This window comes from Drosophila virilis, chromosome 3 (genome assembly GCF_030788295.1).
Source record: "Drosophila virilis strain 15010-1051.87 chromosome 3, Dvir_AGI_RSII-ME, whole genome shotgun sequence".
NCBI lineage: Eukaryota > Metazoa > Arthropoda > Insecta > Diptera > Drosophilidae > Drosophila > Drosophila virilis.
In genome coordinates this window covers 28,027,552-28,171,730 of record NC_091545.1, presented here as the reverse complement: position 1 = coordinate 28,171,730, position 144,179 = coordinate 28,027,552, and the positions used below count along the sequence as shown (strand labels likewise).

Below are 144,179 nucleotides of genomic sequence, written 5' to 3'. Positions count from 1 at the left end.
CAATTTATTTATTTTCAACCGCTTGGAACCGATAGAAAAGTTTATTTGAATAAAAATCGTTGTTAGATCAGTAAGAAACGCAAAAATCGACAACACGCAATATTCTGTAGTGTCACTAGCCAAACAGCATAAAACAGAAAGTCTAATCTGTAGTAGTTTTAGTAGTTTTTCAAACATTGTTTTTGATTTCCCAGATTTTTTTTGCAAATTTATGAATTTGCAGCTAGTCAGATGCAGATGCAGGTGCTTTCCGTAAGTTGACCCTTTCGGCCCAAAATGCTGATACATTTACAGGTCATGCACCCATGATCTGCCCATTCACACATTTATGGGTGTGTGTGTCGTAAATCAGAAATCCCAAAATAAAGTCAAATGCGCATTGGACAGGTAGGCAGGCACCAACAGGCACAACAAAATTTTTTCCCTATTTTGGTTAGTGGTAGTGTGATGGCAATCGCAGGCTACAGATTAAATCGATTACTGCTTCTTCGGAGCACATTGAAAGAGAGTGTTGGGAAATATTCACTCTCCTACCGCCACGATTTAGTATACATATTGAACTGCGCGCGCTACTTAGCTTATTATTATAATCACATATTAAACATCACATTATTATTATAAGCACCTACATCTAAAATTTCAAGTCTCTAGCTCTTATAGGTTCTGAGATCCTTGCGTTCATACATACGGACGTAAGGACCCATTAAAAATTGGAATAAGGGTATATTGCATTTGTGCAAAATCCAAATGTATGTAACAGGCAGAAGGAAGTATCTCCGACCGCATAAAGTATATATATTCTTGATCAGCATCAATAGCCGAGTCGATCTAGGCATGTCCGTCCGTCTGTCTGTCTGTCCGTCTGTCCGTCCGTATGTATGAACGCAAGGATTTCAGAACCTAAAAGAGATGTAGGTGCTCCTAGTGGCGAGTTTATTTCCAAAATTCGATAACTTAGTCCGTTTCCAATCAATCGATAAAAATCTATGTCGATATCCTCTTTTTGGGCAATTTTGGTAAATAATAAGAGCTAGAGTCACCATGTTGATATGTGCGTCAGGTCCACCTCCCCGTTAACACCGCAGCTCTGTAAAGCGAGTTAATAACCCAGCCTTTATTGCCAACCAATTTAAGCCACAATTTAAATTCAATTGACTTTTTTAAAATACACAAATATTCTATACTACCATAAGATATACTGTAGAAAATTTTATAAAGATCGGTTAAGAAAAAAAAAACAAAGTTATATGTAACTGCGCAATAGGATGGGAAGCTAGCGAAAACATCAATGCAACAACTGCATTTGGTGTTGGAATAAGAGAGTTCAGCGTATTCCCTAGTCGGGAGCTCCCTACTAGAACCTCCTACTTGTTTTCATATTGCTTAAAAGAATTGCAACATTTAAGTTGTATGTTAAGACATTTTGATTTTCAAGATATCTTAACCAAACTCGGTATTTATTAGTATGACTATACTCATATATAGGCAAAATCCTATTAAGATCGGACCACTAAACGAACGGACACGAAAATTCAGTTCTTGTATGAAAAAATTGTTTGGCTCTCACGAAATTTTGAACAAATAAATTTTGTTCCTGTGCTTCTTAGATATGAGCATTATGAGTCATTAGTGGAATGACAATTAACGTCGGATTAATAAAGGCTCTTTTTATACCCTTGCAGAGGGTATTATAATTTGGTCGCGAAATGTGTAACGCATAGATGGAGATATCTCCGACCCCATAAAGTATATATATTCTTGATCAGCATCAACAGCCGAGCCGATATAGCCGTGTCCGTCTGCCCATCTGTCTATTTCTATGCGAACTAGTCTCTCAGTTGTAAAGCTATCTTAATGAAACTTTGCAGAAGTCCCTCTTCATGTTGCACGCAACACATATGTTAAAACCAACTGGATCGGACCTAAGTTGAAAATTAAGTTTCTGTATGAAAAAACATTTTGTTTATCAAGATATCTTAACCAAACTCGGTATTTATTAGTTTTACTATGCTCCTCATATATATGCAAGATCCTATTAAGATCGGACCACTATATCATATAGCTGCCATAGGAACGAACGGTAGAAAATTAAGTTTTTGTATGTCAATCCATTTTGTTTATCAAACATGGCATTCAGTAGTTTTACTATACTCTTCATATATATGCAAAAACCATTTAAGATCGGACCACTATATCATATAGCTGCCATAGAAACGATCGGTCGAAAATTAAATGTTTGTATGAAAAAACATTTTGTTTATCAATATATCTTGACAAAACTCGGTATTTATTAGGTTTACTATGCTCCCCATATATATGCAAAATCCTTTTAAGATCGGACCACTATATCATATAGCTGCCATAGAAACGATCGGTAGAAAATGAAGTTTTTGTATGAAAAACATTTTGTGTATCAAGATATCTTGACCAAACTCGGTATTTATTAGTTTTACTATGCTCCTCATATATATGCAAGATCCTATTAAGATCGGACCACTATATCATATAGCTGCCTTAGGAACGATCAGTAGAAAATTAAGTTTTTGTATGAAAATCCATTTTGTTTATAAAACACGGCATTCAGTAGTTTTACTATGCTCCTCATATATATGCAAGAACCTATTAAGATCGGACCACTATATCAAATAGCTGCCATAGAAACGATCAGTCGAAAATAAAATGTTTGTATGAAAAACATTTTGTTTATCAATATATCTTGACAAAACTCGGTATTTATTAGTTTTACTATGCTCCCCATATATATATGCAAAATCCTTTTAAGATCGGACCACTATATCATATAGCTGCCATAGAAACGATCGGTAGAAAATTATTTTTTTGTATGAAAAACATTTTGTGTATCAAGATATCTTGACCAAACTCGGTATTTATTAGTTTTACTATGCTCCTCATATATATGCAAGATCCTATTAAGATCGGACCACTATATCATATAGCTGCCCTAGGATCGATCAGTAGAAAATTAAGTTTTTGTATGACAATTCATTTTGTTTATCAAACACGGCATTCAGTAGTTTTACTGTGCTCCTCATATATATTCAAGATCCAATTAAGATCGGACCACTATATTATATAGCTGCCATAGGAACGATCGGTAGAAAATTAAGTTTTTGTATGACAAACATTTTGTTTATCAAGATATCTTGACCAAACTCGGTATTTATTAGTCGTACTTTACTCTCCATATATATGCAAGATCCAATTAGATCGGACTACTAATCATATAGCTGCCATATGAACGATCGGTAGAAAATTAAGTTTTTGTAAGACAAAACATTTTGTTTATCAAAATATCTTGACCAAACTCGTCGCTTAATAGTTTTACTTTACTCCTCATATACATGCAAAATCCTATTGAGATCGGACCACTATATCATATAGCTGGCATAGGAACGATCGGTAGAAAATTAAGTTTTTGTATGACAAACATTTTGTTTATCAAGATATCTTAACCAAACTCGCTATTTATTAGTTTTACTATGCTCCTCATATACATGCAAAATCCTATTAAGATCGAACCACTATATCATACAGCTGCCATAGGAACGATCGGTCGAAAATTAAGGTGCTGTATGGAAAACTTTTTTTTCGTCGAAGTCGCCATCGACAAGACATAGAGCGACGACTTTTAGGAAGAACTAGGGATCGGAATCAAAGGTTAAAGAGAATCCGATTCGTAGGATAATTGAGCAGGAACGTAACACAAGTGTAAGGCGAAGTGCTCGCATTCATGCACGACAGGAGGCTTTTGACGCCAATAGAAGTTTGTCCCAGCGAGTTAGCCAGTATAGGAGTAATACAGGTAATAGGATAGCAGAGAATAGGCGCAATGCGACGAGGAACAGGGGTGAACGTGCGATGAGTTTTTCAGAGGATAGAATCTTTCCAGCTATTAGGATTAACTTTGATGGTCTGATAGCTGGACTCAATAGAACAGTTAAGTAGGGTCCCGATTAGGGTTGCTTTTGTTGCGAGGGCTTATGGTTTCCATATTAAGTGGACACATTTTCTCGTGAGGTTATTGAAAGGAAGTGTAGTGCGGAAGTAAGCTCCGACACTTTATATCTTTTCACTATATTTCCCTCTGTTAATAATAAATATAGTTTTTGCAAAACGTGTAGTCGTAGCATTAAATTAGGCAAAAAACGTAAAACTTCTATTGCAAATGGTCTAGATATTCCCGATCTGCCAGATTGTTTGAACGGACATGGCTATATCGACTCGGCTGTTGATACTGATCAAGAATATAATACTTATGGGGTCGGAGATGTCTCCTTCTATGCGTTACACATTTCACGACCGAATTATAATACCCTCTGCAAGAGCATAAAATATAATATAGTAACATTTGTAATTTAAATTAATTAATTCCAATAAATTATTTCCCATATAATTTATTAAAATTATACTGTATGTATGTATTGATATATACATTTATTATTTTATTATATGTCTGGAATAAATAAAAAGTTGGTTATATTTGTATAGTTTTAAAAAAAAAGACTAAAACTAAAGTTATGTTTAAGAACTTGAGATTTTTGCTATTTCGCATAAATGCATAAATTCTTGCACATACACGCCAAATTGTAACGGCCGAAAATTATGTTTGTCGATAATTCACTTCTTTTTTTTTAAATGGTCACAAAACACTTCAATTTATTTATTTTCAACCGCTTGAAACCGATAGAAAAGTTTATTTGAATAAAAATCGTTGTTAGATCAGTAAGAAACGCAAAAATCGACAACACGCAATATTCTGTAGTGTCACTGGCCAAACAGCATAAAACAGAAAGTCTAATCTGTAGTAGTTTTAGTAGTTTTTCAAACATTGTTTTTGATTTCCCAAATTTTATGGCAAATTTATGAATTTGCAGCTGGTCAGATGCAGATGCAGGTGCTTTCCATAAGTTGACCCTTTCGGCCCAAATTGCTGATACAGATACAGGTCATGCACCCATGATCTGCCCATTCACACATTTATGGGTGTGTGTGTCGTAAATCAGAAATCCCAAAATAAAGTCAAATGCGCATTGGACAGGTAGGCAGGCACCAACAGGCACAACAAATTGTTTTCCCCATTTTGGTTAGTGGTAGTGTGATGGCAATCGCAGGCTACAGATTTAATCGATTACTGATTCTTCGGAGCACATTAGAAGAGAGTGTTGGGAAATATTTACTCTCCTACCGCCACGATTTAGTATACATATTGAACTGCGCGCGCTACTAAGCTTATTATTATAATCACATATTAAACATCACATTATTATTATAAGCACCTACATCTAAAATTTCAAGTCTCTAGCTCTTATAGGTTCTGAGATCCTTGCGTTCATACATACGGACGTAAGGACCCATTAAAAATTGGAATAAGGGTATATTGCATTTGTGCAAAATCCAAATGTATGTAACAGGCAGAAGGAAGTATCTCCGACCGCATAAAGTATATATATTCTTGATCAGCATCAATAGCCGAGTCGATCTAGGCATGTCCGTCCGTCTGTCTGTCTGTCCGTCCGTCCGTATGTATGAACGCAAGGATTTCAGAACCTAAAAGAGATGTAGGTGCTCCTAGTGGCGAGTTTATTTCCGAAATTCGATAACTTACTCCGTTTCCAATAAATCGATAAAAATCGATATCGATATCCTTTTTTTTGGGCAATATTAGTAAATAATAAGAGCTAGAGTCACCATGTTGATATGTTGCTTTTAGAATATTATATATATATCAAGTATCTTTCTGGCGTCAGGTCCACCTCCCCGTTAACACCGCAGCTCTGTAAAGCGAGTTAATAACCCAGCCTTTATTGCCAACCAATTTAAGCCACAATTTAAATTCAATTGACTTTTTTAAAATACACAAATATTCTATACTACCATAAGATATACTGTAGAAAATTTCATAAAGATCGGTTAAGAAAAAAACAAAGTTATATGTAACTGTGCAATTGGATGGGCAGCTAGCGAAAACATCAATGCAACAACTGCATTTGGTGTTGGAATAAGAGAGTTCAGCGTATTCCCTAGTCGGGAGCTCCCGACTAGAACCTCCTACTTGTTTTCATATTGCTTTAAAGAATTGCAACATTTAAGTTGTATGTTAAGACATTTTGATTTTCAAGATATCTTAACCAAACTCGGTATTTATTAGTATGACTATACTCCTCATATATAGGCAAAATCCTATAAAGATCGGACCACTAAACGAACGGACACGAAAATTCAGTTCTTGTATGAAAAAATTGTTTGGCTCTAACGAAATTTTGAACAAATAAATTTTGTTCCTGTGCTTCTTAGATATGAGCATTATGAGTCATTAGTGGAATGATAATTAACGTCGGATTAATAAAGGCTCTTTTTATACCCTTGCAGAGGGTATTATAATTTGGTCGCGAAATGTGTATCGCATAGAAGGAGATATCTCCGAACCCATAAAGTATATATAATCTTGATGAGGATCAACTGCCGAGCCGATATAGCCGTGTCCGTCTGTCCATCTGTATATTTCTATGCGAACTAGTCTCTCAGTTGTAAAGCTATCTTAATGAAACTTTGCAGAAGTCCCTCTTCATGTTGCACGCAGCACATATGTTAAAACCAACTGGATCAGACCTAAGTTGAAAATTAAGTTTCTGTATGAAAAAACATTTTGTTTATGAAGATATCTTAACCAAACTCGGTATTTACTAGTTTTACTATGCTCTTCATATATATGCAAGATCCTATTAAGATCGGACCACGAAATCATATAGCTGCCATGGGAACGATCAGTAGAAAATTAAGTTTTTGTATATAAATCCATTTTGTTTATCAAACATGGCATTCAGTAGTTTTACTATGCTCTTCAAGTATATGCAAAAACCTTTTAAGATCGGACCACTATATCATATAGCTGCCATAGAAACGATCGGTCGAAAATTAAATGTTTGTATGAAAAAACATTTTGTTTATCAATATATCTTGACAAAACTCGGTATTTATTAGTTTTACTATGCTCCCCATATATATGCAAAATCCTTTTAAGATCGGACCACTATATCATATAGCTGCCATAGAAACGATCGGTAGAAAATGAAGTTTTTGTATGAAAAACATTTTGTGTATCAAGATATCTTGACCAAACTCGGTATTTATTAGTTTTACTATGCTCCTCATATATATGCAAGATCCTATTAAGATCGGACCACTATATCATATAGCTGCCTTAGGAACGATCAGTAGAAAATTAAGTTTTTGTATGACAATCCATTTTGTTTATCAAACACGGCACTCAGTAGTTTTACTATGCTCCTCATATATATGCAAGATCCTATTAAGATCGGACCACTATATCATATAGCTGCCATAGGAACGATCGGTAGAAAATTAAGTTTTTGTATGACAAAACATTTTGTTTATCAAGATATCATGACCAAACTCGTCGCTTAATAGTTTTACTTTACTCCTCATATACATGCAAAATCCTATTGAGATCGGACCACTATATCATATAGCTGCCATAGGAACAATCGGTAGAAAATTAAATTTTTGTATGAAAAACATTTTGTTTATCAAGATATCTTAACCAAACTCGCTATTTATTAGTTTTACTATGCTCCTCATATATATGCAAGATCCTATTAAGATCGGACCACTAAATCATATAGCTGCCATAGGAACGATCGGTAGAAAATGAAGTTTTTGTATGATAAAACATTTTGTTTAGCAAGACATCTTGACCAAACTCGGTATTTATTAGTTTTGCTATGCTGCTCATATATATTCAAGATCCTATTAAGATCGGACTACTATATCATATAGCTGCCATAGAAACGATCGGTAGAAAATTAAGTTTTTGTATGACAAAACATTTTGTTTATCAAGATATATTGACCAAACTCGTCGTTTAATAGTTTTACTTTACTCCTCATATACTGCCATAGGAACGATCGGTCGAAAATAAAGTTGTTGTATGAAAAAACATTTAAGTTTTGTTGTATGAAAAAACATTTTATTTTTCAAGATATCTTGACCAAACTCGGCATGTATTAGTTTTACTATACTCCTCATATATATGCAAAATTCTATTATAATGGGACCACTATATCATATAGATGCCATAGGAACAATCGGTCGAAAATTAAGGTGTTGTATGCAAAACTTTTTTGTCATTCAAGATATTTTGATTAAACACGGCATTTAAAGATTTCACTATGCTCCCTTCATTTTTGCAAAATCTTATTTACATCGGACTACTATATCATATATCTGCCATATTACTGTAGACCACTCGACTCGACGAGCTAACTCTCCAGTTAGACAACTGGCTAATACTTCGCGTCGATTGAGACGCAGACAAACCCCAGTTTATTGGGCAGACGAACAAGAACAAGACAATATTCGTCGAAGTCGCCATCGACAAGACATAGAACGACGACTTTTAGGAAGAACTAGGGATCGGAATCACAGGTTAAAGAGAATCCGATTCGTAGGATAATTGAGCAGGAACGAAACACAAGTGTAAGGCGAAGTGCTCGCATTCGTGCACGACAGGAGGGTTTTGACGCCAATAGAAGTTTGTCCCAGCGAGTTAGCCAGTGTAGGAGTAATACAGGTAATAGGATAGCAGAGAATAGGCGCAATGCGACGAGGAACAGGGGTGAACGTCCGATTAGTTTTTCAGAGGATAGAATCTTTCCAGCTATTAGGATTAACTTTGATGGTCTGATAGCTGGATTCAATAGAACAGTTAAGTAGGGTCCCGATTAGGTTTGCTTTTGTTGCGAGGGCTTAAGGTTTCCATATCAAGTGGACACATTTTCTCGTGAGGTTATTGAAAGGAAGTGTAGTGCGGAAGTAAGCTCCGACACTTTATATCTTTTCACTATATTTCCCTCTGTTAATAATAAATATAGTTTTTGCAAAACGTGTAGTCGTAGCATTAAATTAGGCAAAAAACGTAAAACTTCTATTGCAAATGGCCTAGATATTCCCGATCTGCCAGATTGTTTGAACGGACATGGCTATATCGACTCGGCTGTTGATGCTGATCAAGAATATATATACTTTATGGGGTCGGAGATGTCTCCTTCTATGCGTTACACATTTCACGACCAAATTATAATATCTCTGCAAGGGCATAAAATGTCATATAGTAAAATTTGTAATTTAAATTAATTAATTCCAATAAATTATTTCCCATATAATTTATTAAAATTATACTATATGTATGTATTGATATATATATTTATTATTTTGTTATATGTCTGGAATAAATAAAAAGTTGGTTATATTTGTATAGTTTTAAAAAAAAAGACTAAAACTAAAGTTATGTTTAAGAACTTGAGATTTTTTCTATTTCGCATAAGTGCATAAATACTTGCACATACACGCCAAATTGTAACGGTCGAAAATTATGTTTGTCGATAATTCACTTCTTTTTTTTTAAATAGTCACAAAACACTTCAATTTATTTATTTTCAACCGCTTGAACCCGATAGAAAAGTTTATTTGAATAAAAATCGTTGTTAGATCAGTAAGAAACGCAAAAATCACAACTCGGCGATCGAAAATCGACAACACGCAAAATTCTGTAGTGCCACTAGCCAAACAGCATAAAACAGAAAGTCTAATTTGTAGTAGTTTTAGTGGTTTTTCAAACATTGTTTTTGATTTCCCAGATTTTATGGCAAATTTATGAATTTGCAGATGGTCAGATGCAGATACAGGTGCTTTCCATAAGTTGACCCTTTCGGCCCAAATTGCTGATACAGATACAGGTCATGCACCCATGATCTGCCCATTCACACATTTATGGGTGTGTGTGTCGTAAATCAGAAATCCCAAAATAAAGTCAAATGCGCATTGGACAGGTAGGCAGGCACCAAAAGGCACAACTTTTTTGTACCCTTTGGGTTAGTGGTAGTGTGATGGCAATCGCAGGCTACAGACTAAATCGATTACTGCTTCTTCGGGGCACATTGAAAGAGAGTGTTCGGAAATATTCACTCTCCTACCGCCACGATTTAGTATACATATCGAACTGCGCGCGCTACTTAGCTTATAATTATAATCACATATTAAACATCACATTATTATTATAAGCACCTACATCTAAAATTTTAAGTCTCTAGCTCTTATAGGTTCTGAGATCCTTGCGTTCATACATACGGACGTAAGGACGTAAGGAATAAATGTATATTGCATTTGTGCAAAATCCAAATGTATGTAACAGGCAGATGGAAGTATCTCCGACCGCATAAAGTATATATATTCTTGATCAGCATCAATAGCCGAGTCGATCTAGGCATGTCCGTCCGTCTGTCTGTCTGTCCGTCCGTCCGTATGTATGAACGCAAGGATTTCAGAACCTAAAAGAGATGTAGGTGCTCCTAGTGGCGAGTTTATTTCCGAAATTCGATAACTTACTCCGTTTCCAATCAATCGATAAAAATCGATGTTGATATCCTTTTTTTGGGCAATTTTGGTAAATAATAAGAGCTAGAGTCACCAAACATGATATGTTGCTTTTAGAATATTATATATATATCAAGTTTCTTCAATTTATACCTAACGCCACCTCGCCGTAAACACCGCAGCTCTGTAAAGCAAGTTAATAACCCAGCCTTTATTGTCAACCAATTTAAGCCACACTTTAAATTCAATTGACTTTTTTAAAATACACAAATATTCTATACTAGCATAAGATATACTGTAGAAAATTTCATAAAGATCGGTTAAGAAAAAAAACAAAGTTATATGTAACTGCGCAATTCGATGGGCAGCTAGCGAAAACATCAATGCAACAACTGCATTTGGTGTTGGAATTAGAGAGTTCAGCGTATTCCCTAGTCGGGAGCTCCCGACTAGAACCTCCTACTTGTTTTCATACTGCTTTAAAGAATTGCAACATTTAAGTTGTATGTTAAGACATTTTGATTTTCAAGATATCTTAACCAAACTCGGTATTTATTAGTATGACTATACTCCTCATATATAGGCAAAATCTTATTAAGATCGGACCACTATATCATATAGCTGCCACTGGAAAGATCGGTCGAAAATTCAGTTCTTGTATGAAAAAATTGTATGGCTCTCACGAAATTTTGAACAAATAAATTTTGTTCCTGTGCTTCTTAGATATGAGCATTATGAGTCATCAGTGGAATGATAATTACCGTCGGATTAATAAAGGCTCTTTTTATACCCTTGCAGAGGGTATTATAATTTGGTCGCGAAATGTGTAACGCATAGAAGGAGATATCTCCGACCCCATAAAGTATATATATTCTTGATCAGGATCAACTGCCGAGCCGATATAGCCGTGTCCGTCTGTCCATCTGTATATTTCTATGCGAACTAGTCTCTCAGTTGTAAAGCTATCTTAATGAAACTTTGCAGAAGTCCCTCTTCATGTTGCACGCAGCACATATGTTAACACCAGCTGGATCGGACCACAAAGTTGAAAATTAAGTTTCTGTATGAAAAAACATTTTGTTTATGAAGATATCTTGACCAAACTCGGTATTTATTAGTTTTACTATGCTCCTCATATATATGCAAGATCTTATTTAGATCGGACCACTATATCATATAGCTGCCATAGGAACGATCAGTAGAAAATAATGTTTTTGTATGACAATACATTTTGTTTATCAAACACGGCATTCAGTAGTTTTACTTTGCTCCTCATATATATGCAAGATCCTATTAAGATCGGACCACTAAATCATATAGCTGCCATAGGAACGATCGGTAGAAAATTAAGTTGTTGTATGAAAAAACATTTTGTTTATCAAGATATCTTGACCAAACTCGGTATTTATTAGTTTCACTATGCTCCTCATATATATGCAAAAACCTTTTAAGATCGGACAATTATTTCATATAACTGCCATAGGAACGATCGGTCGAAAATTAAATTTTTGTATGAAAAAACATGTTGTTTATCAAGATATCTTGGCCAAACTCGGCATTTATTAGTTTTACTATGCTCCTCATATAAATGCAAGATCCTATTAAGATCGGACTACTATATCATATACCTGCCACAGGAACGGTAGGTCGAAAATTAAATTTTTGTATGAAAAACATTTTCTTTATCAAGATATCTTGACCAAACTCGGTATTTATTAGTTTTACTATGCTCCCCAAATATATGCAAAATCCTTTTAAGATCGGACCACTATATCATATAGCTGCCATAGAAACGATCGGTAGAAAATTAAGTTTTGTATGAAAAACATTTTGTTTATCAAGATATCTTGACCAAACTCGGCATTTATTAGTTTTACTATGCTCCTCATATATATGCAAGATCCCATTAAGATCGGACCACTATATCATATAACTGCCATAGGAACGATCGGTCAAAAATTAAATTTTTGTATGAAAAAACATGTTGTTTATCAAGATATCTTGGGCAAACTCGGCATTTATTAGTTTTACTATGCTCCTCATATAAATGCAAGATCCTATTAAGATCGGACTACTATATCATATACCTGCCACAGGAACGGTCGGTCGAAAATTAAATTTTTGTATGAAAAACATTTTCTTTATCAAGATATCTTGACCAAACTCGGTATTTATTAGTTTTACTATGCTCCCCAAATATATGCAAAATCCTTTTAAGATCGGACCACTATATCATATAGCTGCCATAGAAACGATCGGTAGAAAATTAAGTTTTGTATGAAAAACATTTTGTTTATCAAGATATCTTGACCAAACTCGGCATTTATTAGTTTTACTATGCTCCTCATATATATGCAAGATCCCATTAAGATCGGACCACTATATCATATAACTGCCATAGGAACGATCGGTCGAAAATTAAGTTGTTGTATGAAAAAACATTTAAGTTTTGTTGTATGAAAAAAAATTTTCTTTATAAAGATATCTTGACCAAACTCGGTATTTATTAGTTTTACTATGCTCCCCATATATATGCAAAATCCTTTTAAGATCGGACCACTATATGATATAGCTGCCATAGAAACGATCGGTAGAAAATTAAGTTTTTGTATGAAAAACGTTGTTTATCAAGATTTGTTGACCAAACTCGGTATGTATTAGTTTTGCTATGCTCCTCATATATATGCAAGATCCTATTAAGATCGGACCAATATATCATATACCTGCCTTAGGAACGATCAGTAGAAAATTAAGTTTTTGTATGACAATCCATTTTGTTTATCAAACACGGCATTCAGTAGCTTTACTATGCTCCTCATATATGTATATGCAAGATCCTATTAAGATCGGAACACTATATCATATAGCTGCCATAGGATCAATCGGTAGAAAATTAAGTTTTTGTACGACAAACATTTTGTTTATCAAGATATCTTGACCAAATTTGGAATTTATTTGTTTTACTATACTCCTCATATATATGCAAGATCCTATTAAGATCGGACTACTATATCATATAGCTGCCATAGGAACGATCGGTAGAAAATTAATTTTTTGTATGAAAGAACATTTTGTTTATCAAGATATCTTGACAAAACTCGGTATTTATTAGTTTTACTATGCTCCTCATATATATGCAAGATCCTATTAAGAGCGGACCACTATATCAAGCTGCCTTAGGAACGATCAGTAGAAAATTAAGTTTTTGTATGATAATCCATTTTGTTTATCAAACACGGCATTCAGTAGTTTTACTATGCTCCTCAATTATATGATAGATCCTATTAAGATCGGACCACTATATCATATAGCTGCCATAGGAACGATCGGTAGAAAATTGAGTTTTTGTATGACAAACATTTTGTTTATCAAGATATCTTGACCAAACTCTGTATTTTTGAGTTTAACTATACTCCTCATATATATGCCATATCCTATTAAGATCGAACTACTATATCACATAGCTGCCATAGGAACGATCGGTAGAAAATTAAGTTTTTGTAAGACAAAACATTTTGTTTATCAAAATATCTTGACCAAACTCGTCGCTTAATAGTTTTACTTTACTCCTCATATACATGCAAAATCCTATTGAGATCGGACCACTATATCATATAGCTGCCATAGGAACGATCGGTAGAAAATTAAGTTTTTGTATGACAAACATTTTGCTTATCTAGATATCTTGACCAAACTCGGTATTTATTAGTTTTACTATACTCCTCATATATATGCAAGATTCTATTAAGATCGGACTACTAAATCACATAGCTGCCATAGGAACGATCGGTAAAAAATTAAGTTTTTGGAAGACAAAACATTTTGTTTATCAAGATATCTTGACCAAACTCGTCGCTTAATAGTTTCACTTTACTCCTCATATACATGCAAAATCCTATTGAGATCGGACCACTATATCATATAGCTGCCATAAGAACAATCGGTAGAAAATTAAATTCTTGTATGAAAAACATTTTGTTTAGCAAAATATCTTGACCAAACTCGGTATTTATTAGTTTTACTATACTCCTCATATATATGCAAGATTCTATTAAGATCGGACTACTATATCACATAGCTGCCATAGGAACGATCGGTAAAAAATTAAGTTTTTGGAAGACAAAACATTTTGTTTATCAAGATATCTTGACCAAACTCGTCGCTTAATAGTTTCACTTTACTCCTCATATACATGCAAAATCCTATTGAGATCGGACCACTATATCATATAGCTGCCATAAGAACAATCGGTAGAAAATTAAATTCTTGTATGAAAAACATTTTGTTTAGCAAAATATCTTGACCAAACGCGGTATTTATTAGTTTTGCTATGCTGTTCATATATATTCAAGATTCTATTAAGATCGGACTACTATATCACATAGCTGCCATAGGAACGATCGGTAAAAAATTAAGTTTTTGGAAGACAAAACATTTTGTTTATCAAGATATCTTGACCAAACTCGTCGCTTAATAGTTTCACTTTACTCCTCATATACATGCAAAATCCTATTGAGATCGGACCACTATATCATATAGCTGCCATAAGAACAATCGGTAGAAAATTAAATTCTTGTATGAAAAACATTTTGTTTAGCAAAATATCTTGACCAAACTCCTTATTTATTAGTTTTGCTATGCTATTCATATATATTCAAGATCCTATTGAGATCGGACTACTATATCATATAGCTGCCATAGGAACGAACGGTAGAAAATTAAGTTTTTGTATGACAAAACATTTTGGTTATCAAGATATATTGACCAAACTCGTCGCTTAATAGTTTTACGATACTCCTCATATATATGCAAAATTCTATTATAATGGGACCACTTTATCATATAGCTGCCATAGGAACAATCGGTCGAAAATTAAGGTGTTGTATGGAAAACTTTTTTGTCATTCAAGATATTTTGATTAAACGCGGCATTTAAAGATTTCACTATGCTCCCTTCATTTTTGCAAAATCTTATTTACATCGGACTACTATATCATATATCTGTCATAATACTGTAGACAACTCGACTCGACGAGCTAACTCTCCAGTTACACAACAGGCTAATACTTCGCTTTACTTTTATAGGGCAGACGAACAAGAACATGACAATATTCGTCGAGATCGCCATCGACAAGACATAGAACGACGACTTTTAGAAAGAACTAGGGATCGGAATCACAGGTTAAAGAGAATCCGATTCGTAGGATAATTGAGCAGCAACGTAACACAAGTGTAAGGCGAAGTGCTCGCATTCATGCACGACAGGAGGCTTTTGACGCCAATAGAAGTTTGTCCCAGCGAGTTAGCCAGTATAGGAGTAATACAGGTAATAGGATAGCAGAGAATAGGCGCAATGCGACGAGGAACAGGGGTGAACGTGCGATGAGTTTTTCAGAGGATAGAATCTTTCCAGCTATTAGGATTAACTTTGATGGTCTGATAGCTGGACTCAATAGAACAGTTAAGTAGGGTCCCGATTAGGTTTGCTTTTGTTGCGAGGGCTTATGGTTTCCCCATCAAGTGGACAAATTTTCTCGTGAGGTTATTGAAAGGAAGTGTAGTGCAGAAGTAAGCTCCGACTCTTTATATCTTTTCACTATATTTCCCTTATATAATAAATATAATGATGTTAAGCAGTCAGTTCACTTTTCAACAGGACAATGATCCAAAGCACACGGCCCATGATGTGCGAATGTGGCTTGCATACAATACAGCTCATGTTCTTCCACATCCTCCTCAATCACCAGACCTCAATCCAATCGAGCACCTATGGGAGGAACTAGAAAAAATGCTTAGAAAGCCTACATTTTCAACAAAGACTGAGCTTAAAGAAGCCCTAATGGAAGAGTGGCACAAAATTGAGCCAAATGTTGCCCGAAAATTGGTGCATCCTATGCCAAATAGCCCGGAAAGCGTTATAAAACAAAAAGGCATGCCGACTAAGTATTAATTTTTATCTCATGTTTTATTTTTTTAAATTTTAACACAATTATTTAAGTTTTTGCCAACACCACAATTGCCAATACTTTTGTCCGTGACTGTAGTTGTTGCAACAGTCGCCTTGAACTTCCGCGGAGATCGGTCGTGTTTTCTGTGCATTCCCGTGCGTGTGTATGTTCAGTGCATCCCAGGCAAAAAACAAACAAAAAGTGACAGTGACACTTACTAAGCCCGCCCCAGGTCTTAACAAACAAATCGCGCCTGCAGAGCGCGAAAAAAAAACAATTGTGCTGCACCTGGCAGCTAAACTATATATACATATAAACATATATACACATTAAAATTTTTTTTACACATAAGTGCAGCCGCGTGCGAGCGTAAGAGAGCAAGCTTTGCTAAGCTCAAACTGCGCTCAGGTGATCGCCTTAACTCAGCTGTAGTGTGTGTGTGTGTGCGTGTGAGTGAGAAGAGCTTTCGCGAGAGAGCTTTTGCCTAGACTCACTAACACAAGTAAAGCACTAGCCAATAGGAGAACAATCAGTGCCGGCAAGTCAGTCACTGACCGTGACAGTGCTGACACTTTCTAGTCACCGTTTCGCTCCCCGTTCACCAAAGTCACTTTTCACAAAAATACTGGAGATTTTTGTAAATAAGTAAGTGCAGCTAGTAAATTTTGGTCTACATCTCACCTAACGGCGTCCAACAAGCCGAATCCACTCATCCCTGACTATCCTGCGTCACCTATATACAACCCGTCGGATAATGTGCTACCGCCATACAACACGCTGTGCGGGGGTACTATGCTACTCACCACGTCGTGCATCACCACAACTGCCTGCTCCCTAGGAACGACTACGGTAACGTCGTCCCTCGCACATGGCATCAGTTCCCAATGCCCCGCAATCCCGTCCATTCCTGGCGCGAATCCTGCTACAAGCCCGGATCTCCACGCGTTTTTGAATAATTACCCGCCCAAGACTTCACGTACTTGGCAAGGTCAATGGTTTAAGGCCACAAAAAGAGAAGGTGGCAATCTCTCCCCCCGTATCGTCCGTAAGAAGGCGAGCACCACCGAAGCCAAGAAAGCCAGCCAAAACCGGTTTGCGGCCCTCTGTGACGAAGAGGAAAGCGACATGGACACGGAAGTAGAGCTAGCCACCAACAAGGAAGCTTGCGCCGACAAGGATGTAGACCTCGCACGCAGCTCGCGCAAGGGCCAGCAGGCAATAAACGGCAAATAAAAAGCTTGCCGCACACCCGCAACCCACCCAGACGGCGCCTCCCAATGAGCGGCCTGCCTCTAAGGTGCCGAGAATAACTGTGCCAAACGTCCTCAGTTTCACCAAGTTCTGCAAGGAACTAGACAGCGTCCTAGGCGCGGACAGATCGCTTAATTCTGGCGACTTCATCGTCCAATGCCGCAACTCAGACGAATACCGAACGCTGGCAAGGCACCTTCGCGAGAACGGCTGCCTGTTTCACCACCACCAGCTTGCAGAAGACCGGCCGTACCGCATAGTTCTACGAAATATCCACCACGAGGTCGCATCCGAAGATATTTCAGCGCAATTGGCAGAAAAGGGGCACCACGTTGTCCGCATATATACCCCGCGTAGCAGAGTCAATAACGAACCTCTAAATATGAGATTTGTTGACCTGAGGAAAGCGGAGAACAATAACCTTGTCAAATCAATAACAGTACTATGCAGGCACAAAGTTTCGTGGGAGAAGCCTCGCAAGACGTCGGGCCCTGTACAATGCAACAGATGCCAAGAGTACGGGCACACAAAATCTTACTGCTCGAGACACTATGTGTGCAAGGAGTGTGGGGACAACCATTCAAGCAACGAGTGCACACTTGGCAAGGACGAGAATCGGTGTTGTCACCACTGTGGAGAAGCACACGCAGCAAACTTCAAAGGCTGCAAGAAGTACCTGCAATATGCTTTCCAGCAGAAAAACCAGCACAAGGCAAATGGCAGAGATGCAAGCCGCTCCAGAGATCCCCGCCCCAAAACAGCCGCTCCTGCCTGCAGCTTCGTGCCCGGCCAACAATCCTTTGCCAGCGTCCTCCGCGGTACCCAGCCCGCAGAGCGCTATGCCCGCTCATCGTCTCGCAGAAGGAACACTGGCAGTACTCCCAGCCAATTACAACCTGTTGCCGACAACTGCCCCAACTCAGCCCTTGAGCTCATGATGAAGCAAATGTTCGCCAGATTCGACCAACTGATGTCTCTCATACAGACTCTTTTACAAGCGCTAATGCACACTAGCGCCAAAAATAACAGTGCCTAAATGAGCTCCCTCAGGATAGCACTATGGAACGCCAACGGAGTCTTTTCGAAAGCGAATGAGATCACAGCCTTCATCGAACTCCACCACATCGATGTGTTTCTGCTCACGGAGACTCACTTCTGCTCTCGAATCACCCTCAGAGTGCCAGGCTACACTCTCCACACCGCCAACCACCCAGACAACAGCCAACATGGAGGAGCAGCAATATTGATCAGGTCGTCCTTGTCGCACCACCCACTTGAGTCATCCTGCCACTGGCATATGCAAGCTGCTGCTATCCGACTCGGATCCAGCAGAGGCGACTTCAATCTTGCCTCTGTATACTGCCCTCCGGCCTTGAGAGTGACTGAGACACACTTTCGAGCCCTTTTCGACCAGCTTGGCCCCAAATTCCTGGCAGGAGGAGACTGGAACCGACCTGACGGCAAGTGAACTGGAGAGCTACGTTGACCACCTCACAGCGAAAATTACGGCAGCTGCTAGACGTGCATCTGTATATTTCTATGCGAACTAGTCTCTCAGTTGTAAAGCTATCTTAATGAAACTTTGCAGAAGTCCCTCTTCATGTTGCACGCAGCACATATGTTAACACCAGCTGGATCGGACCACAAAGTTGAAAATTAAGTTTCTGTATGAAAAAACATTTTGTTTATGAAGATATCTTGACCAAACTCGGTATTTATTAGTTTTACTATGCTCCTCATATATATGCAAGATCTTATTTAGATCGGACCACTATATCATATAGCTGCCATAGGAACGATCAGTAGAAAATAATGTTTTTGTATGACAATACATTTTGTTTATCAAACACGGCATTCAGTAGTTTTACTTTGCTCCTCATATATATGCAAGATCCTATTAAGATCGGACCACTAAATCATATAGCTGCCATAGGAACGATCGGTAGAAAATTAAGTTGTTGTATGAAAAAACATTTTGTTTATCAAGATATCTTGACCAAACTCGGTATTTATTAGTTTCACTATGCTCCTCATATATATGCAAAAACCTTTTAAGATCGGACAATTATTTCATATAACTGCCATAGGAACGATCGGTCGAAAATTAAATTTTTGTATGAAAAAACATGTTGTTTATCAAGATATCTTGGCCAAACTCGGCATTTATTAGTTTTACTATGCTCCTCATATAAATGCAAGATCCTATTAAGATCGGACTACTATATCATATACCTGCCACAGGAACGGTAGGTCGAAAATTAAATTTTTGTATGAAAAACATTTTCTTTATCAAGATATCTTGACCAAACTCGGTATTTATTAGTTTTACTATGCTCCCCAAATATATGCAAAATCCTTTTAAGATCGGACCACTATATCATATAGCTGCCATAGAAACGATCGGTAGAAAATTAAGTTTTGTATGAAAAACATTTTGTTTATCAAGATATCTTGACCAAACTCGGCATTTATTAGTTTTACTATGCTCCTCATATATATGCAAGATCCCATTAAGATCGGACCACTATATCATATAACTGCCATAGGAACGATCGGTCAAAAATTAAATTTTTGTATGAAAAAACATGTTGTTTATCAAGATATCTTGGGCAAACTCGGCATTTATTAGTTTTACTATGCTCCTCATATAAATGCAAGATCCTATTAAGATCGGACTACTATATCATATACCTGCCACAGGAACGGTCGGTCGAAAATTAAATTTTTGTATGAAAAACATTTTCTTTATCAAGATATCTTGACCAAACTCGGTATTTATTAGTTTTACTATGCTCCCCAAATATATGCAAAATCCTTTTAAGATCGGACCACTATATCATATAGCTGCCATAGAAACGATCGGTAGAAAATTAAGTTTTGTATGAAAAACATTTTGTTTATCAAGATATCTTGACCAAACTCGGCATTTATTAGTTTTACTATGCTCCTCATATATATGCAAGATCCCATTAAGATCGGACCACTATATCATATAACTGCCATAGGAACGATCGGTCGAAAATTAAGTTGTTGTATGAAAAAACATTTAAGTTTTGTTGTATGAAAAAAAATTTTCTTTATAAAGATATCTTGACCAAACTCGGTATTTATTAGTTTTACTATGCTCCCCATATATATGCAAAATCCTTTTAAGATCGGACCACTATATGATATAGCTGCCATAGAAACGATCGGTAGAAAATTAAGTTTTTGTATGAAAAACGTTGTTTATCAAGATTTGTTGACCAAACTCGGTATGTATTAGTTTTGCTATGCTCCTCATATATATGCAAGATCCTATTAAGATCGGACCAATATATCATATACCTGCCTTAGGAACGATCAGTAGAAAATTAAGTTTTTGTATGACAATCCATTTTGTTTATCAAACACGGCATTCAGTAGCTTTACTATGCTCCTCATATATGTATATGCAAGATCCTATTAAGATCGGAACACTATATCATATAGCTGCCATAGGATCAATCGGTAGAAAATTAAGTTTTTGTACGACAAACATTTTGTTTATCAAGATATCTTGACCAAATTTGGAATTTATTTGTTTTACTATACTCCTCATATATATGCAAGATCCTATTAAGATCGGACTACTATATCATATAGCTGCCATAGGAACGATCGGTAGAAAATTAATTTTTTGTATGAAAGAACATTTTGTTTATCAAGATATCTTGACAAAACTCGGTATTTATTAGTTTTACTATGCTCCTCATATATATGCAAGATCCTATTAAGAGCGGACCACTATATCATATAGCTGCCTTAGGAACGATCAGTAGAAAATTAAGTTTTTGTATGATAATCCATTTTGTTTATCAAACACGGCATTCAGTAGTCTTACTATGCTCCTCAATTATATGATAGATCCTATTAAGATCGGACCACTATATCATATAGCTGCCATAGGAACGATCGGTAGAAAATTGAGTTTTTGTATGACAAACATTTTGTTTATCAAGATATCTTGACCAAACTCTGTATTTTTGAGTTTAACTATACTCCTCATATATATGCCATATCCTATTAAGATCGAACTACTATATCACATAGCTGCCATAGGAACGATCGGTAGAAAATTAAGTTTTTGTAAGACAAAACATTTTGTTTATCAAAATATCTTGACCAAACTCGTCGCTTAATAGTTTTACTTTACTCCTCATATACATGCAAAATCCTATTGAGATCGGACCACTATATCATATAGCTGCCATAGGAACGATCGGTAGAAAATTAAGTTTTTGTATGACAAACATTTTGCTTATCTAGATATCTTGACCAAACTCGGTATTTATTAGTTTTACTATACTCCTCATATATATGCAAGATTCTATTAAGATCGGACTACTAAATCACATAGCTGCCATAGGAACGATCGGTAAAAAATTAAGTTTTTGGAAGACAAAACATTTTGTTTATCAAGATATCTTGACCAAACTCGTCGCTTAATAGTTTCACTTTACTCCTCATATACATGCAAAATCCTATTGAGATCGGACCACTATATCATATAGCTGCCATAAGAACAATCGGTAGAAAATTAAATTCTTGTATGAAAAACATTTTGTTTAGCAAAATATCTTGACCAAACTCGGTATTTATTAGTTTTACTATACTCCTCATATATATGCAAGATTCTATTAAGATCGGACTACTATATCACATAGCTGCCATAGGAACGATCGGTAAAAAATTAAGTTTTTGGAAGACAAAACATTTTGTTTATCAAGATATCTTGACCAAACTCGTCGCTTAATAGTTTCACTTTACTCCTCATATACATGCAAAATCCTATTGAGATCGGACCACTATATCATATAGCTGCCATAAGAACAATCGGTAGAAAATTAAATTCTTGTATGACAAACATTTTGCTTATCTAGATATCTTGACCAAACTCGGTATTTATTAGTTTTGCTATGCTGTTCATATATATTCAAGATTCTATTAAGATCGGACTACTATATCACATAGCTGCCATAGGAACGATCGGTAAAAAATTAAGTTTTTGGAAGACAAAACATTTTGTTTATCAAGATATCTTGACCAAACTCGTCGCTTAATAGTTTCACTTTACTCCTCATATACATGCAAAATCCTATTGAGATCGGACCACTATATCATATAGCTGCCATAAGAACAATCGGTAGAAAATTAAATTCTTGTATGAAAAACATTTTGTTTAGCAAAATATCTTGACCAAACTCCTTATTTATTAGTTTTGCTATGCTATTCATATATATTCAAGATCCTATTGAGATCGGACTACTATATCATATAGCTGCCATAGGAACGAACGGTAGAAAATTAAGTTTTTGTATGACAAAACATTTTGGTTATCAAGATATATTGACCAAACTCGTCGCTTAATAGTTTTACGATACTCCTCATATATATGCAAAATTCTATTATAATGGGACCACTTTATCATATAGCTGCCATAGGAACAATCGGTCGAAAATTAAGGTGTTGTATGGAAAACTTTTTTGTCATTCAAGATATTTTGATTAAACGCGGCATTTAAAGATTTCACTATGCTCCCTTCATTTTTGCAAAATCTTATTTACATCGGACTACTATATCATATATCTGTCATAATACTGTAGACAACTCGACTCGACGAGCTAACTCTCCAGTTAGACAACAGGCTAATACTTCGCTTTACTTTTATAGGGCAGACGAACAAGAACATGACAATATTCGTCGAGATCGCCATCGACAAGACATAGAACGACGACTTTTAGAAAGAACTAGGGATCGGAATCACAGGTTAAAGAGAATCCGATTCGTAGGATAATTGAGCAGCAACGTAACACAAGTGTAAGGCGAAGTGCTCGCATTCATGCACGACAGGAGGCTTTTGACGCCAATAGAAGTTTGTCCCAGCGAGTTAGCCAGTATAGGAGTAATACAGGTAATAGGATAGCAGAGAATAGGCGCAATGCGACGAGGAACAGGGGTGAACGTGCGATGAGTTTTTCAGAGGATAGAATCTTTCCAGCTATTAGGATTAACTTTGATGGTCTGATAGCTGGACTCAATAGAACAGTTAAGTAGGGTCCCGATTAGGTTTGCTTTTGTTGCGAGGGCTTATGGTTTCCCCATCAAGTGGACAAATTTTCTCGTGAGGTTATTGAAAGGAAGTGTAGTGCAGAAGTAAGCTCCGACTCTTTATATCTTTTCACTATATTTCCCTTATATAATAAATATAATGATGTTAAGCAGTCAGTTCACTTTTCAACAGGACAATGATCCAAAGCACACGGCCCATGATGTGCGAATGTGGCTTGCATACAATACAGCTCATGTTCTTCCACATCCTCCTCAATCACCAGACCTCAATCCAATCGAGCACCTATGGGAGGAACTAGAAAAAAGGCTTAGAAAGCCTACATTTTCAACAAAGACTGAGCTTAAAGAAGCCCTAATGGAAGAGTGGCACAAAATTGAGCCAAATGTTGCCCGAAAATTGGTGCATCCTATGCCAAATAGCCCGGAAAGCGTTATAAAACAAAAAGGCATGCCGACTAAGTATTAATTTTTATCTCATGTTTTATTTTTTTAAATTTTAACACAATTATTTAAGTTTTTGCCAACACCACAATTGCCAATACTTTTGTCCGTGACTGTAGTTGTTGCAACAGTCGCCTTGAACTTCCGCGGAGATCGGTCGTGTTTTCTGTGCATTCCCGTGCGTGTGTATGTTCAGTGCATCCCAGGCAAAAAACAAACAAAAAGTGACAGTGACACTTACTAAGCCCGCCCCAGGGCTTAACAAACAAATCGCGCCTGCAGAGCGCGAAAAAAAAACAATTGTGCTGCACCTGGCAGCTAAACTATATATACATATAAACATATATACACATTAAAATTTTTTTTACACATAAGTGCAGCCGCGTGCGAGCGTAAGAGAGCAAGCTTTGCTAAGCTCAAACTGCGCTCAGGTGATCGCCTTAACTCAGCTGTAGTGTGTGTGTGTGTGCGTGTGAGTGAGAAGAGCTTTCGCGAGAGAGCTTTTGCCTAGACTCACTAACACAAGTAAAGCACTAGCCAATAGGAGAACAATCAGTGCCGGCAAGTCAGTCACTGACCGTGACAGTGCTGACACTTTCTAGTCACCGTTTCGCTCCCCGTTCACCAAAGTCACTTTTCACAAAAATACTGGAGATTTTTGTAAATAAGTAAGTGCAGCTAGTAAATTTTGGTCTACATCTCACCTAACGGCGTCCAACAAGCCGAATCCACTCATCCCTGACTATCCTGCGTCACCTATATACAACCCGTCGGATAATGTGCTACCGCCATACAACACGCTGTGCGGGGGTACTATGCTACTCACCACGTCGTGCATCACCACAACTGCCTGCTCCCTAGGAACGACTACGGTAACGTCGTCCCTCGCACATGGCATCAGTTCCCAAGGCCCCGCAATCCCGTCCATTCCTGGCGCGAATCCTGCTACAAGCCCGGATCTCCACGCGTTTTTGAATAATTACCCGCCCAAGACTTCACGTACTTGGCAAGGTCAATGGTTTAAGGCCACAAAAAGAGAAGGTGGCAATCTCTCCCCCCGTATCGTCCGTAAGAAGGCGAGCACCACCGAAGCCAAGAAAGCCAGCCAAAACCGGTTTGCGGCCCTCTGTGACGAAGAGGAAAGCGACATGGACACGGAAGTAGAGCTAGCCACCAACAAGGAAGCTTGCGCCGACAAGGATGTAGACCTCGCACGCAGCTCGCGCAAGGGCCAGCAGGCAATAAACGGCAAATAAAAAGCTTGCCGCACACCCGCAACCCACCCAGACGGCGCCTCCCAATGAGCGGCCTGCCTCTAAGGTGCCGAGAATAACTGTGCCAAACGTCCTCAGTTTCACCAAGTTCTGCAAGGAACTAGACAGCGTCCTAGGCGCGGACAGATCGCTTAATTCTGGCGACTTCATCGTCCAATGCCGCAACTCAGACGAATACCGAACGCTGGCAAGGCACCTTCGCGAGAACGGCTGCCTGTTTCACCACCACCAGCTTGCAGAAGACCGGCCGTACCGCATAGTTCTACGAAATATCCACCACGAGGTCGCATCCGAAGATATTTCAGCGCAATTGGCAGAAAAGGGGCACCACGTTGTCCGCATATATACCCCGCGTAGCAGAGTCAATAACGAACCTCTAAATATGAGATTTGTTGACCTGAGGAAAGCGGAGAACAATAACCTTGTCAAATCAATAACAGTACTATGCAGGCACAAAGTTTCGTGGGAGAAGCCTCGCAAGACGTCGGGCCCTGTACAATGCAACAGATGCCAAGAGTACGGGCACACAAAATCTTACTGCTCGAGACACTATGTGTGCAAGGAGTGTGGGGACAACCATTCAAGCAACGAGTGCACACTTGGCAAGGACGAGAATCGGTGTTGTCACCACTGTGGAGAAGCACACGCAGCAAACTTCAAAGGCTGCAAGAAGTACCTGCAATATGCTTTCCAGCAGAAAAACCAGCACAAGGCAAATGGCAGAGATGCAAGCCGCTCCAGAGATCCCCGCCCCAAAACAGCCGCTCCTGCCTGCAGCTTCGTGCCCGGCCAACAATCCTTTGCCAGCGTCCTCCGCGGTACCCAGCCCGCAGAGCGCTATGCCCGCTCATCGTCTCGCAGAAGGAACACTGGCAGTACTCCCAGCCAATTACAACCTGTTGCCGACAACTGCCCCAACTCAGCCCTTGAGCTCATGATGAAGCAAATGTTCGCCAGATTCGACCAACTGATGTCTCTCATACAGACTCTTTTACAAGCGCTAATGCACACTAGCGCCAAAAATAACAGTGCCTAAATGAGCTCCCTCAGGATAGCACTATGGAACGCCAACGGAGTCTTTTCGAAAGCGAATGAGATCACAGCCTTCATCGAACTCCACCACATCGATGTGTTTCTGCTCACGGAGACTCACTTCTGCTCTCGAATCACCCTCAGAGTGCCAGGCTACACTCTCCACACCGCCAACCACCCAGACAACAGCCAACATGGAGGAGCAGCAATATTGATCAGGTCGTCCTTGTCGCACCACCCACTTGAGTCATCCTGCCACTGGCATATGCAAGCTGCTGCTATCCGACTCGGATCCAGCAGAGGCGACTTCAATCTTGCCTCTGTATACTGCCCTCCGGCCTTGAGAGTGACTGAGACACACTTTCGAGCCCTTTTCGACCAGCTTGGCCCCAAATTCCTGGCAGGAGGAGACTGGAACCGACCTGACGTCGGATCACCTCCCATTACTGATTGAGCTCGAGGAGACTCCCAAGTGGGAAGTTGGAATCCGCAAAATGCTCCCGCCGCGCTCTAACTTGGGAGTATACCGGGCCTGCCTCGAGGACACATTAGAGCTCAACGTCACCATAAATACGGCAAGTGAACTGGAGAGCTACGTTGACCACCTCACAGCGAAAATTACGGCAGCTGCTAGACGTGCAGCTCCGCAAACCCTGCCTCACACTCGTACCTTCAGAAGGTCCCTACTAAGCCCTGAAGCCAGGAGTTTCCTTGCCGACAAAAGACGTCTAAGGAGGCTGTACATCCGCAACGGAGACCTCTCTACCAAGGCAGAAATGGTAAGCGCGTCCAACCGGCTCAGACGACTGCTGGCTAGGACTCGAACGGAAAATCTAGACAGCTTCCTCGAAGCAACTGGGCATGACGGCAACAGCACCTTTCCAGTGTGGAAGCTCACCAGAAGCATTAAGAGGCAACCAGTTTTTACCTCCCCGATCACGGACCACTCTGGCCTCTGGCTCCGGTCGGACGAGGAAAAGGCCAACGCGTTTGCTGACTACTTGGAGACAACCTTCAAGCCATTCGACTTCGCAGATGTTGCACAGTGCCGTAAAGTAGCCGAGTCACTGGACGCTCCACTGCAGATGGCTCTCCCGATAAGAAGCATCTTCCCCGCGGAAATCGGGACACATCTGAAAATGCTTGAGTTAAAGAAGACCCCAGGATGCGACGAAATCGACAACAGAGCAGCTAAGGCTCTTCCACGCAAAGGAGTCATGGCGCTCGCCACAATTTTCAACTCCATGCTCCGCCTTGGCCACTTTCCGAAGCAATGGAAACATGCGAAAATTGTGATGATCGCCAAACCCGGTAAGCCGCTAACTCAACTTGAGTCCTACCGCCCTATAAGCCTTCTGCCGACGCTCTCAAAAGTCTTTGAGCGACTTCTGCTAAGCCGTCTCTTAGAACTCGACAAGGTCACGCGCCTGGTCCCGGATCATCAGTTTGGCTTCAGAAAGTCTCACGGCTGCCCCGAGCAGGTTCACCGGGCAGTAAAACACGTACTAGAAGCTTTTGAGCAGAAGCAATACTGCGTCGGCGTTTTCCTCGATGTCAAACAAGCGTTTGACAAGGTCTGGCACGATGGTCTTCTGTTCAAGATCAAACTGATACTCCCAGCGCCCTTCTTCAGCATCCTTAGCTCCTTTCTGGCAGGACGCACCTTTAATGTGGCCGTTAAAGACCAAAGGTCGGCAATTAAGGGCATCAGAGCAGGTGTCCCACAAGGCAGCGTCCTCGGTCCGATGCTGTACACGCTGTATACGGCGGACCTGCCCACACAAGGACAAAGCAATGAAGACCTCTTCCCTGCGAGACTGCTGGTGGCAACATATGCGGACGACACTGCCTTCCTAGCCTCCCACAAAAATCTGCAAGCTGCTACAAGTGCAGTGGACTGGCTGCTGCAGTTCGAAACCTGGACAGCTATGTGGAACATCGCTATAAACTGTGCCAAGTCCGCCTGCGTCACTTTTACGCTGCGCCCATACAGCTGCCAGAGGCTACGGTTCGATGGAGGAACCATTGAGCAGACCAACTCTTTCTGCTACTTGGGTGTCCACCTGGATCGAAGGCTCATATGGGGGCCTCACATCGCAGCAACGAGAGAAAAATGCCTGAGAAGACTTCAAAAGCTCGATTGGCTACTAAAGCCTCAAAGCAAGCTGCACATATCCACGAAGACACTGCTTATCAAAACGATGGTAACGCCTATCTGGACATATGCGATCCAAGTTTGGGGCACGGCATCAGCACACCAGCTCCGTCACATAAGAGTGGTCCAAGCCAAGGCAGCACGCAAGGTTGCTGGCCTGCCATGGTACGTAACAACAGACGCCATCGAACGCGATCTCCGCCTAACAAAGGTCGGAGATCAGCTCAACTTCTTCAGCAGCCGATACTCCGACAAATTGGTGCAGCATCCGAACGCGGCCGCAAGGGCCCTGGCTGAGCCCATCAGTGAGAGGCGCCTCCGAAGGCTACACCCCGACGACCTACCAACGAGGCACATCACTTAAACATCCCTTTCCCATTATTGTTATATATTTTTAAGTCTGTAATTATCATTTAAGTTATTAAATAATAACTAAACACTATACCCTTAACTCCGCTTGGTAGAGATCAGAAGGCACTGATCGATTCCAGCGCAAAATAAACCAAATTAATACAAAAAAAACAAAAAAAAGTTGTTGCAAAACGTGTAGTCGTAGCATTAAATTAGGCAAAAAACGTAAAACTTATATTGCAAATGGCCTAGATATTCCCGATCTGCCAGATTGTTTGGACCCTTTGCCTTCCTCTCATGATTATTAAGTCATTAGGATATGGTCGACAAAATGCAATTAAAGGAGCAGTGGTCTATTTTTCAAAATTTTTTTTCGTTATAGGCAGGCTTTAAAACTAATGAAGAGGGAAGGCGGTGTTTTTGGTAGTCACAGAGTTGATAAGTATTATTGGCGAGCTGAGTTTTAGCAAAGAGTCTCCTCCCACATTCATGGCATGTTTTGACTAAAAGATGCCCCGACAGTTGACTTGGCTGATGAGTCAAGCATTCCGTCTGTAAAGTCCTTTATTGATCAGTTTATCACAACTGAAACAATAAACCCGAATGTGGCTCCATTTTTGGAGTATGAAACTCACAATCACGGGCACTCATGTAGGCGAGAAGTTAGGGCAGTTAGATTATATATATAAAATGTAGTATATAAAATGTAGCATATAAAGCGCACAAAACGAAATGTCAGGTGGTGTCTTTTAAGATTATTGATTTAATGTAAAGCAAATAATTTTACAACAACAATTCAAGTCGGGGTCACCAAAATGTTTTTTCATACAAAAATTTAATTTTCGACCGATCGTTCCTATGGCAGCTATATGATATAGTGGTCCGATCCAGCTGGTTTTGACATATGTGCTGCGTGCAACAGAAAGGGGATCTTCTGCAAACTTTCATTAAACCTTAAAACTGAGAGACTAGTTCCCATAGAAACAGACAGACAGACATGGCTATATCAAAGACAATATGAACACTAAGATGAGTAACGCCCATACATTTAAATGCGACGCAAAATTTCTACCCTGGCCTATCATCTGGCCTTTGAGGCTTTGTACGGCATGCCTGCCGATTGGTTGTTCGTTCTCCAAAGACCAGACGAACGAATGCCGAAGTCGCGGCTTGCTAATGCTGACACGAGCTACGAAGTTAGTCGCCAGCCTGCCTTCAGCAAAGCTGGTCGATGCTGCTTTGCGTCGCTTCGTTTTCGAAGTACATTAAGCGAAAAAGAACTTACGATCGACGCAAAGTGCTTGTGCTTTATCCATGAAATGCATGCTTTATTTAAATGATATATTACCCTAGATACTAACAATTAATTTTACAGGAAAATTTAAGAACTTATATAATTTTTACACAAGGCGCTTCTTGCGCAATAACTATGTTAAGAAAATAGCACACATAGATTGATTTCACTTTTCTTTTTGGACAGTGTATGCTCCAGAAAAGTTCTTGTCTTAGCCAATATCGTGCGTGCACCTTTCGTTGTATGCGTGAATTATACATGCATAAGAACTATAAAGTATTAATGTATGTTTTGTTATTCACTGCTCTGGCTTTAGCTGGCAAGAAATTAATTTTGTTAACTTTCAAGGGTTGGCTCCACAGAAAATATGTATTTCTAAGTCGATGCAAATATTTACATAATTTCTTTAAATTTAATTAATATTATTTTTATTCTCCAATTAAGAAATAAATTAGTGCTAAAAATACAATTACATTTCAAGTCGACTCGAAGGTCATATTTAGTTATGACCCCATAATAATTATAATGGTCTCCTCGCGGTGTTCCCTGCGTACTTTGTTCTTTATAATTCGAACAACAAAAATAATAAAATAAAAATAAAAAATAATTAAATGTATCTTTGAAAAACTAATAATTTAATTATTAATTTCAAATATAAAAAATTACATAAATATTTGCATCGACTAAGAAATACTAATTTTTTTGTACGGAGTACACAAAATGCATTCATATATCAACAGAAATTTGGGGTAGGTCGTGATCTGCGCTAAAAAACTAAGAAAATTGTTTCTTTGCCAGCCAGAGACTTTGCCAGAGCAGTGGATAACAACACATTCAAATATGCTGGTTTGTATGTATATTTACACGCATTCAAACATAATTGCTTGCACGGCCCTCAAAGAGCCGAAGCTGAGAGCAAATTCTATTTTTAGCTTTTCCGTTCTCTCGGCTGTGAGAGTGCTATGCTACATATTTCGTTTTCGTTCTCAATTTTCAAAAAATCAGGCTGCATAGTAGCATTTTGTTGTATGGCGTTACTCATCTTAGTGTTTATATTGTCTTTGGTTTACTGTTGTTCTCCGTCTTGATTGCGAGGTACTTCCTAACGTACTGCGACCTAAGAGAGGAATCGTCATGTAAGTAGTCATAATCGTAAGAGGTTCTAGTCGGGAGCTCCCGACTAGGGGATACCCTGAACCTTCTTCTTCCAACATCAAATATATTCTCTTTTAGAAGCTATATGTCACGTTTGGTGATTCTAGCTCTTATTATTTACCAATATTGCCCGAAAACCAGGATATCAATACCGATTTTTATCTATGCTTGGAAACGGAGTAAGTTATCGATTATCGGCACTAGGCACTAGGCACTAGGAGCACATACATCTAAAATTTCAAGTCTCTAGCTTTTATAGGATCTGAGATCCCTGCGTTCATACATACGGACAGACAGGCGGACGGACGGACAGACGGACGGACGGACAGACAGACAGACGGACATGGCTAGATCGACTCAGCTATTGATCATGATCAAGAATATATATACTTTATGGGATCGGAGATGCGTCCTTCTGCCTGTTACATACATTTAGATTTTGCACAAATACCCATTTTTAATGGGTTCAGGGTATAAAAATGCAATTTTAAACAATATGTCTAATTGCTTAAGCGGAAGGAAAATATCTGGTTCATTCGTTTTTGAGCATGCAATATTTCGTCATAAGTCTGTATGTTTTATAGTTATTTACAAAAGTCTGCATATCCGCTTGGTTTGTTTAAAACAGAATTTGACGATTTATTTCAGTAATATTCATTTCTAAGGGAGATTTGCATTGTTATAGGAGACTTTAATTTATACTTGAGCAAATTTGATAGATGTAGGGCCCTTTTCGTTGAAATTCTTAGGAAGGGATTTAGGTGCCTATTAGATTTAAAAACGCCCACTACCAATTGTGACTCTCACATTGATTGGGCTTCTTCAAATCTCCCCAGTGACGAAGTTAGCGCTAGGTCACTCGAGACAGTGTACAGTTACCACAGTGGTATCTCTCTAACGGTCCAGGATTCAATAAATTAAGTTTTTCTATACAGAGGTAGTCAAAAGTATGGAGTTCTAGTTGATGTTGATCTCTTAATTGGAATTTAAGCTAATTGTTAACAGTTATGTTAATAAATTTAAAAAAAAAAATAAATAAATAAATCATTTAATTAGTTATATGCCAAAACCAAAGAAACTATCAGTTGAGCATCGAGCCGAAATTGTAACTAAATTAAAAACTGGTACTTCTGCATCTGAATTGACAAATTTTTACAAAATATCGCGAAAAACGGTGCACAATTTAGTTCAAAAGGATTCACTCGGATATTTGGAAAATAAACCAAGAACTGCCCGAAACCTGTGTTGGACCCAAGAGAATGCAGGCACATAATGCGAGTTGTACCACTAACCAAACAACATAGACTGGACATCACATACAAACAACGTTGTCACAAAAAGTATCGAAGGCATCTGGTCCAAAATCGCGAGGAAGGGAGTAAGTTATACATATGATGTATTTTTGAATCGCTTACTCTACAGGAGTGCTTGGCGCACTCTCTTCCATATGATTTGCGCGATAGAACGGCAACGCTGTTAACTTTTATCTCGCACGCACCTACTCTCAGCTCTCAATTCTCTCGCTTTATGTTTAGGGATCGTTTAAATTTGTGTGTGTGTGTATGTGTCCGACAAGCAAAACTGCGCAAAAATTCAATTTTTCCCAAATTCTGAGGCATTTCTACCCTTTTAAAGGCACGAGTAATATGAAATAGAGAAAGGGTTTGCCACGTCGATGCGAAATTCTTGCAAATTCTTCTGCCTGCCTGTCCCCGATGCAAATTTAACAAAATTTTGGGATTTCTTATTTTCGACCTCTACACACAGACACACACATACAAATGTCTTTGAATGGGCTGACCACGGACGCAAAAGAATATACATATCATTATTGGCACGCGTCTGACGCGCGCCCTTCTTTTTTGAGATTTTGATGAATGAAATTTGGGTAAAAATAAAAATCTTTAAAATATTAAAATATACCAAATTAAAAAAAGGAGCGATTATATATTTATAGTCTCAATAATTTTGGTGATCAGTCACTTGACCTCCATATGAAGGTGCTTGCCAAAAGTTGACCCATTCGACCCAACGAACTGCTGCAGGTAATAAAGGGTCAACATGCATTCATCAAAATCATAAAAAAGAAGGGCGCGCGTCAGACGCATCAAATAATGATATTTTATTTGCGCCCATGATCTGCCCATTCACAGACATTTGTATGTGTGTGTCTATGTGAAGAGGTCGAAAATAAGAAATCCCAAAATTTTGTTAAGTTTGCATCGGGGACAGGCAGGCAAGCATCAGGCTCACAAGCGCATAAATGCTTCTATTCATATACAAAATATACAAGTATGCGGGTATAGTGAGTCCAAAATATTCTAAATGCACACATGGCAACGGTACCCTTACTTGGCTTGGGTACCCTTACTAACGATAGCGAGCTAAAATGTAAGAATTTCGCATCGACGTGGCAAACCCTTTCTCTATTTCATATTACTCGTGCCTTTAAAAGGGTAGAATTGCCTCAGAATTTGGGAAAAATTGAATTTTTGCGCAGTTTTGCTTGTCGGACACATACACACACACACAAATTTAAACGATCCCTAAACATAAAGCGAGAGAATTGAGAGCTGAGAGTAAGTGCGAGCGAGATAAAAGTTAACAGCGTTGCCGTTCTATCGCGCAAATCATAAGGAAGAGAGTGCGCCAAGCACTTTCCTGTAGAGTAAGTGGTTCAAAAATACATCATATGTATATCTTACTCCCTTACTCGCTAGTTTGGACCAGATGCCTCCGATACATTTTGTGCCTACTTTCCGGTACTCATTTCCAGTCTATATGTTGTTTGGTTAGTGGTTGTACTAACCAGTCCCTGTTAAAATTGCCGAAGCTTCGAAAATGTATACTGAAAACATATTAGCGATAGTACACTGCGTCGCAGATTGAAGGAAGTTGAAATAAACACCTATGTTGTTCGTAAAGTAGTTGACATTGGAGTACATAGAGAAACCTTTCGAGTTCTGGTTTAATGTTTTATGGTCAGATAAAGTTGCGTTTCAGTTTAGGGGATCCTTTGGCAAGCAATTTATTCATCTCCCAAAACAACTAATGGGTAAAGCAGTCCAGCCAATCAACTGGTTTGGTGGTGCGACGGCGATGTTCTGGGGCGGTTTGATTTATTCTGGATTTGGAGACCTGGTACCTATAGAGGGTACACTAGATCAAACTGGATACCTTCATATCTTAAATGATCACCCAACCACCTCGGCAAACAGACTATTCTCCACGTATGACTGGATCCCACAGCAGGACAATGCTCCATGCCACAAGGGTTGAGTTCCAAGTTCCTGAAAGACCTTAATCAGGCGGTACTTCCCTGGCACCCACAAAGCCCCGATCCAAGCAGTCATTGATGCCAAAGGCGGTGTAACTAGATATTAGTTAATTTAATTAAATGTTTATAAAATATTTCGTTTAAATTGAATATTAAACACATAAATCATTAAAAGAAACTGTTTGTAAATAACTTTGACGCAAAGAAAATGTGTGCAAATACTTTTGACAACTGATAAGCCTCAGTTCACTGCTGATATTTTAAGCCCATGGTATATAAGAACCTAAGCAGCAGCAATAAGCAATTAAAGTTGAAAGTTCAAAACAATGCACATTGTGTAAATACTTTTGACCACCTCTGCATATGTCTTTATAATTACAATATATTTAATTAAAACAAGAATTTTTTTATGAATATAAATAAATGTAGTACCTACATTTACTTTTAAAACTTGTTTTGTGGTCTTGTATTTGGGTTCAGCGTATTTTCTAGTCGGGCACCCCCGACTAGAGCACTGTTATTGTTGTTTTGTTGTTTCTTTCTATGGCATATGATCTTTATTTTGTGTTTGATTTGAGCCCGATACACTGCTTATAAACACTGAAACGTTAAATAAAAAGCTCAGAGGGACTTTTCCGGTCTTTCGTTTTATTTCTCAATGGCATCTTGCATTGAGTAATAAAGATAATTTTTTTCTGATAGCTTTGTTTTAATTTTCCTGTGAACAACTTGAATTAAATTTATTCTACTATTAAGCCTAATATTAAGTCTAATGTAAAATTGACAAAGGGTGACTGTATAAATCGACCTCGGAGATCGATTGAATGAGACCTTTGCAATCTCCTTCGCGCTCGTATTTCTCCAATTTCACGCCTCTTTAGAAGGCGCCTAGCTAGACGATTTGTATGGTTTCCCAGTCGCTTAATATAATTCAGTGCCTGTATATTTATGACGTCCCCTACTTGGGCACTCCTAAGTCTTTTTTAAGTCGAAAGTGCGCATATTCCAGGCGGCATCAGACAAATATTGGAGCGTTTTTGCTTGAAACACCCTGATTTTCCTGAATACCAAAATTCCAGGCGTGAGCTACGCAGGTTTTATATATGGTTACTGAATTGTTTAAGGATAACACATTGCTACGACAGTTTTATAATTTGGTTAGCTTCCCAGTTTCCCATCTTCTTTTTCTTTCGGAATGGATAAGGATAGCAATGACTCTGATTCTGCTAACTTCTTTGCAAATTTTATCCAATCAACTTACCCTTCAGTCTGTCCTAATACTAATTCTTATCCTTATACTATTTCCTCCGCCAGTTCTACACCTCCTCCCATTATTTTCACTCCTCTCTCCTATTAGCTATAAACTCTCTAAAATCTTCTTACTCTCCTGGGCCGGACAATATTCCTAGTTGTCTACTCAAGGAGTGTAGTTCTTCCCTTTTCTATCCATTGCTAAAGCTTTTTAATCTATCCCTTGAAACTTCTGTCTTTCCATCTCTTTGGAAAGAATCTTATATCATTCCTCTTCACAAGAAAGGTGGGAAGTCTGATATACAAAATTACAGGGGCATTGCAAAACTGTCTGCTATTCCTAAATTATTTGAAAAAATAATCACTTCGAATTTGCAGCATTTCTGCAAATCAGTTGTTTCCCCTGTTCAACATGGATTCGTAAAGAATCGGTCAACTACGAGCAATCTGCTTGAGTTTACTTCCTTGGTAAATGATGCTTTCCTTTCGAAAATGCAAACTGATGTCATTTACACTGACTTCAGTAAGGCGTTTGACTCTGTGCACCATGACATTTTACTTTTTAAACTTGACCGAATAGGTTTCCCTCTGTCCCTTTTACTTTGGATTAATTCTTATTTAAAAGGTAGGACCCAAAGAGTAATACTGAGGTTGACTACCTCTAAAAGGGTTCACGTTACTTCTGGTGTTCCTCAAGGTAGTCATCTTGGACCTTTACTCGTTACACTTTTTATAAATGATCTTTCCTCTGTTATATCACATGCCCGTGTACTCTATGCGGACGATTTCAACTTTTTCTATCATACACTAACCCCCTACATCATTCTCTTCTTTCTTCTTAATTCTCAATGCTATGAGAATTATCTAATTCGTTGTTAAAGGCAATTCGCCCGAAATCCAAGACAGTTTTATAATTTTGTAAACTTGAAGCGTAAATCTTCAAGTTTGCCATCTTCTTTTTTTCTTGGGATGGATAAAGCTAGCAATGACACTGATTCTGCTAACCTCTTTGCTAATTTTTTCCAATCAACTTACTCTTCAGTCTGTCCTAATACTAATTCTTGTCCTTATACTATTTCCTCCGCCAGTTCTACACCTCCTCCCATTATTTTCACTCCTCTCTCCTATTAGCTATAAACTCTCTAAAATCTTCTTACTCTCCTGGGCCTGACAATATTCCTAGTTGTCTACTCAAAGAGTTTAGTTCTTCCTTCTTTATCCATTGCTAAGGCTTTTTATTCTATCCCATAAATCTTCTGTCTTTCCATCTCTTTGTAGAGAATCTTATATCCCTCCTCTCTACAAGAAAGGAAAGTCTGATATACAAAATAACAGGGGCATTGCAAAACTGTCGTCTATTCCTATATTAATTTAAAAAAAATCACTTTGAGCCTGTTCAACATGGATTCGTAAGAAATCGGTCAACTACGATCAATCTGCTTGAGCTTACTTATTGGTAAATAATGCTTTGCTTTCGAAAATGCAAACTAATGTCATTTACACTGACTTCAGTAAGGCGTTTGACTCTGTGCACCATGACATTTTACTTTTTAAACTTGACCGAATAAGTTTCCCTCCGTCTCTTTTGCTTTGGATTAATTCTTATTTAAAAGGTAGGACCCAAAGAGTAATGCTGAGGCTGACTACCTCTAAACAGGTTCACGTTATTTCTGGTGTTCCTCAATGTGGTCATCTTGGACCTTCACTCTTTACTCTTTTAATCAATGTAATATCACATGCCCGTGTACACTAATCCCCTACACCATTCTCGTCTACAAGACGATTTGAACGCTATTTGGTGTTCGGCCAACCAATTGCATCTGAATTGTTCAAAGTGTATGCTTATGACATTTAATCGTATTACATCTTATCTTGTCAGTTATACAATCGTCAATATTTTTTTTTGGCTGTTGTGGCTAAGTAATGCGGTAAGTTGCGAGTTTGAGCCGTGCTAAGGGAATTTCTTTTTTTTTTTTATTTACCTTTATTACTTCAAACGAGTGCGAGCTGCAGTTGGTGATGGAATAAGAGGGTTCAGAACTTCTTTGAACAACAAAAGAATTAGAGTATAAAAGATATATATTTCATTTAGGTCACTTAAGTTTATATTAAATAAATATAAATCAAATACTGCTCATTATTCCTGACTGGACGGATTATTACATGATAGAGCATTTAAATATGTGTGCCCTTTTCTACTACGAGCACAAAGGGCACACAATTGCAGCAAAAATCTCGGGCTCGCGACAAACGCCGTGATCTACTTGTGCTCACATATGTATGTATGCTTATAGATTTCAGGGTCTTTTGAGAAGCTGTGCAGGGAGAAAGGGATGCATAGAAGTGCGCCTTTGATTAATAAAGAGAAAGAGCAAACGTTTGGATTAAGAGCTCTTTTTCGAAATACTTCATGAGCGATGCTCAAAATTCAATGACAACTTCAAAACATTTTCCATAAGAACCAACAACAACTACATGTATTCATATAATTCGCAGTCACAAAGTCATGACTACTTATCCACTCGCAAGCAGCTCGAGAGATTTTCATAATTTTTCATTATTCGTGTTTTTTTAGACAACTTAATTTTCGACCGATCGTTCCTATGGCAGATATATGATATAGTGGTCCGATCCAGTTTTGACATATGTCAAACAGAAAAAGAAACTTTCATTAAAATAACTTTCAAGCAGAGAGACTAGTTCGCATGGAAACAGACAGGCGAACATGGCTATATGGACTCCGCTGTTGATGCTGATCAAGAATATATGTACTTTATGGGGTCGGAGATGTCTCCTTCTATGCGTTACCCATTACCCCGTCTGCAAGGGTTTAAAAAGTGACTAAGGTAAAAAGGTTGTGGTAACGAAAATAAATTGGATGGTCTATTGAAATGATGTTTATGTACATGAACGAGCAAAAATGTGGATTTAGTTGTTTTAATTTTTAATGAAAGGTGTCGAGGGAAATTGGAAATATGTTCAAGCGTTTGGTTAATGCAACCACTAGACTACAATGCTTTGCTTTGAATCTTCTTATTTCGATTAAATTTGCTAGAGCTGTGAATTGACTTGAGTGCCTTAACCACTTATTCAAGATGCCTGGTATCCAGAGGCCACGCTGACGTAGTGCTGTTCATCACATAGGCTAGTCGTACATGGGATTCGCCATTTTATTTCGAGTTTCCATCTCTAAGTGCCTCATATTTAGTCTAGAGTGGTGTCACTTCGTGCAGGGTGTAATTATTCAACACGTAAGGTCACTCTTTAATCCTTGGTGGAGCGTTTATGCTCTGCACAAAATGTTTTCGTTTGTTTGAGAAAAACACGTTTGCTCAATGGTTTAGTGTAAGTGTAAGTGTAAGTGGTGAATATGTTTTTGTTCTGGTTCCGGAGTCAGAACCAACTTCACCTTGCAGTACTGCCAAAAACGGGAAAAATGAGAAGGTAGTGGCTCTGTTTGTTGGTGAGCGCGGGAGCCGGACAGTATCCAAACGCAGACTGTGTTTTGGGTCAATGATGCGCCGCCATGGCTCGGCAGGACGCCATGGAGAATCAATTCGGGGTAGGTGTCCGAGCCCAACACCAGATTTGAGATTTCCGGCTGCGATTTGAGAACCAGCGGCTCATTAAATTTCTCACCAATGAGCTTAAATGTAGTCCGGTATTGAAGATTAGGCATCACCTGCAGGATGACCTATCGCTGGAAACTGGACGTCCTGGAACGGATGACGGACAAGCGAGCCGCATAAATCTCTGACATTTTCGTAGCGCGTGGACTCCTCGGCATACTCGGTATCGGATCGAACTCGTCGCCGGGCGGATCGGCCTTGTTGTTGGTGTGGAGACATCGGTCTGTAACGTGAATTGTGCGGCTTTATACGGATGGTCCACAGACCTGTGGATCTAAGATTCTGGTCTCTACTGGAAATTCTACTTGATGGAAAATGTAGACTAGGTTCTATCGGGAGCAGGATCAGCTTAGAGAAAGGTCCCTTGGAGACACCTCGGAACCTTTGGTCTTCGACAGGATTGGCCGTTTGGATTCGACGCAGACGCCAGTCATTAATTAGAAGATGATCTTCTTTAATAATGACTAGATCGTCTCGTTGTAAATCTCGCGTTAGAGTTTGCCATTTGTTTCTTTTTTGCACTTCTAAGATACTCATGTTTCCAACGGAGACAGAACTGTTGTTCCAAAGCCTTCAAGCGCTGCCAGCAGTTGACGATGGACGTGGAGTTTTCCTTGATCTCTGGTTCTGTGGCGGAAAGTAGAGGACGCCCGACTATAAAATGACCGGGAGTCAGAACTAAGAGATCAGTAGGATCTTCCGACAATGGAGATATTGGTCTTGAATTCAGGCATCCTTCAACTTTTGATAGGAGCGTGGGAAGCTCTTCGAAGGTGTATTTGGAGGTCGATGTAGACTTATAAAATAAAGTTTAAAAATTCTTGTCAACTGCCTCCCACAGGCCGCCCATGATTGGCGCACTAGGGGGGTTGAAGAACAGGACGAATTTCCATATTTTTTAGTGGTTATTGAAAGTTGCGCTCACAAAACAGGTCGGATTCTCTTTCCATCTTTACTGGAATATCCTCCACCTCCCAAAATTTTGAGAGCAATTTATCCAAGCTTGCATTTGCGTTCAGCGAGACTTGAAAAGGATTCGACAGATTTGGCACTGGTCTTAGAAACAAGGCCTGTAATGATCCAGCCGAAAATTGTTTCTTGACCAAGGAGAGTGCCACATATTTTGGGATAGAAGCCACTTAACAATATGGATGAGAGAATATCGCCGCCGAGAAGAACGTCTATCTGTGAGAACAAAAGCCGAGGTTTCAATATAGACCCGGGGCTTTATTGGAGAGCCGATATTAAGATGACAGAGTTTTTGGGGCTGAGCCGATATAGCTTGATGTAAAACGGAGACCTGTGCATCGGACGGGTTGATATGGAAGTTAAACCGTTTTGAATAACCGCTCTAAAGGTCGCTTCTGATCCAGAGTCGATTAGTGCCCGAGCTGTATATTTTGTGCCCAAATGACACACTTGATTGACAGCCATGGTCTGTATAGACGAAGGAGGGCTCAAAACTACTGGTATTGTGGAAGCGGAGGGGTCTCTCACGGTGAAGCAGCGTGTTGTTACGTCCCATGCTCGTGAAACAACTATGCGCGCTAGTGCAATCCTTCAACTGATGATGTCTGGCGAAGCAGTTTAGGCACAACTTTTGTTGTTTGATGACGGAAAGTCTTTTGGGTACGGACATTTGTAGAAAACGTGGGCATAGACGCACGGGATGGTTTTTCTTCTGACACAATTTGCAATGTTGTGACTTTGTAGTCACTGTAGCATCGAAACTTCTTAGGTGGTTGGACTCTTTTTTTTGTGGGTTTAGACTGGGATGGCGAATGTGCGGTAGGTCGTATATTCTCTATCACCTCGAAGGTGCAATATCGGTTGATCATAAATGAATTCATCTTGGTTCATCTCTGCCTTATCGTGGACCGATTGTTCCTATAATGACAGCGTGAGCTTAGGCAATTTAAAGAAGCACAAGAAAATGAAGCTCTTTAAGGGCGTTAAGGGCGGCTTCAGAGTCTTGTACTGCTGAGGGAAGATTGAAAAGAATTTTCAATAGACTATTGACTAATAGTCGCTTATTCTAAAATCTCTCATCTGACTGAAGGCCATCATTCGTGAGCGGGGACTTGGAGACAATTGCCCTAGCTTCGCCGCTAGTTTTGTAATTTAGGTGGAACAATTTTTCCACCGGCGTCAGTCTTGGATTGTTTATACAGACGGCTTTAAACAAGTCTCGGAAAGTAGGCCAGCGTAGGTAATCCCCACTGAAAACTTCAATGTCGCATGGCGAAAGACTACAACCCCTGGACATGGAGAACTTGGAGGGGGGCTTTTCAGCTTGTCTATTTAAGGCATTAGCTCTTTCATCGCTCGTTAACGGAGTACGAGTAATCAAATTTGGTTTGCATAGCCCCCAGCTCACTGCTGCTGCAAGCGCCTTGGTTGAGAGCTTTGGAACATAGTCCATACACGCGTTCTACCTTTCCCATAAAGTATTAATCTGATCTCGTCGGACTTGGAGAGTGAACAGTGACATGTCACTGTCCGCTGCGTCACTGATCTTTACTTCAAACAGGCCTAGTCGGTCTGTTATCAAAATCTGTTATCAAAATCAAAATCTTTCATTGCCATTTCGCTTGACTTTTGCATCTTTTGCGTAGTCGAACGGGGAATTTTTGGAGTAATATCTCTTGTTGGAATCGATTAATCGAATCAATAGAGTTAGCTCAATGGAACGTTTTTAATGTACAATTGTTTTTAAATAATTTGTTATATAAAAAAAAATCACACATATATTTGATATACTACGCAAACGGCCGCTCAGTGGAAACTTCTTAACTTATAATTATTGTTTATACATTTTTATAAGAATAAAGAAGAATAATGCATGTGTTTGTATTTTATTAAGTAAACGCAGTTCAATGGCAGAGTGGAAACATACAAAAATATAAAAGTGGCTCAGAATCAGTTTCTCGAAAACGGAAAAGATATTTTACAATCCTGATGTTGTTTACTTTTTGCACTTACCAATTATTGTAAAAAATTAATATAAATTGTTCTTGAAGCTGCTGTGGGAAAAAAAACAAACGATACACATATAATGTGATGTGTGTGATGTGTATATACATGCAGGTGAATTTGCACAGATTTCGGTTTTAATTAACTAATTTTGAGTTTATACCATAAACCCATTAAAAATCGGTATAAGGGTATATTGTATGTAACAGGTAGAAGGAAGTATCTCCGACCCCAAAAAGTATATATATTCTTGATCAGCATCAATAGCCGAGTCGACCTAGCCATGTACGCCTGTCCGTCCGTTCGTCCGTATGTATCAACGCAAGGATCTCAGAACCTATAAGAGCTAGAGACTGGAAATTTTAGATGTAGGTGCTTCTAGTGCCTGCGCAGATCGAGTTTGTTGCCGATAATCGGTAACTTACTCCGTTTCCAAGCAATCGAAAAGATCAATATCGATATCCCGTTTTTTGGGCAATTTTGGTAAATAATAAGAGCGAGAGTCACCAAACTTGACATATCGCTTCTAAAATAGAATATATATGCATTTGATGTTGAAAGAAGAGGGTTCGCGGGTATCGCCTAGTCGGGAGCTCCCGAATAAAACCTCTTACTTGTTTTAATTTATTTGGTGTTGGAATAACAGGGTTCAGAGTATTTCCTAGTCGGGAGCTCCCTGTTACTTGTTTTTATTTAGGTATGTGCTTATTTGGTGAAGTATAGAATGGAGAATCGCATACACTTAGGGTTCAACGGAGTGAAAGCCTATGTGTGCAGATATGTCTTGATGTACTTGCATGCATCAATATGGCGATCGGTTAAATTTATTGGGTATGCAATTGTTCATATATACATACATATATACGGACACCAATATGGCGACGTTTTTTGGGGTCACTTTCTGTTTTATTTCTTTTAATATCTGTTACGTTTAGATGCCCTTATGGCCACGAACAATATTTTATTTGAGGTATTTTTGTTTGTTTGAATAAAACTGTCCCTCGTTTTAACCACGAACAATGTGAAGCGAAAAAATATGTTTAGACATATAAATATTAATAAGTCGGACTGGAGTTGCTGGAATTTTGACAATGGACAAGTTGAGGTAGGTGCACTGCTACTTGTCTTGCTTGGATTTCTAGCGGTTCCTGGAAACTTTTATTGCAGATCCACCGATACTTGCTGGGTCGAACTGGATATATAAGCCAAAAATTGTTAAAATCCGGCTCGAAGGACCAGAGCTTCCAGGTAAGCTTCTGTTGAGTTGCTCAATCCTTGGGGCAGCGTTTATGCTATGCACAACATTTTTTCGTTGGCTTAAAAAAAACACAGACGTCACTCCTTTGGTTATATGTCGTCTGTGTTTTCTGATTCTTTGCTACAATGTTTAAGTGTAAGTGTAAGTGTAAGTGGTGAAAATGTTTTTGTTCTGGCTCCGGAGTCAGAACCAACTTCATTGAAGTAGCGACGGCTAGATACACTTCTTGTGTGAGCAAAAGCCATAAAGCTTCGGCGAAAGTCTTCACCCCAGACTGATGCACATGGTTAAATGTTGGTGCCAGGGAAAATTACATATAACAAGGTCTTATATTTCTTTTTTGCCCGTAAAATAATTTTGAATAACCGCTGATTCAGTGTCTTAAAATAAAGTTTTAATAATTTTATTTTTCGGAAAAAAAAGGATACAAAAATATTACTTATAAGCAAAGTCGAAGTATGACGCACAATATCGCCAAATCAAGTTTAAAAGATTGGATCCCCATTTTTCAGCCCCACTGGTAACTGTTTCGGTTTCGGTATCATTCCACCATTCCCAGTAGTTTTCGTGAAGAGCGGGATTCGCACGCAAATCCGGTATTGGTACTCGAGCACTTTCGACAGCTTTCAACCGAAACTCGTTTACTTCCTTTTCGAGCTGCTGCACTTGCAATGGATACAGGTTCGCTAGGTTATAGTGCTCGCATGGATCGTTGGTCAAATTAAAGTAACAGGGCGCTTGCAGGGGATGGCACAAATACACAGGCTGCAAGTGTATCGTACCGTTAATGGAACAGTGATGACTTGCATGGGCACGGAGCTGTTTGATATGCTCGCTAGTTAGGCTATTAGAACCCAAAACCTGCTGCACTTCAGAAGAAAGGACCTGCTGAACGTAGAACGTACTTAGCGGATCGATTTCGCCGGCATCCAACTCGCCCAACCAACTATCAAAGCGCCCCTCAAAACGGCTTCCATTGACGTATTTTAGATTGTCCCGCATATATGACGAATATCCAAAAACATCATCCAATACATGCAACAGTGTTCTAGGCTGCGGCTCCAAATTTTCAGTAAGCGTGGGCCACATATTAACGCCATCTATATTGAGATGATCGGGTAGAGCCACACCAGCAGCTGAAGCCAGTGTGGGTAGCCAATCTATTGCATGAATAACCTGATCTGATACGTAGCTACTCTTTTGCAAAAGTGGACTCCAAATAGCGCCTGCGGAGCGTATGCCACCCTCCCAGGGAGATTCCTTTTGCTGTAGAAAAAAGATTAGATTGAAATTGTTAGCTGAAGATTTAAAATTGTAAATGTCGGAGATGGTATAAGTCATACTGCGTGCTACTTCGATTAAATGTAGTATTGTAGTATCTAGTGCTGTAAAGAATGACTTAAACTTATTTAAAAAGCAGCCAATAGCAAAATACCTTAAAATCTATGCGGACACTGTTATAAAGTAAATTTTAAGCGGACCGACTCAAGTTCAATGTTCAATAATTTTATTAAATTCATATATATCATTGCTTTTTAAATAGTTAAAAAATAATCATTATAATAATTAGTTTATCAGACTTGACTATCTCATGACAGCGCTCAATAAATAATACCTCTTTTGAAAATACGTGACTTTTCGGGGAAGGTAAGGTCAATTATTTTCTTCAGAATCAATAGCGGTGATGGCGACCTCTAAATCACCACACAACACATATGACAACTTTATTGTACTAACTATTAATTCCCTAAGCCCATTAAAAATAAATAAAGAGGGTCTAATGTTGTTGTGTAAATATATGTATGTCTGTTAACCATAAAATATATAGGTATATTGTAGATTAGCATCAATATCGGAGTCGACCATCGACCACCAGTAAAAGGCACCAAACTTGATATGTATCTTCTAGAATAGTATAGAAGTTAACAGAGGCCAACGACACCAGCTCCAGATGCTGAAGTAGCACTGGGACGGATGTTCTTACGAGTTAACAGGGGTCAGCAAAATGCAATATAACACCAGCCACAAATGCTGACATAGCTCTGGGCCGGATATTCTTGCACGACGGCAGCGCACGAGGCGCAAGCTAAGCATTCTAGCGGCCGTTGTGAAAAGCACACAATAGCTCAGGTAGTTTTGATCAATCTTTTGTAAATTCAGTTGTTAATCCGGCATTCACTAAGGTCAACATGTCCTATGAACCATGTATGGCACAAGTTCAGAGATGTTGCGTTGCGTGTTTTTGTCTCAGGCCTAAAGCGTAGCCGCACGGATGTCCTGTTCGCGGCAAAGCCTAAGGACTTACCGTCGGCCCTAGCTCTAGTGCAAGAGGTAGAGGAAACCCATGAGAGATCCGCAACCCAGCGGTTTCAAAAATCCTCACTTCACTTCACAATAGCAGCAAAGTCAATTTGAGAAACAGAGTGGCAGGTGGAATAAAGGTGGCGGGTCATAGGAACCAATGAACGTCGATTATCTGTGTTACTCTCCATTTTTTCGGGAAAGCTCCCTGCTGCCCTACATCAGTAGGAGAGTAGCAGGGATATAGACGAGATTTTTCATCGACACGGGCACTTCCAAGAATTATATCAGGCCACATAGAAGGTGTGTGCCCAGAGCACGGCACCACGAAAATCACTAATAAGTGCCTATTATCTCTGTTCGCAGAACTCCCACATTTTTCTTATTCCCAGACCTGTCCACATTTGATGGAATTGTGGGGCTCGACTCGCTCACGCAAGCAGGAGTGTCGCTTTGTCCTTCTGGCCAACTTAAATGTGGAGCAGAAACTAAATAAATCAAATTCCACAGGTGCGCGGATGTAAACTTTACCAATTTTGACTGCATCGTCGCGCCCGATTCTGCAAAAGATGCAATTCTAAAGATGCTAAAAAGCAAACATAAAGCCTTCGCGGATCCGGAAGAAGTACTTCCCTTTAGCACATCAGTGGTGGCCACTATCAGGACCATTTATGTCCAGTAGATGTCCGACTGTACCCCTATTCCATTGAAGCAGCGGAATTCGTTAATAAAGAAATTCAAAGCCTTCTGAAGAATGGTATCATCAACAACCCCATTTGCGTTGTGGACAAGAAGGGGACGGACGAGTTTGGTAACAAGAATATGCGCCTCGTAATGGATTTTCGCAAACTAAAGCAGAGCGTGACCGTAAAAAACAGCCTTTGCAGTTCTCGGGCGCAACGAATTTTGTCAACTTCCCTTTGGGTTGAAGAATGCGGGCAGCATCTTCCAAAGAACTGTTGATGACGTACTGCGTGAGGAAATTGACAAATCTTGTTATGTCTATGTTGACGAAGTCATCGCCTTCACTTGTACGAGCGTGTACGAAGCAAATATGAGAATCTCCATCTTAATGATATTCAGAACATTGAAGCCCCCGGAGGTGAACTACTCCACTAACGAGCGGGAACTTTTGGCTATATTGTGGGTTCTTAGCAAGCTGCGTCACTACCTATATGGGGTAACTTTTGCCGTTTCTGATTCAAGCCCGAGCGCCAAGGAGACGGTCTTGACGACCTGAATACTGATTCCTGCGCAGCCACAGTCCACAGCGAGCTGTCCTTAACCTATAGAATGGAGTCAAACGAAAAGCTTTCCAAAATCAAATTGTCATTGAAGAGGCACGCACCCCCACCAAACGCAACGTCAGCCTTTTCGGGGACAAGAGGCGTCATGAAGTGTGCTTCACTGATCGCACAGCCCTTCTAGATGAACTACTTGACTTGATTAATCCAAATGCAGTTAATGCCCTCTATTGCAACCTGCACCCACTCGCACAGGTGCAGGATGTCTTAATTCGCATGTTTCCAGGCACTTTTGTAAATTTTGTTTTTAGTCCGGGTTTCAATGAGGCACATCGGCCCAGCGACTTCCCGCATAAATTATCTCACTCGCTAGGGCGTTTCGGCCTAGGGTTTTATAAATAATAAAAAATAATAAAATAATCATAATAAAGTCTTATAAAAAATCCGCGAGGACTTCTTATTTTAATATTAATTTATACACACATATCAAGCATTTTTATACCCTCACAGATGGTATTACAATTTTATCGTGAAGTATGTAACGTATAGAAGGGAAATCTCCGACCCCATAATATATATCTTCTTCATCAGTATCAACAGCCGAGTCGATAAAATCTCCAATTTATTTTGCTCGCCAATTTAAGGCACTATTTTGATGCAATTTTCATTTTGAGAATAGACGAATATTCTACAGCACAATAAACTCTACAGAAAAGTTCATCAAGATCGGTAAAGAAACACAAAGAAAACGTGTTTTAGCTGCCATCGTGTTTGCGGCAGCCTAGGGCAAAGTGCAAGAACTTCTGTATACATGTGCACACACATTCCTAAGCGTCTTTATTGGATTTTTTCAATATGGCAGCATGGTAATTGCGATTGTATTGTGTCCTGAGCTGCTGTTTAAATTCGGGTTTTCTCATTGTGATTCAATTCTAGTTGTGGCTGTTGAGTTGAAGCATTTGCTTATAGTGTGGGCTGCTACGAGTTCGAGAGGAACTCTTACCTTTATTTATGTTACTCCTGAAGCAACGTAGCGCGAGTTGAATTTAGGGCTGGTCGGAAAAAGTGTAGGGTATACCCTATTCGGTAGTTCCCGACCTTCTAGCTTCTATTATAGTATACACAAAATATTTATCTTTCATTCAAAGCTCTCGCCACCCTATAAGCCCAAGCCGGTCATTCCTTTAAGTCAAATACATAAGTAAAACGAATGAAACTGCCCACAAAGTTAAACTACAACTTATGTGCTTTTCTCTTTTTGAAAACATACGAACATTCTAATGCACAATAAAATATACTGCTTAAAAATTATATCGCGTTCAGCTAAGAAAGTAATTAAAGAGAACGGGCAGGCATTGAGTAATAAAAATACGAAGAAGGTATTTAGATTAAAAGAAGTTTTTCAAAAATCTCAGGCAAGATATAGATATAGCCAACCTGCTCAGGATCAAGAGATCAAGAGCAGACTCTGGTTCCAAACGACTCAGCATCCAAGGGGCAATGCGAATTGGCGAAGAGCGGAGCTGCAATTCAAGAAGGCCCTTCACAGACACAAATATGCATCCTTTTCCAGAAGATTTGAAAGCATGGACTACACCCATATCTCAGGATACTCGCTCTGGCGAGCAACACCTGAGGCGCCAACCCTGGAGAACCGTGCCCCTTCTTCGCCACAATGGAACATACTGCCTTACAGACGAAGAGCAAGCAGATACCTTCGCCAGCCACCTGGAGGAACGGCTCACACCCTTCTATTTAGCCTCCCCACACGAGCTCGTATCATCAAATGGCAATGAATCAAATGGCAATTCTTCCTGATCACCACTTTAGGTTCAGAAGTGAACATGGCGCTGTTGAATAGGTTCACAGAGTGATTAACTATATTCTTAACGCTTAGCACGACAAAGACTATTGCTATGGAGTCCTTGTAGACGATAAGCAGGCCTTCGACCGAGTCTGGATAGATGGATTGCTCCAGAAAATCAAGATGAGTTATCTTTAAAATTAAAGTCAGGACAGCAATCTCTTCGGCTTGTTATATGAAGGCGGGTGTACCTCAAGGCAGCGTACTGGGTCCCCTCCTCTACAATTTGTACGCGGGGTACATCCCCACTCCGGATGACCTACATGACTTCGCCACCCTAGGCAAACACTTGATGGCCACATTTGCTGATATCGCGGTAATATTTTACTCCGCATACTGTGAGTATGAAGCCACTGATGGGGCCCAGGTCGAACAATGCTTCGAAGTGCCAAGCGGCACACTGAGGCATGGCAAGACTTCAGCAGTCTGGACAGATGGTAGCGCCTTCACGCTGGCATAAGCGCCAAGTATCTTGTACTGGATATAAGACTTACCCTAGGGTGCACATCGAGTGCCTTCTCAAGCAGTGCCGCTGTAAGATGGCCAAGACCAACTGGCTACTGCCCAACAACCCATTGCCACTTCGCTGCAAACTCTCAGTTTACAACTTCGTGGTGGCTCCAACTTGAAGATACGGTATCCAGGTTTGGGGAATTACGTCTCGTACAAATCGAAGACGGATTCAGACACTCCAAAACTTTGCCTTGCGCCGAATGACCGGTGCTGACTGATACGTCAGAAATTCTGCCTTGCGCGGAGACTTCAAAATGGAGACTATATGCAGCTAAGTCGAAGCATTCGCCAACCGATACAACGAACGCTTGCAGCTACACTATAATCAGGAATCAAGAGACCTCGCTGGGAGGTGTGTAGTCAGTATGCTCAAAAGAAGATCATTTAAGACCTCCTCCAACCACGATACAGGAGACAGCGTAGACCCCCCGACTACCTACGTGACGAAGCAAGGAAGACTCGTTTGACGTTTGTCCACGATAAAGGCTGGGGACCCAACCAGGCTTGGCGAAATACCACCTAAGTTAAGTGTGTTGTAATAAAAATGTCTGATATTTTTGATTCAATGCAATAAACATATAAAAAAAAAAATAATAATAAAAATATTTTGTTTTTTTATGTTTTCATTTTATTTTTCTTGTGAACAACTTGAATTTAATTGATATTACTATTAAGTCTAATATTAAGTCTAATGTAAAATTAACAAATGGTGACTACACAAATCGACCTCGGAGATCGATTGGATGACACCTTTGCAATCTCCTTCCCGCTCGGACTTCTCCAATTATACGCCTCTTTAGAAGGCGCCTACCCAGACGATTTGTTTGGTTTCCCAGTCGCTTAACATAGTTCACAGCCTGTATATTTATGACGTCCCCGACTTGGGCACTCTTAAGTCTATTTCCAAATCGGAAGTGCGCATATTCCAGGGGGCACCAGACAAATATTTGAGCATTTTTGCTTGAAACACCCTGAGGCGGGATTTTGCAGCATTCCGTATACCTGAATACCAAAGTACCAGTCGGGCGCTATACAGGTTTTATAAATGGTTACTTAATTGTTTAAAGATAACGCATTGCTACTGTTCAGAAGTCATTTAAATTTTCCCAATCTGCTAACCAAAGCTTCTAAAACGCTTTGGATGTGTTTGTTAAAATTCAAGCGCCTGTCTACGTGCACCCTAAATGCACGCGCAAGAAAAATCCCGGAAATGTATTCCTACGGAGCGCATAGGTCACATTGGTGCAGCTATTTAAATTAATGACAATATTTCAAAGTTTATACCACATTTCAAATTTGTGGAAGTATTGCTGAGGATGTCAGTAGCTCCGTAGACACATCCGTTGTTTTGACTAGATGGCTGTGTTATCTGCAAAAGTGGCGATGCTTAGATAATGTGGATCCACGATTTCAATTGTGGATCTAGTGGGCATGTCATATGTAAAGAGGGTCTAGAGCGTGGGCCCCAACACACTCCCTTAAGGAACGCCAGCCCTGATGGCCTTGATGTTGAACTCAACCCTATCGAGCACTACCAAAAATGACCGTGGCTTTATTTTACTGAGAAGGCCATCATGCCAGACTATGTCCAAGGCTTGTTTTTTGTCTAGGTACGGTGCCACTACGTATTATTCGGCTTTGAAACCCTCGAGGATGAAATTCAACAGCCTATTTAGCTGTTCTGGTGTGCCATGGAATTATCTGAATCCGAACTAAAAGGGGGAATTTTTTCTTTAATTCTTTCTATGGTCAGCAGTCTTCTAAGCAGGCAACGTTCAAAGAGTTTGCCAATCGTTGTCAATTGTAATTGGTCTGTAAGTGTCTAGGGATGAGGGGCTCTTTCCAGCCTTATGGATCACGCATATTGTCGCCTTTTTCCACTGACTAAGACCATGCACCTGTCTCAAATACCGCATTACAGATTACTAAAAATAGGACTGCACTGACCGGCATTGCTTTATGTGTTATGCTGTGTAGGGAAACTGGGTCGCTTAACAAACCTGGGCTCTCCAGTGTGAGTTGAACCTTTATCTTCATGCTTGTATTAAAATGCTTAAAGCGTTACTTTCAGTCTTCGGCGAATGCATCAGCACGTTCCTTTGGAGATCTGGCCCAAGGTCTTCCTGTTTATATCTTCTTGCCAGTCTCCACTGAGAGTGACTCGAAAAGTCAATTAAAGAAACATTTTCCAAAAAACGGTCGATTTCCCTTAGTCTATGCAGGAACTTTTTGACCGAGGTCGACACTCTGCGGTAGATCCTGTCCACAATTGGATCTCCAGAACGACAGTACTGCCTTCCAAGCCTTCACTTCATCAATCTATGCTTGCAGGGGAAGACTCACCTGAAGTCTTTATGCTGTTGTATGCAGGTGCGTCTTGCGTCAGCTCTATAGCAACCCAAGCATTTGTTTTCGCATTAAAGTCGGCGCCCATAAGGAATATTCTTCCTTGTCTGCTCAAAAGTTGCTGAAGCTCCTATGTTGACAACTACAGTTGTGGCGGGAGACTCCTACTAGTTGCTATCTGGATGGTGTCAATTTGCACTTTCTCCTCTCTTTCAGGGTCATTTTAAGAATATTCAATCTCCTGCTTAAAAAGCACCGCAGCTCCTCTTGATCTATTGCTGGGATGATCAGCTTTATTAATTTTATAGCCTGGGATGATGGGCACTCCGTCCTGCAGCAAAATCTCTGTAATAAGCATCACATCAATATTGTATGCAGCCAGAAAGTGCCTTAGCACTGATATACCACGGGCATTCCGGGCCTCATATTGAGGCTTAGCGACATTTCCTTAAGGAAGTGGTTCGTCTCCTTGAGTTCCTTAAACATAGCGTGAAGTGTGTCGACTTTTGCCGTCAGAGCCTCTATTGCCGCTTCCAACTTCGAACAGAGGTTGGCGTAGGCCAAGTTTTTCTCGGGGTGTTTCTGTATACTTGGGGCAGAGTTCCTATTTGTTGTTCTCTTTGAATTAGGATTTTGCAATCCACTACACAGAGTATCTGCTTAAATGTCCAGGTACTAAGGCAAAAGAGAATGAGCTAAAAAGTCACTAAGAGCTTTATTTATCGTTTTAAATTTCATGAGCGGTGGATCGGGTTGGTCCGCGAATACAAAATCAAACCCGAAAATAACAGCAACATATAAACAAACAACATGAAATCCAATCTAAATAACCCAACTTATTTACATCGTGAGAAAGCTTTTCTATAAGAAGCTGCATATGTACATATGTAAGTTCTACAGTTGTTTTTTTATGCTTTTTATACCCTTGCAGAGGGTATTATAATCGTGAAATGTGTAACACATTGAAAGAGACATCAACAGCCGAGTCGATATAGCCAAGGACAATATAAATACTTTAGTCACTATAAAGCCGAGATACGCGACGCATTCTTTAAAAAAATTGTAATTTCTCATGCGCCACATGCATGATTGCGTTTAAAACGCTCCCAGTCGACATGCCTGACATGGTCCAACCAAAGACAATATAAACACTAAGATGAGTAAAGCCCATACATTTGAATGCGCCGCAAAATTTCTAGCATGGCCTTTCATCTGGCCTTTGAGGCTTCGTACGGCATGTCTGCCGACTGGTTGTTCGTTCCCCAAAGACCAGACGAACGAATGCTGAAGTCGCGGCTTACTGATGCTGACAAGAGCAACGAAGTTAGTCGCCAGCCTGCCTTCAGCAAAGCTGGTCGATGCTGCTTTGCGTCGCTTCGTTTTCGAAGTACATTGAAACGAAATTAAATTAATATTATTTTTATTCTCCAATTAAGAAAAAAAAAGAGTGTTAAAAATACAATTACATTTCAAGTCGACTCGAAGGTCATATTTAGTTATGACCCCATTATAATTATAATGGTGTTCCCTGGGTACCGATTTTGCATCGGTATCTACTTCGAGCGGCGACTTTGTTCTTTATAAATAGAACAAAAAATAATAAAATAAAAAACATACAAATTAATTAAATGTATCTTTGAAAACAACAAATTAAAAAATAATAATAATTTAATTAATAATTTCAAATATAAAAAATTACATAAATATTTGCATCGACTAAAAAATACAAATTTTTTTGTACGGAGTACACAAAATGCATTCATATATCAACAGAAATTTGGGGTAGGTCGTGATCTGCGCTAAAAAACTAAGAAAATTGTTTCTTTGCCAGCCGGAGACTTTGCCAGAGCAGTGACATTAAGCGAAAAAGAACTTACGATCGACGCAAAGTGCTTGTGCTTTATCCATGAAATGCATGCTTTATTTAAATGATATATTACCCTAGATACTAACAATTAATTTTACAGGAAAATTTAAGAACTTATATAATTTTTACACAAGGCGCTTCTTGCGCAATAACTATGTTAAGAAAATAGCACACATAGATTGATTTCACTTTTCTTTTTGGACAGTGTATGCTCCAGAAAAGTTCTTGTCTTAGCCAATATCGTGCGTGCACCTTTCGTTGTATGCGTGAATTATACTTGCATAAGAACTATAAAGTATTAATGTATGTTTTGTTATTCACTGCTCTGGCTTTAGCTGGCAAGAAATTAATTTTGTTAACTTTCAAGGGTTGGCTCCACAGAAAATATGTATTTCTAAGTCGATGCAAATATTTACATAATTTCTTTAAATTTAATTAATATTATTTTTATTCTCCAATTAAGAAATAAATTAGTGCTAAAAATACAATTACATTTCAAGTCGACTCGAAGGTCATATTTAGTTATGACCCCATAATAATTATAATGGTCTCCTCGCGGTGTTCCCTGCGTACTTTGTTCTTTATAATTCGAACAACAAAAATAATAAAATAAAAAAAAATAATAATTAAATGTATCTTTGAAAAACTAATAATTTAATTAATAATTTCAAATATATAAAATTACATAAATATTTGCATCGACTTAAAAAAGAAGTTTTGTACGGAGCCTACCTCAGTACACAAAATGCATTCATATATCAACAGAAATATTAGGTAGGTCGTGATCTGCGCTAAAAAACTAAGAAAATTGTTTTTTTTGCCAGCCAGAGACTTGTCTAGAGCAGTGGATAACACCACATTCAAATATGCTCTTATGTATGTATATTCACACGCATACAAACAGAATTGCTTGCACGGCCCTCATAGAGCCGAAGCTGAGAGCAAATTCTATTTTTAGCTTTTTCGTTCTCTTGGCTGTGGGAGCGCAATCCTACAGATTTTGTTTTCGTTCTCAATTTTCAAAAAATCAAGCTGCATAGTAGCATTTTGTTGTGTGGCGTTACTGATCTTAGTGTTCATATTGTCCTTGGTTCATAGTATTCCATAGTCGGGAGCTCCCGACTAGAACCTCTTAGTTGTTTTTTTTTTGCTGGTGTGGCTGTGGAGTAGAGTCGACAGCAAGTAATGCGGTCAGTTGCGAGCTCTTACCCTGCCAAGGGAACTTATTTTTTTAATTGATTAGAACCCTTTACTTGTTTTTATACCCTGAACCCATTAAAAATGGTTATAATGGTATATTGTATATGTGCAAAATCCAAATGTATGTAACAGACAGAAGGAAGCATTTCCGACCCCATAAAGTATATATATTCTTGATCAGCAGCAATAGCCGAGTTGATCTAGCCATGTCCGTATGTATGTATGAACGCAAGGATCTCAGAACCTATAAGAAGAGCTAGAGACTTGAAATTTTAGATGTAGGTGCTCCTTGTGCCTGCGCAGATCGAGTTTATTTCGATAATCGATAACTTATTCGTTTCCAAGCAATCGATATCGATATCCTGTTTTTTGGGCAATTTTGGTAAACAATAAGAGCTAGAGTCACCAAACTCTATATATAGCTGCTAAACTAGAATATATATATGCATTTGCTATTGGAAGAAGAGGGTTCAGGGTATCCCCAGGTCGGGATCTCCCGACGAGAACTTCTTACTTGCTCTATTTGTTTGGTGTTGAAATAAGAGGGTTCAGGGTATTCCCTAGTCGGGAGCTCCCTACTAGAACCTCTTACTTGTCCTTTTTGGCCCTATATTGTTTGACTATTTAGTGTTCCGGCAGAAACTCTTTACAACAATTGTTAGTAAATATTTCTGGCGGAACCCCATTTTACCAGGGGCTTGCCCTGTATTATGGCTTTCACATCATCTGATGAGAAGTAAGGGGCAAGCCTAGAAACAGAAATATGTCTCGTGGAAGAGTCGTCGGCGAGACAGGCATTCGGAGGCTGATGGTTATTAGGCAATGTGAAATCGCAAGGAGTGGGCTTTTTAGGCCCAAGAGACTCATCCAACAGTTTTAGGCTATTAAATTGGGTATCCAGGGCTGTGAGCATATCGTTTAGTTTACGAAAACCCTAAACCCACTCGTGGTCTGACGCATAAACGCCCGCATTTCACCAGCAATCTCGCAACTATAGTGCAAACCATTACGTTTGGCAATAGTATCCCCCACTAGGCCAGTGTAAACCGCACATTTAGAATGGACGACATTATCACACAGCCAACAATGTATGCTGGATTGACTTGCCGTAATTTGCATTTGGCAAGTTTTTTTAAAGCGTACAATTTTATGGCCCATTATTGTGGGTCTCTACTGTAAAAACGCAGCCAAATGAAAAAGAGAGCAGTTTAGATTAATAGCGTATGGCACATCAACAAGCGGCAGAGAGCAGAACTATATCAAAGTGCTAGTTGAAAAAACAGTTGAGGAGCGCAAGAGTTCGAGACCAGTCTAATTTTAGATTGCTTGCTTGCTCACGAATTCTTGCACACCAAGAGAGGCGATGTACAGTTAATTATAAACGACAAAACAACAACAAGAAGCGTACCCACGGAAGCTAATAGCGCAAGCGCACAAATCAAAATGCACAAGAACACAAATTAACAAGTAATAGCTTCTGTCCACTGAACAAATTTCAGAAAATGTCACATATTTGACACGTGTGAAATGCGCCCTGTGTGTTTCACCATAAGAAAACACATTTCACACATCTTTCAAACAATGCACATTTTTCAGAAATGTGTAGATTCGCCCCGAACATTTCGTGTTTTTTGCGATGATTAATCGAGATTTTTATCGATGTTGTGAAAAATGGTAAAGTATCGTAAACATAAACAGCTGATATATCAACGAAGGCAAGCGGCAACATTAAATAAGAAATTTAGAATTAGAGTAATCCCACAGATTTTAGAATTTAAACAAACGAAGAGCTCAAAAAATCACGTCTGTTCGCTTATTCATTGTTGTGACATTCTTTATGCGCCAGCTTTTAATATATTACTCGCTTAACTTTCTTTTATATAAATATGCTAGCTAGTACAGCCCGGCCTTGTCCCTGGCAGTTATGTTATAAAATCAATGTTCTCGAATAGCTTTGAAAATGATTTTGAAACTGAGCGGACAGTAAAAAAACTACTCTCATACAAACGTTTTCCGTAATTTTAGCACTGTTTCGAGTGGAATTTTCCAAATCGCTGAAACACGTATTCATTATATTCTTATGTATCAGACACACCCTAAAATTCTTAAAAAATTACTTTAAAATTCACTTTCCACCGAAGGAGCTTAAATTTTGCAAAAAATGTGAAACACGTCTCAATTGATTTTTTATGTAGATCCATGCAAATGAATTTGAAGGCAAAAGGCCCCCCACCAAATATTTGACTCCCATTTCCACCAAGGAGGAATGGACTTTTCGAAAAGTGTGAAATACCCCTCGAATAAATTTTAGCAATAATCTTTGAAAATGGGCCGATCCGATGGCTAACAAAAAAGTTGTATACCAACGTTTTTCGCTAATTAACCACAACAGTGGGTGGGTGGAAATTTTCAAATTGCTAAAACCCGTATTCATTAAGTTCTTATGTAGAGCTTTAAATAAAAGTTTGAAGCAAATCGGACACCACTTAAAACTTCGCCTAAAAAATCGTTGAATCACATTTCTACCGAAGAAGTTTAGATTTTGCGAAAAATGTGAAACAAGTCTCAAATGATTTTCCATATAGAACTTTGAAATTGAATTTGAGAGCGAAACGTCACCCACCCACTTTGATGTGGGGCTTGGGATGTGCGTTCAGTCAGTCAATCAGTCAGGACAAACAGTTTTATATAGAGAGATGTATCAAATTTAATCTTCAAATTCCTGTTTCTTTCATTCTTATTAAACGTATACAGATTACTTTTTCTTTCCAACAAACTTAAGAAATTTAATACTCGTTTTACTTTTGCCGTTATCATTTACCTATCAGGTTTCATATCATTATATTTAATTCACCGAACGCCATAATCAAAACTTATATTTTGAACTTGTGCTTCCATTATGACCAATGTTCAAAGTTTCGTTAGCAGCAATCAAGGCAGCAGTGCTGTCTCTTTCAACCCTCACTGGTCTTTTCTTTACTGTCTCTTTCAACAGCCTCACCTCTTACATCAGTTTCAACTTCAATCCGATCACAACTTTCAAGCTTAGCGGGTACTTGCCCACCTGGCTTTTTTCTGTTATCATCGTGTGCATACTTTTTTTTTCTATTTTTTGTCAATGACCTGATCACAAATGTCGATCACCGTCTAATAATTCAATGTTAAAGGCCCCTAAACTTTACGATAACAGTAGCTTCTGTCAAATTATCTGTTTATTACTGACACTAAATCGTTACCATTAAAAAAAAATAATCACAATAATTTGTAGGATGTACACACAGCCTGCCTGACATTTCACACGTCCTCGTGTTCACTAGGACCATGCCATATTCGAAGTTGCTTAGTAAAATTTTATAGACAACAATATCATCCGCCATTGTAGGTTTTCTTTTCCACTTTTTTTTATCACACAGCAGCGGATCCCAACAGGTGTCTACTGACTGTGACCATGCCCCTGTCTCAAAAGATTAAAGATTAGTACTTAAAATATTTCTGCACTAATCGGCATTGCTCTAAGCGTTATGTTCTCAATCCCATCATCGCCAGGAGCTTTTCTAGTCTTAAGACCTGCTATGTGGTCGTTGACTGTGATTGGGGCAACTGGAAGGCTTAACTGACCTGGGCTCTACAGTGTGAGTTAAACTTTTTTGTTCATGCTTGCTAGGCTTGTATTTAAAGTCTTGAAGCGTTCCTCTAAGTCTTCGGCGAATGCATCAGCACGTTCTTTTGCAGATCTCGCCCAAGTCGCGTCAAGCTTTCTGGTCGGAAATATGAAAGTCACTTGCTGTTTATATCTCTTCGCCAACCTCCACAGTGAGTGAAACGGTCAGCTTTACTTTGTTTATGCAGCTCCAGCAGCTTCTTGACCCGGTTTAACACAATGCGGTACATCCTGTTTACAGTCTGTCTACAGGCTGTACAGCCTTTCTACAACAGTAATGCCTTCAAAGTCTTCTCTCAATAAGCAGCAGTGCATCATTTGTGGTCTTGAGATATCTGGTTGGGGTATGGGCCTAGCAATGAGTGTCTTCTCCTCCAGATCTCGTTGACAGGTGGCTACAGGTGGCATCAGGCGACCTTTAAAAGTTTTGCTCTTTGGAGTTCTAACTAACCACTAAGGAGATATGAGATATAATTGCTAAAAAATGTTGATGACTTTCAATTTCGAAGTCCTTATCTGGTTGCTTAAAGCAAAATTTTAAATGCTTATAAACATAATAAGTAATCTTCATCTTTAAATACGCAAAATAAAACATTGAAATATCAGACGCAAAATATACTCTGACCGCTAATATGTAGTACTAAATTATATTATATTAAATGTAGTAATTGTAAGTGAAATGTAAAGCTGAGATAGAGGCCAATCTCATGGTCGGGATGTGTAAGGTTCAAGTCAGCGTCAGCTGTTAATGATCTAAGGAATTTACGTATCATTAGTTTGACAGTGTTAAGGAAAAGGAGAGGAGTCTCTTTTTGAGCAGAGGTGATTAAAGATAAATGTGTGTAAATGTGCCCTGATACTAAGTTGTAAAATTAAGAAAGATACAAATACAAATAAAAAACTATTACAATATGGTCGCCACAATATTCTATTTACCAAGACAGAATTGAATTTATACTGAAACAATTATTATTATTTGCCCTTGGTTGTTTACCGTCATAGTCAAGTAGACTTCTGATAATTAATGTTTATTCCTAAATTAATCGTAGAACTATACTATTTACTATTTAATCAAACGTAAATTAGGGATAAAATCAAATCCTTTGTGTTGACTAGCCAACTAAACTTATCCGTCCCTACTAGACTATTACGCAATTATAATCTTTTGATGACTTAATTTGGTTAACTATTTATCTCTCTATATACAACTTTTTGTCCTGACTGACTGACTGATTGGTGATCAACGCACAGCCCAAACCGTAAAAGCTAGGAAGGTGAAATTTTCACTGTAGTTACCTTATGTGATGAAGGTGCACGTTAAGACGGAGTTTCCGGAAACTCCACCCGCAAGTATGGAAAAATCGCGAAAAACGTTTGTATGAAACTTTTTTGTTTACCGATTGGCTCAATTTCAAAGTTCTTCGTTCAAATTCATTTGAGGGGTGTTTCACACTATTCCAAAAATGAATTCCTCCTTTGTGGAAATGGGGGTCAAAGATTTGGTGGGTGACTTTTCGCACTCAAATTTATTTTCAAAGCTCTTTATGAAAAATGATTTGAGACGTGTTTCACATTTTTCCGCCAAACCCAAACTCCTTCGGTAGAAATGCGATTCTAAGTTATTTTGGGCGAGCAGCATTTTGGAAAATTCCACTCACCACTGTCGTGGTTAATTAGCGATAAACGTTGGTATGAAACTTTTTTGTTAACCATCGGATCGGCCTCAAACTTATTTTCAAAGATAATTGCTAAAATTTATAAGAGTGATGTTTCATTTCGAAAAATCCATTTCTCCTTGGTGAAAATGGGAGTTAAAGATTTGGTGGATGGCCTTATGTCTTCAAATTTATTTGTATGGATCTACATAAAAGATCATTGAGACGTGTTTCACACTTTCGGTGGTAAGTGCATTTTAAAGTAATTTTTTAGAATTGTAAGCTGTGTCCGATTTGCACCAAGCTTATTTTCAAAGCTCTATATAAGAATATAATGAATACTTGTTTCAGCGATTTGGGAAATACCACTCGAAGCAGTGGTAAAAGGACGGAAAATCTTTGTATGAGAGTAGCTTGTTTACTGTCCGTTCAGTTTCAAAATCATTTGCAAAGCTATTCGAGAACATTGATTTTATAACATAAGTGCCACGGGCAAGGCCGGACTTTAAATAAGCCGGTAACCATCTCAATTTAAGTCATACGAATCATTCATAGTTGTCAGAGCAAAGCAGCATCGCTGCTCTTTGACCCGTTTGGCCTGTTAAGCCTGTTGTATCGTAAATTCAAAGATACCACTTTAAGAGCTCTGGCCTAACAAATAAGACTGGGATTAATCTATTCCTCTTAGTTTGGATAACTCGTGGCAGCAACCGCAATCAACCTGGATTCAGCTCCAAAAAATAGTAGAATATTTACAGACCGAATATTTACATGGTTTCGACGTTTTCATTTGCTAATCTCAGTCACTCCTCGAAAGACAAAGACTTTTCCTAAACTTGAGTTAAGTGCGGCTAACCCGCGACTGATATAATGTATATATATAGCTTCATTTTAACATGTCGTTTACAGTTTTTCATTTGATCGGAAATTAGGTTCAACTAGTTCGAGTTGGCTGCCAAGTACAATTATTGTTCGGATGAGCAGGTAAAAATTTCCCTGCGAGGCAAGCAATGCCACTATTTCGTTTTGTTTGTCGCTTCTCGCATGTTATAAAATAGCTCAATATTATTTGTTGTTAATTGTCTGGCGCTTATCCCTGTTATCGAGCTCTTTTACCTTTGCACTTTGTCTTAAGCGGCTAGCGTATCAATGCTAGCGACGCTGCAATTCACTCTTGTCTCGTATGTTCGCTATATCGGATCTCTTATCGATCGCTTCGCTAAAAATTGTAAATTTTCACATATTGTCAATACGCTCGCTTTAAGCATATAAAAAAAAAAACAACCCGTTGCACGAACTTATAAAAAAAACGGAATTTTTATAACATTCTTTACCTCTCGCTATTAAGTGCTAACTAAAAAGCTTGTTAGCCCAACATTTTGGTGACCCCGACGTGATATTTTTATTTACCATTATATTGTTCAGTCTGCATTCGAAGAAGCTCAAAACATATTGAAAGAACTAGGCTTTGACGAACTCGGCAGTGAGTTACGCGAGGCTTTTGATGATTTTGATGATTTTCAGTAAGCGCAGTAGAGCATTACTGTCTAGCTCCACATTTGTAAATGAGCTGTAAATTGCTGCTGCGTCAATGACTAGATCCAGAACGTTACCGACCTGGCCGCCAATCAAATTCCCAACGTTTTGTGGAGGTTAAACGGATTGGTCAGTTTTTATTTCAAAGTTCACAACTTTAATCGAAAATTATCTCGACCTCACAAACATTGAAAAAATGCAGCATCTGCGGCTCTGCTTGAAGGACTCTGGGCTGGATACCATTCGGTCATTGAGAATCTGTAGGATCCGCTTTTGCAAATTTAATGTTTGGAGCAACGCTGTTGTATTGTATTGACGAAGAGCATAATTTATGGGAATGCCCAAGATTTGGCAATTTGCCTTGGGAGATGCGCCTCAAAGCAAAACGGTTATCTTTATGCCTTAATTGCCTTAAAAGGGGACATCATTTAAGAACATGCAATCATCACAGTCATCGTAGCTTCCACTATAGTAGATCGTCAGCTTATCCTAATCGGAGCTAGTCTTTTCTACGAGCTAATGTGTGTCGGGCAAATAAAACTGCTCTTATGCAGAAGACACGCTTGGATGGATAGTTGCAGGTGACGGTTCCCAGCAAGACGGTACCTCTCTTTTGGCCAATCGTGTATCGTCTGATGCCCGCACTGACTCTGAGGCCGAGCCGATGAGTTGATTCAACGATTTTGGGAAGTTGAAAGTTTTCCAGACCATGTTGCCAAAGCAACAAAGGAAGAGCTTGACTGCGAGGAGCATTTTGTTAAGAACTTCCAAAGGTTGCCAACAGGAGCATATTCCGTGACTCCCTCTCAAACTCACTCTGGATCAATTAGGTGAAACTTATCAATAGGCATTTCGCAGATTTACATCGCTTGAGAGAAAGTTGCATCGTCATCGTCAGCATTGCGCGTTCATTCAAAAGTATATGGAGCTCGGACATATGACTTGTCCCTCCAGAATCATTACGCTTATGCAAATATTTGCTCCCTCATCATTGCGTGCTGCAGGAACAAAGCACGAGCACCAAAGTTAACAATGGAAACGGTATTCCGAACCAGACCCGACATACTATCTTCGCAAATCGGCTCATCGAGTCATGCAGCAGCCACGCCAATGATTATCGACGAAGTCTCAACCGATGAGGTGCTGACGATCACCACAAGCCTGAAGCCCAGTAAGGCGCCTGCTCCGGATGGAATTCCCAACCGAGCGGTCTGCTTACAACCCACACAGCTTGTGCAGCTTTTCAACATGTGCCTAAGAAGACAACTTTCCCTTCAATATGGAAACTCCAAATGCTACTCCTGTTATTGAAGCCAGACGAGCCTGATGACCCATCATCATACAGGCCGATCTGCCTCCTTGATACGTTGAGTGCTAAGTGCACCAGGCTTGAAGCAGCTGTCGACAGCTTGTGGCTTGTCCAAAAGTTAATTTGGCTACACCAAAGCAAAGTCAATAGTAGACGCTATGAAAAAAGTGGTCAGCATACCTGTAGTATGTGCATATATTGAGGATACACTGTATCAATAAAGTAACATCGGTTAAGCATAAATATATCAGCAACACATTGTTGCAGTACACAAATAAAACCATTTCAAGTGAGCGTGTAATATGATCGCCCGCTTATAAGCTAAGCCAAGTCAGCAGTCCCACGCTGACCACTTGCAGCATATATATATATATATAGTGACATATCCATAGTCGCACCAACCCTTTAACATAACTTAGCACATAAGCATAAGCACAAGTATAAACATTTCTAATATTGTAAACAAAGAGCCTGGTGATAACATCGACATTGGTCAAGATCAAACTGTCCCCCTTTGGTAGACATAAACAATTCACCCTAAATATCACGCCACTGTCAATGTTCCCATCAGAGCACTATCCCACGCATAATTGCTGACGCAGCTCAAACTTCACTCAATTTTGACTCAAACTCTCTCAAAGCGAAGTTTGCTAAGCGACCGCAACAGTTAGATAAATCAGTTCATATTCGGGAAGCAAATCTGAATGTACTCAACAAAAGTAGCCGTTAAGTGAAAATAATAAATTGAAATATATTTTTTTATAGTAACCTAACGTGTAAAACTTAATTGGCGCAGCCGGTAGGATACGTCGGGAAAAAGTAAAGATCGCTAAAGGATAATTAATTCCCAGATCTAACGCACAATCGCGACCGAAAGTGTTGTCGGTGTGTAATAAACATTTTCTCGAATACGTATTCGCACAAGAACCTTCGGGTCACTAGTAGCCTAATAATATTGACCCTTTGGGCAATAAAGCTACTACAGTTAATAACGACTGGCTTTGCATATCGTTTGATCCCTGCAATACGTTATTACTGGGTCTTTTTAAGACACACACACACAAAAAAAAAAACATTTAAACAATAATCCATCACAAACTATAATCTTAAATAAAAGTGCAAAATCAAAGAACAATAAAGTTCAAACCTACAAACTCAAAACTATTTAAAAACAAAGAAAATCATCTAAGGAAGAAAAAAGTGTATTCCACCAAAATGACCATGGAATTATCAGCTAGGCTTTTCATGATGTTAGCCAGATACGACATTACGTCGACACAAAAACTAAAGCAAGTAGCTCAAAGAGAGGGATTATATGAAAATAGCGTTACTGAAAAACCTAAAAATAATAATGTTCAGGGAAATCAAAATAACAATCGTAGGAACAAGGGAAATTATCAGCAAAATGCCAACCCAACCACCAGTTCAAGTAGTTATTCCAACACGAATCAGAGTTATCACGCACAAAATAAGCAGCACAATAAATCCGAAGACAATCAGAAAGGTCAACACGAGTTCCAACAGAAATTAAGTCAAGGTAGATCCCAAAATCCCTTAAACTATCAAAATCAGTCCTATTCACGCTTGAATGCGCCAAACCCTCCGACTAAACGTCAAAGAGATAGTAACAGTGGGCAGATGAAAATGGATACATCCGAAAATTTTCATCAGCAAGCCTCGGAACAAACAGAAGAAATCCATTCATAAAATCGATTATGAATGACGAAGTTCTAAAATGTGTCATTGACACAGGTTCAACCATAAATCTAATGAAAACAAACCGCTTAAATTTTCCAGTTTACAACGAAACATTAAAGGTTCACACCATAAATGGTGTTATTGAATTAAAACAAAGTATATGATTAGGAGCAAGCAAAATTTGTCCGAGCAAACAAAAATTCTATATTCACGACTTCTCAGACCATTATGATGTTCTGATTGGGAGAGAATACCTTGAAGCATGTCAAGCGAAAATAGACTATGCACAAGGATCCGAAACCTTAGAAGAATTCAACTTTTGTTTTAGATATAATGACGAAGAGGTCGAAGAGGACATGACCGCACAAGAGTGCCTTGATCCACCCTCAACAGAGGACAGACCATTTAACTTCGCTATTAATAATGAATTAATAGAAAACAATGAGTTTAGGCTAGAGCACCTAAACTCAGAAGAAAAAGAAAAAATTAAAAAAGTTTTACATGAATTTCGTGATATCCAGTACCATGAAGGTGACAATTTGACTTTCACTAGTACAATTAAACACAAAATTCTAACAAAAATGAGGACCTAATTTACAAGCGTCCATTCAAATATCCTCAAATATACGATGAGGAAGTAAATAAACAAAAAAGCGATAGGATAAAACAAAATATCATACGTAAATCCAAATCCCCTTACTGCTCACCAGTAATAATCGTTCCAAAGAAAAACGATGCATCTGGAAAGCAAAAGTTCCGGTTAGTCATAGATTACCGCAATCTCAATAAATTAACTATTAATGATAAATATCCTATCCCGATCATGGATGAAATATTAGACTTCCACCAAATCCAAATGGATCCTGGTTCAATACCCATTCCGCATTTTCGACTAAACATGGCCATTACGAGTACACTCGCATGCCATTTGAACAATCTCTTAGAAGATTTAATTTTTAAGGATTGTCTGGTCTACTTAGACGACATTATTATTTTTTCCACTTCATTGGAGGAACACATTTTGTCGCTACAAAAGGTATTTAAGAAGCTTAGAGAAGCTTACTTAAAACTACAGTTGGATAAATGCGAGTTTATGAGAAAAGAAACTGAATTTTTCGGTCACATCATCACAACTAAGGCTATAAAACCAAATCCCAACAAGATACAAGCAATTGTCAAATTCCCAATTCCAAAAACCCCAAAAGAAATTATATCATTTCTAGGATTATGTGGTTTCTATTGGAAATTTATACCAAATTTCGCTAATATAGTAAAACCATTAACACTTAAATTAAAAAAAGGAGCAAAAATCAATATAAATGACAGAGACTACGAACTAGCGTTTGAAAAGCTAAAAGTACTCATAACATCCGACCCAATATTAATATACCCTAACTTCGAAAAACCATTTTCATTAACTACAGACGCGAGTAATATGGCAATAGCGGCCGTCCTTTCGCAAGAGCATAAGCCTATATGCTATGCAAGTAGAACTCTTAACGAGCATGAGTTAAATTATTCAACGATTGAAAAAGAATTATTAGCAATCGTTTGGGCCACTAAATACTTTAGGTCCTATCTCTTTGGTCGACAATTTCAAATCCTTAGGGATCACAGACCACTCGTCTGGTTAAATAACATGAAAGAATCTAACATGAAATTACAAAGATGGAAAATCAAGCTAAATGAGTTTGATTTCCAAATTAAATACGTCCCAGGAAACGAAAATTATGTGGCAGATGCTCTGTCCAGAATTCAATTAGGCGAAAACTTCTTAGGCGAAGATACAATTAGCACAAGAGCAACAATACATAGTGCTCAAGAAGACAGCAGTAACCATTTACAAATCACAGAAAGACCACTTAATTATTATAATCGACCAATAGAATTTGAAAAAGGAACTGAGAACGAAACAAAAGTGACGAATTACTTTCACAAAACCAACATAAAAATTACGTACAAAGACATGACTAACGTGCATGCCAAAGAATTAATAAAAGAATACTTATGCACAAAGAAAAGTGTGCTATACTTCCACAACGAAGCAGATTTTCCAATTTTTCAAGAAGCCTACTTAGAAATAATAAGTTCGAATAATTCAACAAAGGCAATGAAAACTAGTACAAAATTAATAGACCTTCAAACATACGCAGAATTCAAAGAATTAATATTAAAGAAGTACAAAGAATTATTACATCCAGGAATTGAAAAAACTATCAATTGGTTAAAAGAAAACCACTATTTCCCAGATTATCAAAATTTAATTCAAAATCTAATAAATGAATGTGAGATTTGCAACATCGCAAAAACAGAACACAGAGATACAAAATTAACTTTCGAAATAGCTTCGGAAATCGCTAATATCCGAGAAAAATATATAATGGATTTTTACATAGTAGGAGATAAGCAATTTTTATCTTGCATTGATATCTATTCAAAATTTGCATCATTAATAGAAATAAAAAGAAGAAACTGGTTAGAAACCAAACGAGCTATATTACAAGTGTTCAACCAAATGGGTAAACCTATCAAAATAAAAGCAGACAAAGACTCAGCTTTTATGTACACAGCTTTACAATTATGGCTAAAATCAGAAGCAGTAAATATTAATATAACCACTAGTAAAAATGGTATATCCGACGTAGAACGATTTCATAAGACAGTTAACGAAAAATTAAGAATCATTAACAGCGACTCAGACGTCGAAAATAAATACAATCATAAAACAAAGCACAAAACAACTAACCGAACACCAGCGGACATATTCATATACGCAGGAAAAACTAATAAATAACCTCAAAAAAAAAAAAACCAACAAATTATGAAATTGACACTAGATACAAACATTCACCATTAGTTAAATCAAAGACGACAACCCCGTTCAAGAAAACAGGAGAACTAAGACAAATCGACGACAAACATTTTGAGGAAACTAACAGAGGCAGGAAAATAACACATTACAAAACCAAATTCAAAAAGAAAAAGAAGACTAATCAAAGCAAATATAACAATTACAGGTCAACAACAGACAGCGATCAAAACATACAAGCACCATCTTAAACTAATTATTATAATATTACTATCAATAACTGTAAACCATATAAATGCACAAAGTATTGAAATTAATCCTATCAAAGCCCATAACGTCTATCTCATATTTAAAACAGGAACCATAGACATTCCGACAGATTACGAATTCCACTGTTTAACGGTTAATATAACAAAAACCGAAGAAACTTTTAACAATTTAATTGAACAAAGTAAAGAATTCAATAACCTTATACAAATCGAATACCTAGTAGAAAAATTAAGCAGAGAAATAAACGGCTTAAAAATAGCCAAACGCAGCAAAAGAGGTTTAGTTAACATAGTAGGAACAGTATATAAATACTTATTTGGAACATAAGATCAAGAAGACAAAACAAAAATTGAACAAAAAATAAGCAACTTAGCAGAAAACAGCGTTCAGGTTAACGAAGTAAATTACATAATAGAAGCTATAAACAAAGGAATAGAAATCATGAACGAACTAGATCAAGAGAAACAAAAAGGAAAGAAATTAGATATCCTTATATTTAACTTACAACACTTTACAGAATATATAGAAGACATTGAGATGGGAATGCAGCTCACAATATTAGGCATTTTTAACCCAAAATTACTAAAACATGACTATTTGTTGCATGTTAATTCTGAGAAATTGTTGAATACAAAAACTTCCACTTGGTTTAAATCTGATACAAACGAAATACTGATAATATCCCATATTCCTCGAAAAATAATAAAAACCCCGGTATTCGAAATAATTCCATACTCGGATGATAATAATAACATTTTGACAGAAATAGCTCATGAAAAATATTTTACCCACGACAAAAAAGTTCATAGCAAAGAAACAAAAAAATTAATTAATAATGAATGTTTGACAGGAATTTTAAACCAAATAACATCAGAATGTAGTTATACTAAAATTATGCAAAATTTTCAAATCAACTACGTAGAACCAAATATAATTTTAACTTGGAATTTACCAAAAACTATATTAAATCATAATTGCATAAATAACGAAATAACAATAGAAGGAAACAATATAATAAAAATCTTTAATTGTTCACTGCAAATTAATGAAATTTCAATTTCAAACAATATGTTAGATTATACTCAAAGCATTTACGTAAGCAATGATGTTATAAAATTAGAACCACTTTCGTTTGTACAAACGAAACAAATTATAAATGAACATACAAAATTTAACAATGTATTCCAGATAATTACAATAACTATATTTGTAATCATATTAATAAGTTTAACACTGTATTTGACATATAAGTTCAACAGCATACCTAAGAAATTAATTATAAAAAATAAAAAACCCAAAGTAGAAGAAACACCTACAATAATAGGAGATACACCAATTGTAAAAGAAGAAAATGTTACACCATATCCAAACTTAAACACCTGAGGACAGGCACTTTTCTAATGGTTGGGGGAGTGACATATCCATAGTCGCACCCACCCTTTAACATAACTTAGCACATAAGCACAAGCACAAGTATAAACATTTCTAATATTGTAAACAAAGAGCCTGGTGATAACATCGACATTGGTCAAGATCAAACTGTCCCCCTTTGGTAGACATAAACAATTCACCCTAAATATCACGCCACTGTCAATGTTCCCATCAGAGCACTATCCCACGCATAATTGCTGAAGCAGCTCAAACTTCACTCAATTTTGACTCAATCTCTCTCAAAGCGAAGTTTGCTAAGCGACCGCAACAGTTAGATAAATCAGTTCATATTCGGGAAGCAAATGAATGTACTCAACAAAAGTAGCCGTTAAGTGAAAATAATAAATTGAAATATATTTTTACCTTACGTGTAAAACTTAATTATATATATATACATATATGTACATAAGATTCTGTCTCTCCCGATTATGCTGATAAGACAATATATATATGCAGCCGCTCCGCTGCTGGCGTAACCGGCAGCGCAGATACGCGGCTTAGCCTTAAGTATTTATGTACATAGGCTAAACGCACTAAAATACATATTCAATAAAGCATTCTAAAAACTAAAGTCAAACGGCACAGACGTGCCAGTGAATTGAACTATTGGCATATTACATGTCGTGCCCGTGTATTAAACTATTGGCATATTACATAGCAACAAACGGAAGAGTGGCACAAAGAAGTACTACCTCATCGTAACTCTAGATGTTTAAAATGCCTTTAACACAGCTTGGTGGGACAAAATATTGGATGCGCTGTCAACTATCCGTGTCCCATATTTACTTTAGGAGACAATACAAAGCTTATTTAGAGGAAGACCCCTGCAATACGACACCGCAGAAGGTCAAGGCTCAGTTCATGTACGATGGTATCCTCCGAGCAGAACTCCCGATCGATATAAGTCGTCGGCAAGAAACGGAAGAGGTATCGTGCAACCACAGCAATGACCGTGTACACAAATGGCTGGGTAATCATAAAACGGAAGCAGTATTAGTCAGCAGCCTCAAAAAGGTGGAAGCACCGCACATAACAGTCGGCAGCTCTATAATTGAATCAGAAAGGGCGTAAAAGTACCTGAGCATCATGCCTGACACAAGGATACCATTAGAGAGCACTTGGAGTATGTGCACAAAAAAGCAGCAGAATCCTGTTGAGCGCTATTCAGGATTATGCTGAACACACGGGGACCGAAGCAGCAGAGAAGCCGTCTTCTTATGACCGTGCATAAAGCGGTAATATTGTACGCATCCCCCATCTGGAGCAGAGCAATGGCTGTTCCTAGCTACAGCCGAGGCGTAAACTCTTTATATCGCCAAAGTGCTCTACGGGTCATCTGCGCCATCCGGACGGTATCAGACGAAACGGCTCTGGTTATCGCAGAAATGGTTCCGCTATAGAACTCACAATGGAAACAACACAGCAAAGTCGGTTCGCACTGAGGCAAGGATGCAGAGTATAGCACGATGGCAATCACGCTAGGATTGCGCATATAAAGGACGCTGGACACATAGGCTTATCGCAAACTTGGAAGCCCGGATAAACCGCAAGTATGGCTATACTAACTTCTATTTAGCTCCTATATGCCCACAGACGAGTGTTCTTGGTGCGGCATAGGAACCGAGGAGGACGCCAATTACATAATATTCCAGTGTGGACGTTTCTCAGGGATCCTGGTCATAAACATGCTACATACTGCAGAAAAGTGGAACGCAGCCAGCACCTTCGCAGCAGAAGTAATGAGAACGGAGGAAGACTAGTTAGCAAGAACACGCCTGTGAAGCAAGGCTTTGGGGTCGTTCTGCATTCAAAATCCATATTACCTATCCATCACCTAGCCCCCTAATACAAAACATGCGTAAGCTCCCGAAAAATTGATCAATTTAAAATAGCAGCACCGAAAACAATCGCAATTACAATGCTGTTGATGGAATTCGAAACGAAAGTTTCTTCAGTTTACCTTATTTTACCATAGGATATTTGTGTATTCTCAAAAAGTCAATTGCATTAACATTATACCTAAAGTTGGTGGGCCATACAAGTTGGGTTACTAACTTGATTTATAGCTATGTGGTGGTAACGGGGATAGTGGCGATGAAATACTTTATATATATATACTAATGTAGAAGCAACATATCAAGTTTGGTGACTTTAGCTCTTAATTTTTACCCAATTGGCTAAAAAAGAGGATGTCGATATCCATTTTTATCGAGTGCTTGGTAACTGAGTTAGGTATCGATTATCGGAAACAAACTCGTACTGTGCAGGCACTAGGCGGAACTACAGCTAAGTTTTCAAGTCTCTAGCTCTTATTGTTTCTAAAATCATTGCGTTCATACATTCGGACTCGGATCGTTGATGCTGATCAAGAATATATACACTTTTTGGGGTCGGAGATGCATTGAGAGAGAAACATTGTACCCCTTTTTAATGGGTTCAGGCTATAAAAGGCGGAAATGACTCCTTATAATTTATACATAGAGTATTAAGTATTCATCAAGACTATTAATTGAAAAAAAGTCTTTGTAAAATAGGTACTTACACCGCGAAAAGGGTGGTTGGATCCACTATTGGAGTGAATACCTAGAGTGGGCGCTCCATTGTCTGAGTAAAGTAGTACAATAGAGTTGTTAAGCATGCCCCGATCTGAGAGAGCACGTATTGTCTGGCCCACACTCTTGTCGAGACTAGAGACCATACCTTGAAAGCAATATAATTATTACATATTATATGTTTTAATATAATTAAATAAATAATAAGTCTCTCACCCGCATAGGTACGGCGTTTGGGATCGCTTATGTGTACAAATTTTGCCACTTCCTCGTAGGGAGCTTGCATGGGCTGATTCTCGTTACCTGTGTGCACGGCTAGATGGCTTAATACCATAAAAAGAGGGCGACTTAGGTCATGTTGTTCTATTATGCGACGAGCTTCTTTTGTAAAAGCCTCCGTTGCATACGTGCCGTTATCCGAATGACAGCGTTGTAGATCGCGTCGAAAGTCAGCCCCTGCTGTGTAATTTCTGTCCAACATATAATGGGTATGGTCATAATAATCTATGTACCCATTATAGTAGCCAAAGTGATGATCAAAGCCGCGCATTATAGGCGTGTGGTCCTGGCGCCAGAATCCCAAATGCCATTTGCCAACGAGCTGCGTAGAGTAACCTGCATCACGAAAGAACTGGGGCATGAGGCGTTCTCCTAGCGGCAATCCCCAGGGCTCATCTGGTATTTGCACAAAATGTTGCATTCCTTCACCAAAAGATCAAATTTAACTTTAGAAGGGATATTTTCAGAAATCCGATTTTGCAGCTATTTTGCCTACCGTTGTGTATGGGATACTTTCCGGTTAGCAGCGCCGCTCTTGAGGGTGTGCACAGATTAGGCACATAGTAACGATTAAGTATAACTCCATTATAAGCAAATGCATCAATATTTGGTGTTAGAATTTGATTAGAGCCATGAAAACTGACATCGTTAAAGCCCTGAGTAGTAATTTATTTTGATTTGATTCGTATATAATTTATTTTTAGTTACCATATCATCTATAAGTATAATTATTATATTTGGATTTGTTGGCTGCGTCACTCCTGCGACCTGCCTGAGGAACAAAAGGGCACTCAGGATGGTTGTAAATTGACTCAGTCCCATTGTTCTCAAACTTAATTTTTTGTCCATCTGTCATCGGCTGGTTGGTTGCCAGTGGAGATTGCATGCAGACAATTTCAGACTTCTGGAAGACTGCATTAAGAGTTTGTTTCATTTAAGGGAACAAATAAATTTCCTTGTATCTTCTGCTGACAGACTTGGATAACTTGAATCTGTGTAAGTACATTTAGAAAAAATTCTTGCAATTTGCGCATGCTGCTTTAAACACTTGAGCAGCCGAACCTCTTTTACTTAAAAACTGATCTGTTTCTTAACCGACCTTAATGAAATTTTCAACAACAGATTTTATTGTGGTGTAGAATATATATTCTAAATATAAAATTATATATATTCTAAAAAGCCAGTTGTATTTAAATTGTAAATTAAATTGTTGGCAATACCAGTTGATTAATTATCCTAACTTGTAGCTATGTCGTGGTAGCGGGAAGGTGCTGAAACCTATAAAAGTTTGGCGACTTTTCCTCTTAAAATTCCAAGATTTGATAACAAAACAGGATTTTGATATCAATTTTTTAACGATAAGTTGAAATCAGGGCAAGCTATCGAGTTGCTCTTATAGATCTGAAAGTTTGAGATCCTTGTATTCATACATACAGACAGACGGACATGTCACGACTTTTTATTGATGCTGATCGAGAATATATATACTCATTGGGGTCGGAAATGGAGCTGGAAAACAATCGATGCGACTATCAATGTATTTGGTGTTTTAAGAACTATCGATGATTATTTTGGAGCCATCAATATTTTCCCAGCTCCAATATATTTTAGCACTAACTAAACAACATATAGACTGGACATGATATGCAGTAGTGAGTGGGAACAAAGTAATATTTTGGGTACCCTTACCAACGATAGCGAGCTAAAATGCAAGTATTTCGCATCGACGTGGCAAACCCTTTCTCTATTTCATATTACTCGTGCCTTTAAAAGGGTAGAAATGCCTCAGCATTTGGAAAAAATTGAATTTTTGCGCAGTTTTGCTTGTCAGACACATACACACACACACATTTAAACGATCCCTAAACATAAAGAGAGAGCATTGAGAGTAAGTGCGATCGAGATAAAAGTTAACAGCGTTGCCGTTCTATCGCGCAAATCTTATGGAAGAGAGTGCGCCAAGCACTTTCCTGTAGAGTAAGCGGTTCAAAAATACATCATATATATATTACTCCCTTACTCGCGAGTTTGGACCAGATGCCTCCGATACTTTTTGGGCCAACGTTGTTTCTATGTGATGTCCAGTCTATATGTTGTTTGGTTAGTGGTAGAGGCATAGCAAGCGATGCGGTCTGTAGCGAGCTCGAGCTCTAAGGAAAGGAAAGTATTTTTTTTTTGCTGGTGTTGCTGTTGAGTAGAGTCTACAGCAAGTAATGCGGTCAGTTGCGGGTTCGAACCTTGCCAAGGGACCTTTTTTTTTTAAATTTAATTGGGGTTGGAATTCAGGCTATTCCCTAGTCGGGAGCTCCCGACTAAAACCTCTTATTTGTTTTTATATATACTTTGCTTTTCGTGTCGTACATTACACGAATGCGCCCCATGGTCGGTTGGGCGGGAGGTGAGATGCAGTACGTTGCATCAGGATTCGCGTTAAAAAAAAAAATAAAGAAAGAAAAACAACTGACGTGCTTAGTCAGTGCTGATTGACTTCGGTCTTAAGAATTTCTTTATTCAAAGTAAATTTAATGCACCTAGCCATGGATACATGTACTAATGCTGTTATTGGTTAACAGCTACAAAGAGAGGGACTCACTCTCCCTTGCATATGCCTGTGTTGGTGAGCATATATGTTGCTCATGAAATGCACTCAGACGGAGCGTGAGATGTGCAGCGTAAGCATAAACGGTCAGCTAGAAAAGCAAGTTTTTTTCTCGGTCGTCTGCCGGCTGCGGCTGGCCACTGTCTGCCACCTTTGGTAGCTTTGCGCGTGCGCGGGCCCGGCCACCTCGAACGAACGTTGAAAGTGTTCTGCCTGGTACGCTGGTCGTGAGACCGGCCAGACAGAGAGCTTTAATTTTATTGTTTCTCATTTCTACATATTTCTTAGTTGCAAACCAAAATTTTAAAAACAGTAAATGGCGCCACTTAAAAGTATGCTACACTCCCCACTCTGCAAGGTGAGAGAGAGAGATGACATGAGACACAAAACTTAACATTTATCTCGACTGGCCTACATAAACATAACAAAACATAAAAATTGTCTGTATATTTAACATTGACTAGGTCAGTTGTGTGGGGAAATTATTTCGCGATCGGCTGGCAATGCCGTCACGTCATTGGAAAGTACATACATACATACACACTACAAGGCACGCTGAGCGCACGTAAGTACACATAATATTTTAATTTAGCAAGTTTAAAATAACTAATATTAATTATGTTTTGTAATGCATCGCCTTTCCTTGCACCTGACGTCTGCCTCTGGCCTTTCAGTGGAATATTGGACTTCACCGCAATAATGCCCGACGAATTGGCATTTTCATGTGCAATTTGCATTGCTTGGTGACCGACACCGTCGCTTCAGCTGCCGCCGAGTGCTGTACCAAACTTTGGTGGATTATCCGCAGCTGCTGTTGATGCTGGAGCTGCTGCATGGCGATGATCAACAACACCGAAACAGACCCCTCAGCGTCAAGTGGATGACGCTTAGCGAGCTGACAATTGTGCTGAATCGGCCGCTGTTGTTTTTGTTTTTCCCGCTGAGCAGGTAAGTCAGCGTTACGGTTGTTTTTCACCTTGCGTTTTTTCACACCCTTGTGTTTTTTGCAGGTACGTCGGCTGCTGGGCTGCTTTGCTGGCCTCTGGGCTGCCATTTGACGCCTTCTTTTACATCGCCGCTCCAAATTGTTGACTTCCATCAAGCATTGGTTGTTGTTATGCTGCTGATCAAGCAGCTCATTTTGCAGTTGGAGACCGTGGATTGGGCAGGCCGTTCTGGCCGCCTTTGACCGTTGTTGCTGCCTCTGATGATAATCACAGACGGGCAGCCATAATGACTGGTACCCGTGGATCCCGCTGTGGGGACCATCGATCGGTCTTTGTTGAGCCGCCGCCCCCGAAGGATTGGTCGCTGGATTGGCCGACTAGTGGAGACCGCTGCAGCCGCCGCTAGCCCTTGCTGCAGGAGCTTCTGCTCCCACTGAGCGTGCTGTGACGTCATCGTCAGCTTCCATTGCCCCTTGGAGGACGCTGTGAACATCATTAGGTGTCGCTATTGCACCTGCTGTTCTCATAGAGCCGGCTGGCAATTAGGAAGCTGCTGCGTATGCTCGTTGAAGGGCGTGGTGACTGCCGTTGACTGTTGTTTCTGCACTTGCTGCTCCCATAGAGCCGTCCGGCAATTTGGAGGCTGCTGCAATTGCCCATAGGAGGGCGTAGTAGCATCCATTGACTGGTTCATCGTATCCTGCTGCCCCCAGAGAAGAGGCTGCGAGTTTAGGAGTTGGTGTGTGTGCCCATTTGTGGGCGTGGTGACTGACGTCTGATGGTGCGACGTCCTCTGTCGCCCCCAAAGAGCCGTTTGGCAAATCAGAGGCTGTCGCAAATGCCCATAGGAGGGCGTGGTGACTTCCAGGAGCTGGTTTATTATCCCCTGTGGCCCCCAGAGTTGCAGGTGAAGTCGCTGATGCATACGCACGTGGGTGGCCCTCAGCCGCTCCCATAGAGTCGAATGGCAATTTGGAGGCTGCTGCAATTGCCCATAGGTGGGCGTGGTGATTGCCGCCGACTGTTGCGACGAGAGAAGCAAGTGAACTGCGCTGCGTAATATGAGCCAGCGCCAATATATAAAAGGGCTTGTTATGTTGTATAATTGTTGTATGTTGGTATGTGACAAAGTGCCGAAAACTTTTTAAGTGTATATAGGGTGTTCTTCTAAGACATATACACCCTACAGTTCATTATAGTTTCATTGAAAAATGTGAAACACATATCCAATAGGACATCATTATTAAAGATCAGCATCAACAGCCAAGTTGATAGCGCCATGTCCGCATAGTCGTCTGTCTGTTTCTATGCGAACAAGTCCCTCAGAATAAAAAGTTAGAACTTTGCATAGGTTTGACTTTCACTTGCACGCATTACATAGGAACGATCGGTCGTAAGAGAAGATTTTGTTTTGTTCTTTGTTTATCAAGATATCGTGACCAAAGAAGCTTCACTACTCTCACATAACTTCAACTCGTCAGGAAAATGTCTATAAGGATATTAAATATTCGGCGTGCCCTAGATATTCTTACCTTTTTGATTTTTATTAAAATTTATTTTTATTAATGCTAAGGAAAACTGGCATCGGATTCGAGGATGCGTTCAGAACAATGAAAAATTTGTTGGGAAGGTGACAGGTGCACACGTTATCATGTCCTGCTGTCATATCCTGCAAAGGGACAGCATTCGACCATCGACAGAAAGGTTTGATCGTCATCAGACAATATGGTCAAATCTGCGGTCACGGACAGTGACTTTTGGTCAGCACCATGTTGTGTTTGATATTCTTTCGCATAGATGGCCAAATTTAAAAATTTGTTTGATTATAGATCTGCCACTTGGATGAGAGTAAGTGAACATATGAAAATACGTTGTAAAATAACAGCCATGCAATGGCTTTGTAGGTGCATCCCAGTAAAAAATGCTTTGATTGTCGACTACATTGACTGTAAATGATGCGATGTCAGTTTATTTAATATATACTAAGTCATGTGTTATGCATATATTGTATATTATATTGTCACTAGCGGGTATTGCCCCGCGTTGCCATCTTGATTTGAACTTGTATTTGAAACTTAGTTTTAATTGCATCGAATAGGGAACCAAATATTGGAATCAGAGGCTTCCGTCCTTATTAGTCTAGCGGTATGCATCTTGAGGCCGTAGATCCGCATTTTCCATCCAATACCGGTGAACTTAGCGAAGGCGTGTCAAATACGTTCTAATATGATCTTTGAAAATGAATTTGTCCTTATCGATTCCTCTTATAGATCTTACAGATCTCTAAATCTGAAGATCTGAATCCGATTGGATGGTAATCAAACAGTTTCCCCGGTAAGGCTTGAACTCGACAGCCACACCAATAATTGAGTTTTATTGAGAAAAAAAATGAACTAAAATAGCAGCAGAGAAAACAATCGCAATTTCTGATAGAGTTCCAAGAAGAAGACACGCATGAATGTGTGTGTGTACCTGAATACAGAAATTCTTGGAAATCGCGCAGGGAGGTGGCGGTAGGTATAAACTAAAAGATACTTGATATATATATGCTAGTCTAGAAGCAACATATCAACCTTGGTGACTCTAGCTCTTAATATTTACGCAATTTGCTCAAAGACAAGATTTCGATTGCTTGGACACAGCGTAAGTTATTAATTATCGGGCACAAACTCGATCTCCGTAGGCACTAGCTCTTATATGTTCTGATATTTTTGCGTTCATACCTACAGACGGACTGACCGTTGCACGGACAGACAGATGGACATGGCTAGATCGACTCGGCTATTGCTGCTGATCAAGAAAAGATATACATTTTGGGGTCGGAGATGCTTACTTCTGCCTGTTACACAAATACATAGTACCCTTTGTATCAATTTGCAATGGATTCAAGGTATAAACAGTTTCATACAAAAGTTTTCGCATAACTACAGATATGGGTGGAATTTCCAAATTTGCTGAATCACGTATTCATTAAGTTCTTATGTAGAGCTTTGAAAAAAAGTTTGGAGTAAATCGGACGAAGCTTTGATTCTGCGATTTTCATATAAACCTTTGGAAATAAATTTGTGTACGAAACGTCACCCACCATATCTTCGACGCCCACTTCCACCAAGGAGGAATTGATTTTTCGAAAAGTTCGAAACGTCGCTCAAATGAATTTGAACAAAAATATAGTAAAGATCAGAGGGCACTGATCGAAAAAATAAAAATGAAAATCTTAATTCGCATCAAGTTATGACAAATGGTATTGAACACTTATGTTATAATCAGCCGAAAACCACACCACCTTTTCCCTTGTAGCTTCAATTTATAGTTTATACTTGATTATATATGCTAATCTAGAAGCAACATATCAACCTTGGTGACTCTAGCTCTTAATATTTACGCAATTTGCTCAAAAGACAAGATTTCGATTGCTTGGACACAGCGTAAGTTATTAATTATCGGGCACAAACTCGATCTCCGTAGGCACTAGCTCTTATATGTTCTGATATTTTTGCGTTCATACCTACAGACGGACTGACCGTTGCACGGACAGACAGATGGACATGGCTAGATCGACTCGGCTATTGCTGCTGATCAAGAAAAGATATACATTTTGGGGTCGGAGATGCTTACTTCTGCCTGTTACACAAATACATAGTACCCTTTGTATCAATTTGCAATGGATTCAAGGTATAAACAGTTTCATACAAAAGTTTTCGCATAACTACAGATATGGGTGGAATTTCCAAATTTGCTGAATCACGTATTCATTAAGTTCTTATGTAGAGCTTTGAAAAAAAGTTTGGAGTAAATCGGACGAAGCTTTGATTCTGCGATTTTCATATAGACCTTTGGAAATAAATTTGTGTACGAAACGTCACCCACCATATCTTCGACGCCCACTTCCACCAAGGAGGAATTGATTTTTCGAAAAGTTCGAAACGTCGCTCAAATGAATTTGAACAAAAATATAGTAAAGATCAGAGGGCACTGATCGAAAAAATAAAAATAAAAATCTTAATTCGCATCAAGTTATGACAAATGGTATTGAACACTTATGTTATAATCAGCCGAAAACCACACCACCTTTTCCCCTGTAGCTTCAATTTATAGTAATAAACATACAGAGCACATATAAATAACTTAATGAAATTTTAAATCACGGACTCAAAATTACATCTTTTATTTTTAAGCAAACAAGCATTTAAAGATATTTATTCATGAGTTATTTACATTCAGAATGTCCAAAGCAAATTCTAATGGAGTGGATAGTTATAAGGCTAGGATTGGCAATTATGTTTCACTTCTACATCCGTACACGTCACTCGGCCACCTTTCCGGGGCACATGCACTATCACAGTTTTTCTTGCTGCTGGCATATATGAGCTCGTTGCTGCATTAATGGCCATTAATGGAGTTCAATCCAATGTAGGGGCAAACTTTGGATACCTTTCAGATACCGCACTTACATGCGTGGAACTTATGCTAAGCATTCAGAGAGAGGTGCTGTCCGCTGTCAACTTCAAATTCAAAATGCATATAGCTGAAGAGGTAAAACGTTGTCGTCAGTGACCACGACTTCGCTATGCTGCAAGCTCAGCTGGTAGTTTCTTGAACACTCGAAGTAGAACCGTTATTTGATGCTGGAGTCAGCAATGCAAGTAACTTAGATTGCCGTGATTATTTTCAGCCACATTTTCTGCATTACAGTCTTCGTCAGAATGATTATTGCTCATTACAATATTTGCTTTTTTTACACTCTTTGAAGAGAGTATAATAAATTTGTCGAGAAATGTGTATCGTATAGAAGGAGACATCAACAGCCGAGTGAATGTAGCCATGTCTGTCTGTCAATTTCTATGTGAACTTGTCTCTCTGTTTTTGCTGTAGTCCCTCTTTCTCTTGCACACAGTACATATGTATGACGGAACCAACTGGGCCGGCCAGTATTTCACATATCGTGGCATAGGCACGATCCTTTGAGAAACAGGTTCATGAATGGGAAAGTATTGTTTTAAAAGATATCTTGACCAATCTAGCCAGTTATAACTTTCAATTAAAGCGCAATCTTATTTAGTCCGAACCACTATATCAAATAGGTGATGTAGGAAAGATCAGTCTAAAATTAAGTTGTATGAAAAACCTTTTGTTTTTTTCAAATAATAACTATACTCGGCATAAATTAATTTCTGTGTGCTTCTGAGATACGGGCAAGTCGTTATAAATTTTATGAAATGGGAGGGTCTGCATCCTTATTTGTTTTTTTTTTTTTAATTGAAATTTATTTATTTACAATTTATATGCTTTTACTGTAGCTTGACAACTTTCATCAGCGTGAGGATTGGGGCTCATAGTAACAATAGCTTTGGTTTGATAGAGGCTACACCATCCTGCACCAATTGGAATGTCCTATCAGTCAGGAAGCTTTTACTTTGAAAGGATCACAAAGGCACACCCGATGAAAGGCTTATTACATTGTGACTCGATGGGGTTGCTCAGGGGTATCGTGCTTGGGCGAAAATCCAAACTTGAACTTCGGGATAAAGCGTTTTATCTCCGGGGTATACGGAATCCTTCTAAGGGTGCACCTTTCCAAAATCTTGCCGAAGTCAGGCAGAAAACTAATGGAGCGATAAGAATCCAACTAATTATGTGGGCTTTCCGCTTTTGCGCATTTTAATGATATGTGTCTCCTTCTAGGCCACTGGAAAGTGATCTAGCCGAGGAGCTGCATTGATATTACCGCCTACTCAGTATAGTAGATTCCTTCCGACGCTTTTGGCGATACGGAGATAGATCATGGGGTCCTGGGTGCGGAGTACTCTCTCCCCAGTCGGGTTTCAGGAAAGAAGGCCTTATACGATGAGGGGTCCTTTAAACAGGAGTAGACCCCGTTGCTAGCAGTAGCAGATGGTCGGGTGTCAGACCAAAATTTTCGCGACTAATACGCTCTTGGGACACCCTTGAATATAAAGAAGTCCATGCAAGAAGGAGTATTTTGCCGATTACACAGGAAATGGGTAGGTCTCCCGGTGGCCAGGATATGGCTCTGTTAGCTCTGTAGCTTGTTAGCCTGTGTTTGGCATCGAAGTCGCCTCTAACGATGAGCCCAAAAGTAGGCAATGGAATTTTCGTTAAAATATTTTTGATTTAACAAGTTTGCTATGCTCGAATAATTTAATTGAATAAGTTATAATAGTTAATTACCGAGCAGCCAACCTGGCGACTAAGAAGTTGCATATTTTTTTTTTGGTTTTGGATTCGATAATATTCCCTTTTATTTTTTTTATTGTTTTTTGTTGCGTTGGGTATAATGTGCTAAAGCGAAAAGTTGCCGATTTAACAATAAGTGAAAAGCAAAGTGATTTTTGTCGGCAAATGAGATTTTTAAATCTAATTCATCTAAAACAAAAATAAACCCTGCCTTTAAACATATTTATAAATACCAGTCGTATGGGCACTGCCGAAAGTACTTTTGTCGCTGGATCTGCTAAATGGTAAGCTGGAGCACCCCATTATAATTTACAATTGTTCTGTTTATCCAGGGTATTACTGGCAGGTTCACGGCCCAAAATAAGTTTTTTTTTTTTTCAACAGCCAAATTAGCATGCGAACGACAATTTTAAACAGTTGTTGTTGTATTATAGTCTTGTTGTGCCAAAGCGTGAACCGGGCGTATGTGAAACCTGAGTAAACAACGGTAAAAAAAAAAAAAAAAAATTGATAACAAATTGGCGAGCGTTTGATCAGTCGCATGCAATCCATATCAGCTGTGCACCGTACAGTAGTGGCACTAAATATTAAGCACACCTCCGGTAAATTTATTAAACAGCTAAAATGGCCTTTAGCCGCATAATATAATCTGCATGGCTTAATCCTACTTTTATTATTACGATACATATCTGTATCTTTGACATATTTGAATATATAAAATATACATATTAACCCTTACTGTTTTCAGCAACTTTTCGCTTCGGTATAGTAATAAAATAAATCAACTAGTTTTTGGTCTAGAGTAAGCAAAAGATATGTAAAATTTGGTTAGTGGTAGGGAAGAATAATATAATAAAATATAATTTTTGGAATGTTAAGGAATAACCACAACTTAAATGAAAGATCTAATTGACATAAATAAAGAAGTTTACATGAATTCTAACTAAGACCCTTTCCCATTCTGGGATTTATGAAAAGCAGACTTGAGTCAATGTAAACAATATCAAGGGTGTACAAGGGATCGTCTCAAACATGTCTTGGCCCTTGGACGATCATGGTAGGGTGGGCATACGCTGCTTCCAATTTCCATCTCTGGGGTGGCTATCGTACACTATGCATTCATAAATAAGTGTAGACCTACTTATTTTTTCTTCTCTTTTCTTTGTCTATGATGTCGTCCCAACCGATTGATAGGCGACCCGTTCCTCCAAAACAACACGCGTAATTTTAATAATTAATAATTTTCGAACGAGCATTTGACATCTCGGAATTTTTTTCTGAACCCCCCCATCGCCGACGAGATAGAGCCGGAAAACTAACGCGTGCTCCGTAAGGTGTCTATACTTCTATCAGCTCGACTCTGCAACTATCCTACGTTGTATTTTATAGTTATTATTAATTATTTTTGGCGCCCAATGTGGAGCCCGATCCGGCAAGCCCTGATCTTAAATACAATAGAGCAATTTTTTTTCTCAGTCGATAACATCTGACTTTACTCAATCAGTTGGAACATGGTTCCATTTCCCTTGTCCTTGTTTATTGTTGAAAGGCTATGGATTACCTAGCATTTCTAAATAGCTCAGGTCCGAGCCTATAAAACAACAAATAAGCCCATGAATTGTTTAAATGATCACCACCCAGTTACCACACATCCCTTCCTCTTCTTTGTGTTATTTCACCTTGTTTCAGGCATAGATTATAACATTTTGTTCCCTCTTTCATTGCTACCTGTTAAAATCTTCTTGGATAATATATTGGTGGCTAATGATCCTGGTCTTCTTAGCGCTGCTGGTGTGTTTTCTTAACTAGGAAGACAATTGGATTGATTAACTTTATATAACAGTATACAGTATTACAGTATTTTCATTGAAGGACGGTAGCATACTTGATAATTCTAGTGACCAGGCATACTGCCGTTTGTTATGCGGCTGATCGTTGCTTTATCAACATATCATAAAAAAACTATCGTATACAATTGTATATATCGTATATTATAAATGCCTTTACTTGTTGGACATTTATGAACAGTGTTATTATTACTCAGAAAAGTGACTCATAAGTTCCGGATATATTATTAATGTATTTTGAAGTTTTTATACAAAAATAAAAATAAAATAAAAAAATAAAAAAAAAATGTTTATTTTGATATTATTTTTAAGCTTCATTACGAAGGTTAAATATAACTGCTTTTAAGAAACAGTGGCAAATTGGTCATGCTCGTTGCCCGCAGCTGTGAAAACTGGTGAGGTTCAGTGCTACATTTGTCTTAAAGATATTGATCACAGAGATCAAATTTTATCGACCAGCTGCAATCATACTTTTCATTGGGTATGTTTTATTCGGAAGGTTTCCAACAGAAACATTTGTCCCCTTTGTAGAGCATCATTACATTCCTCTACCTTAAATCTAACTTTCAACTCTGATTTGAGTCAGTCGACTCAAAGTCTACCATCGCTAAACATGCCAACCATAACTAGAGCTCATAAAAGCAATACAATCGCTGAGCGAAGGAATATGGACAATGCTCCACAGAACCCCGAAGAAACCTCCAACTTAGCCAATAGGGAGACTTCCCCGATTATATTCGCAATATCGTTCACTACCCTTACCAACCAGTCCACCTACTACGTCTCAAGGTTTAGTGGCACAAACAGCTGACCCATCTGTGTTGCCACGGACGGCCTATGATGCCAACAAGGCCCCAAAATCGAGCAACTCCTGTTAGTATGACTCCGACTAATTTTATGCCCAGGCATTCTTCATTAGCAACCGAGCTAAGTCCAGATCGGATAAGCCAAATAATCGCCAATTGGAAACTGAAATTTTCCGGTAGGTCAGGGATATTTGTGAAGACTTTATATATCGCGTAGAGGCATTAACCATCCAAGCGTTAGACGGCAATTACGAACTATTAGCACGTTATGTTAGTAATTTATTTGAGCGAAGCGCAACCGAGTGGTTTTGGCGCTATCACAAAAGCGTACATGAAATAAAATGGAAAGAATTGAAAAACGCCTTGCGAGTTCAGTGCAGGGAAGAGCGTACAGATGTAAACATTCGAGCTGCAATCGACCATCGCAAGCAAAAGGCCAACGAATCCTTCGATGAGTTTTACGAAGCTGTTGTTGCAATAGCAGATAAATTATCTGAGTCCTTGCCAAAAGCATATTTATTGGCCTCTATTAGATCAAATCTATTACCGGAAATCCAACACGAGCTTTTATATGAGAAGATCGAAAGCATAACTAAGTTGAGAAGCGTTGTTAGGAAGCGAGAAGTGTTTTTCCAGACAATACCTCAAGTGGCGAAACCACGACCAGCTCCAAGGCCAGCACCCCGACTTGTACACGAGGTTGATACGAAGTCTGATAATGAATAATTTACAAGCGATAACGATGTAGCAGCCATAAGTCTGACCTGTTAGAATTGTGGCAGCAGTGGCCATCGTTATTAAGACTGCGTGGCCGATCGCCGCGTTTTCTGTTATGGCTGTGGTCAAGCAGACACATATAGACCAAGTTGTGCTAGATGCAGTCATGCAAAAAACTCTTTGCCGCGTGCACCGCCGAAAAGTGCACGCAGAATATTAGTATCGAAAGTGACCAACACAGATTAGAAGCTTCTAGTGCTTCTAATATATATCTACCGGATTTTACAGACTTACCAGAGGTACCTTTACACAATCGTCTTCAAAATACCAATAATCAATACTAATAATTCCAAGTTTCGGAAAAATGTCTATTATAAACACAAAAAACTCGAGAAGCTCCCATTGGTGGGAGCTTTGCTAAAAACATATTACAAGATCGAATACCTCACAAACTTTTGTGCTCTACTATACGTACAGCAGATGGTAACACACAGAGGGTTGTCGGAAAATTACGTACCGAAGTACAGTATAGAGGAAATACCAAGACTTTGACCTTCTATCTAGTCCCATCGTTAATTCAGCATCTTTACTTAGGTATTGATTTTTGGGCCGAATTCGATTTACTGCCGTCCGTCTTAACGAATTCTGCCAATTTGGCCAGCCTCGAAGGTTCAGATATGGGTGCATATCGACCATTGACGGAATCGCAACGAATAATTTTGAATAAGACTGTGCTTTCCATCTTTCAGGAAAAATGGCTTAGGAAAGACAAACCTTCTTGAGCATGTGATTGATGTTGGCGATTCTAAGCCAATTAAACAAAGACACTATGCCGTCTCTCCAGCGATCGAAAAGATAATGTTCGATGAACTTGATCCCATGATTGCACTAGGTGTAATTGAGGAGTCAGGCAGTGCCTGGTCGTCGCCTGTGGTACTTGTGCGCAAGCCCGGCAAAGTCAGACTTTGCATTGATAGTCGTAAAGTCAATGAAGTAACACGAAAAGACGCATATCCCATGCCGCTAATCGACGGGATACTCAGCCGTCTTCCGAAGGCAGAGTACATAACTAGCCTTGACTTAAAAGATGCCTATTGGCAAATACCACCAGAACCAAGTTCTCGGGATAAAACAGCCCTTACAATGCCAGGTAGAGCCCTCTACCAATTTACGGTCATCCCTTTTGGCCTAACGATGTCAAAGCTAATGGATAGAATAATCCCTGTTAGGTTGAAAAATGAAGTTTTTATATACTTGGATGATCTGCTGATAGTTTCTGAATCTTTTGAGAAACATATTGTTGTATTGAACGAGATAGCCATTTGCCTTTCTAACGCAGGATTGACAATAAATGTTGAGAAAAGTAAATTTTGCGTAAAAGAAGTGAAGTATTTAGGCCATGTGGTCGGCTATGGAACAATAGCTATGGACCCTGAAAAAATTTCGGCAATAAATAATATAACTATCCAGCGCGCCGCTCAGTAAAACAGCTTCGTCGTTTTCTGGGTATGACTGGATGGTACCGAAAATTTATTTACTATTTTGCTTCGCTAGCATCACCGCTCACCGATGCCCTCAAGCACAAACGTCGTTTCGAATGGTCGGAACTAGCTGAAAATGCCTTTCAATCTCTGAAAAGGGCGATGTGCAAAGCTCCTGTATTGCATACACCAGACTTCGAGACCCCATTTTATATTCACTGTGACGCGAGTCACACCGGTGTTGGAGAAGTCCTTTTGCAAATAAATAAACAGGGTGATGAGATTCCCATTGCCTATATGTCACGATAACTTAATCAATGTCAAAGAAACTACTCTGTTACCGAATAAGAGTGTTTAGCCGCAATAGTATGTATAAAAAAATTGTGTGCATATGTTGAGGGTCGGGCTTTTACTGTGATTACTGATCACGCGTCCTTAAAATGGCTGATGGCCCAATCAGACCTAAGCAGCCGATTGGCACGATGGGCGTTGAAGCCGCAGGGGTATACCTTTTCGATTCAACGTCGTTAATGATCCAAAAATATTGTGCCCGACGCGTTATCAAGAACTTACACTGAGGACTTATCGGCCATCGACGTCTCCACCTTTATAGACCTGCAATCGCCTTGTTTTCAATCGACTGGCTATCAGGATCTGCGGACAAAAATAGAGAAAAACCAAAACCAGCTACCTGACGTCAAAATAGTGGATGGTTTTATCTATAGGCGAACTGAGCACGCAACAGAAGACAAAGTTGCCGATGATTTAATTTGGAAATTATGGCTTCCTTTAGAGTAAGTGCCTATAGTGTCTATATTTACTGCAGACGCCATTATACAATTTTTGGAAGAGGACCTGTTTCATTGTTTTGACATTCCCGAAACGGTAGTCTCTGATAATGGAGTACAGTTCAAGTCGCATGCCTTTAATAATTTAATGCAAAAGTGTAAAATAAACCATGCCTATACAGCGGTCTACGCACCACAGGCTAATGCCTCCGAACGTGTTATTAGGTCTGTAATTTCGGCCATAAAAGTCTATATTCATCCCAATCAATCAAACTGGGACGAAAATTTGAGTAAAATTTGCTGCTCCTTACGCTCAAGCCTACATACAGCAGTAAATAATACCCCGTATAGACTTGTCTTTGGTCAACATATTATAACAAATGATTCTACTTATCGGCTTTTACATGACCTAAACTTACTGGAAGATCGTGCCATCTCATTCAACAGAAACGATTCTTTTGATTTAATGAGGAACAAAGCGGTCAACGTGATGCACAATCAACATTCACGAAACGAAAAACTTTACAATTTGAAAAGCCGAGAGGTCTCGTTGGAACAGGAAGTCTTTCGCAGAAACTTTCAACAAAGTCAAGGGGTTTAATACGAAGCTCGCCCCGACATTCGTAAAAGCAAGAATTCGTCATAAGCTAGGAAACAGTTATTATGAGATTGAAGATATGCAGGGTAATCTAATTGGAAAATATCATGCAAAAGATATTAAACAATAATTTCTCTTTCAGTCCTTGTCACAAGCGCTTATCACCCTTGTGGTACCCCCAAGTGCGATTTTGGTCCGGGGGCTTGTAATGGCGCTTGTTAACAAAAATTAGTTGACTATTTTTATAGTGTGCCCAAAAGTAGGCAATGGAATTTTCGTTAATGCAGTTGTGACTAACAATTGGTTTGACACTTAGTAGATTTCTTTTAGTTTTAGTAGTATTTTTGTTAATTATTGTAGTTTGCCTACCTACGCAGAAAATGGCAACAAAAATAAAATATAAATATAAAATATATCGTATATTATAAATGCCTTTACTTGTTGGACATTTATGAACAGTGTTATTATTACTCAGAAAAGTGACTCATAAGTTCCGGATATATTATTAATGTATTTTGAAGTTTTTATACAAAAATAAAAATAAAATAAAAAAATAAAAAAAAAATGTTTATTTTGATATTATTTTTAAGCTTCATTACGAAGGTTAAATATAACTGCTTTTAAGAAACAGTGGCAAATTGGTCATGCTCGTTGCCCGCAGCTGTGAAAACTGGTGAGGTTCAGTGCTACATTTGTCTTAAAGATATTGATCACAGAGATCAAATTTTATCGACCAGCTGCAATCATACTTTTCATTGGGTATGTTTTATTCGGAAGGTTTCCAACAGAAACATTTGTCCCCTTTGTAGAGCATCATTACATTCCTCTACCTTAAATCTAACTTTCAACTCTGATTTGAGTCAGTCGACTCAAAGTCTACCATCGCTAAACATGCCAACCATAACTAGAGCTCATAAAAGCAATACAATCGCTGAGCGAAGGAATATGGACAATGCTCCACAGAACCCCGAAGAAACCTCCAACTTAGCCAATAGGGAGACTTCCCCGATTATATTCGCAATATCGTTCACTACCCTTACCAACCAGTCCACCTACTACGTCTCAAGGTTTAGTGGCACAAACAGCTGACCCATCTGTGTTGCCACGGACGGCCTATGATGCCAACAAGGCCCCAAAATCGAGCAACTCCTGTTAGTATGACTCCGACTAATTTTATGCCCAGGCATTCTTCATTAGCAACCGAGCTAAGTCCAGATCGGATAAGCCAAATAATCGCCAATTGGAAACTGAAATTTTCCGGTAGGTCAGGGATATTTGTGAAGACTTTATATATCGCGTAGAGGCATTAACCATCCAAGCGTTAGACGGCAATTACGAACTATTAGCACGTTATGTTAGTAATTTATTTGAGCGAAGCGCAACCGAGTGGTTTTGGCGCTATCACAAAAGCGTACATGAAATAAAATGGAAAGAATTGAAAAACGCCTTGCGAGTTCAGTGCAGGGAAGAGCGTACAGATGTAAACATTCGAGCTGCAATCGACCATCGCAAGCAAAAGGCCAACGAATCCTTCGATGAGTTTTACGAAGCTGTTGTTGCAATAGCAGATAAATTATCTGAGTCCTTGCCAAAAGCATATTTATTGGCCTCTATTAGATCAAATCTATTACCGGAAATCCAACACGAGCTTTTATATGAGAAGATCGAAAGCATAACTAAGTTGAGAAGCGTTGTTAGGAAGCGAGAAGTGTTTTTCCAGACAATACCTCAAGTGGCGAAACCACGACCAGCTCCAAGGCCAGCACCCCGACTTGTACACGAGGTTGATACGAAGTCTGATAATGAATAATTTACAAGCGATAACGATGTAGCAGCCATAAGTCTGACCTGTTAGAATTGTGGCAGCAGTGGCCATCGTTATTAAGACTGCGTGGCCGATCGCCGCGTTTTCTGTTATGGCTGTGGTCAAGCAGACACATATAGACCAAGTTGTGCTAGATGCAGTCATGCAAAAAACTCTTTGCCGCGTGCACCGCCGAAAAGTGCACGCAGAATATTAGTATCGAAAGTGACCAACACAGATTAGAAGCTTCTAGTGCTTCTAATATATATCTACCGGATTTTACAGACTTACCAGAGGTACCTTTACACAATCGTCTTCAAAATACCAATAATCAATACTAATAATTCCAAGTTTCGGAAAAATGTCTATTATAAACACAAAAAACTCGAGAAGCTCCCATTGGTGGGAGCTTTGCTAAAAACATATTACAAGATCGAATACCTCACAAACTTTTGTGCTCTACTATACGTACAGCAGATGGTAACACACAGAGGGTTGTCGGAAAATTACGTACCGAAGTACAGTATAGAGGAAATACCAAGACTTTGACCTTCTATCTAGTCCCATCGTTAATTCAGCATCTTTACTTAGGTATTGATTTTTGGGCCGAATTCGATTTACTGCCGTCCGTCTTAACGAATTCTGCCAATTTGGCCAGCCTCGAAGGTTCAGATATGGGTGCATATCGACCATTGACGGAATCGCAACGAATAATTTTGAATAAGACTGTGCTTTCCATCTTTCAGGAAAAATGGCTTAGGAAAGACAAACCTTCTTGAGCATGTGATTGATGTTGGCGATTCTAAGCCAATTAAACAAAGACACTATGCCGTCTCTCCAGCGATCGAAAAGATAATGTTCGATGAACTTGATCCCATGATTGCACTAGGTGTAATTGAGGAGTCAGGCAGTGCCTGGTCGTCGCCTGTGGTACTTGTGCGCAAGCCCGGCAAAGTCAGACTTTGCATTGATAGTCGTAAAGTCAATGAAGTAACACGAAAAGACGCATATCCCATGCCGCTAATCGACGGGATACTCAGCCGTCTTCCGAAGGCAGAGTACATAACTAGCCTTGACTTAAAAGATGCCTATTGGCAAATACCACCAGAACCAAGTTCTCGGGATAAAACAGCCCTTACAATGCCAGGTAGAGCCCTCTACCAATTTACGGTCATCCCTTTTGGCCTAACGATGTCAAAGCTAATGGATAGAATAATCCCTGTTAGGTTGAAAAATGAAGTTTTTATATACTTGGATGATCTGCTGATAGTTTCTGAATCTTTTGAGAAACATATTGTTGTATTGAACGAGATAGCCATTTGCCTTTCTAACGCAGGATTGACAATAAATGTTGAGAAAAGTAAATTTTGCGTAAAAGAAGTGAAGTATTTAGGCCATGTGGTCGGCTATGGAACAATAGCTATGGACCCTGAAAAAATTTCGGCAATAAATAATATAACTATCCAGCGCGCCGCTCAGTAAAACAGCTTCGTCGTTTTCTGGGTATGACTGGATGGTACCGAAAATTTATTTACTATTTTGCTTCGCTAGCATCACCGCTCACCGATGCCCTCAAGCACAAACGTCGTTTCGAATGGTCGGAACTAGCTGAAAATGCCTTTCAATCTCTGAAAAGGGCGATGTGCAAAGCTCCTGTATTGCATACACCAGACTTCGAGACCCCATTTTATATTCACTGTGACGCGAGTCACACCGGTGTTGGAGAAGTCCTTTTGCAAATAAATAAACAGGGTGATGAGATTCCCATTGCCTATATGTCACGATAACTTAATCAATGTCAAAGAAACTACTCTGTTACCGAATAAGAGTGTTTAGCCGCAATAGTATGTATAAAAAAATTGTGTGCATATGTTGAGGGTCGGGCTTTTACTGTGATTACTGATCACGCGTCCTTAAAATGGCTGATGGCCCAATCAGACCTAAGCAGCCGATTGGCACGATGGGCGTTGAAGCCGCAGGGGTATACCTTTTCGATTCAACGTCGTTAATGATCCAAAAATATTGTGCCCGACGCGTTATCAAGAACTTACACTGAGGACTTATCGGCCATCGACGTCTCCACCTTTATAGACCTGCAATCGCCTTGTTTTCAATCGACTGGCTATCAGGATCTGCGGACAAAAATAGAGAAAAACCAAAACCAGCTACCTGACGTCAAAATAGTGGATGGTTTTATCTATAGGCGAACTGAGCACGCAACAGAAGACAAAGTTGCCGATGATTTAATTTGGAAATTATGGCTTCCTTTAGAGTAAGTGCCTATAGTGTCTATATTTACTGCAGACGCCATTATACAATTTTTGGAAGAGGACCTGTTTCATTGTTTTGACATTCCCGAAACGGTAGTCTCTGATAATGGAGTACAGTTCAAGTCGCATGCCTTTAATAATTTAATGCAAAAGTGTAAAATAAACCATGCCTATACAGCGGTCTACGCACCACAGGCTAATGCCTCCGAACGTGTTATTAGGTCTGTAATTTCGGCCATAAAAGTCTATATTCATCCCAATCAATCAAACTGGGACGAAAATTTGAGTAAAATTTGCTGCTCCTTACGCTCAAGCCTACATACAGCAGTAAATAATACCCCGTATAGACTTGTCTTTGGTCAACATATTATAACAAATGATTCTACTTATCGGCTTTTACATGACCTAAACTTACTGGAAGATCGTGCCATCTCATTCAACAGAAACGATTCTTTTGATTTAATGAGGAACAAAGCGGTCAACGTGATGCACAATCAACATTCACGAAACGAAAAACTTTACAATTTGAAAAGCCGAGAGGTCTCGTTGGAACAGGAAGTCTTTCGCAGAAACTTTCAACAAAGTCAAGGGGTTTAATACGAAGCTCGCCCCGACATTCGTAAAAGCAAGAATTCGTCATAAGCTAGGAAACAGTTATTATGAGATTGAAGATATGCAGGGTAATCTAATTGGAAAATATCATGCAAAAGATATTAAACAATAATTTCTCTTTCAGTCCTTGTCACAAGCGCTTATCACCCTTGTGGTACCCCCAAGTGCGATTTTGGTCCGGGGGCTTGTAATGGCGCTTGTTAACAAAAATTAGTTGACTATTTTTATAGTGTGCCCAAAAGTAGGCAATGGAATTTTCGTTAATGCAGTTGTGACTAACAATTGGTTTGACACTTAGTAGATTTCTTTTAGTTTTAGTAGTATTTTTGTTAATTATTGTAGTTTGCCTACCTACGCAGAAAATGGCAACAAAAATAAAATATAAATATAAAATAATATAATATATATAATAATATATAAATATATTTATATTTATTTAAAATGTTAGCTTAAATATAAAATTACTCGATTACACTTGGAAATTGCAAACTTGTGTTCGATCTACAAGAAAAATGCTTGTCTGCGAATTTTCGACACGGTGAGGTTATATGACACTTCCGCAAGCCAGACTCGGTCTTTCTACCAGTGGTTGTCAACCAGAGCAGTCGCATTTAATAATTTTGAGTAAAGCTTAGCCTAACCTGCAAGCAAGTTTTTGTATAATTTTTTTGTGCTTAATTTAAAAATACAAGGCTAACTCCCATTGGCTTGAGTCCATGCAGGCAGCGATCAATTGGTACATAGCTACCCGTTGTTTGAAAAAGCAAAGACCACAGTCGGACGGAACAACCTTTCCATGTTTTAATTTTGGTGCCAATCCCAAAAGGGTACATATTTCTTTCCTCTTGCGGACCAGCCGCTCATTGCTGTTGCGCTGTGTACTTTTTTTTCAATTATAATATTCTGGTGTACACAGGTTGGCACTTATACAGAAACCCCTAAGCTAAGTTTCTCACTCTCTGAAATAATCGAGCAGAATCGGAATTACGGGCACAGGGAGCATGGCAGATCATCGCCACCTGACACATTAATGTTCGGCATGTGTTAAACAAGCACGGATCGACGCACACAAAAAAGAAAAAAAAAATGTTATAAGTTAGCAAACGAAAGTGCCGCCGTTTGTAATAGTCCGAGCCATAACCTGCAGCGAAAAATATTTTTGATTTAACTATGCTCGAATAATTTAATTGAATAAGTTATAATAGTTAATTACCGAGCGGCCAACCTGGCGACTAAGAAGTTGCATATATTTTTTTTTGGTTTTGGTTTCGATAATATTCCCTTTAATTTTTTTATTGTTTTTTTTTGCGTTGGGTATAATGTGCTAAAACGAAAAGTTGCCGATTTAACAATAAGTGAAAAGCAAAGTGATTTTTGTCGGCAAATGAAAATTTTAAAACTAATTCATCTAAAACAAAAATAAACCCTGCCTTTAAACATATTTATAAATACCACCCGTATGGGCACCGCCGAAAGTACTTTCGTCGCTGGATCTGCTAAATGGAAAGCTGGAGCACCCCATTATAATTTACAATTGTTCTGTTTACCCAGGGTATTACTGGCAGATTCACGAGCCAAAATAAGTTTTTTTTTTTTTCAGCAGCCAAATGAGCATGCGAACGACAATTTCAAACAGTTGTTGTTGTATTATAGTCATGTTGTGCCAAAGCGTGAACCGAGCGTATGTGAAACCTGAGTAAACAACAGTTTAAAAAAAAAAACAAATTGATAACAAATTGGCGAGCGTTTGATCAGTCGCATGCAATGCATATAAGCTGTGCACCGTACAGTAGTGGCACTAAATATTAAGCACATCTCCGGTAATTTTATTAAACAGCTAAAATGGCCTTTAACCGCATAATATAATCTGCATGGCTTAATCCTACATTTATTATTACGATACATATCTGTGTCTTTGACATATTTGAATATATAAAATATACATATTAACCCTTACTGTTTTCAGCAACTATTCGCTTCGGTATAGTAATAAAATAAATCAACTAGTTTTTGGCCTAGAGTAAGCAAAAGATATGTAAAATTTGGTTAGTGGTAGGGAAGCAACTATAATATAATAAATGATCATTGCTTCTAATTTAAAGTTAAATTAACTCATTTATATGTTGTAATAGTTTTTGGAATTCTAACTAAGACCCTTTCCCATTCTCGGATTTATGAAAAGCAGACTTGAGTCAATGTAAACAATATCAAGGGTGTACAAGGGATCGTCTCAAACATGTCTTGGCCCTTGGACGATCATGGTAGGGTGGGCATACGCTGCTTCCAATTTCCATCTCTGGGGTGGCTATCGTGCACTATACATTCCTAAATAAGTGTAGATCTACTTTTCTTTTTCTTCTCTTTTCTTTGTCTATGATGTCGTTCCAACCGATTGATAGGCGACCTGTTCCCCCAAAACAATACGCGAAATTTTAATAATTAATAATTTTCGAACGAGCATTTGACATCTCGGAATTTTTTTCTGAACCCCCCCATCGCCGACGAGATAGAGCCGGAAAACTAACGCGTGCTCCGTAAGGTGTCTATACTTCTATCAGCACGACTCTGCAACTATCCTACGTTGTATGTTATAGTATGCTGGAGGTCACGTGATGTAATTGGTGGGCCTCGAATTCCTGCTAAACAATCACCGCAGGTAGCAAATATACCCCTCCATGATGAAGTACAGGCCAGCGTATAGGTGGGCTTCTGAGACAAGCATGATGTTTATATCATGTTTTCTCAAAAATAGTTTAAGCTCGTTTGCGCTTTGTTTGATGCTGCGAGCGTTCCATGATCCGAGGCGCACGTTGCAGTTGGTTCTTTCGTGCCGGCGGCTCAACATGGCCGGCTGTCTGGCATACAAGCGCTGCTGGTATGCTTTGCAGCCTTTATGGGAAACAGCATGGTTACCCTCATTAAGATCTGCATACCCGTAGTTGCGGCTCACGAGTGGACAGCCTGGTCTCCGGGTAGCCTCGTATTCGACCACAACGTGGGCGTGTATTGCAAAGGCACCTTCGATTTTGGTAGTAGAAGCGGCCAAGTTTTTGACGAAACGGCCTATTCTCCTAGCTTGCGAATAATGGCTAAATGAGTGTCGGAATCTTGAACTATAATTTGGATTAAACATGACCAAAAACTATTGCGTTAGCCGTAGTACCTACTACATTTCGAAATGCTCACAGCTTAAGGACCATTTTGTCAAATTTAGGGCGATTAGTTTAGGGCAAATATAAGCTCTTAATGGAATAATCGCAACCAACCATCCATATAGAGAAGCTAGCGCTACTGCTACACGCAATTTACGCCGGTACTTCAAAACCTCTGCCGAATACGATGCATTAGGTTTATTTGAAGTGGGTCTGATGGGTTGCTTCCCAATCACGTCAATTTAGATATTGTATAGTGACTGTGTTGTCCATTGTTATCGTGTCCCAACGATATGTACATTTTAATGGGCAACATTAAGACGACCGCAGGGTGATGGAAGAATTGTCACTGTAAATAACTTCTCACATAGCATCGTAAAATAAATACGTATGTATATATAGCTGGAGTGTGTTGCCCGGCCATGTCCGCGGCCATGCAAATACTTGCATTCCTTAAAATGTGGGAAACACGTCTCAAATAACTTTTTGTAAGGATACTTGGTAAAGAATTTGAATGCGAAATTTCGTCCATTAAATGTTTGACACACAAAATTAATGAATTTTTCAAAAAGTTTTAAGAAACCACTTAAGTGAATCAAAACTAAGACTTTTGAAAATGAGTTTGAGGCACATCAGCTGTTAAACAAAACAGTTTTATTCAACAATATAGTATGTAAGCATTGTTAAGGACATTGTATTAGGCAAAAGGGAACGGACATATCGGTGAGTATGCAGCGGAGTGCTAGGGCTCCAAATACTGCAGCAGGGCCTTTGCGTAGGGCAAAAGATTAGTATAGTGCGTAATAACTATAGAGAATGAGCGAAAATAAAAGTAATGCAGATAACGAAATCTGCTAACCCGTTTTCTTTCCTATTAACGCTTATTTCGGGCATCGTGGCAAGCCGGTGTTTAGCATAACCCACTTTCCTAACCTTTAGTGTGGATTTCAATGTGCGTGTGTTCAGACGACTTCAGGCTCGACATGCATTTATATGTCTACACTAACATGGTATAGTCCGGTATATTACCGGAGCAGTGAATAATACCACATTCAAATATATTTCTCTCGAGCGTACACTGTCCAAAAACATTTCATGGATAAAGCAAAAGTATGCGTCGATCGTATTCTCAAAACTTTTTCGGTCAATGTACTTCGAAAACGAAGCAACGCAATGTACTATCGACCAGCTTTGATGAAAGCAGGGTGGCGGCTAACTTCGTTGCTCGAGTTTCAGCAAGCCGGGAATTCGGAATTTGTTCGTCTGGCTTTTGAAGAACGAACAGCCAGTCAACTGGTATGTCATGCCATATATGACTGATGTGAATTTTTCGTGCAAATGTATACTATGTATACTATGACTGGCATGTTCCTTTAGCAGACTACTCACGCTCTTCTCATTTCACATACTTCTCTGACTTTTAGAACTGTTAATGAGCACTCAACAAATACCAAACTGAACGCTACACAATACACCCGGGCAATGCGATGCAGAGAAAAACTTATTTGTCTCACACCATGATTTCCGTAGCAATCCTAATACAAATGGGACAGTTATATTAAATAACATTACCTTCTGTCAAATTCTATGTTTATTACCAACACTTAATTATTCAAAAATAATAGTCACAATAATTTTTTTAAAATACGACATATATATATTTATACAACTATATGGTGATTACGTCTATTTTTCAGCTGCAAAATTCTCACAGTAAGACCAAAGACAATATAAATTTAATTATTTATTATTTAATTGATATATTCCCAAGATATTAACGATAAGATAGATTGATTTATCTTTATTTTTAGCGTGCGTGCACCTTTGGTTGTATGCGTGAATTATACATGCATAAGGACTTTAAAGTAAGTATGTATGTGTTGTTATTCACTGCTCTGGCTTTAGCTGGCAAGAAATTATCCTATCCAAATTTTGTGTTGATATATGAATGCATTTTGTGTACTGAGGTTGGCTCCGCAGAAAAGATGTATTTCTAAGTCGATGCAAATATTTACATAATTTCTTTAAATTAAATTAATATTATTTTTATTCTCCAATTAAGAAATAAAAGAGTTCTAAAAAATACAATTACATTTCAAATCGACTCGAAGGTCATATTTAGTTATGACCCCATTATTATTATAATGGCTTCCTCGCGGTGTACCCTGCATACTTTGTTCTTTATTATTCGAACTAAAAATAATAAAAATAAATTAAATGTATCTTTGAAAACAAAAAATTTGCACTTTTATTTCCTTAATCTATTTTGTATTACTTAAAAATAATAATAATTTAATTAATAATTTCAAATACAAAATATTACATAAATATTTGCATCGACTTACAAATACATATTTTGTACGGAGCCAACCTCAGTACACAAAATGCATTCACATATCAACAGAAACATTGGGTTGCTTGTGATCTGCGCTAAAAAACTAAGAAAATTGTTTCTTTGCCAGCCAGAGACTTTGCCAGAGCAGTGGATAACAACACATTTAAATATACTGTTATGTATGTATATTCACACGCATACAAACATAATTGCTTGCACGGCCCTCATAGAGCCGAGACTGAGAGAAAATTCTATTTTTAGCTTTTTCGTTCTCTCGGCTGTGAGAGCGCAATGCTACAGATTTCGGTTTCGTTCTCAAATTTAAAAAAATCAAGTTGCATAATAGCGTTTTGTTCTATGGCGTTACTTATCTTAGTGTTTATATTGTCTTTGGTTTAGGGTATCCCCTCGTCGGGAGCTTCCGACTAAAACTTCTTACTTGTTTTATCATAAGTAACAAACTCGATCTGCGCGGGAACTAGGAGCACCAACATCTAAATTTCAAGTCTCTAGCTCTTATAGGTTCTGAGATCCTAGCGTTCATACATACGGACGGACGGACGGTCGGACAGACAACCGAACATGGCAAGATCGACTCGGCTATTGTGCTGATCAAGAATATATATACTATATATATATATATATATAGTGACATATCCATAGTCGCACCCACCCTTTAACATAACTTAGCACATAAGCATAAGCACAAGTATAAACAGTCCTAATATTGTAAACAAAGAGCCTGGTGATAACATCGACATTGGTCAAGATCAAACTGTCCCCCTTTGGTAGACATAAACAATTCACCGTAAATATCACGCCACTGTCAATGTTCCCATCAGAGCACTATCCCACGCATAATTGCTGACGGAGCTCTAACTTCACTCAATTTTGACCCAAGCTCTCTCAAGGCGAAGTTTGCTAAGCGACCGCAACAGTTAGATAAATCAGTTCATATTCGGGTAGCAAATCTGAATGTACTCAACAAAAGTAGCCGTTAAGTGAAAATAATAAATTGAAATATATTTTTTTATAGTAACCTAACGTGTAAAACTTAATTGGCGCAGTCGGTAGGATACGTCGGGAAAAAGTAAAGATCGCTAAAGGATAATTAATTCCCAGAACTAACGCACAATCGCGACCGAAAGTGTTGTCGGAGTGTAATAAACATTTTCATGAATACGTATCCGCACAAGAACCTTCGGGTCACTAGTAGCTTAATAATATTGACCCTTTGGGCAATAAAGCTACTACAGTTAATAACGACTGGGTTTGCATATCGTTTGATCCCTGCAATTCGTTATTACTGAGTCTTTTTAAGCCACACACAAAAAAAAAACATTTAAACAATAATCCATCACAAACTATAATCTAAAATAAAAGTGCAAAATCAAAGAACAATAAAGTTCAAACCTACCAACGCAAAACTATTTAAAAACAAAGATTATCATCTAACGAAAAAAAAGTGTATTACACCAAGATGACCATGGAATTATCAGAACACCTCAACCAGGCCCTTTCACAACTTAGACAGGTGCCAAGCTTTGACGGATCAACGGATCAACTAAACGCCTTCATTAAAAGGATAGATTACATCCTACACCTGTATCCAACCCGAGATGTTAGACAACACAGCATCTTATACGGAGCCATCGAATTGCAAGTCACAGGAGATGCTCAGAGAATTTCACAAAGGCAGGAGCTGAGAAACGCATTGATTGAAGAATACAAAGTGCAGACACCATTTGAAGAACTCCTTCGACGCTTATACAACACAAATTACCAAGGAAACGTTCGTAAGTTCATCGAGGATCTCGAAAATAAATCTTTTGTTATATTAAATAAGTTAGCATTAGAAAATATACCTAGCAATACGACACTTTATACAAATGCTATGAATAACACAATCAAAGATGTTATTACAAAAAAATTACCAGATAGGCTTTTCATGATGTTAGCCAGATACGACATTACGTCGACACAAAAACTAAAGCAAGTAGCTCAAAGAGAGGGATTATATGAAAATAGCGTTACTGAAAAACCTAAAAATAATAATGTTCAGGGAAATCCAAATAACAATCGTAGGAACATGGGAAATTATCAGCAAATTGCTAACCCAACCACCATTTCAAGTGGTTATTCCAACACGAATCAGAGTTATCACGCACAAAATAAACAGCATAATAAGTCCGAAGACAATCAGAAAGCTAACCACGAGTTCCAACAGTTATTAAGTTAAGGTAGATACCAAAATCCCTTAAACTATCAAAATCAGTCCCATTCACGCTTGAATGCACCAATCCCTCCGACTAAACGTCAAAGAGATAGTAACAGTGGGCAGATGAAAATGGATATATCCGAAAATTTTCATCAGCAAGCCTCGGAACAAACAGAAAAAATCCATTCATAAAATTGATTATGAATGACGAAGTTCTAAAATGTGTCATCGACACAGGTTCAACCATAAATCTAATGAAAACAAACCGCTTAAATTTTCCAGTTTACAACGAAACATTAAAGGTTCACACCATAAAAGGTGTTATTGAATTAAAACAAAGTATACGATTAGGAGCAAGCAAAATTTGTCCGAGCAAACAAAAATTCTATATTCACGACTTCTCAGAGCATTATGATGTTCCGATTGGGAGAGAATACCTTGAAGCTTGTCAAGCAAAAATAGACTATGCACAAGGATCCGTAACCTTAGGAGAATTTAACTTTTGTTTTAGATATAATGACGAAGGGGTGGAAGAGGACATGACCGCACAAGAGTGCCTTGATCCACCCTCAACAGAGGACAGACCATTTAACTTCGCTATTAATAATGAATTAATAGAAAACAATGAGTTTAGGCTAGGCAATGAGCTAGGCACCTAAACTCAGAAGAAAAAGAAAAAATTAAAAAAGTTTTACATGAATTTCGTGATATCCAGTACCATGAAGGTGATAATTTGACTTTCACTAGTACAATTAAACACAAAATTTAAATTAAGAATGCACCTGCAACGTTATTTTTTCCACTTCATTGAAGGAACACATTTTGTCGCTACAAAAGGTATTTAAGAAGCTTAGAGAAGCTAACTTAAAACTACAGTTGGATAAATGCGAGCTTATGAGAAAAGAAACTGAATTTCTCGGTCACATCATCACAACTGAGAGTATAAGACCAAATCCCAACAAGATACAAGCAATTGTCAAATTCCCAATTCCAAAAACCCAAAAAGAAATTAAATCATTTCTAGGATTATGTGGTTTCTATAGGAAATTTATACCAAATTTCGCTAATATAGTAAAACCATTAACACTTAAATTAAAAAAGGGAGCAAAAATCAATATAAAAGACAGAGACTACGAACTAGCGTTTGAAAAGCTAAAAGTACTCATAACATCCGACCCAATTTTAATATACCCTAACTTCGAAAAACCACTTTCATTAACTACAGACGCGAGTAATAATATAAAAGAATTATTAGCAATCGTTTGGGCCACTAAATACTTTAGGTCCTATCTCTTTGGTCGACAATTTCAAATCCTTAGTGATCACAGACCACTCGTCTGGTTAAATAACATGAAAAAACCTAACATGAAATTACAAAGATGGAAAATCAAGCTAAATGAGTTTGATTTCCAAATTAAATACGTCCCAAGAAAAGAAAATTATGTAGCAGATGCTCTGTCCACAATTCAATTAAACGAAAACTTCTTAGGCGAAGATACAATTAGCACAAGAGCAACAATACATAGTGCTCAAGAAGACAACAGTAACCATTTACAAATCACAGAAAGACCTCTTAATTATTATAATCGACAAATAGAATTTGAAAAAGGAACTGAGAACGAAACAAAAGTTACGAATTACTTTCACAAAACCAACATAAAAACAAGTAAGAGGTTCTAGTCGGAAGCTCCCGACTAGGGTATACCCTGAACCCTCTTCTTCCAACATCAAATGCATATATATATTCTATTTTAGAAGCTATATGTCAAGTTTGGTTACTCTAGCTCTTACTTTTTACGAAAATTGCCCAAAAAAACAGGATATCGATATCGATTTTTATCGATTGCTTGGAAACGGAGTAAGTTATCGATTATCGGAAACAAACTCGATCTGCGCGGGAACTAGGAGCATCTAAATCTATAATTTTAAGTCTCTAGCTCTTATAGGTTCTGAGATCCTTGCGTTCATACATACGGACGGACGGACGGACGGACAGACAGACGGACATGGCTAGATTGACTCGGCTATTGATGCTGATCAAGAATATATATACCTTATGGGGTCGGAGATGCTTCCTTCTGCCTGTTACATACATTTGGATTTCGCACAAATACAATATACCCTCATACCCATTTTTAATGGGTTCAGGGTACAATTACGTACAAAAACATGACTGATATGCATGCCAAAGAATTAATAAAAGAATACTTATGCACAAAGAAAAGTGTGCTATACTTCCACAGCGAAGCAGATTTTTCAATTTTTCAAGAAGCCGACTTAGAAATAATAAGTCCGAATAATTCAACAAAGGCAATGAAAACTAGTACAAAATTAAAAGACCTTCAAACATACGCAGAATTCAAAGAATTAATATTAAAAATGCACAAAGAATTATTACATCCAGGAATTGAAAAAACTATCAATTGGTTCAAAGAAACCCACTATTTCCCAGATTATCAAAATGTAATTCAAAATCTAATAAATGAATGTGAGATTTGCAACATCGCAAAAACAGAACACAGAGATACAAAATTAACTTTCGAAATAACTCCGGAAAGCGCTAATATCCGAGAAAAATATATAATGGATTTTTACATAGTAGGAGATAAACAATTTTTATTTTTATTTTTATCTTGCATTGATATCTATTTAAAATTTGTATCATTAATAGAAATAAAAAGTAGAGACTGGCTAGAAACCAAACGAGCTATAATACAAATATTCAATCAAATGGGTAAACCCATCGAAATAAAAGCAGACAAAGACTCAGCTTTTATGTGTACAGCTTTACAATTATGGCTAAAATCAGAAGCAGTAAATATTAATATAACCACTAGTAAATGTGGTATATCCGACGTGGAACGATTTCATAAGACAGTTAACGAAAAACTAAAAATTATTAACAGCGACTCAGACGTCGAAAATAAACTTACAAAATTTGAAACTATACTCTACACGTACAATCATAAAACAAAGCAGAAAACGACTAACAGAACACCAGCGGACATATTCATATACGCAGGTACACCAGAGTATGACACTCAAGCTAATATGGAAAAACTAATAAATAACCTCAATAAAAAACGAACAAATTATGAAATTGACACTAGATACAAGCACTCACCATTAGTTAAATCAATGACGACAAGCCCGTTCAAGAAAACAGGAGAACTAAGACAAATCGACGACAAACATTTTGAGGAAACTAACAGAGGCAGGAAAATAACACATTACAAAACCAAATTCAAAAAGAAAAAGAAGACTAATCAAAGCAAATATATTACAGGTCAACAACAGACAGCGATCAAAACATACAAGCACCAGCTTAAACTAATTATTATAATATTACTATCAATAACTGTAAACCATATAAATGCACAAAGTATTGAAATTAATCCTATTAAGGCCCATAATGGCTATCTCATATTTAAAACAGGAACCATAGACATTCCGACAGATTACGAATTCCACTGTTTAACGGTTAATATAACAAAAACTCCTATTATTGTAGGTGTTTAACAATTTAATTGAACAAAGTAAAGAATTCAATAACCTTATACAAATCGAATACCTAGTAGAAAAATTAAGCAGAGAAATAAACGGCTTAAAAATAGCCAAACGCAGCAAAAGAGGTTTAGTTAACATAGTAGGAACAGTATATAAATTTTTATTTGGAACATTAGATCAAGAAGACAAAACAGAAATTGAACAAACAATAAGCAACTTAGCAGAAAACAGCGTTCAGGTTAACGAAGTAAATTACATAATAGAAGCTATAAACAAAGGAATAGAAATCATGAACGAACTAGATCAAGAGAAACAAAAAGGAAAGAAATTAGATATCCTTATATTTAACTTACAACACTTTACAGAATATATAGAAGACATTGAGATGGGAATGCAGCTCACAAGATTAGGAATTTTTAACCCAAAATTACTAAAACATGATTATTTGTTGCATGTTAATTCTGAGAAATTGTTGAATACAAAAACTTCCACTTGGTTTAAATCAGATACAAACGAAATACTGATAATACCATATTCCTCGAGAAATAATAAAAAGATCGGTATTCGAAATAATTCCATACCCGGATGAAAATAATAATATTTTGACAGAAATAACTCATGAAAAATATTTTACCCAAGATAAAAAAGTTTATAGCAGAGAAACAAAAAAATTAATTAATAATGAATGTTTGACAGGAATTTTAAAATAACATCAGAATGTAGTTATACTAAAATTTTGCAAAATTTTCAAATCAACTACGTAGAACCAAATATAATTTTAACTTGGAATTTACCAAAAACTATATTAAATCATAATTGCATAAATAACGAAATAACAATAGAAGGAAACAATATAATAAAAATCTTTAATTGTTCACTGCAAATTAATGAAATTTCAATTTCAAACAATATGTTAGATTATACTCAAAGCATTTACGTAAGCAATGATGTTATAAAATTAGAACCACTTTCGTTTGTACAAACGAAACAAATTATAAATGCACATACAAAGTTTAACAATGTATTCCAGATAATTACAATAACCATATTTGTAATCATATTAATAAGTTTAACACTGTATTTGACATATAAGCTCAACAGCATACCTAAGAAGTTAATTATAAAATATAAAAAACCCAAAGTAGAAGAAACACCTATAATAATAGGAGATACACCAATTGTAAAAGAAGAAAATGTTACACTATATCCAAACTTAAACACCTGAGGACAGGCACTTTTCTAATGGTTGGGGGAGTGACATATCCATAGTCGCACCCACCCTTAAACATAACTTAGCACATAAGCATAAGCACAAGTATAAACACTAATATTGTAAACAAAGAGCCTGGTGATAACATCGACATTGGTCAAGATCACACTGTCCCCCTTTGGTAGACATAAACAATTCACCCTAAATATCACGCCATCAGAGCACTATCCCACGCATAATTGCTGACGCAGCTCTAACTTCACTCAATTTTGTCCCAAGCTCTCTCAAGGCGAAGTTTGCTAAGCGACCGCAACAGTTAGATAAATCAGTTCATATTCGGGTAGCAAATCTGAATGTACTCAACAAAAGTAGCCGTTAAGTGAAAATAATAAATTGAAATATATTTTTTTATAGTAACCTAACGTGTAAAACTTAATTGGCGCAGTCGGTAGGATACGTCGGGAAAAAGTAAAGATCGCTAAAGGATAATTAATTCCCAGAACTAACGCACAATCGCGACCGAAAGTGTTGTCGGAGTGTAATAAACATTTTCATGAATACGTATCCGCACAAGAACCTTCGGGTCACTAGTAGCTTAATAATATTGACCCTTTGGGCAATAAAGCTACTACAGTTAATAACGACTGGGTTTGCATATCGTTTGATCCCTGCAATTCGTTATTACTGAGTCTTTTTAAGCCACACACAAAAAAAAAACATTTAAACAATAATCCATCACAAACTATAATCTAAAATAAAAGTGCAAAATCAAAGAACAATAAAGTTCAAACCTACCAACGCAAAACTATTTAAAAACAAAGATTATCATCTAACGAAAAAAAAGTGTATTACACCAAGATGACCATGGAATTATCAGAACACCTCAACCAGGCCCTTTCACAACTTAGACAGGTGCCAAGCTTTGACGGATCAACGGATCAACTAAACGCCTTCATTAAAAGGATAGATTACATCCTACACCTGTATCCAACCCGAGATGTTAGACAACACAGCATCTTATACGGAGCCATCGAATTGCAAGTCACAGGAGATGCTCAGAGAATTTCACAAAGGCAGGAGCTGAGAAACGCATTGATTGAAGAATACAAAGTGCAGACACCATTTGAAGAACTCCTTCGACGCTTATACAACACAAATTACCAAGGAAACGTTCGTAAGTTCATCGAGGATCTCGAAAATAAATCTTTTGTTATATTAAATAAGTTAGCATTAGAAAATATACCTAGCAATACGACACTTTATACAAATGCTATGAATAACACAATCAAAGATGTTATTACAAAAAAATTACCAGATAGGCTTTTCATGATGTTAGCCAGATACGACATTACGTCGACACAAAAACTAAAGCAAGTAGCTCAAAGAGAGGGATTATATGAAAATAGCGTTACTGAAAAACCTAAAAATAATAATGTTCAGGGAAATCCAAATAACAATCGTAGGAACATGGGAAATTATCAGCAAATTGCTAACCCAACCACCATTTCAAGTGGTTATTCCAACACGAATCAGAGTTATCACGCACAAAATAAACAGCATAATAAGTCCGAAGACAATCAGAAAGCTAACCACGAGTTCCAACAGTTATTAAGTTAAGGTAGATACCAAAATCCCTTAAACTATCAAAATCAGTCCCATTCACGCTTGAATGCACCAATCCCTCCGACTAAACGTCAAAGAGATAGTAACAGTGGGCAGATGAAAATGGATATATCCGAAAATTTTCATCAGCAAGCCTCGGAACAAACAGAAAAAATCCATTCATAAAATTGATTATGAATGACGAAGTTCTAAAATGTGTCATCGACACAGGTTCAACCATAAATCTAATGAAAACAAACCGCTTAAATTTTCCAGTTTACAACGAAACATTAAAGGTTCACACCATAAAAGGTGTTATTGAATTAAAACAAAGTATACGATTAGGAGCAAGCAAAATTTGTCCGAGCAAACAAAAATTCTATATTCACGACTTCTCAGAGCATTATGATGTTCCGATTGGGAGAGAATACCTTGAAGCTTGTCAAGCAAAAATAGACTATGCACAAGGATCCGTAACCTTAGGAGAATTTAACTTTTGTTTTAGATATAATGACGAAGGGGTGGAAGAGGACATGACCGCACAAGAGTGCCTTGATCCACCCTCAACAGAGGACAGACCATTTAACTTCGCTATTAATAATGAATTAATAGAAAACAATGAGTTTAGGCTAGAGCACCTAAACTCAGAAGAAAAAGAAAAAATTAAAAAAGTTTTACATGAATTTCGTGATATCCAGTACCATGAAGGTGATAATTTGACTTTCACTAGTACAATTAAACACAAAATTCTAACAAAACATGAGGACCCAATTTACAAGCGTCCATACAAATATCGTCAAATATACGATGAGGAAGTAAATAAACAAATAAGCGATATGATAAGACAAAATATCATACGTAAATCCAAATCCCCTTACTGCTCACCAGTAATAATCGTTCCAGTGATTGTATCAATAATAAGAAAGTATTTTATAACGGCAAAGCCGGAGCAATGTATGTTTATTGTCAAACGTTATGTACAGAACTGAAATGTGGTATAAAATTGAATTGGAATTATACCTAAAACTTGGATCTATAAACTACAATGCTACAGTCGGCAAGCCGACTCAGCATAAGCGACAACGCGGATACTTGCCGCATAGTCAAGTGTCAGGTTACCGCTGCTGACCGTTGCGGTCAGGCCGGTGAACTCATGTGTCAGCGGAATGTGCTCGGTTGTAAATGGGTCAATATAAGTATTGTGCAAGTTTCCTATACAGCGTTATTTTGGTGCAATTCTTAAGTGTTAACTATTCCCCCCTCGAGTTTATGACCGTCCTCGGTCGACCCTATGCCGGCAATCAGCTCTCTCAGCCGCCTTGCAGTCTTCCTCTTCTGTGGCTCAGTGATTGTATCAATAATAAGAAAGTATTTTATAACGGCAAAGCCGGAGCAATGTATGTTTATTGTCAAAAATTATGTACAGAACTGAATTGGGGTATAAAATTGAATTGGAATTATACCTAAAACTTGGATCTATAAACTACAAAGCTACAGTCGGCAAGCCGACTCAGCATAAGCGACAACGCGGATACTTGCCGCATAGTCAAGTGTCAGGTTACCGCTGCTGACCGTTGCGGTCGGGCCGCTGAACTCATGTGTCAGCGGAATGTGCTCGGTTGTAAATGGGTCAATATAAGTATTGTGCAAGTTTCCTATACAGCGTTATTTTGGTGCAATTCTTAAGTGTTAACTATTCCCCCCTCGAGTTTATGACCGTCCTCGGTCGACCCTATGCCGGCAATCACCTCTCTCAGCCGCCTTGCAGTCTTCCTCTTTTTGGTGATTCGCCAAAGTGTCAACCCGATACAAACGGTTGCGCAACAGATAGCCCGATAGCCACGAAACTCGGTAGGCCCGGTCCTCATTGATTTGCTCCCTGAACTGTTGAATTGCCTCCACATTACGTTCGTTCAATAGATGGAGATATGGAAGACTTAGTATATCTCGGCTGGCCGTAATGTTCAGCAGAGGAGAGTTCGCCGTTCCTGGGATTCTATCCAAGATGTTATTATGGTTTATGAAAAGAGTTCCATTTACGTTAGCCCGATCAGCGAACGTAATGAGGTGTGTGCCTTGGAGCCAGGTCTTAGGGCCGTTATCAACTTGCACTTCTGCTAGCTTGTCGTTGATAATTAGTATCCCTTCGTCCACCTGAGTGATTGGCTCCAGGTTGCTAGGCTGGGTTTCGCAGTTAGCCACCCCACCGGCGTGTAGCTCTCTGGCGCATGAGCTTTCCTTTGAGAGTCTGCAGAACGTCGCTCCAGGGGATGCGGTGCAGTTTTCGAGAGCGTGAACGTTTCCATCACACTCTGCCACAGTGTTGTCTGTTATCCGCAGTATTACGCCTTTCTAATTGACGGGATAAATTGTGATTTTCTTACAAGCTAGCTTAACTTTTGGGAACCTAATAATGAAGTATAAAGCGTTGTTCGATTGTAGTATCTTAACCGACGAAACGGACAAAAGTTCTGCTATGGGGGTGTCGGTGGGCTCCTCAAGCCAAACTGATTTCAAGTTAATATGGTCTAAAATGTTCGGGCTTACAATGTTTGCTTTTGCTAATGATATTGCAAGCATTAAATTTTGCAATTCCATCATCAGCATCCTATTTCTAGCCAATAGCGTTTCATACAAGTGTTCAGTGTTTACTTGTGTGTTTTTCGCGGCCTTGAGAATTTGATTGACAGTAATTGTAAGCTTATTAACTTGGTCTTGTACTTTAGAATTAATTAATCTATTTGTCTATTGTTTTCATGTATTAGTTGTTGTTCTGTAAATCTTATTCTTTCTTAATCGTTGGCATCCGGAGTGCCTGCTACTACTTTCAGCATGGACCCTAGGAAGTCCAAACTTCTAGCCACCCTATGGTGTACGCCCAACGCTTCCAGCAGGTCCTGCAGGTGAGCTGTGTCCACCTTTAGGAGCTTCTTCATGTGAGATTGTGGGAACATGTCAACCAAACTGACCGTTTCCTCCACCACACCTGCATATTCTGAAAGATTCGCCGAGTGTTTAATGTAGGCGAAATCCTCCCACACCAGGATTCGTCCATCCACTATCGGGATGTACCTAGCGTTTGAATAATCGGTGACGCGCGCCGAAGCCAGGAACAGGGACAAGATGAGAATTAGTTCAAACCTGTAGAATGGGAATTTTAGCTATTTTTGTGTTTTAATATTGGTTAACCCACCACCACCAGAACTTAAGCTGAGGGCACACGCTAATATCTAAGTCTTATAATTAATTGGAAGAAGCGAGCCAAGCGGAAACAGATTGGTATTATAAGAAAAAACTTCAAAAGCCTTATTCTCGTGGTGATTACCTCAAGTTGGTCCCCAGATCTGCTTGAACGGCCTTCTCATCACATAAAGGTGTGAGTTTGTTCCCGAGCCTTCGGTTGGACTTGACCAAAACTTTGTCACCAACGTCGAAGACCCTATTCTGCCGTTTGGCGTTTTCCCTAGCTCTGAGCGCCGTCTGGGCGTCTCTGATCCTGTTTTGAATGTTCTCTTGTGGCTCGTCTGGGTGCGCCTGAACCACGTCAACTGGTCTTTTGTCGATGACCGAATGCATCGACTTTTTGTATTCGCTTGTAGCCAGTAAAATGACTTCTACGGTGTCACTTATACCTTTATCGATCTTTAGGCATCTGGCTAGCTCTAAAAGAGTGCTGTGAAAGCGCTCAACCTGTCCATTCGAGATGCTATGCAATGGTGGTGCATTTGAAATGCTGACCCCATAGTTGTTTGCGAGCACAGTCTCGATGGTCTCTGAATTCAATGACGGTTCATTGTCACAGTAAATGGATCTGGCTTTTGGAAAGAAATTCATTAGTTGCATTAAAGCTTGTCGATGCAAGTGAGAAAGTATTTCCTGTCAGTGGAGAAATTGTCTATGTGTAACATCTCTCCTACATGTGAGTGGATCGACGTCTCCCCAAGCTCTTGTTTTTTGCGGTGTCTATCATATTTAGCCGTAGCACATGTTTTGCAATTTTGTACTATTTCCTTGGCAATTTTTGCCATCTTTGGAAAATAGTACTCCGAGAGTATCTTCTTAATATTTTCCTGTGCAGACCTATGGGCTCTATTATCCTCGGCTGTGAGGATTTCCCTTCTTTCTCCAACCGCAAATACGTCCACTACGCGATTTTTGCAGTGCCAGAACTTTGTGTTCGGGTATCTTCGAACCAATGCATCTTGTATCATTGCAAGCGTGTGTTAATTACAGTGGAGAGCATTTACGCATTTGTGTGAAACTACATCTTCGAGCTCGTCTAGCAGCGATTCGATGCAAGTATAGCTGATCAAGTAGCGTTTCTTATTTTCAAAAAGAATAAAACTTCGTTTTAAGGGGAAACGCGCCTCTTCTAGCACTATTTGGTTTTGAAAACACTTCAAGGGTTTGTCTGTTGTCTCAATGGTGTTGGCGAGCGATACCTCACTGTGGATCGTTGCTGCGCAGGACTCAACTTCTTGTTAATTTACAGCGTTGAGCTGCTGTCTTGACAAGGCATCCGCAACTAGATTGTCCTTGCCAGGTTTATAGAAGATACGTGCATTAGACTCGTCAATGCGCTCTTTCCACCTTTTGATCTTCGCATTTGGATTGGATTCCGAAACTGCGAAGGTCAAGGGTTGATGGTCAGTGAAGATATTAATGTCTTTCACCCCATACAAATAGTGCCTTAACTTGGCAAGTGACCATACGATGGCCAATAACTCTCTCTCATTTGTTCCATAGTTAACATCGCTGTCCTTCAATGTTCTTGAAATCATTGTTAAGGACGACACTCTTGAGACAAAACTGCACCTATGCCGTGAGCCGAAGCATCGGTCGTTAGATCGAATGGCTTCTTAAAATCGGGGTACCTGAGCATTACATTCTCGGATGACAAAATATCGCTCAATTTCTGAAACGCCCTTTGCTGCACTTCAGAGAATTGAACCCGTATATTTCTGGACCTATGCTTACTGACTGTTCCATTTTCACCCTTCAAGATATTCGAGATGGGTCTTGCTATTGCGGCGAAGTCCCTAATGAAACATCTGTAATAACTTGCGAGGCCTAGAAATGATCTGACCTCGAACAGTGTTTTAGGTTCTGGATACTCCTGTATTGCCCTAACCTTTTCAGGATCCGTCGTGGCGCCAGTGCTGGTGACTATGAAACCAAGAAAGTTCACGCTTTTCTTAAAAAAACGTGACTTTTCGACGGAGACCCTCATGTTTGCTTCGTGTAAGCTTTTTAGGACCCAATCCACGTGTTTAATGTGGGATTCCCCATCTTCTGAAAAGATGATTGCGTCATCGACATAAACATAGCAAAATTTGCCAATCTGCTCTCGCAGTATGTCGTCGATGGTTCTTTGGTAGATGCTTGCTGCATTCTTTAATCCAAAGGGGAGTCTTTTGAACTCGTATTTCCCCCAGTTCACAGAGAAAGAGGTTTTTTCACGGTCAGCGAGTATGATCTGGTGATAACCAGACTTGAGGGCTAATGTTGAAAAGAATTTGGCTCTCCTTAAATTCAACAATATAATTGATATATTTGGCATAGGGTATTTGTCATGCACGGTTCTTTCGTTAAGTTTACGAAAGTCCATTACCAACCTCATTTTCCTATTGCCTGCTTCATCAGTGCCCTTCTTGTCTACTACCCATATTGGGTTATTGTAGGGAGAGACGGACTTTTGAATTATATCATTTTTTAGCAGATCTTTGATTTCTTTATTAACGAAATCAGCTGCTTCCATTGGATATGGGTAAAGCTTGGCATAGATGGGTTGCTCATCAGTGGTCTTAATGGTAGCCACGACTGATGTGTTATACGGCAACGCTTCATCTGGGTCTGCAAAAGCCTTTTGTCTGGTCTTTAGCATTTTTAAGAAAGAACTTTTAACTAATAGCGGTGTCTCTGCACAATCTACTTTTGTGAAATTTACGTTGGCACAAGTGTGGAAGGTGATTTTTTCGACTTCCGTACCCCACTTGAGTTGTCCTGAAGCTAAGCAAAGCGAGGCTCCTACCTGTGTTAACAGGTCAAGGCCTATGATGCCATCAAATGTTGACAAATCTGGTAAAATAAAGAATGTAGCTTCTGTATTTAACATCGGCACAAGGCATTTTTGTGTGATGTTTGTCGTGCCATGGATTGAATGAATTGTGAAATTTTTGTCAACCGGGCAAACGCCTTTTAATCCTTCATATGGTCGAATGAAAATTTTCGACGCGCCCGTATCGATGAGGAATTTCATATCAGTCGCCGCTACTCTTCGTCGGATGAGAGGTAGCAGGGACTTTCTCCTAAAAAATTGAGCACATCCGAACCAGCATCGCTGTTGCCATCGTCGTCAATTTGCGACACCGCACTATCAGCGGCTGTAGCATATGACTCTGACCCCCGTGGTGCGCCCTGCGCAATGTGGTTTAACCTTTGCTGCTTTCTCTGAGCACTTGTGCGATCAGATTGGGCTGATCTCTTGTTTACATAAGCTAGGGCTTGTGAGGGCTGTAGCATCCTCGATATGGAAGGGTCAACTTCCATGGACACTGGTGCCGTATTGTTATTCTGTTGTCTGCCGCTTTTTTGATCGGCTTGGCTTTGCGTCCTGGCCTGCTTATTGTAGTGTGGGTATTTCTGGCCATTTGACTGTGGCTCACCCTGCTGGCTATTCTGCACTTTAGTGCTTGGTCTACGCTCTTTTTCCTCCTGGTTTCTAGCGTAGTTAGCCGCAAAGGCATATCTCTCATGGTTAGATTCAACCTCCTGTGCAAGGGCGAGTGCCGAGGGTAAGTCCTTTGGCTTAGCCGCGAAGAGCACGTCTGTGAGGTTGCGTTTGAGACCTGATATAAAAACGCGCAATGCGTCATCAATTGGTTCATATGACATCTTAACCTTGTTGGTCAGTAAAGTCAGTTTTTTTTCTACTTCGTCGTAATACTGAAGTAGCGATAGGCCCCCCTGCCTCAAGGTGCCTAACTCCTGTTCTATTACATGGATGGGTCGTTTGTCACTATACGTGAAATCGAGGCGATTTATAATCGCAACAAAGTTCAATACTATGCCAAACGAAGCTAGTACTGCATCAGCAGGGCCCCTGAACTTGTTTCTGATAATGATAACCGCCTGATAGTGGCGTGAACTGCCATTATATGGTTTGAAAATTTGATAGGCTGCCAGCGCTGCTTGCCGCCACGACACATAAGATTCTTGTGCTCCGGTAAACTCGCAAGCATTTGACGGCGTCAAGTGGCTCGTCGCAGCGTATCTCATTGTTTATTTCAGTGGCCACATACGTTTGCACTTCTGACGTAGTAATGCGCACAGCCGCTATCTGTTCAGACATTTGGTTAATTCTTTGAATTAACTCTTGTTCTCTCTATTGGTTTGCAGCAGCTTGCTCAGGTAAGGCGCTGGAGATGGCCGTCTGCATTATTGCCCTGAGTTGTTCAGCGTTCATGTTGCTAGGCGCTGGGGGAACAACGGGTTCCAGTTTTGGTCTGCGAATAAGGGCCTGAGTGTCACAGTCAGATTCTGAGTCACTTGAACAGTGGCCTGGCGTTCTGTATTGTGAGAATGAAGAGCTCATATGCCTTCGCAACAGATAAACAATTCAATATTTTGATGATTAAGCGTGAGTTCCTCTACGCTGGCGTGTCATGTTAAGGCAGAGCGTTTAACTACAAAGTTACTAACGAATAGAGTGGGAAGCAAGCCGACATAATATGCGTTCTTGCAATTTGCTTTAAATACAAGTGACAAATATCGAGCTTATCTATCAATTAAAGTTCTCAATGCCGTATAACTTATTATTATTTTTTTTTATAGATTTATAATCGAGTAATAGGTAATGCAAAATATAATGTGCTTCTTTTTTTTAAATTTCTTTTGAATTGACTTGAAAAGAGTTAAGGAAAAGCCCACTTACATGATTCTAAGACAACTACTAAAGGGGAATTAAGCTCCAACGCCGCAGTCTTCGCTGTCCAGATAGCTCCAACGCCGCAGCCTTCGTTGTCCAGTGGCCTCGGTGCACTTTTGCCAATGGGTCTTTACGAGGGCGAAGTTGTTGCACTGTTGCTGCCTGTATTGACACAGGTCAGCAATCAGGTAATGTATTTGTTAGCGTGTTTCAGTTATTAACGAACGCTCGCGTGGCTAATTTTCTTTCGTTATTACCACGAGTTGGGCGCCAAATATCAAGTTGCCGTCTTGCGCTATTAAGGGAAGCAGAGTCGGCCGAAGTAAACGATATCTTCTTACGATGATCACTTTGGGAGTTTCACTTCACTCTCGTATCGCTGGCCTTGTGGCTCAGTGATTGTATCAATAATAAGAAAGTTTTTTATAACGGCAAAGCCGGAGCAATGTATGTTTTTTGTCAAACGTTATGTACAGAACTGAATTGTGGTATAAAATTGAATTGGAATTATACCTAAAACTTGGATCTATAAACTATATATATGGGGTCGGAGATATTTCCTTCTGCCTGTTACATACATTTGGATTTTGCACAAATACAATATACCCTTATACCCATTTTTAATGGGTTCAGGGTATAAAAATGGGGCCTAAATATCTTTATGGTTATATACTGACATATACCACTAAAATGATTAGATACAAGCTGAAAATATGTCGACATATCAATGTACAACCACTTTTATGAGCATTTTTAACGAAAGTACAAGTACACAATCGCTGAAACTGCCAAATTTAAATTGAAAGAAGAAGAGTGTTAACCATTCAAATCAAAAAAACCAAGACCAGCGTTATATCTGTAATCTATAACACCTACTAACTTATTTTGACTTATCTTATCTTATTATACCAGTGATCAGCGCATCGCGCAAATCATTTATTATGAAACTCTTTAATCTAACCTTGTACGAATATTCTATTTACAATTAGCTGCCCTTCCCCAATGCTTACCACGTATTAAGCAAATTTATAAAAAATGCTCACAAACTTTTTCCAAGATGTGCCAAAAATGCATATGTATGTACATGTATGTATACATATAAACATTCACAAACTACCGTTACCTTATTTTGCATATCGTATGCAGCTTAAGTCCTAGAATAGTACATGTGTAATTTTTTGCCTTTATAACTTTTATACTATTAAACAATTGAATATCTTTTTTTGTGAGGTAAAAATAATGAATGAATAAAGAAAACTGCATTTAAACTTTTTTTTGGTGCTCTTCTGCCACCAAGTTATTTTCGTTACCAAAGAATATTTTAGAAGCTTTGAGAAGGCATTGTTCGTATATATTCTATTCTAGCAGCTACATGTAAATTTGGGTGACCTTGGATCATAATTTTTACTAAATTTGGTAAAAAAAACACGATTGTGATCTTGATTTCTATCGATTACTTTGAAACGGGACAAGTTATCGGGCACTAGAAGGGCCTACGTAGCAAATTTCAAATCTCTAAATCTCTGAATGTTTATATGTATACATACATGTACATACATATGCATTTTTGGCACATCTTGGAAGCAAGTCTCTGAGATTTTTTTTAAATTTGCTTAATACGTGGTAAGATAGTGTTTCAAAATGCCTAAAATTTATTTAAGCATTGGGGAAGGGCAGCTAATTTTAAATAGAATATTCGTACAAGCTTAGATAACAGAGTTTCATAATAAATGTTTGTGCGACGCGCTGATCACTGGTAGCACTAAAGATAAGTCAAAATAAGTTAGTAGGTGTTGTAGATTACAAATATAACGCTGGTTTTGGGCTTTGCAATTTGAATTGTGTAACAGTTTCAGCGATTGTGTATCATTAGCAATGTCAGCTGAGGCTGTCTTAATTTAATTTAAAAATGCCTAGTGCCAATCAACACACTTTCTTCGCTTAATAATTTACGACAGGTTTTCTTTACTTTGGTTTTGGGTTGGCTTGTGGGTAATAGTGTAATAATGCGTTAACAGCTTGTACTTTCATTAAAAATGCTCATAAAAGTGGTTGTATAATGATATGTCGACATATTTTCAGCTTGTATCTAATCATTTTAGTGGCATACGCCAGTATATAACCATAGAGCTAACCATGTAGGCCCCATTTTTATATACTCTAATGCTGTGTATGAATTTACTTCTCCTACTCCTTAAAGTACAAATATTATTTAGCTAGATGGCAAACTAGGTCACTTTATCTGACTGCTATTCTAGCAAACAAGTTGACTATAATCAAATTTTAGAACCTTAGAGCTGTCTTAAAACGAACGAAATATGAATTTTACAATAGGTAAATAATGTATAATGATTTTGTGAAAATGTATGTTGTATATAAACGTTAATTTAGAAACCTGTAAGGTTTACAAACATGAATTTTCGAATATTGTTGTTTCTAGTGCCCGCACAGTGTTAGTTTGCTTAATAAACGATAAATTATTCTCTATCAATATTGGGGGGGGTTTTTTTTTTGTGCATTATAAAGCTAGTGACATTATTCAGACTGTCGTTTAGTGTGCACAGATCCTCTTTCGTGAATACCAACCTAAATTTTAACTCTATATCATTCTTAGAGAAGCAGACTGGGTCTTTGTTATTTTCACACATTTGGATGCCGTTCTTGTGTCCTTATAATATGATAAAGATTCAACCATAAACAGCGAAGTCAATCATGAATGAATTTACCATAGGTGGGGCTAAGTGCTTTAATATGCTAGTATGCTAATAAGGTCTTAATGATGCTTATTAAAGTTTCTGAGGCTTATTAAAGTAATGCCCACAATTTTGAAGAATATGAATCACTCTTCATTATTATTATCGTTATTCAGTGGATTAATCGTTCAGTCAACATTATAAATTGATATAATTTTAAGTTTTACCTGAGGTTTTGACTTTACCACGTTATTTCCTCGATTACACGAAAAGTGTTCAATAAAATCAGAATATGCGTTTAAGTTTTTAAACTTTAATCACTTTACCAAACAGTAATGACTAATTTGAATCTGACTTTCCATCTTACTTGCAACTTCACACTTAATGTTTCCAGCTGTGTCTGCTAAATGCGACTAAACCCGATTGTCGAAACCCATGCCCATTTTAATGGGCAACATGAATCAAGCGGCAATCTGAAAGCTGATATTGTTATGTGGATTGTGCGAGTGGCCATAAAGCAATATAAACAAGATCGTTTAAATCAGTTGCAACCGTTTGCGTAATACTCTGCTTATAATAGTCTATCCAACTATTTAGTGCTTCATGCAGCGACTCTCAAAAATGAACATATGCAATTTATAAGGAGTGTGCGTGATTTCAATAGTTTTCTGTCAATCTGTTTTCTGCAGGACATTGAACCAAAGCTTTTCGCTACGTGAACGAAGTTAAAACATAAGAAACACGTTTTCGTGAAAAATAATTAAGATAGCCATTATCAACGAGATCAGAGAGCATTTGGTAAGCGGTGTTTATCATCTTTGCGGCACGTCTTATGGACAACTGACGCTTTATATGAGCGTATATGAGCGTATATGGGTTTATTAAGTCTAAGTTATCCCGTACAATTTAAGGGAAACCAAATGTTTTTATACTTAGACGTGGACATTGCGGAATAGTTAGAGGTTCGTTGACCATAAAGATTAAAGTTTTAATAAATTTACAAACAATAAGACTCATCCGAACAAACGGATGGGCGGAAAGCAATAGAGACGTTACACAAAACTTATAAACTAATTGAAAATGTTGTTAAAAAATTAAGTAAACATAGGCATAGCCTTAAGCTTTACCATACGCAAACATGCTTGTATGGAGGCTCTTCCGCAATTGCCACAAACTAAATGCTAAATAACTTCTTAAATTTTAAGAGCGTAAATATGGATCTAGATTGTTCGATGCTGCTTACGAATATATATTTACTTAATGGGATCGAAGATACTTCTTCTGCATACATACATTTGTACAAATAATTTCTATTTAAATAAATTTAAATAAGTTCAGGGTATAGAAAACAGATGTGGAAATCGAGGACTATTAAGATTCAAAAACTAGTTGCGAACACTACGCCGAACAAAGCAGGCTTGTAAGACAAGCATTGTAAGTATTTTAAATTGTGAATATACCTATGTTTATATACCTCAAACGCTATTGACTGTGACAAGGGCATCTCACTACCAATAAGTCCCGATTTCAGTATTTGTTTGTCAAGCTGTTAAAGAGTGCAGAACCAAAGACAATATAAACACTAAGATGAGTAACACACATAAATTTGAATGCGACGCAAAATTTGTAGCCTGGCCTTTTATCTGGCCTTCGAAGCTTCGCACGAGATGACTGCCGACGGCTATTCGCTCTCCAAAATCCAGACGAACGAATCCAGAAGTCGCGGCTTGATGATGCTAACTCGGGCAACAAAGTTAGCCGGCAACCTATATTACTTTATTTAAATGATATATTACTCTCGATACTAACGATTAATTCTTACAGGAAAATTCAAGAATTAAATCATTTTAACACAAATCGCTTTTTGTGCAATAACTATGTTAAGAAAATAGACCACATATGTAGATTGATTTCACTTTTGTTTTTGGACGGTGTATGTTCGGGAGAGAAGTTTTTATCTCAGCCAATGGCGTGCAAGCACATGTTTGTAAGTGGAAAATATCCATTCATAGCTACATAAAACTATGTACACACATGTAAAATATGTACCGTGGCACATATATTATAAGATCAGTGTTCTCGAATAGCTTTAAAAATGATTTTGAAACTGAGCGGACAGTAAGAAAACTACTCTCATGCAAACGTTTTCAGTCATTTTACCACTGTTTCGAGTGAAATTTCCCAAATCGCTGAAACACGTATTCATTATATTCTTATATAGAGTTTTGAAAATAAGTTTGATGTAAATCGGACTCAGATTAAAATTCTCAAAATATTACTTTAAAATGCACTTTCCACCGAAGGAGCTTAAATTTCGCAAAAATTGTAAAACACCTCTAAAAATAATTTTTTTATGTAGATCCATGCAAATGAATTTGAAGGCAAAAGGCCACCCATCAAATCTTTGATCTTCCATTTCCACCAAGGAGGAATGGATTTTTCGAAAAGTGTGAAACACCCCTCTAATAAATTTTAGCAATAATCTTTGAAAATAAGTATGAGGCCGATCCGATGGTGACGAATCCAACGTTTTTCGCTTATTAGCCACTTTTGTGGGTGGAGTTTCCAAATTGCTAAGACACGTATTCATTAAGTTCTTATGTAGAGCTTTAAAAATAAGGTTGAAGCAAATCGGACATCACTGAACACATCACCCAAAACATCTTTGAATCGCATTTCTGCCGAAGGAGTTTAAATTTTGCGAAAAATGTGAAACACGTCTCAAATGATTTTTCATATAGAGCTTTGAAAATGAATTCGAGAGCGAAACGTCACCTACCAAATCTTTGACCCCCATTTCCACCAAGGAGGAATACATTTTTGAAAAGTACGAAACACGCCTCAAATAAATTTGAACAAAGAACTTTGAAATTGAGTTTGAGGCCACACGGTAAACAAAAAAGTTACATACAAACGTTTTTCGCGATTTTTCCATACTTGCGGGAAGAATTTCCCGAAACCCCGTCTTAACATGCACCTTCATCACATAAGGTAACTACAGTAAAAATGTCACCTTCCTAGCTCTTACGGTTTGGGCAGTGCGTTGATCACTAATCAGTCAGTCAGTCAGTCAGTCAGTGAGGACAAACAGTTTTATATATAGAGATAAATAAATATAAATTTTGAGTCAATATTTAGTTAGATATTTTATTAATTCAATTTAGATTATTGCGCTTGCAACTCTATTCCAAAAAAGGCGCCAAGCTTTAAGAATATTGAGCACAAAATGTAATCGATAACTTATGATTTCATCGAGTTGCCAAGCTTTTCCGTTTTCTGAAAAATTATTATTTGCACGCATTTTAAATATTTAAGGGTGAAAATTCGTGTCAGCAACTTAACGAAAAATTAGTGTGCATTTAAAACCTAGTGTTATGTGCCAAAATTGCAAAAAATAAAATTCCAAAGCATAAATACTTTTGGCGCACATTTCGGGTGCTGGTGTGTCGCGTTCTTTCAAGAGAATTCTGCATGCCACTTTTAGCCGTTGCTGCTGTTTGAAATAATTGCCTCTTTTAAGGCTTTACTGAATTATTATATACCATTAATATTGTCAATTATTTAATTAAATTTATTACATATGTATATTGTATCTGTATATCAGTATATATTATAAATTGCAATATATATTGTATATACTTATTAATATATATAATTTAGAGTATCTGGAGTATTTTAAGATTGGTGTAAATAAATGTTTGTCGATGTAAACTTTTAGTTTTGCTTGACATTTGGCATTGACATAAGCTGCACCCATTAAAAATGGGTAAAAAGGGTATAATGTATATGTGCAAATGTATATAATATAATATAACAGGTAAAAGGAAACAGCTCCGACCCCATAAAGTATACATATTCTTGATCAGCATGAATAATTGAGTTGATGTAGCGAAGTTCGTCTGTTCGTTCGTTCGTCCGTCCGTCAGTCCGTATGTATGAACGCAAGGATATTAGATCTATACAAGCTAGAGACTTGAAATTTGCTACGTAGGCCCTTTTAGTGCCCGAGCAGCACGTGTTTGTTTCCGATAATCGATAACTTGTCCCGTTTCCAAGTAATCGATAAAAATCAATATCACAATCGTGTTTTTTTCACCAAATTTAGTAAAAATTATGATCCAAGGTCACAAAATTTACATGTAGCTTCTAGAATAGAATATATACGAACAATGCCTTCTCAAAGCTTCTAAAATATTCTTTGGTAACGAAAATAACTTGGTGGCAGAAGAGCAACAAAAAAAGTTTAAATGCAGTTTTCTTTATTCATTCATTATTTTTACCTCACAAAAAAGATATTCAATATGTTTAGTAGTATAAAAGTTATAAAGACAAAAAATTACACGTGTACTATTCTAGGACTTAAGCTGCATACGATATGCTAAATAAGGTAACAGTAGTTTGTGAATGTTTATATGTATACATACATGTACATACATATGCATTTTTGGCACATCTTGGAAGCAAGTTTCTGAGATTTTTTTTTAAATTTGCTTAATACGTGGTAAGATAGTGTTTCAAAATGCCTAAAATTTATTTAAGCATTGGGGAAGGGCAGCTAATTTTAAATAGAATATTCGTACAAGCTTAGATAACAGAGTTTCATAATAAATGTTTGTGCGAAGCGCTGATCACTGGTAGCACTAAAGATAAGTCAAAATAAGTTAGTAGGTGTTGTAGATTACAAATATAACGCTGGTTTTGGGTTTTGCAATTTGAATTGTGTAACAGTTTCAGCGATTGTGTATCATAAGCAATGTCAGCTGAGGATGTCTTAATTTAATTTAAAAATGCCTAGTGCCAATCAACACACTTTCTTCGCTTATTAATTTACGACAGGTTCTCTTTACTTTGGTTTTGGATTGGCTTGTGGATAATAGTGTAATAATGCTTTAACAGCTTGTACTTTCGTTAAAAATGCTCATAAAAGTGGTTGTATAATGATATGTCGACATACATATTTTCAGCTTGTACCTAATCATTTTAGTGGTATACGACAGTATATAACCATATAGCTATGTAGGCCCCATTTTTATATACTCTTACTCTCCTACTCCTTAAAGTGCAAATATTATTTTGCTAGATGGCAAACTAGGTCAATTTCTTTGACTGCTATTCTAGCAAACAAGTTGACTTTTATCAAATTTTAGAACCTTAGAACCTTTTGAGCATTATAAAGCTAGAGACATTATTCAGACTGTCGTTTAGTGTACGCAGATCCTCTTTCGTGAATACCAACCCCCATCACCCTAAATTTTAACTGAATATCATTCTTAGAGAAGCAGACTGGGTCTTTGTTATTTTCACACATTTGGATTCCGTTCTTGTGTCCTTATAATATGATAAAGATTCAACCATAAACACCGAAGTCAATCATGAAAGAATTTACATAGGTGGGGCTAAGTGCTTTAATGTGCCAGTATGCTAATAAGGTCTTAATGATACTTATTAAAGTTTTAGAGGGTAAATAATGCCCACAATTTTGAAGAATATGAATCACTCTTCATTATTATTATCGTTATTCAGTGGATTAATCGTTCAGTCAACATTATAAATTGATATAATTTTAATTTTTACCTGAGGTTGTGACTTTACCACGTTATTTCCTCGATTACACGAAAAGTGTTTAATAAAATCAGAATATGCGTTTAAGTTTTTAAACTTTAATCACTTTACCAAACAGTAATGTTAATTTGAATCTGACTTTCCATCTTACTTGCAACTTCACACTTAATGTTTCCAGCTGTGTCTGCTAAATGCGACTAAACCCGATTGTCGAAACCCATGCCCATTTTAATGGGCAACATGAATCAAGCGGCAATCTGAAAGCTGATATTGTTATGTGGATTGTGCGAGTGGCCATAAAGCAATATAAACAAGATCGTTTAAATCAGTTGCAACCGTTTGCGTAATACTCTGCTTATAATAGTCTATCCAACTATTTAGTGCTTCATGCAGCGACTCTCAAAAATGAACATATGCAATTTATAAGGAGTGTGCGTGATTTCAATAGTTTTCTGTCAATATGTTTTCTGCAGGACATTGAACCAAAGCTTTTCGCTACGTGAACGAAGTTAAAACATAAGAAACACGTTTTCGTGAAAAATAATTAAGATAGCCATTATCAACGAGATCAGAGAGCATTTGGTAAGCGGTGTTTATCATCTTTGCGGCACGTCTTATGGACAACTGACGCTTTATATGAGCGTATATGAGCGTATATGGGTTTATTAAGTCTAAGTTATCCCGTACAATTTGAGGGAAACCAAATGTTTTTATACTTAGACGTGGACATTGCGGAATAGTTAGAGGTTCGTTGACCATAAAGATTAAAGTTTTAATAAATTTACAAACAATAAGACTCATCCGAACAAACGGATGGGCGGAAAGCAATAGGGACGTTACACAAAACTAATAAACTAATTGAAAATGTTGTTAAAAAATTAAGTAAGCATAGGCATAGCCTTAAGCTTTACCATACGCAAAAATGCTTATATGGAGGCTCTTCCGCAATTGCCACACTTAACTTCTTAAATTTTAAGAGCGTAAATATGGATCTAAATTGATCGATGCTGCTTACGAATATATATTTACTTAATGGGATCGAAGATAGTTCTTCTGCATACATACATTTGTACAAATAAATTCTATCCGTTTTAAATAAGTTCAGGGTATGGAAAACAGATGTGGAAATCGAGGACTATTAAGATTCAAAAACTAGTTGCGAACACTACGCCGAACAAAGCAGGCTTGTAAGACAAGCATTGTAAGTATTTTAAATTGTGAATATACCTGTGTTTATATACCTCAAACGCTATTGACTGTGACAAGGGCATCTCACTACCAATAAGTCCCGATTTCAGTATTTGTTTGTCAAGCTGTTAAAGAGTGGAGAACCAAAGACAATATAAATACTAAGATGAGTAACGCCATACATTTGAATGCGACGCAAAATTTGTAGCCTGGCCTTTCATCTGGCCTTTGAAGCTTTGCACGAGATGACTACCGACGGCTATTCGCTCTCTCGAAACCAAATGTTTTTATACTTAGACGTGGACATTGCGGAATAGTTAGAGGTTCGTTGACCATAAAGATTAAAGTTTTAATAAATTTACAAACAATAAGACTCATCCGAACAAACGGATGGGCGGAAAGCAATAGAGACGTTACACAAAACTAATAAACTAATTGAAAATGTTGTTAAAAAATTAAGTAAGCATAGGCATAGCCTTAAGCTTTACCATACGCAAAAATGCTTATATGGAGGCTCTTCCGCAATTGCCACAAACTAAATGCTAAATAACTTCTTAAATTTTAAGAGCGTAAATATGGATCTAGATTGATCGATGCTGCTTACGAATATATATTTACTTAATGGGATCGGAGATACTTCTTCTGCATACATACATTTGTACAAATAAATTCTATCCGTTTTAAATAAGTTCTGGGTATAGAAAACAGATGTGGAAATCGAGGACTATTAAGATTCAAAAATTAGTTGCGAACACTACCCAAAACGAAGCAGGCTTGTGAGACAAGCATTGTAAGTATTTTAAATTGTGAATATACCTATGTTTATATACCTCAAACGCAATTGACTGTGACAAGGGCATCTCACTACCAATAAGTCCCGATTTCAGTATTTGTTTGTCAAGCTGTTAAAGAGTGCAGAACCAAAGACAATATAAACACTAAGATGAGTAACGCACATACATTTGAATGCGACGCAAAATTTTTAGCCTGGCCTTTCATCTGGCCTTCGAAGCTTCGCACGAGATGACTGCCGACGGCTATTCGCTCTCCAAAATCCAGACGAACGAATGCAGAAGTCGCGGCTTAGATGATGCTAACTCGGGCAACAAAGTTAGTCGGCAACCTGCCTTCTACAAAGCTGGCCGATGGTACTTTGCGTCGCTTTGTTTTATGATATATTACTTTATTTAAATGATATATTACTCTCGATACTAACGATTAATTCTTACAGGAAAATTCAAGAATTAAATCATTTTTACACAAAGCGCTTTTTGTGCAATAACTATGTTAAGAAAATAGAACACATATGTAGATTGATTTCACTTTTGTTTTTGGACAGTGTATGTTCGGGAGAGAAGTTTTTATCTCAGCCAATGGCGTGCAAGCACATGTTTGAAAGTGGAAAATATCCATTCATAGCTACATAAAACTATGTACACACATGTAAAATATGTACCGTGGCACATATATTATAAGATCAGTGTTCTCGAATAGCTTTAAAAATGATTTTGAAACTGAGCGGACAGTAAGAAAACTACTCTCATGCAAAAAGTGTGAAACACCCCTCTAATAAATTTTAGCAATAATCTTTGAAAATAAGTTTGAGGCCGATCCGATGGTGAAGATACCTATGTTTTTCGCTTATTAGCCACTGTTGTGGGTGGAGTTTCCAAATTGCTAAAATACGTATTCATTAAGTTCTTATGTAAAGCTTAAAAAATAAGGTTGAAGCAAATCGGACATCACTGAACACATCACCCAAAACATCTTTGAATCGCATTTCTGCCGAAGGAGTTTAAATTTTGCGAAAAATGTGAAACACGTCTCAAATGATTTTTCATATAGAGCTTTGAAAATGAATTCGAGAGCGAAACGTCACCTACCAAATCTTTGACCCCCATTTCCACCAAGGAGGAATACATTTTTGAAAAGTACGAAACACCCCTCAAATAAATTTGAACAAAGATCTTTGAAATTGAGTTTGAGGCCACACGGTAAACAAAAAAGTTTCATACAAACGTTTTTCGCGATTTTTCCATACTTGCGGGAAGAATTTCCCGAAACCCCGTCTTAACATGCACCTTCATCAAATAAGGTAACTACAGTAAAAATGCCACCTTCCTAGCTCTTACGGTTTGGGCAGTGCGTTGATCACCAATCAGTCAGTCAGTCAGTCAGTGAGGAAAAACAGTTTTATATATAGAGATAAATAAATATAAATTTTGACTCAATATTTAGTTAGATATTTTATTAATTCAATTTAGATTATTGCGCTTGCAACTCTATTCCAAAAAAGGCGCCAAGCTTTAAGAATATTGAATTCGTGTCAGCAACTTAACGAAAAATTAGTGTGCATTTAAAACCTAGTGTAATGTTCCTAAATTGCAAAAAATAAAATTCCAAAGCATAAATACTTTTGGCGCAAATTTCGGGTGCTAGTGTGTCGCGTTCTTTCAAGAGAATTCTGCATGCCACTTTTAGCCGTTGCTGCTGTTTGAAATAATTGCCTCTTACTGAATTATTATATACCATTAATATTGTCAATTATTTATTTAAATTTATTACATATGTATATTCTATCTGTATATCAGTATATATTATAAATTTTCAATATATATTGTATATACTTATTAATATATATAATTTAGAGTATCTGGAGTATTTTAAGATTGGTGTAAATAAATGTTTGTCGATGTAAACTTTTAGTTTTGCTACCATTTCACATCCGAAAGTTTATAAAGCTGCATTGTATACATACATAATGTATATGTGCAAATGTATATAACAGGTAAAAGGAAGCAACTCCGACCCCATAAAGTATATTATTCTTGATCAGCATGAATAATCGAGTTGATGTAGCGAAGTCCCTCTGTTCGTTCGTTCGTCCGTCAGTCCGTATATACATACGAACGCAAGGATATTAGATCTATACAAGCTAGAAATTTGAAATTTGCTACGTAGGCCCTTCTAGTGCCCGAGCAGCACGTGTTTGTTTCCGATAATCGATAAATTGTCCCGTTTCCAAGTAATCGATAAAAATCAATATCACAATCGTGTTTTTTTTTACCAAATTTAGTAAAAATTATGATCCAAGGCCACAAAATTTACATGTAGCTTCTAGAATAGAATATATACGAACAATGCCTTCTCAAAGCTTCTAAAATATTCTTTGGTAACGAAAATAACTTGGTGGCAGAAGAGCAACAAAAAAAGTTAAAATGCAGTTTTCTTTATTCATTCATTATTTTTACTTCACAAAAAAGATATTCAATATGTTTAATAGTATAAAAGTTATAAAGACAAAAAATTACACGTGTACTATTCTAGGACTTAAGCTGCATACGATATGCTAAATAAGGTAACAGTAGTTTGTGAATGTTTATATGTATACATACATGTACATACATATGCATTTTTGGCACATCTTGGAAGCAAGTTTCTGAGATTTTTTTTTAAATTTGCTTAATACGTGGTAAGATAGTGTTTCAAAATGCCTAAAATTTATTTAAGCATTGGGGAAGGGCAGCTAATTTTAAATAGAATATTCGTACAAGCTTAGATAACAGAGTTTCATAATAAATGTTTGTGCGACGCGCTGATCACTGGTAGCACTAAAGATAAGTCAAAATAAGTTAGTAGGTGTTGTAAATTACAAATATAACGCTGGTTTTGGGTTTTGCAATTTGAATGTGTAACAGTTTCAGCGATTGTGTATCATTAGCAATGTCAGCTGAGGATGTCTTAATTTAATTTAAAAATGCCTTGTGCCAATCAACACACTTTCTTCGCTTATTAATTTACGACAGGTTCTCTTTACTTTGGTTTTGGGTTGGCTTGTGGATAATAGTGTAATAATGCGTTAACAGCTTGTACTTTCGTTAAAAATGCTCATAAAAGAGGTTGTATAATGATATGTCGACATACATATTTTCAGCTTGTACCTAATCATTTTAGTGGTATACGCCAGTATATAACCATAGAGCTATGTAGGCCCCATTTTTATATACTCTAATGCTGTGTATGAATTTACTTCTCCTACTCCTTAAAGTACAAATATTATTTAGCTAGATGGCAAACTAGGTCAATTTATCTGACTGCTATTCTAGCAAACAAGTTGACTATAATCAAATTTTAGAACCTTAGAGCTGTCTTAAAACGAACGAAATATGAATTTTACAATAGGTAAATAATCTATAATGATTTTGTGAAAATGTATGTTGCAGACAATAAGGTGTCTCCAGCCCCATAAAGTATATGAACGTTAATTTAGAAACCTGTAAGGTTTACAAACATGCATTTTCGAATATTGTTGTTTCTAGTGCCCGCACAGTGTTAGTTTGCTTAATAAACGATAACTTATTCTCTATCAATATTGGGGGGGTTTTTTTTTTGAGCATTATAAAGCTAGAGACATTATTCAGACTGTCGTTTAGTGTACGCAGATTTTAACTCTATATCATTCTTAGAGAAGCAGACTGGGTCTTTGTTATTTTCACACATTTGGATGCCGTTCTTGTGCCCTTATAATATGATAAAGATTCAACCATAAACACCGAAGTCAATCATGAAAGAATTTACCATAAGTGGGGCTAAGTGCTTTAATGTGCCAGTATGCTAATAAGGTCTTAATGTGGTTTATTAAAGTTTTTGAGGGTAAATAATGCTCACAATTTTGAAGAATACGAATCACTCTTCATTATTATTATCGTTATTCAGTGGATTGATCGTTCAGTCAACATTATAAATTGATTTAATTTTAAGTTTTACCTGAGGTTTTGACTTTACCACGTTATTTCCTCGATTACACGAAAAGTGTTCAATAAAATCAGAATATGCGTTTAAGTTTTTAAACTTTAATCACTTTACCAAACAGTAATGTCTAATTTGAATCTGACTTTCCATCTTACTTGCAACTTCACACTTAATGTTTCCAGCTGTGTCTGCTAAATGCGATTAAACAAGATTGTCGAAACCCATGCCCATTTTAATGGGCAACATGAAACAAGCGGCAATCTGAAAGTTGATATTGTTATGTGGATTGTGCGAGTGGCCATAAAGCAATATAAACAAGATCGTTTAAATCAGCTGAAACCGTTTGCGTAATACTCTGCTTATAATAGTCTATCCAACTATTTAGTGCTTCATGCAGCGACTCTCAAAAATGAACATATGCAATTTATAAGGAGTGTGCGTGATTTCAATAGTTTTCTGCCGATCTGTTTTCTGCAGGACATTGAACCAAAGCCAATTTACTCCTTTTCACTACTTGAACGAAGTTAAAACATAAGAAACACGTTTTCGTGAAAAATAATGAAGATAGCCATTATTAACGAGATCAGAGAGCATTTGGTAAGCGGTGTTTATCATCTTTGCGACACGTCTTATGGACAACTGACGCTTTATATGAGCGTATATGGGTTTATTAAGTCTAAGTTATCCCGTACAATTTGAGGGAAACCAAATGTTTTTATACTTAGACGTGGACATTGCGGAATAGTTAGAGGTTCGTTGACCATAAAGATTAAAGTTTTAATAAATTTACAAACAATTAGACTCATCCGAACAAACGGATGGGCGGAAAGCAATAGGGACGTTACACAAAACTAATAAACTAATTGAAAATGTTGTTAAAAAATAAAGTAAGCATAGGCATAGCCTTAAGCTTTACCATACGCAAAAATGCTTATATGGAGGCTCTTCCGCAATTGCCACACTTAACTTCTTAAATTTTAAGAGCGTAAATAAGGATCTAGATTGATCGATGCTGCTTACGAATATATATTTACTTAATGGGATCGAAGATAGTTCTTCTGCATACATACATTTGTACAAATAAATTCTATCCGTTTTAAATAAGTTCAGGGTATGGAAAACAGATGTGGAAATCGAGGACTATTAAGATTCAAAAACTAGTTGCGAACACTACGCCGAACAAAGCAGGCTTGTAAGACAAGCATTGTAAGTATTTTAAATTGTGAATATACCTATGTTTATATACCTCAAACGCTATTGACTGTGACAAGGGCATCTCACTACCAATAAGTCCCGATTTCAGTATTTGTTTGTCAAGCTGTTAAAGAGTGCAGAACCAAAGACAATATAAACACTAAGATGAGTAACGCCCATACATTTGAATGCGACGCAAAATTTTTAGCCTGGCCTTTCATCTGGCCTTCGAAGCTTCGCACGAGATGACTGCCGACGGCTATTCGCTCTCCAAAATCCAGACGAACGAATGCAGAAGTCGCGGCTTGATGATGCTAACTCGGGCAACAAAGTTAGTCGGCAACCTGCCTTCTGCAAAGCTGGCTGATAGTACTATGCGTCGCTTTGTTTTATGATATATTACTTTATTTAAATGATATATTACTCTCGATACTAACGATTAATTCTTAAAGGAAAATTCAAGAATTAAATCATTTTTACACAAAGCGCTTTTTGTGCAATAACTATGTTAAGAAAATAGAACACATATGTAGATTGATTTCACTTTTGTTTTTGGACAGTGTATGTTCGGGAGAGAAGTTTTTATCTCAGCCAATGGCGTGCAAGCACATGTTTGTAAGTGGAAAATATCCATTCATAGCTACATAAAACTATGTACACACATGTAAAATATGTACCGTGGCACATATATTATAAGATCAGTGTTCTCGAATAGCTTTAAAAATGATTTTGAAACTGAGCGGACAGTAAGAAAACTACTCTCATGCAAAAAGTGTGTAACACCCCTCTAATAAATTTTAGCAATAATCTTTGAAAATAAGTTTGAGGCCGATCCGATGGTGAAGATACCTATGTTTTTCGCTTATTAGCCACTGTTGTGGGTGGAGTTTCCAAATTGCTAAAATACGTATTCATTAAGTTCTTATGTAGAGCTTTAAAAATAAGGTTGAAGCAAATCGGACATCACTGAACACATCACCCAAAACATCTTTGAATCGCATTTCTGCCGAAGGAGTTTAAATTTTGCGAAAAATGTGAAACACGTCTCAAATGATTTTTCATATAGAGCTTTGAAAATGAATTCGAGAGCGAAACGTCACCTACCAAATCTTTAACCCCCATTTCCACCAAGGAGGAATACATTTTTTAAAAGTACGAAACACGCCTCAAATAAATTTGAACAAAGAACTTTGAAATTGAGTTTGAGGCCACACGGTAAACAAAAAAGTTTCATACAAACGTTTTTCGCGATTTTTCCATACTTGCGGGAAGAATTTCCCGAAACCCCGTCTTAACATGCACCTTCATCACATAAGGTAACTACAGTAAAAATGTCACCTTCCTAGCTCTTACGGTTTGGGCAGTGTGTTGATCACCAATCAGTCAGTCAGTCAGTCAGTCAGTCAGTGAGGACAAACAGTTTTATATATAGAGATAAATAAATATAAATTTTGAGTCAATATTTAGTTAGATATTTTATTAATTCAATTTAGATTATTGCGCTTGCAACTCTATTCCAAAAAAGGCGCCAAGCTTTAAGAATATTGAATTCGTGTCAGCAACTTAACGAAAAATTAGTGTGCATTTAAGACCTAGTGTTATGTGCCAAAATTGCAAAAAATAAAATTCCAAAGCATAAATACTTTTGGCGCAAATTTCGGGTGCTAGTGTGTCGCGTTCTTTCAAGAGAATTCTGCATGCCACTTTTAGCCGTTGCTGCTGTTTGAAATAATTGCCTCTTTTAAGGCTTTACTGAATTATTATATACCATTAATATTGTCAATTATTTAATTAAATTTATTACATATGTATATTGTATCTGTATATCAGTATATACTATAAATTGCAAAATATATTGTATATACTTATTAATATATATAATTTAGAGTATCTGGAGTATTTTAAGATTGGTGTAAATAAATGTTTGTCGATGTAAACTTTTAGTTTTGCTACCATTTCACATCCGAAAGTTTATAAAGCTGCATTGTATACATACATAATGTATATGTGCAAATGTATATAACAGGTAAAAGGAAGCAACTCCGACCCCATAAAGTATATTATTCTTGATCAGCATGAATAATCGAGTTGATGTAGCGAAGTTCGTCTGTTCGTTCGTCCGTCAGTCCGTATATACATACGAATGCAAGGATATTAGATCTATACAAGCTAGAAATTTGAAATTTGCTACGTAGGCCCTTCCAGTGCCCGAGCAGCACGTGTTTGTTTCGGATAATCGATCAATTGTCCCGTTTCCAAGTAATCGATAAAAATCAATATCACAATCGTGTTTTTTTTTACCAAATTTAGTAAAAATTATGTTCCAAGGCCACAAAATTTATATGTAGCTTCTAGAATAGAATATATACGAACAATTCCTTCTCAAAGCTTCTAAAATATTCTTTGGTAACGAAAATAACTTGGTGGCAGAAGAGCAACAAAAAAGGTTTAAATGCAGTTTTCTTTATTCATTCATTATTTTTACTTCACAAAAATAAAAATATTCAATATGTTTAATAGTATAAAAGTTATAAAGACAAAAAATTGCACGTGTACTATTCTAGGACTTAAGCTGCATACGATATGCTAAATAAGGTAACAGTAGTTTGTGAATGTTTATATGTATACATACATGTACATACATATGCATTTTTGGCACATCTTGGAAGCAAGTTTCTGAGATTTTTTTTTAAATTTGCTTAATACGTGGTAAGATAGTGTTTCAAAATGCCTAAAATTTATTTAAGCATTGGGGAAGGGCAGCTAATTTTAAATAGAATATTCGTACAAGCTTAGATAACAGAGTTTCATAATAAATGTTTGTGCGACGCGCTGATCACTGGTAGCACTAAAGATAAGTCAAAATAAGTTAGTAGGTGTTGTAGATTACAAATATAACGCTGGTTTTGGGTTTTGCAATTTGAATTGTGTAACAGTTTCAGCGATTGTGTATCATTAGCAATGTCAGCTGAGGATGTCTTAATTTAATTTAAAAATGCCTTGTGCCAATCAACACACTTTCTTCGCTTATTAATTTACGACAGGTTCTCTTTACTTTGGTTTTGGGTTGGCTTGTGGATAATAGTGTAATAATGCGTTAACAGCTTGTACTTTCGTTAAAAATGCTCAAAAAAGTGGTTGTATAATGATATGTCGACATACATATTTTCAGCTTGTACCTAATCATTTTAGTGGTATACGCCAGTATATAACCATAGAGCTATGTAGGCCCCATTTTTATATACTCTAATGCTGTATATGAATTTACTTCTCCTACCCCTTAAACTACAAATATTATTTAGCTAGATGGCAAACTAGGTCAATTTATCTGACTGCTATTCTAGCAAACAAGTTGACTATAATCAAATTTTAGAACCTTAGAGCTGTCTTAAAACGAACGAAATATGAATTTTACAATAGGTAAATAATCTATAATGATTTTGTGAAAATGTATGTTGCCTACAATAAGGTGTCTCCAGCCCCATAAAGTATATGAACGTTAATTTAGAAACCTGTAAGGTTTACAAACATGCATTTTCGAATATTGTTGTTTCTAGTGCCCGCACAGTGTTAGTTTGCTTAATAAACGATAACTTATTCTCTATCAATATTGGGGGGTTTTTTTTTGAGCATTATAAAGCTAGAGACATTATTCAGACTGTCGTTTAGTGTACGCTGATCCTCTTTCGTGAATACCAACCCCCATCACCCTAAATTTTAACTGAATATCATTCTTAGAGAAGCAGACTGGGTCTTTGTTATTTTCACACATTTGGATGCCGTTCTTGTGCCCTTATAATATGATAAAGATTCAACCATAAACACCGAAGTCAATCATGAAAGAATTTACCATAAGTGGGGCTAAGTGCTTTAATGTGCCAGTATGCTAATAAGGTCTTAATGTGGTTTATTAAAGTTTTTGAGGGTAAATAATGCTCACAATTTTGAAGAATACGAATCACTCTTCATTATTATTATCGTTATTCAGTAGATTGATCGTTCAGTCAACATTATAAATTGATTTAATTTTAAGTTTTACCTGAGGTTTTGACTTTACCACGTTATTTCCTCGATTACACGAAAAGTGTTTAATAAAATCAGAATATGCGTTTAAGTTTTTAAACTTTAATCACTTTACCAAACAGTAATGACTAATTTGAATCTGACTTTCCATCTTACTTGCAACTTCACACTTAATGTTTCCAGCTGTGTCTGCTAAATGCGATTAAACAAGATTGTCGAAACCCATGCCCATTTTAATGGGCAACATGAAACAAGCGGCAATCTGAAAGCTGATATTGTTATGTGGATTGTGCGAGTGGCCATAAAGCAATATAAACAAGATCGTTTAAATCAGCTGAAACCGTTTGCGTAATACTCTCCTTATAATAGTCTATCCAACTATTTAGAGCTTCATGCAGCGACTCTCAAAAATGAACATATGCAATTTATAAGGAGTGTGCGTGATTTCAATAGTTTTCTGTCGATCTGTTTTCTGCAGGACATTGAACCAAAGCCAATTTACTCCTTTTCACTACTTGAACGAAGTTAAAACATAAGAAACACGTTTTCGTGAAAAATAATGAAGATAGCCATTATCAACGAGATCAGAGAGCATTTGGTAAGCGGTGTTTATCATCTTTGCGACACGTCTTATGGACAACTGACGCTTTATATGAGCGTATATGGGTTTATTAAGTCTAAGTTATCCCGTACAATTTGAGGGAAACCAAATGTTTTTATACTTAGACGTGGACATTGCGGAATAGTTAGAGGTTCGTTGACCATAAAGATTAAAGTTTTAATAAATTTACAAACAATAAGACTCATCCGAACAAACGGATGGGCGGAAAGCAATAGGGACGTTACACAAAATTAATAAACTAATTGAAAATGTTGTTAAAAAATTAAGTAAGCATAGGCATAGCCTTAAGCTTTACCATACGCAAAAATGCTTATATGGAGGCTCTTCCGTAATTGCCCCACTTAACTTCTTAAATTTTAAGAGCGTAAATATGGATCTAAATTGATCGATGCTGCTTACGAATATATATTTACTTAATGGGATCGAAGATAGTTCTTCTGCATACATACATTTGTACAAATAAATTCTATCCGTTTTAAATAAGTTCAGGGTATGGAAAACAGATGTGGAAATCGAGGACTATTAAGATTCAAAAACTAGTTGCGAACACTACGCCGAACAAAGCAGGCTTGTAAGACAAGCATTGTAAGCATTTTAAATTGTGAATATACCTGTGTTTATATACCTCAAACTCTATTGACTGTGACAAGGGCATCTCACTACCAATAAGTCCCGATTTCAGTATTTGTTTGTCAAGCTGTTAAAGAGTGCAGAACCAAAGACAATATAAATACTAAGATGAGTAACGCCATACATTTGAATGCGACGCAAAATTTGTAGCCTGGCCTTTCATCTGGCCTTTGAAGCTTTGCACGAGATGACTGCCGACGGCTATTCGCTCTCTCGAAACCAAATGTTTTTATACTTACACGTGGACATTGCGGAATAGTTAGAGGTTCGTTGACCATAAAGATTAAAGTTTTAATAAATTTACAAACAATAAGACTCATCCGAACAAACGGATGGGCGGAAAGCAATAGAGACGTTACACAAAACTAATAAACTAATTGAAAATGTTGTTAAAAAATTAAGTAAGCATAGGCATAGCCTTAAGCTTTACCATACGCAAAAATGCTTATATGGAGGCTCTTCCGCAATTGCCACACTTAACTTCTTAAATTTTAAGAGCGTAAATAAGGATCTAGATTCATCGATGCTGCTTACGAATATATATTTACTTAATGGGATCGAAGATAGTTCTTCTGCATACATACATTTGTACAAATAAATTTTATCCGTTTTAAATAAGTTCAGGGTATGGAAAACAGATGTGGAAATCGAGGACTATTAAGATTCAAAAACTAGTTGCGAACACTACGCCGAACAAAGCAGGCTTGTAAGACAAGCATTGTAAGTATTTTAAATTGTGAATATACCTATGTTTATATACCTCAAACGCTATTGACTGTGACAAGGGCATCTCACTACCAATAAGTCCCGATTTCAGTATTTGTTTGCCAAGCTGTTAAAGAGTGCAGAACCAAAGACAATATAAATACTAAGATGAGTAACGCCATACATTTGAATGCGACGCAAAATTTGTAGCCTGGCCTTTCATCTGGCCTTTGAAGCTTTGCACGAGATGACTGCCGACGGCTATTCGCTCTCTCGAAACCAAATGTTTTTATACTTACACGTGGACATTGCGGAATAGTAAGAGGTTCGTTGACCATAAAGATTAAAGTTTTAATAAATTTACAAACAATAAGACTCATCCGAACAAACGGATGGGCGGAAAGCAATAGAGACGTTACACAAAACTAATAAACTAATTGAAAATGTTGTTAAAAAATTAAGTAAGCATAGGCATAGCCTTAAGCTTTACCATACGCAAAAATACTTATATGGAGGCTCTTCCGCAATTGCCCCACTTAACTTCTTAAATTTTAAGAGCGTAAATATGGATCTAAATTGATCGATGCTGCTTACGAATATATATTTACTTAATGGGATCGAAGATAGTTCTTCTGCATACATACATTTGTACGAATAAATTCTATCCGTTTTAAATAAGTTCAGGGTATGGAAAACAGATGTGGAAATCGAGGACTATTAAGATTCAAAAACTAGTTGCGAACACTACGCCGAACAAAGCAGGCTTGTAAGACAAGCATTGTAAGCATTTTAAATTGTGAATATACCTGTGTTTATATACCTCAAACGCTATTGACTGTGACAAGGGCATCTCACTACCAATAAGTCCCGATTTCAGTATTTGTTTGTCAAGCTGTTAAAGAGTGCAGAACCAAAGACAATATAAATACTAAGATGAGTAACGCCATACATTTGAATGCGACGCAAAATTTGTAGCCTGGCCTTTCATCTGGCCTTTGAAGCTTTGCACGAGATGACTGCCGACGGCTATTCGCTCTCTCGAAACCAAATGTTTTTATACTTACACGTGGACATTGCGGAATAGTTAGAGGTTCGTTGACCATAAAGATTAAAGTTTTAATAAATTTACAAACAATAAGACTCATCCGAACAAACGGATGGGCGGAAAGCAATAGAGACGTTACACAAAACTAATAAACTAATTGAAAATGTTGTTAAAAAATAAAGTAAGCATAGGCATAGCCTTAAGCTTTACCATACGCAAAAATGCTTATATGGAGGCTCTTCCGCAATTGCCACACTTAACTTCTTAAATTTTAAGAGCGTAAATAAGGATCTAGATTCATCGATGCTGCTTACGAATATATATTTACTTAATGGGATCGAAGATAGTTCTTCTGCATACATACATTTGTACAAATAAATTTTATCCGTTTTAAATAAGTTCAGGGTATGGAAAACAGATGTGGAAATCGAGGACTATTAAGATTCAAAAACTAGTTGCGAACACTACGCCGAACAAAGCAGGCTTGTAAGACAAGCATTGTAAGTATTTTAAATTGTGAATATACCTATGTTTATATACCTCAAACGCTATTGACTGTGACAAGGGCATCTCACTACCAATAAGTCCCGATTTCAGTATTTGTTTGCCAAGCTGTTAAAGAGTGCAGAACCAAAGACAATATAAACACTAAGATGAGTAACGCCCATACATTTGAATGCGACGCAAAATTTTTAGCCTGGCCTTTCATCTGGCCTTTGAAGCTTTGCACGAGATGACTGCCGACGGCTATTCGCTCTCCAAAATCCAGACGAACGAATGCAGAAGTCGCGGCTTGATGATGCTAACTCGGGCAACAAAGTTAGTCGGCAACCTGCCTTCTACAAAGCTGGCCGATGGTACTTTGCGTCGCTTTGTTTTATGATATATTACTTTATTTAAATGCTATATTACTCTCGATACTAACGATTAATTCTTACAGGAAAATTCAAGAATTAAATTCCAAAGCATAAATACTTTTGGCGCAAATTTCGGGTGCTAGTGTGTCGCGTTCTTTCAAGAGAATTCTGCATGCCACTTTTAGCCGTTGCTGCTGTTTGAAATAATTGCCTCTTTTAAGGCTTTACTGAATTATTATATACCATTAATATTGTCAATTATTTAATTAAATTTATTACATATGTATATTGTATCTGTATATCAGTATATATTATAAATTGCAAAATATATTGTATATACTTATTAATATATATAATTTAGAGTATCTGGAGTATTTTAGGATTGGTGTAAATAAATGTTTGTCGATGTAAACTTTTAGTTTTGCTACCATTTCACATCCGAAAGTTTATAAAGCTGCATTGTATACATACATAATGTATATGTGCAAATGTATATAACAGGTAAAAGGAAGCAACTCCGACCCCATAAAGTATATTATTCTTGATCAGCATGAATAATCGAGTTGATGTAGCGAAGTCCCTCTGTTCGTTCGTTCGTCCGTCAGTCCGTATATACATACGAACGCAAGGATATTAGATCTATACAAGCTAGAAATTTGAAATTTGCTACGTAGGCCCTTCTAGTGCCCGAGCAGCACGTGTTTGTTTCCGATAATCGATAAATCGTCCCGTTTCCAAGTAATCGATAAAAATCAATATCACAATCGTGTTTTTTTTTACCAAATTTAGTAAAAATTATGATCCAAGGCCACAAAATTTATATGTAGCTTCTAGAATAGAATATATACGAACAATTCCTTCTCAAAGCTTCTAAAATATTCTTTGGTAACGAAAATAACTTGGTGGCAGAAGAGCAACAAAAAAGGTTTAAATGCAGTTTTCTTTATTCATTCATTATTTTTACTTCACAAAAAAGATATTCAATATGTTTAATAGTATAAAAGTGATAAAGACAAAAAATTACACGTGGACTATTCTAGGACTTAAGCTGCATACGATATGCTAAATAAGGTAACAGTAGTTTGTGAATGTTTATATGTATACATACATGTACATACATATGCATTTTTGGCACATCTTGGAAGCAAGTTTCAGAGATTTTTTTTTAAATTTGCTTAATAAGTGGTAAGATAGTGTTTCAAAATGCCTAAAATTTATTTAAGCATTGGGGAAGGGCAGCTAATTTTAAATAGAATATTCGTACAAGCTTAGATAACAGAGTTTCATAATAAATGTTTGTGCGACGCGCTGATCACTGGTAGCACTAAAGATAAGTCAAAATAAGTTAGTAGGTGTTGTAGATTACAAATATAACGCTGGTTTTGGGTTTTGCAATTTGAATTGTGTAACAGTTTCAGCGATTGTGTATCATTAGCAATGTCAGCTGAGGATGTCTTAATTTAATTTAAAAATGCCTTGTGCCAATCAACACACTTTCTTCGCTTATTAATTTACGACAGGTTCTCTTTACTTTGGTTTTGGGTTGGCTTGTGGATAATAGTGTAATAATGCGTTAACAGCTTGTACTTTCGTTAAAAACGCTCAAAAAAGTGGTTGTATAATGATATGTCGACATACATATTTTCAGCTTGTACCTAATCATTTTAGTGGTATACGCCAGTATATAACCATAGAGCTATGTAGGCCCCATTTTTATATACTCTAATGCTGTGTATGAATTTACTTCTCCTACTCCTTAAACTACAAATATTAGTTAGCTAGATGGCAAACTAGGTCAATTTATCTGACTGCTATTCTAGCAAACAAGTTGACTATAATCAAATTTTAGAACCTTAGAGCTGTCTTAAAACGAACGAAATATGAATTTTACAATAGGTAAATAATCTATAATGATTTTGTGAAAATGTATGTTGCCTACAATAAGGTGTCTCCAGCCCCATAAAGTATATGAACGTTAATTTAGAAACCTGTAAGGTTTACAAACATGCATTTTCGAATATTGTTGTTTCTAGTGCCCGCACAGTGTTAGTTTGCTTAATAAACGATAACTTATTCTCTATCAATATTGGGGGGGTTTTTTTTTTGAGCATTATAAAGCTAGAGACATTATTCAGACTGTCGTTTAGTGTACGCAGATCCTCTTTCGTGAATACCAACCCCCATCACCCTAAATTTTAACTGAATATCATTCTTAGAGAAGCAGACTGGGTCTTTGTTATTTTCACACATTTGGATGCCGTTCTTGTGCCCTTATAATATGATAAAGATTCAACCATAAACACCGAAGTCAATCATGAAAGAATTTACCATAAGTGGGGCTAAGTGCTTTAATGTGCCAGTATGCTAATAAGGTCTTAATGTGGTTTATTAAAGTTTTTGAGGGTAAATAATGCTCACAATTTTGAAGAATACGAATCACTCTTCATTATTATTATCGTTATTCAGTGGATTGATCGTTCAGTCAACATTATAAATTGATTTAATTTTAAGTTTTACCTGAGGTTTTGACTTTACCACGTTATTTCCTCGATTACACGAAAAGTGTTCAATAAAATCAGAATATGCGTTTAAGTTTTTAAACTTTAATCACTTTACCAAACAGTAATGACTAATTTGAATCTGACTTTCCATCTTACTTGCAACTTCACACTTAATGTTTCCAGCTGTGTCTGCTAAATGCGATTAAACAAGATTGTCGAATTGTCGAACCCATGCCCATTTTAATGGGCAACATGAAACAAGCGGCAATCTGAAAGCTGATATTGTTATGTGGATTGTGCGAGTGGCCATAAAGCAATATAAACAAGATCGTTTAAATCAGCTGAAACCGTTTGCGTAATACTCTGCTTATAATAGTCTATCCAACTATTTAGTGCTTCATGCAGCGACTCTCAAAAATGAACATATGCAATTTATAAGGAGTGTGCGTGATTTCAATAGTTTTCTGTCGATCTGTTTTCTGCAGGACATTGAACCAAAGCCAATTTACTCCTTTTCACTACTTGAACGAAGTTAAAACATAAGAAACACGTTTTCGTGAAAAATAATGAAGAAAGCCATTATCAACGAGATCAGAGAGCATTTGGTAAGCGGTGTTTATCATCTTTGCGACACGTCTTATGGACAACTGACGCTTTATATGAGCGTATATGAGTTTATTAAGTCTAAGTTATCCCGTACAATTTGAGGGAAACCAAATGTTTTTATACTTAGACGTGGACATTGCGGAATAGTTAGAGGTTCGTTGACCATAAAGATTAAAGTTTTAATAAATTTACAAACAATAAGACTCATCCGAACAAACGGATGGGCGGAAAGCAATAGGGACGTTACACAAAACTAATAAACTAATTGAAAATGTTGTTAAAAAATTAAGTAAGCATAGGCATAGCCTTAAGCTTTACCATACGCAAAAATGCTTATATGGAGGCTCTTCCGCAATTGCCACACTTAACTTCTTAAATTTTAAGAGCGTAAATATGGATCTAAATTGATCGATGCTGCTTACGAATATATATTTACTTAATGGGATCGAAGATAGTTCTTCTGCATAAATACATTTGTACAAATAAATTTTATCCGTTTTAAATAAGTTCAGGGTATGGAAAACAGATGTGGAAATCGAGGACTATTAAGATTCAAAAACTAGTTGCGAACACTACGCCGAACAAAGCAGGCTTGTAAGACAAGCATTGTAAGTATTTTAAATTGTGAATATACCTGTATTTATATACCTCAAACGCTATTGACTGTGACAAGGGCATCTCACTACCAATAAGTCCCGATTTCAGTATTTGTTTGTCAAGCTGTTAAAGAGTGGAGAACCAAAGACAATATAAATACTAAGATGAGTAACGCCATACATTTGAATGCGACGCAAAATTTGTAGCCTGGCCTTTCATCTGGCCTTTGAAGCTTTGCACGAGATGACTGCCGACGGCTATTCGCTCTCTCGAAACCAAATGTTTTTATACTTAGACGTGGACATTGCGGAATAGTTAGAGGTTCGTTGACCATAAAGATTAAAGTTTTAATAAATTTACAAACAATAAGACTCATCCGAACAAACGGATGGGCGGAAAGCAATAGGGACGTTACACAAAACTAATAAACTAATTGAAAATGTTGTTAAAAAATTAAGTAAGCATAGGCATAGCCTTAAGCTTTACCATACGCAAAAATGCTTATATGGAGGCTCTTCCGCAATTGCCACACTTAACTTCTTAAATTTTAAGAGCGTAAATATGGATCTAAATTGATCGATGCTGCTTACGAATATATATTTACTTAATGGGATCGAAGATAGTTCTTCTGCATACATACATTTGTACAAATAAATTCTATCCGTTTTAAATAAGTTCAGGGTATGGAAAACAGATGTGGAAATCGAGGACTATTAAGATTCAAAAACTAGTTGCGAACACTACGCCGAACAAAGCAGGCTTGTAAGACAAGCATTGTAAGTATTTTAAATTGTGAATATACCTGTGTTTATATACCTCAAACGCTATTGACTGTGACAAGGGCATCTCACTACCAATAAGTCCCGATTTCAGTATTTGTTTGTCAAGCTGTTAAAGAGTGGAGAACCAAAGACAATATAAATACTAAGATGAGTAACGCCATACATTTGAATGCGACGCAAAATTTGTAGCCTGGCCTTTCATCTGGCCTTTGAAGCTTTGCACGAGACGACTACCGACGGCTATTCGCTCTCTCGAAACCAAATGTTTTTATACTTAGACGTGGACATTGCGGAATAGTTAGAGGTTCGTTGACCATAAAGATTAAAGTTTTAATAAATTTACAAACAATAAGACTCATCCGAACAAACGGATGGGCGGAAAGCAATAGAGACGTTACACAAAACTAATAAACTAATTGAAAATGTTGTTAAAAAATTAAGTAAGCATAGGCATAGCCTTAAGCTTTACCATACGCAAAAATGCTTATATGGAGGCTCTTCCGCAATTGCCACAAACTAAATGCTAAATAACTTCTTAAATTTTAAGAGCGTAAATATGGATCTAGATTGATCGATGCTGCTTACGAATATATATTTACTTAATGGGATCGAAGATAGTTCTTCTGCATACATACATTTGTTCAAATAAATTCTATCCGTTTTAAATAAGTTCAGGGTATGGAAAACAGATGTGGAAATCGAGGACTATTAAGATTCAAAAACTAGTTGCGAACACTACGCCGAACAAAGCAGGCTTGTAAGACAAGCATTGTAAGTATTTTAAATTGTGAATATACCTATGTTTATATACCTCAAACGCTATTGACTGTGACAAGGGCATCTCACTACCAATAAGTCCCGATTTCAGTATTTGTTTGTCAAGCTGTTAAAGAGTGCAGAACCAAAGACAATATAAACACTAAGATGAGTAACGCACATACATTTGAATGCGACGCAAAATTTTTAGCCTGGCCTTTCATCTGGCCTTCGAAGCTTCGCACGAGATGACTGCCGACGGCTATTCGCTCTCCAAAATCCAGACGAACGAATGCAGAAGTCGCGGCTTGATGATGCTAACTCGGGCAACAAAGTTAGTCGGCAACCTGCCTTCTACAAAGCTGGCCGATGGTACTTTGCGTCGCTTTGTTTTATGATATATTACTTTATTTAAATGATATATTACTCTCGATACTAACGATTAATTCTTACAGGAAAATTCAAGAATTAAATCATTTTTACACAAAGCGCTTTTTGTGCAATAACTATGTTAAGAAAATAGAACACATATGTAGATTGATTTCACTTTTGTTTTTGGACAGTGTATGTTCGGGAGAGAAGTTTTTATCTCAGCCAATGGCGTGCAAGCACATGTTTGTAAGTGGAAAATATCCATTCATAGCTACATAAAACTATGTACACACATGTAAAATATGTACCGTGGCACATATATTATAAGATCAGTGTTCTCGAACAGCTTT

The 144,179-nt window shown here is 37.8% G+C and overlaps 1 protein-coding gene and 1 long non-coding RNA gene across 6 annotated transcripts; one reads left to right on the top strand and one right to left on the bottom strand.

The window, feature by feature from the left end:
* Nucleotides 1-44,156: 44,156 nt before the first annotated feature.
* On the bottom strand, nucleotides 44,157-123,400 carry LOC6636801 (arylsulfatase B). Of its 5 annotated transcripts, none has more exons than XM_015168249.3 (6): nucleotides 123,212-123,400; nucleotides 73,035-73,238; nucleotides 72,823-72,982; nucleotides 72,264-72,749; nucleotides 72,038-72,195; nucleotides 44,157-45,057 (listed from the first exon to the last, which is right to left on the bottom strand). In XM_015168249.3, exons 2-6 carry the CDS (start codon nucleotides 73,173-73,175, stop codon nucleotides 44,227-44,229), a joined length of 1,776 nt encoding a protein of 591 aa, XP_015023735.1. In that variant the 5' UTR covers nucleotides 73,176-73,238; nucleotides 123,212-123,400; the 3' UTR covers nucleotides 44,157-44,226. The 5 variants fall into 5 exon arrangements, with proteins under 5 accessions (XP_015023735.1, XP_070064181.1, XP_015023736.1 ...); XM_070208080.1 differs by lacking the exon at nucleotides 123,212-123,400 and adding an exon at nucleotides 118,005-118,084; XM_015168250.3 differs by lacking the exon at nucleotides 123,212-123,400 and adding an exon at nucleotides 117,865-118,058.
* On the top strand, nucleotides 75,399-77,915 carry LOC138911118 (uncharacterized). The gene is made up of 3 exons (XR_011416452.1): nucleotides 75,399-75,490; nucleotides 75,600-75,873; nucleotides 75,936-77,915. It is a non-coding gene; the product is annotated as an uncharacterized lncRNA (long non-coding RNA).
* Nucleotides 123,401-144,179: the final 20,779 nt, after the last annotated feature.

Bases quoted from the DNA above. Each gene is read 5' to 3' on its own strand.
- LOC6636801 (XM_015168249.3), bottom strand. From the start codon at position 73,175: ATGGACAAAAAATTAAGTTTGAGAACAATGGGACTGAGTCAATTTACA. The intron at 72,983-73,034 runs GTAACTAAAAAT...ATTACTACTCAG, and splicing joins TTATACTTATAGATGATATG to GGCTTTAACGATGTCAGTTT. The intron at 72,750-72,822 runs GTAGGCAAAATA...CTTTTGGTGAAG, and splicing joins AAAGTATCCCATACACAACG to GAATGCAACATTTTGTGCAA.